General features: G+C 40.1%; 2 protein-coding genes and 1 long non-coding RNA gene across 3 annotated transcripts; all 3 read left to right on the forward strand.

Annotated features, from left to right (window-relative positions):
• Window positions 1-9009: 9009 nt before the first annotated feature.
• Window positions 9010-36272, forward strand: LOC128298629 (uncharacterized). Its single transcript, XR_008287272.1, has 3 exons — window positions 9010-9032; window positions 22334-22369; window positions 36181-36272. It is a non-coding gene; the product is annotated as an uncharacterized LOC128298629 (long non-coding RNA).
• Window positions 36273-41008: 4736 nt separating this feature from the next.
• Window positions 41009-63029, forward strand: LOC128298658 (uncharacterized). Its single transcript, XM_053034430.1, has 6 exons — window positions 41009-41132; window positions 50670-50888; window positions 51231-53007; window positions 54171-54810; window positions 54882-56190; window positions 62562-63029. The coding sequence occupies exons 1-5, from the start codon at window positions 41009-41011 to the stop codon at window positions 56103-56105; spliced, it is 3984 nt and encodes a 1327-aa protein (XP_052890390.1). The 3' UTR covers window positions 56106-56190; window positions 62562-63029.
• Window positions 63030-67427: 4398 nt separating this feature from the next.
• On the forward strand, window positions 67428-110683 carry LOC128297709 (tetraspanin-2A). Its single transcript, XM_053033395.1, has 5 exons — window positions 67428-67680; window positions 96508-96705; window positions 108502-108678; window positions 110062-110247; window positions 110342-110683. The coding sequence occupies exons 1-5, from the start codon at window positions 67582-67584 to the stop codon at window positions 110414-110416; spliced, it is 735 nt and encodes a 244-aa protein (XP_052889355.1). The 5' UTR covers window positions 67428-67581; the 3' UTR covers window positions 110417-110683.
• The last annotated feature ends 11213 nt before the right edge of the window (window positions 110684-121896 follow it).

Consider the following 121896-nt stretch of genomic DNA (forward strand, 5'->3'; position numbering starts at 1 on the left):
TTAAAGGAAAAGAAAACGTTCTTTTCGTAAAGTCTTATATTGAATTGGGATTATATTAAATTTAATTTTTTGAAAGAGCTGCTCTCATCAGAAAGTAGCGTTCGAATGAGTTTATGAAATTTTGTTCCGATCTGGCCTCTTTGTTCGAAGAGTTCTTTGGACGATATGAGCTGGTTGTAAAACAAAAGTTAGTTGTTGCTTATTTTTCGGTACCTTTTCTCATTTGAATCTTCAGACTTACAAAATTTTAAAATTTGTTAGACAATTATTAAAGTTAAACAATTATTTGTCAATTTGCCAATGCTTTGATCTCGCTGCTTATTGATTTCAGTTTATGAACTGTCTGTTCGACAGTAAAATTTCAATATCTTGTCCCAAGTGGAATTTCTTCCTTTCTTCACTGTATCCGTAGCAATCTATTAATAAATGTTACTCAAACTCAAGTCGATGCCACAAAATGAACAGCTCGAAGGTATTTCCTTCTTTAATCGAACCGTGTAAGTTAGCCGGGAGGTTTAAAGATCAACATTGAGGTGCTCGTCGATCGTTGAGAAATGAATGAAATGAATTCAACAATTGAATCGCGGATGATGTGGTTAGTTTGTTTTAGTTTCCAATTTTTCAATAAATATCTTTAATGTTTAATGATTAGTAAATATTATTCAGTCGATGTGCACGGAACCCCTGTACTTTAGACAGGGAAGTATCTATACTCAATAAGTAGATTATAAAATGTTCACCCTGTATTCTTTAATTTTAGTTAATTGATATCCATTAGCTAATTTAAAATAAAAAAAACTAAAGCTGCACATTCAGTTTTTCCAGTAAAATTTGTAACTTTCTTACAAACTTGACATGTAATAATTACTGGAGTAATTGAACTTGAAATCATTGCTGCTTGATGAATTCTTATTGCAATATTGTCAATCATATTATTTATACGAAATGGGAAGCTTGTCGTAATTTAGGTTTTTTTTTACTCTGTACGTAAAGAGTTTTTTAAATGAAAAAAAAAAACATAAAAGGTATAACATCGAACAACAAACCAGCTTCTAAAGGCCCTTGGCGTTGATATTCAATTCTGTAAACCAAAATCTAATAAAATTATATGACCCGTTGAGTAACATTATCTGCATACCATTTTTGTTGGTTTAAATTGTCAAACTCTTGTACGCGGTTGAGCTTTCCTTACTGGTTGATTACACCGAGTCACCTTCAACATTCACCCGGAAACACTCATTCTGTACCATTGATATGGTTCTATGCGATTTCTATTCAACCAGAACTAGCATGAATGAAAGGATTAAGATGGTGGTACAGAAACGGCGATATGAAAACACACATTTTATTTCGCTGTACAATACCGGCTTTAATTGAATGGCGCAAGGTGGAAAATTTCGACATGCACCCAACAGAGAGACCGTCCTTGAGCTGAAGGAAGAATGTTACGCCGTTATTTTATTATTCTCCAGATCCACTCATACACAAACACACGAGGCCCTGGTGAATGGGTGCATGACTTTTGTATTAACCGTTCCTTTCCGTTTTTCGATTTCGCACCGTGTGCCGCAGTGTGCTTTGTCCCATTGACCCGGGAGGCACGCGAAAATGTGTTAGGCGTGCCACGGTACTCTAGAACGCGCCGTAATTAAGAAACAAGGGCAGACTTTTGTTTGGAGCGTGAATTAAAGAACGGGAGAGAGCGAGAAAAGCGTTCCCGAATCACAGCGACGGTAAGCAACGGAACTTGCTTAAAGTCACCCACGGCATTAGGTACTGATGGCTGTGTGGTGCGGTTGATTACCGGTACCTTACCACTCGCAACGGGGCCCGAGTTCAGGTCTGGTGTCAACCCAATCTACACCGGCTGGTGGTTGGGGCTGGCAGATCTCCTGCTGCGTTCAGTGGCAGTTGCATGTGTTGCTCTTGCGACAAATTACACCATCCACAGTGTACTGCCGCACCCAAGGAGCGGTTCGCTTGGCCCAGCGGTCCTGCAACACGAAACCATGTCGTGCAGCACATACCGTGTGCGATGAAAAGGAACTGCTCTTTTCTCACGGGTAAATGGGCTGCATCATAAATTTAAAGCTCGAAAGAAAACATTTTGCTTAAGCACGGCGGGACGTTTTGTTATCTGACTTTGGCGAAGTGGCAGCAGCGGAAGGCGTTCGCCAGTTCAATTACATCGTTTTCTGCTTGAACACGTCCGACGAATGATTGGAACGAATCGGTTTACTATCGAATGGGTAGCGAAATGGTTGGAAGATGTTGTGTTAGAGCGAACAACAAAATTTACGCTCTCGAGAAAGCGGGGGAGAAAATCAAGATGAACGAAATTATAAAATCATTCTTAATCAACGGACGGACGGATGAATGCGCATGAGAAGGCTATGCGGTATGATATAAAATGGGTCATACTATGTTCAGCAACCCAAACAATTGAAGGGAAGGAAAAAAACCGTAGCTTCAAACTAACGCGCAATTGATCGGTTTACCATCGATCGAACAACGGAGCAAAGGGCATTTATGTGAACAAAATTCATCGCTTTCGAACTCTGTACCAGGGTTCGACCACCATCCGCTTCGGAAAGGTAATCATAAACAAAATTTGAAGGCAATTTTTCCCTCGCGCAGGATTTTCAAAATCATTTTTTTGAATGCCTAGAATGCTCGTGGATTGAGCGCGTCTACTCTACGCTTTCCCATATCCACATAAGTTCAACGTAGTTTCCATTAGCTTTAAACGGTTGCTGTTGTACGATCGTTCACCGAAGGATGGGGTAAATCGTTCACGTAACATTAAGTAATGAAATTATAGTATACTTTATTAATGAAACTGCCACTCGGAAAATGAGTAGAGGCAGTCCCCGAGATTCTCCTTTCGGAAAATCAGCGTTTATCATCGTATTCGGAAATATGTAGGTTTTTGAAGTTTTGAGTTTGATAAAAAAATGTTTTCGATGTAATATTAACATTACCAGGTGTGTCTTTAATTAATTCATTTATATATTGTGAATTGTTTCTGAAATGTCTGGTAGGCATAATCAACTAAAGCGCAATTACCGTCATTGACTTGTTGATAAGTTATTTGTTATGGTATTTAATTTATTGTAGTGCCCAAACTCAGCAGTACAAAATAAAATAGAGCTTTTAAAAGAAAAACAAAAAATGCTGGTTTTATGCAGGTTAATTATTTGCATATATTCAATCGTTATCCTTTAAGCATCCACAATGATAAACTTAACCTCCTATTAATAATCTCCACTATTAATCAACGTAAAAGAAGATGGTAGCAAGGGAAAAAGGGAGAGAAAAATTAGAAGACACCGTAATTAGGAAAAATGAAGGAATTGGAAGGAATTTTGGAAGGAATAGCGAAGGACGTGAAAGAAGTGCTTTGGATGGACATAAAGGTTCAGGGACGAATGGAGATGCTAGATACTATGAGATTCTTTTAATTAAGCAGGATTGAACAGATAAAGATGGTGAGTTACACATCAACTACATACAAAATAAAAACCATAAAGAATGTAACGAATTCAACAAATCATGTGAATACCACGCTAAAAAGCACAAGAGTGACAAACACAACTGTCAGCAGTAATTCATTACATTACCATTTGGCTACGCAAAGTGTTTTAATGAAGATCTTCATGTCCATGAAGTGGGAAGTATGTGGTATGAATGCAGTTCTTTTCGTCGTATTACGCCCACTGCTCGTCTCGTACTATCCAAGCCACAAATGTTGCAATGTTGCAATGAATCATTTGTTAGCGAACGTGAGCGCACAGACTATGCTTAAGACGCCTATTTTGCGTGAATGAGTCTAATTGCATTTCACACGAGCAATTAACTGTTTTGAGGATTATAATTAAACGGATGCAAAACGCACCACAATATCAAGGTTGGCTCGGTTGACGGTTGACGGTAAGGACGTCTTCTTTTCACGCAGATAAGTTTGCTGTTTTCTGATACGAGCATATTATAATGATGTTCCCGTTACGCCTGAAAGCAATTGCTGGGAGGAAAGGGAGCAAACTACTTGCTAACATTTAATTAGTTTCTCGTGTTGATATGTGTCAGAGCGTGTTTTACCGAAGTTATGCGCACTTATGACAGCAGTTCTAATTACGTTCTGTAAGAAGGAGTTAAACTTATGAAATGATAAAAACTGAATATATGCGATAAATGGTTTCATCGGTACAGTTGATAAAATGTATTTAAATATGACATAATGAAGCTTGTTATTGTGAATTCAGTTAATAAACAATATGAACACAGTTTTTATGAACTTCAAAAATGGTCATGTCGACTCGATTATGAAACTTTCCATAGCAGACGAGGCCTCCATTTATCATTTTTCATCGTTTTAAATCAATCACTCGCAAGCGAATAAACCAACCACACCTAATCATTCCAGGTTTCGTGCGAGCCGGGTTAGATTTTTGACCCACAGCAAAGGTCGACACAAGAAGAACTGTTAATGAATTTTTGATGAGCACTTTAAGATGTATTGAAGCTCGCAGTCCCTTTTTTAGCGATTTATTGTGTGTATGTGCGAAAGAAACAAGGAGGAAAATATCGGAATGGATTTTTCGTTGGCATATGACCGAAGGACGGGGTGAGAAAGCGTGAGTGATTTTTACTATGATTCATATGATCCTTTCCCATCTCCAAAATGGCTTTCTTTCAATTTTATCTCAATAACGATTGCGAACAGGAAAAAAAACCACCATCGAGCTCCAAATCATTCGGAGTGCGTTTGAATGTTTTATTTTCTTTTTTTGCTGAAACGTTTCGCAAAACAAACGGAGCAAATCGGAAATGTCGGTAGCCGCCACGAATGTGGGATGCGTACCGGTGCTGGTAGTGATGAAACTGTCCGGAAAGCAAATCAATCTCTTTGCTCAATCCCCCCTTTCCGTGCGTTTCCGTTGTTCCGTTTCTAATGAAAAATCGTTCGGGCACGTTGTTGATAGTTTTATGATGTAAACCCCCTTGATAACATGAGTCGACCGGTGCTGCATGGTCCCTTCGCTGCGTGGATGGATAAATCTTCTTGCAAAATGGAAAAAAGGCGAACAATTCGTGTTTCGCGAGTCGGCTCACGTACACACGTACGGCGATAGTGTAATAAAACAATTACCCAACCAAATCCAGCGCGAAGCAAACTACACCGGGAAATAATACCGCGCCGATGCGGACGCGGACTCACGGAGCATTTCACTCGCGGTGAAGGGCCGCTGTCTTCTGTAGCTGATGACGCGGGCCGCGAACCACGCTGGTGGCAGTGGTGTAACATGAAGAAACAAATTCATCCATAAATGCATGGTAATGCACATAAATTTCCCAACCAAACGGTTTGCCGAACGAAGATTGACAATTCAGCACAGAGCAGTTATTGACTGTAATTGACTCACGTTTGACGACTGAAACGTCCCTCACGTCGGCTGGTATCGGCGCGGGGAAACAAGCAAATCGACACCTGTCATGAAACTTTCCGCGCAGGACCGGTGGAAAACCACGAGTTTTCCATCGTTGTCGACCCAAAGAAGGGAGAATGGAGACGTTCAGATAAGTCACAATGTTGCCGGTTGAGGAGAAAAGGTTTCTAATTGTTGCGCTAGCAACAGAATAGGGGAATCGTGCAGAGCAGCATTTAAAGGCCTAAGTGTACATTGAATTGCTTTGATGCGTTATTGCACATTGCACGTCTCGAAAGTTGTCCGGATAGAGCGTATGAACAGCTTTACCACACGGTTTCCCTACGGATGGGCAACTGCCATGAATAATTGCACCAAGAAGACGAACGCCGCTCAGGTGCACAGCCAGCAACTGATGGATTTGTAAAGAGATTTTTCAACCCATTCGGTCGATGATTCCACTCGAATGATGACTCCAAACGTGCGGCTTACGATACAACCGTATTACAACCGTCTACAATATGAAGCCTCCCAAAGGCAAACGGCCAAAAGGGATTAGACGTGACTGGATGCCCCACTGCTGGGTGATTCTTTGAAAGGGATTGACAACACGGAAAGAATGATTTGTACCGTTCACTTCCCAGGTGAACTCTGCCGCAAAGTCACACTTTCATTCACAATTGCCCCTCGGTGATGGATGGTGTCAATCGGTTGATGAGTTGATTGGGGGTGGCTTATTTGTTGCTCCTTTGCTACCTGCGGGGGGGAGGATGGCCTTTTGGTACCGTGTGTTGAACGATAATTATTCTGACGAAGCACAGTGCCGGGCTCCGTGCCTTCTGTCGCTTTTTCTTACTGAAACACAGCACAAATTGACATTGTTAGCAGAAACGTACCGTGTCAACTCTGTGATGTTTCGCTTCACTTTTAGCACGATGTAATGAAATGATGTTGGTTGATGATGGCTAATGATTATGCTCTGACGAATCGGTGCTCTGTGGAATGAATGGCACCATTGTGATGTAATGGGGGGGTAGCACATTTAAATGAGATAATGAGACGAATATGCACCATTGATAGAGTTGTATTTCATGGAGTTGAAACGCTGCCGAATGGAGGCTGATATTTAGATATTTTTGATTCAGCACATTTTATTCCATCCAAGCGTTTTAGCTCGCTAATTGCATCCTAGTCAGAGCTTTGTTCGTCAATTATGCTTCCGTGCGGCTTACAAAATGGTTTAAGAGAGATGTACGGCATGGCTCTTCCTCCAAGAATAGAAAAAAATGGAGTATTGAGAAAAGTATTAGGCGTCATTGAAGTTATACGTCATCTGTCGTGATACTGAAAATTCTACAACAACTGTCAGTCGGCAAGATCGAACCGCTAGAAATACACCACGACACTGCGAGAAAGGATTTATTAAGAAAAAAAAACACAAATTTATCCATAAACTTATGATTTAGTGTATGCACAACACATTCCTTGGAATAAAATTGTCATGAATAAAGACAATAAGGCACGAAGTAAGAATTCGTTAAAATGCTTTTGTAGTTTTACTTTTATTTGGTAAAGTTACCATTACAGAAACTATATCTTAAAGATAATTCCGTCCTACTCAAACCTATGTTGGGAGTAAGAGGTGGAACTCACCATCATCGTCATACTTGTGACATCTGCCTAAACCCTACGATACTCAACTATCGATAATTCAATGGATAAATTAGGTTCGCTGACGTAAATGTCCTAACGGACCATCCGGCATAGGTTCTGAGGCCTGAGGAGTTGTTAGTCCGTAGGCGCTCCGGCGAATCGGGCAGTTCCCTGACTATGGTGGTTCCTGTCTTAACAGGCATCCTTGGCACGGATGTGGGTCCTCTATGAAGATTCTCTCCTCTGACAATCCAAAAGAAGGAATGGATAAATTAGGTTCTTCAGGTCCAAAGTACAGTGTGTAGTCCAGAGCGCAATACAATTTAGTTGGCCAAATCTTACCAAAGATCAATATTTTTGTCCTTAGTAAAATATCATTAATCGTTAGAAAATATCTTTTCTTGAAGAAAATAATGGATAATAATACTGTTTTGATACTGAAGATGCAAGCATTATTGCTTATTTTTAGATTTAATGTTAGCCATTGCCACATTCAGAATGAAAGAAATTGTATTTAAAACTCCATCACAGATAATCCTGGAAATTTCATTAAAAATAGAAATAAATGTTGAGGTACGAGTATACTTCTTCTCATTATTAAGTTTGCTTTAATGAAACTTGTTGAACGGTTATCCTAACTGTATAAATCTTGTTATGTTATGTTATGTTATATTAAATGTTATGCGCTGAAGATCGACCAAAGTAAATACATTTATTTGAAACGAGCTACTAAATTCAAATGTAAAATTTTACTAAAAACTAAAAAGCTCAACACTTTCCATAGTTTAGCGAATTACCATTCCAGTACGGGTCAAATATGATGGATCTTTCTGGGTAACGGTGCAAATGTGTGTTATCCAACGTAAAGCGTCTTTAGCTTTACGAACACCTTTCACTTGAACTCGTGTGCAACTGCAAATTGGAGAGTGAACCAGCGACAAAACGGTACAGCTTTATCTTGTCCTTTCTTCGTTCCACATGCAAACCGATAGTGCATCGCACATTCCTCTTTGACCTAACCTTTGACCGGGGTAAGTTGTCGGTAGCATTTTGCTTGTCATGTGGTGAGATTGCACTATGTCCTACTAACCATCTGCCATCCGTTGTTGCGTACTGCAGCATATGGGAAAGTTTTCGATTCATTCTTGTCAGTTATACACTTGTTATAAGTTTTGAACGGTACAGGTATCTTAGGGAATTGATCACATTCTGAAACAGTGGGCAACAAATTTGCCACATTAATCATAACCACAAATCGAACGATTAGTGCGCTGCGGTGTTTCTTCGAAATTCAATTACGTCGTTAACGCATTCCATCCCGGGGTCCTCGTATGGGGCCTGCCGAAAAGTCAGCTAATAAATCCATCCTTCAAACAGTAAAAGAAAAACAGTATTGCACCATACTGTATCTTACGACCATCTTGTACGTTCTTCACGCAAGCACCGCCCGGCGGAAGATGGATGACGCTGGGACCACTCTTATTGGGAGGCAACATGCCAATGAATCGTGAAATTGTACACTGCCGCTGATGTGTCTGCGTCATGGCCACACCGAACCCCACCGTTGTGGTTACCTTTACCACCCACGTCAACAACAAAATTGACGTTGGTACAAACCAGCGTTACGTTTACGAATTGATAAAAGAATATTCGATTCGATTGGGGTAAATTGGATCGGAAAACACACCCCACTCGGAGGAACCCATTTACGGTTCACGAGGAGATTTTCTGGAAATGATCCTAATTTGTCATGTGAAAGACACTTGCTGGATGGGAATGTCAACGGTCGCTATCGGGAGACTTTGATAAGTAAATAAATAATCAACTTGGAAGCTTTCACACGAACGCTTTGCACAAGTGTCAAGGTGAAAATGATGTTTGTTTTATTTTGTTTTTGTTTTCTGTTTCATTTACAGATCGTTGATCGTTCTGCGAGGAAGTAAATCTCACACGGTATGTATCATTTCTCATGAAATATTCCTCTATGAATAGTTCGGTTACAAATCTTGTACCGTAGTAAAAACAAGTTAATAATTTTTTGTATAACTTTTAAAAAAATTACCTTTTGTGTGTGACCTTCATGCTTTGCATACCATGATTCAACGATATTTAAATGAATCTTCAGGCAAGATCATAGCAGTATAAGTCTTGGAAGCGAATTGGTCAGCAGTGAATCATATAAAAACAATTAGGAGTCAACACTTCTTCGACCTTCTCGGGCGGAACTTGATGAGAATTCCCAGTCGTTCGGGGATGATTCTTTTCCGAGGTAGTCACACTTAACTTAAATGCCAGTTCAATCTTTCATCAGTTCCCGTTTGTAGTTTGCTACTAAAAGATCGTTAAACAGCCGTAGGACGTATGTGACGTAGTGTTTTAGTTTTCGTTTGTGATGCTATTTAGTAACATGTGCAGCGAATGTTTTTAGTGGAACAGTAAGATTAGTGTAGAAATAGTGCGAATCATTAATATTTAGTATGTGTCAAACGTCTACTGGCTATGTGACAAAACAATAAAATATTTAATAGCTATAAACAGAGTGATAATATGTTTCATTATAGTGAGAGTGCATGATCGCTCGTTTTATTTTCCAATGAACAACAATGATCAATAAATAAACTTCAGGAATTTAGTGATTTTTTGTAAGCAGTTTTAGAATTTTTTTTCGTTTGGCTGTTTGTGTTATTAAAATGTAAATTGTTGCTCTTTTCTTTTAGTGTTGATAAACGTTCGATACATGTTGATTAATTTATGAATTTCAAACGTTTCTCGTTGGTTTATGAAATTTGAACATATTAACATTTCGCAGCATTTGCAAAAAAAAGTCCGAATGTCATTAGGCAGGAATAAAGTGACTGAGATAAAAGTATTAAAATATAAATACCTAAACTAACTCTCTAGTCATAAGCACGATATTTGAACCATTTTTTATCAATTGCAAAGACATCATACGGGTCCACAAGCACAAAGAAAAGGTACGTTCTATTCATACTAATCTTTCCAATACACGCCGCTGCTTGCTCGGGTTTCTTCCGCAAGGATCTGTAACATTTAATTATTCGTCAAGAAGCGGCATAAACGTCAGCTTTACCATTTTCCTTACCGTAGGAAGGAGTCGCAAATATGCTTACCATCGACGCTATTGATATAACGTCGTGATAAAGCAACGATGGATGGGAAGGAAGTGAACTAAATTTACAATTGTAATTCCCCACAACGGTATCTTCCCTTCCCAACATGCAAGACACTTCCCATACTTTCCCTCCTGACAGGTGGTTCCCAAGAGTTGTATCGAATTTGTGGGGTATGTTGGCGCGTGTATTCGGCACGCACGGGAAACATCGATAACGCCCAAATTAATGCTGATGGATGCTGTTCTGTAAGCCATAATTGATGGTAAACATTTTATATTCCACCTCGCACTCCCGTAATGATACCATTTTACGTAGGTATGCTTAATGAACGAACATGAGAAGATTTACGATATGATTGATATGTTTCCGGACGGATGTATTGGAGTAGTCGCCGAGTGGTGAGCGAGGAATGGATGTTAGGAAGGTGATTACTATGGAGATAATTCTGCACACGCAGATTGCCTTTGAATGTTACGCGAATGTTTCGATAAAGGCATTCCGTTTGATCCACACTGATATCAAAGATTGTTTGCTGCTTTGGAGCTTTCCAAATATTGTCTCCAGCATGATTGAGGAACTGTTCGTTCTTTTTGAATAGAGAATAGCTCAAATTGGTTAATTTGTTATAAAAACTAGTATATTTCAATACTAATTGAAATAATAATTCCTTTGCAATTGTTTTTTACTATTTATGCGGACACAAAGCATTTAAAGTACTTTTCCAACAATATTCTTTAATTTAATACTTTCTGCCAATAAAGTTGATGATTCTGTAGCAGAAATGACACTCCTAATTTAATCTTCTTTGAATTTGATAGATATATTTTTGACCTAATTCTGTTAACCACAGCGAAAGATCGCATTACCTTTTTGCTGTATGTAGTTGTGATTTAATCTTACTTAATTCATTTCTATTTTTTTAAATTCGAGATTCCTGACTTCTCGCCGAAGAGCAAATTTTGGTTGGCCGGATCAAATGGTTAAACGGTGTCGCGTGATCCTTTTGCCGTATCAAATTCTCTACAGAATTCTCGGACTAAGTAAAGCTTAAGATTCAAATAATTGGATTCCAGCTTGCAGCAGGGCGAAAAAGATCCGGGTAAGCTTTATACGGCGTAAAAAGGTTTAATTGGAATTTTCTTCCACCCCGTGCTGTTTGGACGTGCACTATAAACGGTTTAGCAGATATTCGCATTAATGCCGCTGTACGTAAGCGAGGTGAGTAGATGCCCTTAGACTACTCCCCTTAGGTGTGTTACTTTGCCACAGGAAAGGGTACGAGCAGCCAAACCCTTGGCAATTTATGACTGACTTTAACGAAGAAATACGTGTGCACGTACACATACTCAGGTGCTAATGACGGCAGGCAGGTCGAGTAAAATCCTTCAGGAGCACCCAGTCAGTAAGGGTGAATCGGCCGGCAAAGCATCTTTTAATCCTGCCCCGAGGCTTAGTGCACACTTTATGAGTTTTAATTTAATTTTTGCTTTCCATGCTTTTGGGGCGATGGGTTTTTGGAGACGAATGTAGGCAGTAAGTGGAGTCTGAGTGAATCTGTTTTTTTTTCTGGAGGAGAAATTGTGAAAGGTTAGACGAATGCTAACTTTTCGCTGGTTAGAAGCTGAAGTTTCTCCACTTGAATAGGTTGCTTTAGAATTGGCGAAAAGTATTGTGCTTAGTAAGGATGGTGCACAAGAAAAAGAGCCTTCCTAACACACTAAGTGCATTAATTTTGATCTCTTATTAGACCATCGAGTGCAAAGCGTGGTGAGTTTTTATTTATTCATAATAATAGCACCCGAACGCGCTTTCGGAAGGATCCGGAACCATTGCCGGTCAAGATGGTGGAGATAATAAAGTTATGCTCATAATGGTGTAGATTATGGAAAATATGTATGCACATAATTAAGTCCCCTGCTGGTGGGAGGGCTTTTTGAAACTTCTCAACAGTGGAACAGTGCTAAAATAAAATGTTTATTAAGGTTGCTGCCTTTTGAAGTGATGAAGGCATTTTGGGTTTTTGATATTTATGAGCATTATTAATGAGGTGTTTGTTGGGACAACCCTTTTGCTGCCAAACATTTTGAACTAAAAAAAAAAGAACCCAAGTGAAATTCACTTGTAAAATTAACCGCGGAATAAGTAGCATTTGTGGGGAAATTTATACCAGCAACTGATTTGAAATTGTGGTTTGATCTTAAAAATAAATGTGTTGAAAATATGAACTGGTACTATTTGCAGTTATTTGTTAGTTAGGTTAGGTAGTTATTTGCAAACCAAATAAAATGTTGAGACGACTGGGACAAACAGCTACGTAGCAGTCAATCAGTTTCGTATTCTCACACAATTTTATTAGTACGTTTCGTGATACGATATGATATTCGATATGATGATAGATCCAAAAATAAAGAATGAGTTTAGGTATATTTGCATAGAACAACTATGGAACTGTTGGAGTAGATTTCTAAACTGAGTGTATGTTTTGATGTGGAAAACAAACCGCTAAATGAATTAAAAATCAAACAAAAGTCAAAATGTATGCTTTTTTCTATCATCCAATGTTTTTTTCTTTTTTTTTATTTACTCAGGAACGGCCAGGCCGTATTTTTCTTTCTATTTTATTTAAATTGCACTGTTTTGCACCTTCCGTTTGTCATGTATCTGTTCCAGCAAAAATATAAAAAAATACTTCAAATTAAATTACCTTTCCTCTATCGTACTCGGAATCGCTCCATTCTTCTATGTATTTGATGGAGAGCAGGAGCTTAACGGAAAAAGCTAATCCATTTGTGCATGGAGCTGATATTGAATAGTGCTCGATTATAAAAAAACGCATCATCGATATTGACGGGCAACATTTATGACATCGTATGTCATCGTTCTCACTTGAAGAAGCTCGTTCGAAAGAACTGATGTATTCAGTTTTTTTTGCTATAAAAATGTAAAGAAACGTGATGGATGCATTATTGATGGAACGCTAGAAATATTAGGTTGAGATATAAAAAGGGTATCTTGCTTATCAACGTGATGTAGCTGATGAGACTGGACCGGGGATTATCCATCGTTGTTAAATGATCTAATTTCTGACACTAGCTTGAATACAGCCGTCGAAGACAGTGTAGAACACGTCGTATCTACGTTCACTTTTTAAATATTCCAATATTGCCCCTCTTTTGTTTGGAAAGTTAGTCTCATTTTGTGTGAGTCAGTATGCATAAAGTTTCTGGAAAGAACATAAACAAAAAGAGGTTGACAGCAATTTATTTTGTTGAGAAATGTGTGCTTCAATATTTACCATGTTTTGTCGTTTTAAAAGTATTATTATTGATGCACATTTTGGTTGGAAGATTATTGAAGGATTCAGATAATTCTACACATTTATATTAAAATCACTACAAATTTTTAAGATCTAGTTAATTGACCCTGCTCGACTTTTAAGGAACTTTACTTTAATAATACAAGAAACAAAGAGATAAATGTTCGCAAAAGCTAAGCTTGCAAGTTATCCGGATAATGAAAGGCATAAGATTTTTTTCATCGTCATTGCGAGAGCGAGAGACTTGATGAATCCATACATACTGTAAACATAGATAACTGTACAGGCATACAGATAACTGTAAAAATATGTACACAAAGTCCATTAGGATCTTGGAACTTCATTTGAGTTACTAGATTGAACGCCTTTCATCAACTTTTATTTCAAACTCTTGTAAACAGCTCGGATTTAAAAATAATTTACTATTGGAATGGCATTGCTAAGCAATTGCATGAGTCATCACAGCATCAAACACAGCAAATTTCTATTGCTTTACCCTTTCGCGTACCAACCAATTGTAGACTGTAGATGACAGAAGCGCTTGCAAAAAAGATCATATACTAGGATCGTCTACTTCTGAACTTCGTCATTGATCTGTAGCATGTATGTACTGCCGCTGTTGTTGAGAATGTAATAACACACTTCCCCAGACAGCAAGGTTACAGCCGCACGAAACAATCATATTGTGACCTAGTTTTCGTGGAATACCTTACCCCGTCATGTCGGTACGTAGCTTTGATAGTCGTGTTGGGTGTTTGGTTGCGTTGCGCCTAGCACATCATCTCCCACATGCAAGTACCACTCGAACAGCCACAGCGTACGTGCGGATGTTCCAATTATTATCGATGGCCACCGAAATCGAAATCGCATCGATGCGTTCGACAAAAACAGCGCCGCGTTTGGGGTGCGCACGAATCTCAACCGCAGTGGGATCAATTTACTTTCGCCCCACACGACACGAGATGCTGCGCCGAGATGCACGGTGCGGTATTCACCTTGGCATTGCTCAGGTCTGAGCACTTTGACGGGCCCTGAGTTTCTATGCCGAGGTTTTGTGCGTGTGCGGTGCTTTTCTAATGAAGTGTCGAACAGGCAGATGATTTGCATGGAACGCGTTTGGAGGTTTTCCGAGTACCGAGTACTTGATATTTTGAAGTGAAAACTGAACCATTAAGTGCACTTTTGATTTTTTTTTCACTCTACATCACTGAATGAAAGAAAAACATGCGCCGTGCTAGGCGTTATATTAACTAGGCGTAATATAAAATTTTCAAAAATTAAGGTTAATGCTTAAAAAGTGAAAGGTCTTACTATCATGAGAAAAGGAAGCTTGTCAAATTATTTAAACCAGTATGTTGGGCGTTATTTGAATATTAGAAAAATATCATGTAAAATATCATTTTTATTACGCTTGTTATTTTATCGATATATCGACTGTTGCGAATTCAAAACATTTATAGAATATAAATTATAAATTGAACAATTTTGTTGTTAAAGCAGAATTCTCTGATAGACAGTTTAGCCATCTCGGTAGTGAAAGCTATACAGTTTTATATAATTTACATTACTATATAAATGTGTAGAGCAAATTCAGAACAGTCTGTAACATTAAAAGTACAACATATAACACGTACAACGTTGATTTTCAGTTCGGCTATTGAGGTGCTGGGTTCGTATGGCGTTTTCAGCACTGTTGGAACCTTAACACAACATATGTTAATCATTTAAGAATGATTACTTTTCTGATATCCTTAGAAAAATGTGTTTTATCTTATTGTGGTATTGCTTATTGATTGAGAGATTGAATTTTTTCTAGTTACAAATAATTTTAAATCGATTCATGAGAAAATCAAATTCCAGGATCTTTGCAACTAAACATGAAAATAGAAGATTCTTTTATTTTCACTTTCAAGATAGTTAAAAATATTAAGGCGAAGACTTAATTTATTTTTCATATGTTAATTTAATATATTAAACATTATTATTACCTATTACGTATGACTGAAACTAGTGCAAACTCCATTATGCTTAAAATTGAAGTCAATAATAAATCAGATTTTACACATTTCAAATAAGTGACTGCAGTTCAAAATATTATATTCATTCATCAAAGGCATTATGGTTTTATTACTATTTTCAAATATGCCTACTATTTTATCGTACCGATTAATTTATTTTGCCTCAATGATATGAACAATTTGATTTCCATGATTTCAAGAAGTAGTTGAGCTGACAGCAAATGATTTGATGGTACAGTTCAGCACTAGTATCTCTTCATCCAGAGAGATTATTCAGGTTCTTCAAACGTCTGTTCGCCGGCACTCCTTCAGCCAATGTACGTACGGTTGGTTGCACATTTAACCGAGATTAGACAGCTTCACCGTCTTGAAGCGTCTGCTTCAAGATGCAATCATGCGACGCCCGTTCCATTCCACGGTAAGCTCCGAAAACCTCGTACCGTGAGTGACAAACGAGATGATGATTTACGTGATTCGAATCATATCGCTCGTTTCGGAAGCCGGTTGCAGATTGATGCTACGATGCAAGTGTTTGGAATAAATCCCAAACGTACCACTACCCGGCTGTTTGTGCATTCCCGCGCACGGTTCTGGTTGCACGGGGTTACAAACGCAAAGAGCAAACAAAACCGTTACCGTTTGCAGTTGCCACTGCACGCAAAACGCATCCACATCCAAACAGTTTGCTCGTGTACATTAGCGCACCAGAATGGCAAGATGACAGGGGACGTGGCAAAGTGAAGCCACATTCCCGCGGTTTGTGCTGAAATTGTGCGACGTGATAGTCTGCGTCGGTGGAGGTGCGATTGTAGATCAGGCCCAGCGTGTTTGCATTCCTGGTGGCATTCGTCGCTTATTCGCTCCCCAACAGAGGGATGGGGTTCGTACGCGGTAGTAATATCATTTGCATATTGATTGAAATCGAAATTCGAAATTCAATCAATTTCCGCATGATATGAATTTTTAGTCAATTTCATTACACATTATGCAATTTGTCTCGTGCAAGTTATTTTATTGCGCTACGTATAAAACATCATGATGAATGGGTAAGGTTGAAAACAGTATTTATTTTTCTTCGTACACACAGAAATATTTTGCACATCATCCAATGCAAATTCTCAACAAACCTGACTACCAGTCTCAAGAGATTTTTCAGAATGGAGGCTAAATCAATTGGTAGGAACCGGCTGGTTTTACCTTTAACTGCATTTGAAATTACAGAATTTCCAGAAACGCCCGTTTAGTTTGTGATTTGGTTTTGGAAAATCAAACCAATTCTTTTTTCAAGATTACCAATAACATCGTGTGTTGCTATTTTTTGTATTGCACGACACAACGTTCTGTCGGAATAAAAAAATGACTCAAAAGATGCTCTGTACTGGCAGTTCTGACTATTTTAGATAACTAATATCCATCGTGTACATACGTAGCAGAAAAAAAAATTGAAAACAGTATTATTTAACGGTGGTATTAAGAGATGTGTATCGATAATTAATACGTGATGTGGATTTTAGACGGAAATGTGAGATTTAGAGGTTTAGAAAATCCATTCATATGTTCGCTATGATATTGCAGCACAGCTAAGCTAAAAGCGAACATATTGCTAAAGCTTTCAAAAGTGAAGAAGTTGCATAGCAAACTGCTAAAAAAAAGCATTATGGCAAGTTTACGTCATTAGAAAGGTTTTTTCGACGGCTTTCACCAATGGCTTTCTACTAACGAAAACCACCTGGCGTCTCCATCGATACATGACTTCATGTGAAAATTCTTAACAATTTACCACTTTTTCTTCATTAAAAAGATATCACTCCAATACCGACAGGATGCAGAGCGGAAAAACGAAGCGAGTGTAGTAATTAACGAGCTGTTGAAATTTGCTATCAAAACAAAGAGGAAAAAGAATCTCTCCGAAAGCAAAAACATGAAATCGAAATATAAGCAACTCATTTGCACTGTGAAACCTTTCTACAGTTGGGGTTTCAGTGGATGTGCTTTTGGGTGAGGGATTGAAATGGTTCATTAAATGGCAAACAGCGACCATATGCTGCTGCTAATTGGTGATTAATTAAAATCAAACCACGCCCTACGAAGATGAGCGACGGGCGTACCGTTTGCATAAGAAAGGTTTGTTGAAAAAACCGACACGTGGTGCATATTTATTGAATATTTTCAGATCTGGTTTCCATTTCTTACACACCAACCTAGAAGCTATGGATGTATCTTGTGAGCCATATTTCGTGTCTGCTCTTCCATTAATTCGTATTGTTTATTTTGCAGAAGCAAGCTACCGTAGCGTGGGTTGTACGAGCTTTATCAACTGCGAAGCGAAATTAATTACACAAACCTTGTGAAAGGTTAATTAACACCGTCCTGGTATTTAAGGAAAAGGTTCCAAAAAAAGACTCTCATGTACCGCAACCTCTTAGGTGGCTTATTGAATTTCAATTTACAATTGTCTTTGGAAGGTTTGTTCTAGGAAAGCATACACGTGTCTTGTTAATAATGTAAAATTTATGCTTTCACTCAAAACGGAACTCTCCTGTCGTTCTTGTCAAACAGAAGATTGATCGCTTCCAGCGAAATCAATTTATTATTTATCACGCTGATGTGTTTTATGTAATTTTCTGTCCCAAACCAACCAACCAACCAACCAACCCAGAAAGAATCGTTTGTGACAGATTTATGTATTTCCAAGTGGAAGCAAAACGTATTCCGGCTTGGTTTCATGCCGCGTATAGTCGCGTCCGACCGGGACAGTGGCGGGCAGAATGCTCACAAAACGTTCTCATGTCGGGACAAATTACTTTACCCAAACAATGATTTCACCGTGTAGCGCCATGTAGCAGAACCAATTGTGTGTTCACCGAGCGGGCAAAATTGCTAGCGCACAGTAATGCGCTGATGTCGGACGAACGGAACCATTGTGCTGCGGTGAAACATTTGCAGCAAGCTCGTAGAGAAGCAAGCGGGAACGATACCGCCTGTCGTAAGGATAGTCGCGCTTTCTTCACGTTTTTGCTCCCGCCGGAGAAAACAATTGTTTCGATGTGAGATGTTCACGGTACCAAGCAGACGAGAACTGTCAAGCGTTGCCGACGGTCTCGGTGACATGTTTCCGGTGTGGCGGGTGCGCTCGGGAGTCTGATTTCATACGACACAGCACCAACAACTGCCAGTACCGTTCTTACTGTCCCGTCGTTATTTTGTCCTTTTTTTATTGCCCTCTAAAACACGTTACTAAAAAAGTACAGAAGAAACGCTGCCTTTTCATACTCGCAACACAAGTACGGCAATGAGATTTTTGTGACAGAAAGAAGCTACTCCTGCTATGTTTCTTCTCATCACATATCTCATCTTCTGGTGCCCACTAACCGCAGTACGAATTTTTTATTTCAGCAAACACAAAAAAAAACCTGATGAGTAAGATTGAATTCCATTTTCGGTATATTTCTTGCACATGAGTTTAAGACCGTTGCGAAATGGTCGCAACATGATCGCAATGTGTATCGTCTAATGTGTGGCCTACAAGTACGAAACCGAGGAAAAAAGGGAAACAATGCTGTCCAAAATAAGGCAAACATGGCTAGATGTCTCTCTTTCCCTCTTTTACGCTTTGCTGTAGCGTTCCGGAGGCATTGCCGATAAGAACGCAACAATGCAGGAAAATAATGTCATTGCCAGTAGTGGAATGTGGAAATTGTGGATGCGTGTGTGTGTGTGTGCTGGAGGTTTGCTTCCGGCGTACCCAGCAGACCGGAAGACATCATCATCATCATCATCATCTTCCTGGTTGCTGGGTCGAGCGAAGAAGCATGGTGGAAAACTGTGTCGTAGACACTTGTAAGAGGAAATCGTTTCCTACCGCGTTGCCTCGCTACTCACTTGGTCACAATTGTTCCCACGATTGTCGACGTCCGACATCACATATTTGCGTGGGTGAAGGTTGTTTTTTTATTAGTGGAATTCTATGGCAGGACGAATTGTTTCTTTTATTTGCTTCAGTGTGCGCGTTGCAAGTATGTGGTATTCCTGGAACGTTCGAAAACCGGTGAATGTAATAAGGTGAATATTGGTGAACAAGACATCATTGCAGGTCTGGTTCACTTCCTAGGGAAGTGAAGTGAAATTTTTGAATGTTTTTGCCGACCATTAACCTTTTTAAACGCATTAGCTGGCATTAGTTGCAAATGGAAAAATGGTAATGAAAAATTTATTACGAATGGTGGTCAAACATCAAGATCAGTTTACAGACATGGAACTGTATCGTTTTACTACTTTAATATTTACTGTCTGTCTGTATGCTGTCTGCTGATTTACAATTCATAGGATTGATCATACTTTCCACTAGTTTTCCTATATGCATTGCGACAATTGAAGGTTTATATGCTTGAACAACGATCAAACAGTGTGTTCTAGCAGGTCTTAACTAGATTGGGGCGGCCCGATTTCATGACGATAGCGGCGCCGATCTTCACACGAACGGATCGGACCAAAATCCTATCCGGACTAATCCCCCGTACGCCGAACGGATCATTTAGCTAGGAGTAAATAAAGCCACAGAAAGCCAGACATGGCAGGCCAAAACCTCTGGAGGTTTTTGTGTCGATAAAAGAAAAAAAGAGCACTGGGTTAGGCCATTTATCTCGCGTGATAAAAAGGGAAACGATTTTTTTTATCCTTTAACTTTTGAACGCAGTATTTGAGCGAATGAGATAGGATTGAATGTTTTAATGTGTTTTGTTTTTTGTCGATACGGCCAGACCGTTCTAACGAAAAAAAAAACAACGTGTAATTTGTTCAGAATTGGGTTGGATGCTTGGTTTGTCAAGTAAGCCAATAATTAAATCGCAAACTGAAAAGTTTTAATCATGTATCAATTATTGAATTTAAGCTTGTAACGCTTCATGATGGAATATTGTAACACCTCTTTTTGTATTCTATTTTTTATGTTACGAAGAAAAAAACACACCTGATGTTTGGGTAATCTTTGGAAATTATTTTAATCACTGCATAAGATAAATATGCTCATAAAATTTGTAAGATTTATATTTGAAGTTACCATGCGTTGGTTTTATTTGCAAAGAAATAAATTAAGTTCGTTTTCATTAACAAATCAGCATATTGTTTTGCTTAAATTGAGTTGTAAGTAAAGTTTCTGAACTTCAATAGGTTTTTTTAAAATTCTGATCCTGCCATAATGATACCTAGTGTCATTATTTATGTCAAAATGTTATGTCCTTTACGAATCACTTCAGTATGTTACAACCTGGTGCATATACTTTTTAACAGATACCTAAAATTTATGTTTTCAACTTAAAACGGGGTCAAAGCCACTATACATCCTCTACAGATTCATCATCATCACCATTCTAACAATTATTTTTCAGCTGGACGATAAGACAGTTTTAAACTTTTTATGTGATTCATCACAACAGTGGCTATACAGTGAAGAATATAATATAACATTGATCAATTTCTCGTAATTCAATAAAATAAACAAAAAAAAAATCTGGATTGGATGAAGCACATTGAAAACCTGTTATTGCAAGTCACTTGCGTTAATTAAAATCATTCTGAAATTTAATAACGTTTTCATAATTGTTGGTATTATAATTTTGTTATATTTCTAGAGTTGATCCGGCAAAAACATTTCAGAAAAGCTTATGTATTTCGATAGTCTAATGACATACGAATAATCTAATTTGTTTTTCCTTGAGAACGTTGAACTGTATTCAATTGAATTATCGTTCATGTTCCTGTGGCGCAACAGTGTTATTTATCTGCATGTTGACAACGTTTGCTATTTTCTTCCATTTTACCATTCATCTTACCACCGACCCGGATCTTTCCTCGCTCGCTATCGGTAATGAGGGCTAATGAGCCGCATGTAGTTCGTCAGAAAAACATCAGATGCGGTGGTAAGCGACTAGCAATGCCATTGCCGACGGGAAGCATAAAATTTCCAAAAATACCGCTCCAAGTCTGACAATAAACTGTCCGTTATCGTTGGCCACTTCCGCCCCTGGGTTTGGACCGGATGCTTCCCTTTGCTGGCATTGGGGGGCATTGATTAGAAGGGCCGTCACAATGTGTGAGGAGTTTGGTCGATCCACCATGCCTACCGAGAAATAATCACATCACACGCCCGTGCGACCCAAGCGCTTTGCCGGAAGCAGTAAACATTTTATCGAAAACGTCCTTTTGCGTCTCGTGTGGCGTTATTTTGTGCGTGTCTTCTTCTTTTCGCTTTTCCACCGAGGGTCAGGATGACTGACCGGCGGCCCGTTCGTCCGAGAGCGTTCAGCCAAGGCACCGAATCGGAAGTGAAGTCGGAGAATGCTAATTAAAGACCGGTACACCACAGCGTAATGTCCGGTTGGAATTGAGGGAGGATTGTAACTCTCCCTTTGGGGTGCGCCCTAAAGCGGGTTGGAGCCGAAGTTGATTGTGAAGGAAAACTAGGAGAGAGAGAAAAAAAGATAAGAAACATCCCTGTGCCACGGGTTGGTTGTTCGGTTAGTTTTGATACAAATAAAGCCACAGTCAATTCCTTCGGGTATGGGGACAATGTGCCGTAGTGTTTCATAAAGATCATGAATATTTGCTCTACCCTACGGGTTTTGGGAAACAAATTAAATAAGGAAAAGCAACAACAAAAAATCGCTCTGTTACGTCCAGTCTAGCGTCTCTGGCACGCTTTAATGCCATAAGGGCACACGCCCCGGATAGGTGGCATTCGTTTTCCATGCTAATAATGTTTCCCTATCTTTACTGTTATCGTTTCAGGTTGAGCTAATCGCTGGAGAGCATACATTTTCGCGGGTAAGTACGGTCGTGCGTTGTGTTGCGTGTTATACGTTGTGCGTGGGCCACTAGGAAGGACAAGAACAAAAACATGGAGTTCCATGTTCCCTCGCACTGCTTGTTGAAGCATGATAAGATTTTTTGAATATTCAACATGTAAATACTGCAAAGTTTATGAAGCAATGTGTTTCTACATCAACATTGTTCAAGATTTGCGATAGCAAGAGTCGTTTAATCTGATTTGTGTTTTGATTAACTTGATTAACTCAAACAGATTTTTTTTCTTTGCAAACCAAAAAAAGCTTCTAAAATTACTTATAATCTTTTGTAATATATTTAAGTTTTCTGAAAATATACCTCAAAAGTCGTTAATGTTTTGTATTTTCAACTCTGGCTTATTTTTAAAAAAAATTTCCACCAAATATGTAACATTGCGTTTTCAACAAAATCGTAAAAAACCTTTTTTTTAATTTAGCTTTAACGAATATGATTTCTACCATTTTATAATTGCATTAAACATAAACAATGTAAAAATTCTACATGCAGCGTAAATTATTAAGTATTGGGTGACACGATGTTTAAACCTTGTAGACTAATAACTATAAATCAGATACCCTAAACACCTGACAATAACACAAACTGTCATAAATGATTTAAATATGAATGATAAATGATCATTTAGTGTTCTCTTGGCCGTGCCTTATGCTTGAGAATATATTGATTCTTATGGTGAATAAGAATAACTGCCTTTTATCAGCCTCTTTACAGTATGATTTTTGCTTTACAATTACTTTATGGTCATTGTTCGTAATGGTTAAATTACCTTTGCTTGGATTTTTAAGGAGAAAAAATCACTACTAACTATTTGAGTACTAAGCTGGTTGCAATGCAATGGTTGTGTTTCTAATTGTTAAATGTATTATCATAGTTTTCAATATCGCATTAAATCTCTTACTCGTTGAGACACCATTATTCCCACTATTGGACCCAACTGTAGCAAGGCACATTTCCATTAATCAGTATTGCCTGACAGTTGTCACCAGTCGCATGTTGCATACAACAATTTTCAATCAACCAACAAATCAACCCCTAAATCACCCATTCATAATCAGCCTCGTATCGTGTCGCCTCTTCTTGCCATCTTTGATAGCAACGGGTAATAAATTCGACACTTTAGTTTACGTCTCGATCTGCACCGATCGACCGTTCGGCGTAATTGCTGTCATCGGCCTCTCTCGTGAGCGTCATGTGCGATGTGCTTCGCAATGACAACCGGTACCGGTCATGGAACCATCTTCAGCGTTTGGTTTATGTTCATGAGGTGAGCTGTTGCATAAGTGACCTTAATTGCTTGACTTAGCCGGTGCAAACGTTCGTACGGCGAGCGGTTTCTTTCTACTCCTTTCGGAACGCTTCTTCAACAAGCTATCAGTCGAGGACGATCCACAAAAAGTCCTACATCAGCAACTTCATGAATAAGGCTTCCGTTATGGAAAGCATATTCTTCGATTTTCCTCAAGCAGCAAAGATTAATGATGGCGCTGTATGTTTGCCGGGTGGGGTGCGTGCGTGTGTGTGCCACTGTGATGGGTCCGTCTTTGATTGCTTGCGGTTTATTTTCGGTAAATAACTCATACATAAAACATGTACCCATCACTTCACTTAGCACGCCGTGTAAGATATGTAAGTGGTTGATTTTTCTCTCCACGCGAAAGCACGTCCTGCTTTATGAGGGTGTTGTTCCTGACGTGCGCTAGGCAGTTTTCTGTTCTACCCGGCGAGTAGTTTGAACGATGCCACAAGTGGAATAAACATCAATCTCGAGTGCTTTAGCACATCCTTCAACTGTCTCTTTAGCTAGCAATGAGGCTAAAAGCTCTGCTGATCAAAGTTCTGTCTCGCATTGCAGGCAGCGTTGTTGAAATTCATTGAACTTTACCGATAAGTTCATCAACCCGATAGGAAACGGAATACGACGGTTCGTCGGTTCAGGCTGTATAATAATTCATCCTCTTTCAGCTAGGGGTTAAAGCCGACGGTTTGGAAACGGAAACCCCACAAGAGTCGCTTCTTCTGGTGGAGTTGGAGTGCAAAATGTTAAACAAACGACTGCAAATACATCCCCTGCTGCTATACCCTTGAGCGCGAAGGTTCTGAGAATCAGGTTGTTTAATTGACACTTATTAGTATATCTGTCACCTGGAAGGAACGGTGCTGCGTTTTGATTCCACCGAAGTCATGTTGTGAAATGTCAAATTGAGCGGTACCTGGAAAAAAAATCTTATAAGCAATCCAATTCCACGCACAGCTGCTAATTATATCACTGCAAGCCATAGATTGATGTATTGCCCTGTCTAGATGCTGTGATGATAGCTGGCTTAAAAGAATTATGTTAAATATTTGGATTTGACATTTGACGCATCGCTTCGCGAAGAATCAATGGATTAGGCCTTCGGGTTTGAATTGAAGGCTAATTCAAAATTAATTCTCAAGGATAATTGATGGAACTCAACTAAGTCTCATAATGAATCCTATGAATGATTAAATAAATGATTTAATATATATGATTAAATTTATGATTAAATACATGATTAATATAATTATATATTTGATGATATCGTTCGAAGTTGTTAAGCCCTCAATAGCTAACTAAACCAGCTCTCTGAACCAAAGAAAGCATACAATCATGACTAATGGTTTGTTTTGCTGCCAATTTTCCCTCCGCAGGCCAAATGTTAAGAAGAAAACTTGTGCTGTTAGTGTTTATCCTTAGCGAAGTACAAAAACAAAGCTCACGCAAACATCTTCAGATTAATGCTGCACATTTCATTTCATTTCCCGACGTTCGAGGATAATCTGTAGGTCTTAAAGTTTGTGCAAAAACACAAACAAATACAAACGGTGGCCGGCTGAGCCGCTTCCGCTATCTTGTCGTTTGTATCGTGTTCGATGCCGGTCGTTTGCAAATGAGATGGGACACCATGGCGACCATTATGGGTGGCTAGGGGAGTCCGACGCCAGCATCGTTTGGATAGCGGTGGGGCTAGAAAACAAAGAGAATTCGCCCCACCGGCACATCCTGACAGCTGGTAGAAAATCTGGCAACATTTGCGGATTTCACAAAAAAAAAAAAAAAACACGCGTAGGATGCAAACTGTTTATTTTCGCAGTTGCTGCTTTTAAATTCTGGAGAATATTACTGGCTGTTGTTATTATTTAGCACACGCGAAGTTGAACTTCCAATCACATAATTGACTGCTGTTTACGACCTTGGTGAAGTCTGCTGCTATTTGGGTTTAAATTGAGCTTTAGCAAGCATTTTTCGATGGCTGTCATCGGTTTGTTGGTGTATAGGATATTTATTGAATTTGACACTCTGGGAACTACTCCGGGTAGATGGTAGGGAATGGAGATCTCGAAACCATGCATCGGTCAATAAATTACAGATTAGTGCTTCGTGTTAATGTGATTATGGCATGGTTTGGTACTAGTGTGCTGCGGAGGTCTATATTGATGATGTTGTAAATTTTCACATTTAGTTCGATTGGAGTGTTAGGAAGGATTATTTTCGATCCATTTGCGCTAACCGGGAAATGGTAGCGTGCCGAAAGCAATGGTAGTTTCTTGCGCATTCGAAACAGTGAACTTTGTTTCACATTCGAATTTTAATTTTTGGGTGCACACTGGGAGATTAGTAGTAGTTAAGCTATTTCGAAACTGTCTACGAGTTAATTGACGATCTCACATAACCACCAAAAACCACGCTAAAAGTAGACAATCAATTAAATTTTGGAAAACAAAAATCCAGTCGATTAATTTGTATTGCATTTTGCATACATCTAGGCGTTTTCTAGAAATTCCTGTATTAAAGATACTTGAATCTTTTTTTACATTTTACTCTTTAGAGAATGATTTTTTTTTGTTTAATATCTATTGATACAAAATCGAGCGTACTGCGGAGCAAGCGCTTTATGCTATTTTGCAATTTAATATGGCTAAAATTCATTGCCTTCCCACCAGCAGTTATTAACGAGCTGCATGCATTTTAGTGTAAACAATTTTCAATTTAAAACTTTACTCATAACAAATGGCTTGAAGGGTGGGGAACGTAGACAAAAGAACAGCATCAAAAGCAAAACCACTCGTTCATACATCGTGCTGGAAAGTAATCACAATTTAGCTGCTGTTGCCGGATAGAACCCGTGGAGCCCTTTACTGGAAGCGAGCCGATCTTAGTGGGGAAAAAAACGGAAAAGTGCACTTGTTCTCTCACCCCGACGCAAACGCGACGCCATCATGACGCGATGGTGCTTCTGACGTGCGTTTACCACCCGAACGGGTTTTGCTCGAGTGGATGACAAAGTTGTCACGGAGAATTAGGCGCGCTCGTATAGAGTTTACAAAACAACACAGTTTGGTGGTTTCTCCAGCTATTTTTTTGTTGTTGTTTGGTTTTGCTATGCTCCTACAGCACTATTTTCACTTCCTGTGCCGATTCCTCATACTTTTAGGGATACTGCAGGAGTGCGTAATGGAGAAACAAGCGTCCTCTCCTATCTAACCGCGCAACCAAAACACCCAACCCCGTAGAAAATAGAATGCACCGCTTGTGATAACTTATCTCTACAGCAGCAGCGGCGGCCTAGCTCGACTAGACGCAAATGCAATCAGTGACTCTTTCTCCTGCAAGGCGGTACTAGATGATGATGCACTTGCAGACACACTTCACCAACACGTCGTCCGTCTTCTTCGCCTGCTTCGTCATTGTGACCAACGAAGCTTACGTTAGGCAGCAGATCGTAGGGCGCAATTTCTGCACGCTCGTTTACTACTTTCCTTCCACAGCACTTGGTGATGCATTTTTCTGCATACATATTTAAGCGCTTCTTTTGCTGAATACCATACTCACAGCATCAATTGCGCTAAACGGTGGACAACACGAAGACGGTGTGTGCGTAACATTTGTCTTATGTCTGCGCCAGCTGGCTGGATGGTTGGCTGGGCTTTTGACGGACGGTTGACTGGTAGCGTCTAATACTCTGTAGTGATTTTTAACCTCCACTCGGTACCGCTCCCAACTTCCAAACTTTGCCATCAAACACGAGCAAACCATCCCGATAAAACCTTCGCGATGATTTATGATGACATAATGTCCACTTATTGCAACAAAACTGCAGATGAGCCAATGGTCCAGAGCGGCGGGAAGAGTGTATGCAATTCGTGCCACAGATGGACATCCATTCGCAACGTGCGAGCCCTTCTTCACCCTTTCTAAACGACTCCGCTTCGTTGCAGGTTTATACTCCCCTGGGGAACATGATCGAGGCAAGCGATTAGGTTGATGGACTTTCAACAGACCTGGCTACTTGGCGATTTGCGGCTGGGCGCGTGGGTTCGGCAAGATTGGTTGACGGTCGGGCGGGCTTTAACACCAGGAAATGCAAATGCGTTTTGCATACAATGGATGATGGCTTATCACATTACTTGCATCCGAGCCGGTGTGGACGAGGGAAAGTGCTTTCTATCGCCTTCGAGAATGTAGATTTGGGATGGATTATGCCATCAGGAGGTTGTTTTATATTTTAGTGTCCCAAAGAGTAGTCCAATGGTTTTAATGGATTCATTTTGATTTGCTCCATTTTGGGTTTTTTCCGTAATGATGTAACTATTATTTCATGTTGTTTAATCATTTTTCTTTTCTTCTTCAATTTTCCTTTTTTTCAATTTTTACTGTCATTGTTACCAACATCCAGAGGCGAAAGAGACCCAGGAGGTCCAAAGCCTTTCTAATATTTGACAACAACAACAACATTGTTACCAACAGAAATAAAGCAATTTTGCTCGAAAACCGCCGAAAGGTATGCAATGTTTAAACACTAACTTTCCCGTTGGTCGAGTAAAATTTCATCGAAAACTACCAGTTTCCGAATGTATAGTACCAGGAGAGCATCCACGGAAGAGGTAGCTCCTGGTACTACGCCGGAAGGTATGCAATGTTTATACACTAACTATGCAACCAACTTTCCGCCGTAAGGTATGCAATGTTTATACACTAACTATGCAACCAATTTTCCGCCGTAAGGTATGCAATGTTTATACACTAACTTAACATACAAACCAGCTGTTTTCAGATTTCCGATACCAGGAGAGCATGTCTCTCAAGAGGTAACACCTGGTACCAGCGGAGTACCAGGATGTTGCACAACACATGTTGCACAACACATGTTGCACAACACATGTTGCGCAACATATGTTGCACAGCATCTGGCATGCAACATATGTCGCGCAACATATGTCGCGCAACATATGTTGTGCAACATCTGGCATGCAACAACTTGGGATTGCAACTACCGGGAAACGCGTGATTTGTGCTTGCTCGGTTGGTACTAGGTGTCACCTCTTGAAAAACATGCTCTCCTAGTATCGGAAATCTGTAAACAGCTGGTTTGTATGGAAAGTTAGTGTTTAAACATTGCATACCTTTCGGCGGTTTTCGAGCAAAATTGCTGTACAAGGTGCTACCTCTTCCGTGGATGCTCTCCGGGTACTATGCATTTAGAAACTGGTAGTTTTAGAAAAAAATGTCTCGACCAACGGAAAAGTTAGTGTTTAAACATTGCATACCTTTTTGGCGGTTTACGAGCAAAATTGCTTTATTTCTGTTGGTAATCAATGACAGCAAAAATTGAGCTATTTCATACACGCGATGAAAAGGACAAGCTGATTTTTTATATATGAACTTATCATCGCATTTCATCGAATAGCATTGCGAAATGTTTCACTGAGAAAAATCGCTGCATGTCTATTTGCACGGTTAGGTAAATTTTTTTTTCTTTTTTTTATCCATCTTTACACCAATATTTAATTTAAATTTGGAGGCACCGAAAAAGCATTTTAGTTGGAAATCCACAATACTGCGTTTTCAATTGCAACTAGCAAATGGGTGTGTGATAGCTTTAAGTGAAAAATTCAACATCAAAGGCGGTATTCGTCAAATAATTGCGCGCTTTTAAATCAGGTTGCGTCATCCAGAAACGGTCTGCACAAAACTATTTCAAATACCCAGTAGTATAAGAGTTGATAGAGTTACCTATAGACTGGCCATAAAAACATCAAATCACATTCGAATCAAAATTTGTTTCTTTAATGAATCCAAAATAAATGACTGTTTAATTGAAACAACGATCATTTGGTTTACCAGTGAATTTCAAATAGTTTTGAAAAGTCCTTCAAAGCCTTTCCAAAATAAACTGAAACCATTAAGACATTTGCTAACGTGTGCTGCTGTTTGATCAAGGTCCGTCAAATGCGAATATTGCTAAATCTACCTTGTCACATTCTAGTTCAACTTGCACAGACCCTAGTAACGGTTGAAATTGGAACTCGAAACTCCTGTAAAACCATCAACTATCACCCCCACTGCAACCTTCCTGCATTGGAATGAACCACAAGCCGTAGCCGTACATTATGCACCGCTGGCCAGATGCAACGTAACATATCCTTATGTTTGAAAGCTGATTCGGGCTCATGGTTCGCGAGTCAAACATAACGCGTGCCATAACTTACCCAACCGTCGCTCCAAAACGTACCGTATCCGCGGATCCATTGATTGCGCTGCGGCATTCAGTCGGCAGCGGAAGAAGCACATTATCAAATGAGATTTTTTAATTTCATTAAAAGCATTTTCCACTACGGAGATTCCGTCGGTACGGGAAGCTGCTGCGTACGGTCGGTACATTTTTCCAGGGTATTCATTTGATTTTTTTCTTCATGTTTGGTTTGCTGCATATATGCTGGTGTCAGACTCGCGCTAGGATAGTTACATCCGTTTCCGATGATTTCCGAGCTTGGTACTCGCGATGTGTTTCGCGTCGTGTATAGGAAGGAATGCAATTGGGTGCGTGCATTTGCAGGGATCTCCACAGCAATGAGCGATTCGGTCATGTGCAACATAAATGTAGTAGACCCGATGGATGGAGTGGAATTCGTTCCGCGTAAAATTTGTGGAAGGAATTTCAAAATAGCATTATGAAGTTTCGTGTTTGCATACCTTTCAGGCGTTATTTTAAATGCATCATAATTTCCGGGAATTTTCGAAAAAGGAAACCAGTGGTGTATGATTTATTTGTAACATAATCGTAACCAAAATGAAGCACATTAGTGAACATCAGTATGCAGGGCATAATAAAGGTTTAATAAAACTATATCAAAAATATGGATCATATGTTCACGTACTGCAATGAATCGATCAATTTATACTCGTACCATTAACCTTGCCACAGTAAATGCAATAAGTAAACGCAAAACTTGTTCCTTGCTCCTAACCTTGCTGATAGATAGATGGTTTATTCACCGCTAATCTGACAATCATTGCCCTTAATTTGGTTTGTAATTAATTTCACCAACTCATACACTTCACCACCGGGATCACAGGATGGGAACGATCGTAACAATGCGTCTCGCTGTAGGTTTGCGCTGGGTAGACATTTTTTATTTTACTCTTGGGAAAACTCCCGACTAAGAGCAAATCAACCGTTAGCTATCCCCAAACCAATCCACCTCCCGGTGAAAGACAATTACGATTTCCCATAAAACCTAATTAACCTCTTTTGTGAACTTTTGTGTTTCGACAATGGTTTATTTGTGGCCACGTTTACTTTCTTGGAATAAATCTGCCAAGTGATTTGCTTTGGATCTGCTTCGGGATTACGATCGTAAAGTAAGGAACGATTGTGTATTGTTTTTACTACCACGATTGAGCAAGTATCCAATACTCTAGCTATGCTGACTAACGCAGTCAAACTTTGTTCAACGCTCCATTCATTGTAGTAAAATAGACAAATATTGACCTGGTTAGATACATATGTTTAGATGGACATGTTTTAAACATTATTTCAAATTTATAATCAAATAATCCTAGTTCAGCCATTCAACCTAATCTAACCAGTAAAACTCAAGAAAATGGTTCACTCAATAAAAAAAAGTCCGGCTTAAGAAACGGAGCTAGAAATTCCCTCAAGGGTGATCACAACATGGAGTAGCGAAGGCGTAGGCAGAAGGCTTTCCATGAACTGCATCGACCAGAATCAAATTAAAAGTAATCTTGAAGGGAAAACTTTTTAATTTCTTTTTAATTATATCAATACCAACAACAAACGGGCAAAAGGTAGTGAAACGCACGTGGCATGAAATTCCCCGAGGTGACTTTTCTTTTGCCAAAGTGCAAAAAAAAACTCTCCCCTGATTGCTGCTCGGATTGAATTAGGTTGGGACGGGTTGTGTGGCTTGGGCTTGGCAGGGGTTTCGGTAGAGAACCAATAAAGTGGTAGCCAAGCTCGTGTCCGAAGCGTGGAAAGGTGTAGCAAGCATCTCGTGGTGCGTTTTTGCAGTTAAGATAGCGTTCGGACCTTTTAGACACACATTTTGTACGGGGCCCATTTTCCGAGAATGTTCCTATCTGTACGCTTTTCTTTGCAAAGTTTTGAAACAGCGGAACGTCGACAGGGCTGCTGACATTTAATTTCCGCCCAGAGAATGTGCCTTCCAACAAATTGGTGGGGTTCTCATTTGCCAAGGGAAGCGTAGTGGCGCTGAAAGTTTTACGATGGCCGGCGTGGAAGATGGTTGGCGCGGTGCCAGTTCACATGAAACCGTGGTAAATACGCATAATGCAACGGGTTAAGTTGATTCGATAGTTCTACAGCACGCAGCATGGGCCAGAAGAAAACAGTACCCGGGAAACCCATTTTCTTAGAGCACATAATGCTCACTATCTTCTTTTCAATGAACAAAAACGCCACTCGAGAATGAACTGAAATGGGTGAAGTAAACAATGTTTTGCATAAAAACTGTAGAGGTTTAATTTTTTCCATTACTTTTCAAAGGCAAAAATACTACCGTACGATACCTCCGTGGACGGGGAAGTAAATTAATTTTTATTTCAATTTAATACTACCTCCAACCATAATATGAACCGACTGGAAAGAAGTTTCATAATCCTTTTTTAAAATCGTTTGCTCCTGCTCGCTTCTGCTAAATGTTGCCACTGACGCGAGTTGCAATTAGAAGTCTGGCAAAGTTTCAAATCCGGCCGCGGATTACCAAAACACCATCGAGTATTTTGATTTGTTTGTGTTTCTACTTCTTAATATCCCACGGTGCACTCACTAATGCGCCCGAAGGAAACTTTTTTTTTTCGGTTAGGTTCATGTGTATCTTTTATTCAGGAATAAATGAAATCAGGAAAAGTGTAATGATGAGGGAACACAGATTAGATTGGGCTAGCTCTGGATTAGGCAGCAAAAGTTTCATGTACTCGTTTAATTTAGAGTGAATCCGTAATGAAAACGTAAGCAAAGTAAACATATCCTGCAGGGGTTTCGCAAGTGACCTTACAATGAAGGATGGACGCTATTGTTCGAGTGGCTGTAACAGCGACATAGCGTTGGGAATTGAAGATATAAATACTACATGAATTAACTGATTAGCTCTGATTTAAATACAAGAAAAATTATTCCTTAAAATAAATCACAAATTCTCCGCTTGGTCAATGTCATCATCCCGTGTTGGATTGGAATCACCTGTTGCGTGTTGAATTGAAAAATTTAACAATTGAAGAAACCATACTTTAAAGTATCTCACCGATTGTCTATCGCAGCAGTTTCCGATTATCGTTTCTAATTATCTATTGTCAGATTACCAAAGTAAATAAAAAGTATGATAAAATTATGCATAATAGTCGGAGCAGGGAAGGAATTAAGCAGTTTCTGTAAGTCGATTAAAGAATCACCAACTGGAACAAGTTAAATACGGCATTGCCGTCATAATAGAAATTAATTAAATATAACTGGAACTGGAAAACTGAAGTTACATATTACTTCATTCAACAGAGCCCCTAGTACGTAGCCTTATTATTCTGTATTCGGAGCCCTTACTATTCGGCACCTTACTCCTTTCCGTGTGAATAGGCTTCATTACAGCAATATAGAATAGGATTGCAACTACTCTGATTCATCCAAACATAAATTCCGCTACCGTCCTTCAAATTTTGCTGAGGACTAACCCTTTGTGTGGTCTGCCGGAGAAATATGGCGTGTTTTGTGTCTACAGTTGTTGAATTTTGAGTAAAAACTGTCCAATTGAATTAACAACGTGCGTTCATTGAAACCATTTTACATACGTTTTAGCTTCATTTGCAACAACTGTTGGCTGGGTTTCATGAAGTGATCTAAAGCTTAGCAAATTTGTAAGCAATTTGAAACATGAAACGTAAAAATATATAAAGCAAAAATACATTTTAAAACATTGGATTGAACTTAGATTTTGATTCTAAAGAAAACAACATGTTACACGATTTAAAATGTACAAACAATTTTTGCTTGAATAACATGTTACTGGTTATTTCATTATTCAGTTATTCAGTTATTGAAATTGAAAATTTAGTTTTGATTTTACATTTTTTATGTATTTCTCGTACATACTACTGGCCTCACGGAGCATATAATCAATAAAGGGCAAGAACTGCTATTACCTGCAATTATTTCAATTAAAGCGACTGTGTCATTACATGCCTTTAGAGAAAAACGGCATTTTTCGTTAATTAAATTAACAACTTTTGTTCACATTAAAAAAAACACATATGATCGAAAGAGCGCAAAATCACGCGTGCCACGCCTTGCAAGGAAGCGGTAAGGAGCGCCACAATGGCTTAATTGTCACCATTGTAGCAATTAGAGCTGTGCACCAAATGACGATCGGCGACAATGCGAATATTAATACACCATTTTATCATTCCCGACCCCGCCGGACTCCACTTAAAGCAATTAAGGCTAAACATGGGCTTTCCATGTCGAACTAGCGAAGCGAAGAATTTGTGAATGGTACACCGGCGGGTAGAGAAAAAGAAAAGAAATAGGACGCGATCGCGAAAAGGGGAGCATGAAATAGATTGTTTTGTTTTTCTACTGTCCCTCCCCATGTGCTCGCCTTTTTTCGCACTTCATTTGGGAAGGGCAACCGGTGGCTCCGGTTGTCATTGGTAACATGATCTCTTACTTCGCTCATAACTGGATATGCAGCTGTCATGTAGGGCGTCGCTCGTTCGCGCTATCACAGGCGATCTTTTCTTTTCCACATCGGCTGTCGATGTGATCGATGGCTGGCAAATCAGTCCTTTGGGGCCGGGGGGGTCTTGTTTTGGTTTTTGTACGCGGTAAGGTGCGTGGATGATGAATTGATACAGTTTAAGCGAATGGAGCCGTTTATGCAACGAATTACGATTACCGTGGTTGTATGCTCACAAAATGAACCGGCCGATTGTAACACTGAATACGGTGTGTCTTTCGGTGTACGATTACACACGGTACAAAGCGACCCGTATCGAACACAAATCGAATGACCACACATCATCATTCGGGGAACTAATTGAGCTCAACTAACTCGAGCATCCTTTATCCCACACCACTAGCCGTACAGATACGTTCTGAAAAGGGGATTAAATCGCACATAACTTTCGGGTCCCATCCTCGTACCGTAGAATCATAACTTATGCGCTGCACACACCGTACCGGTTTCCAGACAGTTTATTATCCAATTACTGGTCGAAGTGTGTGGCGCTGAAAAGTTGCACACACTGGCCGGTGCCAGCTTTAGCACGATCGGAAGCTGGAATGGTTTTTTGTTTGTTAGCATTTTTTTTTTGGCCTTTGTGCTGCAAAGGGAAAGTGAGACCAATTTTGTAGAATCCAGTATGCAACTGACCCACTCCGGGGATGGTATTATACGTTTTTTTGTTTTTGCCGTTATTTGCTGTCGAACTAATGCCCGAACCATGGTGGAGCTTTATTTTTGCCCACCCGAAACTACCCGCGCTTCTGCTCATGAATTATTATTGCATAAGCTTTTGTAAGGCCATTATTAGATTTTCAACCCATTTCCATTTTTTGCTGCACTCCATCGCTGAATCGTAGTGCATATTTTCCCACCTGAAGCTGCACACGTTCTGAACGTTCGGTGGGTGACCAGAACGAAAAACAGGGAGAAACCCCCGTACGAAATCATAAAACTAAAGTAATTAAAACTATTTACCCACTGTTCGATTTGTGTGTTGGTTGGCTAAACGTTCCTGTTGGTTTCTTTTGTTTCGCAGGTGTCGGTGGTTAAAATATTTGTGTTTGCGTGTATGCGGTGCATAACACAGCGTATAGCGTTTTTCTGTTGTATCGGCTCCGTGTTTGCCTTCCCTCCGTTTGCTGCGCGTAGCAGATGCGATTTGTAGTATCGAAGTTCGATTATGGATGGGAAAATTACTTCAATAAATTTGGTGGTGAATTGTGCGGGAAAGGACTTCTCGGCAAAAGTTTTACCTCAACGTCAGCTGCGAGTATTTATCTGTTGGTAAATAAACGGAAATGAAAGTTTACGTAACTGACACTGACTTCCGCAGCTTATTGGTTTTTTTTCTTGTGCGCGACTGGTGAATGTTTTGAATTGTTCTTGGTGTATTTAGTTTTGGATGTTGTTTATTACGTTCCCGTGAATGAGTGTGAGTGTCTTTAAAATACACAAACCATTTTTTAGTACATCCCAACAACAACTCATTTTTTAGTACATCCCATAGTACATCGATCAGACCAATTGTGCTTTATAATTATTCAAAGTTAGAGGAAATTAGAAAATTCAAAATATTTTCTTTTCTTATAAATTTATTAATAAGTTTTATTATTTTCATATAATGATTAGAAATTTGATTTTATTTATTTCCACAAGATTGTACTTATTTACAAAAAAAATTTGTTTAATGCTTTTCCTCCCTTCTTTTTTCCTTTCAGAAACTCTCTAAACCCATCTATAGCTTGATTGGACAAATAATGCAAACACCTGAAACTTAATTTTCCTGCACAAAGCACACATTTTCAACGACATTGCCTGCAGTCAACTCTACCAAGATCTACCAGCAAAAGGACGGAAAGTATCAGCAAGAAGCAGCTGCAATGAGTAACTTTGCTAAATTGTTGCTGTTGTGCGTTTGCCTAGCAAAAGGTAAGTGAACCAATTTTTACGCCGGCAGTTTCTTGTGTTCATTTTCTGTCCCCAATTGCTTTCGCCTTCACGAAACGGGTCACGAGATCACGAATTTGCATTCGTTTAAAGGTGTAGAGTGAAGGCTACCAGCCCCAGCCACAGTTTTGTTGCTGAATCCAATCAATATCAACCACTCGTGAAGTGGGCCGTGAAAAGCCGTACCAAAGCGCGGTTTCCACTCGGAAGCGGCTCACGTGGAATCACTTTTGTTTTCGTCACGCCATTAAATACCGCAAATTAACGCCCTAATCAGTGATTAATTATTGCCAAACTCACGAAGCACGAGCCAAACGTTGCGGCAGTCATTTGTAAATGCCACCATTTTCTGCCTCCTTTTCGCTGGCGGTTTCCTCAGCTTGCAATCATTACTTTGTCCTTGCGTGACGTATTCCTGGGAAAGAAATTCCACCCGTTTTCGGAGGGATTTTCCGCAAGTCTCCCGGCTAGAGACGGCTTTTAGAATGGCGTTTTCTTTAGGGCCGTGATGTGTGTTGCAGCGACACACTGTTGGTGTGCCGGGAAGTCAACTTTGTCTCCCCTCGAGAAGCGAATGAGCGTAAGGAAAAAAGCATCCTTTAAATGGTCGAACAATTACAGGCACGCAAATATTTCGAGCATAAAGTAAGCCAATGCTTGTCACGCCACGTCGGCAAACTGCATCAAGATGGTCGTGATCGTCCACTTTCCTGCCCGGCGTGTAGCTTTGTGTGTTTGTTTGTCGTGCCCTACACACAACATGTCTTATGCTTCGCATTTCCACTTCCATTGTTTCCTATCAAACCTTCAAACCACAACACAGCCCGAGAACGGGAGGCATGAGCGTGCTGTAAAAGTTGTTTTAGGTCAGCATTGGGGCCGGGTTTGAGCCGCCCAAGAAATGGTTATGTTTATGCAAATGTCATTACACCACCGGAAGCCCCGGACCCTGTGAATACACGGTACGGGCATGGGAGCGGCGAAAAAGCCTGCCGGGAAAAGCGCCGGTCGGAGGAAAACTTTAATGAAAAGTGCCATCTAACCTACAAAATAATTTTCTTCGCTTCACTTTGCGGTTCGCTTTGGTCGTATTTCTTTGTCGCCGGCCAACGAAACCTGGGTGGGCGCCTTGGGCATTCGCAAGAAAACCCCACTAGCAGCTGGCAGGGGCAGGCTGAGTCGGACCAAGTCAGACCCCAAGTGGGGTAACTTTATGACTTCCAGAGGTTAACAGCGCTATAAGTGGCAGTCGAATCGAATAGTGCAGCACACTATCTGAAGGAAAGCAGACAAAAACTGGCACCCGGTAGGCGATGGGGGCCATATACCACCACAATAAACGCAACCAGCGTCGAAAATGAACGACATACTGCATTCGCTCGTATGCGTTCGGGACCGGAGAAAGTTATGTATGGGCCAATGTTGAGTAAATAATCGCTCCAGAAGGATGGTCGCACGTGGGCAACACTTACATTGCAAGTGCGAGGGCAGAGAAGTGAATAAAATAATGTCACGGACGTGCTGTATCCAAGATAACAGAATTGTATGATAGTCTTAAGGGTAGATGAAGAGATCATTTTGTTTATTCGTTATTATGGTTAAAATTATTTCGTTAGTTAAATTATTTAGTTGTTAAAGTATTGTCTAGTAGTTTGAAATATTTCATCGCTTTTATAGATTCTTCGCACTGATATTATAAAAAAACTTCCTTTATTACGCAAAACCCGTAGAGTGAAATCTTGAAGGTCGTAGATATTTTTACGATCCTCTTAGAACCAATCCACTTTCTATGTGACACTGTTTGCTTGCCGGAGTGGACCCGGGATGAGGCAAAACTCGACTGTACGATAATAGGATAGTAATGGTCGGGCCGGCATCCGGTAGCAGGTGTATCTACTTTGTAGCCAATTTCCGATAACAGCATTAGAGCTTCGGGTTACAATCCAATCCTAAAAGTCGACGTTTCGATCGATGCGAAATACCTCAGCCCTGTGTGACAAAAGGCTGCAAGTGAAGTTTTACAGTGTGTTTTTTTTTTGTTATTGTACACTTCCGTCACCATGGGAAATGCTGACATACATACACGCACACAACGTACCGGAAACCGGGTGTGTTTGTAGCTATGTTGCTTCATTCTATTTTTTCTCCCTTTGTCCTTACCCAGGTGTTGTAGGGTTTGCCTACCTTTCGGGCGCACGCTGGTGAACGGGATGTACCATCCGCACTCCGAAACCGACGATCGGTAATAAAATACCTGTGTATGCGTTCCATTGATACAAATTTACATAAATTCCCATTTTCGAAACGGCACGCCTACCGTATGTTACACGTGCGGGGTGAACGAGTAGTATCGATGGAAAGATCGGTTTAGGTGGTTGTTGATTATACTCAGGGTCTCAGAAGTGATGCGTTCCAGGTCCGGTGAAGAGAGCACGCGGTTATTACGTAGGAAAGTACACCGTACGAAGCCTGCACGTATGTACTCTTACACAAAGTACCGCCAATTATCGACTTTTGCCGGTTTTTGTCTGTCTCTCGGAAGCGAAAAGTCTCACCCGGGGAATGGTTTTCTCCCCGGGTAAGGAACAGTTTTGTTTGCCATCGTTCGTTTCTACCCATGATCTCTATATATATTTTTTTTAGACTACACCGGAGCCGGTAGCTGGGTAGCTGTTTGTGTATTTGGTGCCCTTTTTCTTCGTGTAGAATTCGGACATTCTTATCTTTCCCGTTACACTACGTGTTTTCCCCCAGCCACAGAGCCGAACTGTGCGACACGGCTCGTACAAGCCCGTGGGGAAGTAATTTCGCACGAACGTTCGGCAAAGGGACGATGTGTGCAACCGTACCACGAGTCATTACCGTGCTAGGCGGGTTGCCTACAATTAGGGGCCATCCCGTCCGGTGGTCGGTATCGATTTCCCCAAACAATTTCGACGCCACGCCGTTCGAGTGCGATACGTTTGCTTTCCTCTCAGCGGAACTGGAACGGAACCGGAACTGAAACGGATATGCTTGCTCCTGCTTCCCTTGCGTATTAGCATTGGCGGAGAAGATTCTTTGTTCAGTGGTGCGCGTGGGTAAAAATTGCTTTGGGAGACTCATTACTGTGTGTAGCGGAGAAAGGTACCACGCGGTGCACATTATCTTGATTAGTTAACGGGAAATCATTACGGATGCATCATCATTTGTTATTGAATGTTTGCAGCAAAACCTATCCGCTTGTTTTGGTTTGATTTTTGTGTATCTTTTCACTAAAACTCTATACGCCTGAAAGTATGTAATACTCAATACAATGTACAGGCAGTCTTCACGATACGCAATAATTGCGGATCGCTAGCACCTGGTAAAAATCCGCTTTTCCTGATTTTTTGAATTTTCGAAGTCAAATCCGGGAGTGAAATCATTTAAACTTAAAAGTAACATAGTTGACTTCCTTCTCTCCACTTAATTTATTCAGCAAATCTGGAGATTTTCTGAACAAATACATACAAATAACAACAAATGTTTTATTTCAAAGTAACTTAGTTGACTTACTTCTTGAAGGAACGAATACATAAAAAACAGATGTTTTATATGACAAAGAAAGGTATTTTCCACCAATATTTGGCCTTTTGGCTATGATTTGAGCTATAGCTCTGAGCTATGGCTATGAGCTATAAACTAACTCAGCTGTCAAATTTTTCAAAAACCGCATATCTCCGAATCCACGTATAAGAGGTACCGCGTATCTCGGGAATTGCCTGTAAATAAATTCCTCTAAAGAGGAAGCATCACCATGTACCTTTTAATTAACAAGCTAGTTTTTACACACTTGAGCAGATTTTGTTTTACCTTTTAAACAAACCAAATACCCAAACTTAAACACCTTTCGTCTCTATTATTCTTTGCTGCTGATGCAATGCACGTACCATGAACGTACATTCTGTTCGATTCGATGACACAGAATGGTAAAAAAACAAAAAGTTACGGTTAATTTGCAGTTAGTCAAAGTTCCCTCATTTCCTTATCCCTCGCACCTCCCCACGATGCCATTCCCTTCACAAGGGCACCAGTTGGGTTGGTCATGTCAGGTGCTCGAACCACACTACTCGTAACACCTTCGGGACTCGAAAGCTTATTGCCACTAATAGGCGGAAGTTGTGCGAAAAATGGACCCAATGAGCCACCGGGACGAAACTTTCGCAACGAACGAATGCGAAAAATAACTACCACCGATGGCCAAAGCAACCAGGCCTGGTGGGTTTGCCCGGACCGGCAGAGATGGATACAGTCCAATTAAATGCAAATTAAGTTGGAGAAAAGTCTAATTAAAGTTAAATTTCAAACCATTTGCTATTTGTGCCCGGTGTCGGTAGGCGGCACCAGTACGCCGGGATGTTGTTTCGGGAGCGCTGGGTTGGGACTTTCGATCATGTTTCTTATCCGGAACCATCGTACCGGTGTGAATCCCGGGGGTACGTGTGTAGCAGCTATTCTTGCCCCAGTTACCGTCCATTTTCCACGCGCTCGGCTGAAGGTGAGTACCGGATGGAAACGAAACATCAAGCCACCCATGCCAATGGCAGTGTGAAGTTCATTTTTCTTCATTGCACTACCATGGCGCAGCATCGAGATCGGGCGGATCCGGGAACGGATCTGACCGTTCCGAAGGTTCCATGCGGCCAGTTTGGGTTGGTCCGTTTGAATCGACACTCGAACGTCGGAAAGATGCATCTGGCAGGTACGAGTAAAGCTCACCATTCACGCTGGCGAGTTGGCATTCCATTTGGTGTTTTAAGTTTTCCCATTAGTTCTTCATTTCGACGCCACAATTAAAGCTCAATTTTGTACCGAGCCGTACCATGCCGATAGGAACGAGCATTAAACTAGCACGTTCGGTGTTGAAATGAGTGTTTGCTGCTGAAACGACGCACTACGGAGCTGCCGTTATTTAGTGGAAAATATGAAATTGATATGCTCACATGCGGGTATACAACATTCTGCAAACGCACAGCACACAACTCAGCCAAAGGGAATCAATAATTCTTGTAGGGAGAGTTGTTCGTGCTTGGTTGCTCACACATTCAAAGTCAAAATTGTAATTGTATGGGAAAATTCTGCGGCAGATAGAAGGAATTCCTGCAGTGTAATGTTAATCAGGCTTATTGTCCGTTGCCAGTACTACTATCATGAGCGGTAACACTACGACAAATTCAAAATCACTTGCATTAAGTAATTATTTCTTCATTTTTGAAAACGGCCGCGAATGAATGTTTTCATCAATTTAATCGGAAGACACGACAACAAAATTAAACAATTTAGCAATGTATTTTGAATTAATTCATTTATAAAATACTCTTTTTCTTCTTTCGAGAGGCATATGAACTGTTTTTGCGTCGGACAATGGTCGGTAATGTTCAGTTTGATTTATTTTATAACGTAGTGATTATTGTTATCGACATTTTCATGTTGACGCAGGTGAGTGAATACAAGTAATTAGAATGACAAAATTCTTTTGCTCCCTCATTCGATATGTATGAAAAATTTAATGTACTGATCGGATTTTTGATTTCATTTTATTTGCGAATAAAATTAACGTTTAAGGTATAAACTGGGTTTATGTTTTTTTTTGTTTCGTTAGAACGGTCTGGCCGTATCGACTTATTTTACCACGTAGCCGGAGAGTCAGTCCTTGCTACGGGGGATTGGTCCGGATGGGATTTGGTCCAGTCCGTTCGTGTGAAGACCGGCTACCACTACCATCATGCCACCGAGCCGCTCCAATGTATTAAAAATTGAACTAAAAGCCGTAAACTACTTAACTGCATGCCGTGAAAATGCTATGCGTAATTAAAATATTATTATCACTACTTTTCATCGAATATTTATCATTAAAATACCTTTACCGTACAAAGCCAAAAACCCAAAACTTAAGGAAATTTAAAAGGCACAAAATAGAATACGTTAAATTTTTTCAACTTAAAATTTGACTGATTTTCTAACTAAACCGAAAAAAATATGTCAGCCTTACCGGGCCAATAATAATAGTGTTCACCGAAATACGGTTTTCCTGATCAGTTTTGTCAATTTTACACACCACGTAATATTATGAGCATCCTACCATTACCTTTTCCATACTCACACACGTTTGAAAACCATTTAATATGGTTTTAATGATGCTACTCATACTCGCTCCGGGAGAAAAGGTGTAACACAATGGCTAAAAAAGCTGCCTCAATACAATATTGTTCGCATGGGAAAATCACAGTTTTGGTGTTTGTTCCGTGCGTTAAAAGGAGGCATTTTATCTTTCCTTCACTGAAAGTTTCAAGTTACCGACAAGATACCAACATTTTATTTTTGAAGCTTCAACGGAAAACTTTTCCCACCCAGCGGGAAAAGGATTGAAGAAGCGGGACAAAAAGGACACCGAAATCGAGGGAACAGATTTTATCTCGTTAGGCCGTTCCTTCTCGGAATGTCAAATTTGAATCAAGTTAACAAATAAAATGTGCCCAGTATTCCGGTGAAAAGTGGGAAAAACATTCAATTTTCTTTGCCAATTTGCACTTGCAAGAAGGGGGAAGAACACACTGTAAATCGAAACCAAAACCTCCGTAAGGGAGAGAAAAAAATAATAAGTGCGTATGGTGAACGGGGTGGTGCGGTGTAGCAAAATTACCTGCGAAGGAATGCCGCGCCCGATCTCGGGAGGATCAAAAAGGGAACAACTCGAATTTACCAACGCACCTGCTGCCAGGTTCATCCATTTTACATTTTTCATTTTGCTTCCGTGGATAATTTTTTTTCGGTTTGTTTTCGCGTGTCTGCATGTCCCTGGCGCTCGCCGTTCGTACACGAGCGAAAGAGCGAAAACTAGAGACAACCATTTAGAGACGGCTGCCTTGGGGACAATTGTCCATTAAATTTATGTCAGGGCATAAAAGTGAAACGCTTTCCACTTGCCTCGCGGGAAACGAGCGACATTCGACACATGACGAAATGCTGAAGCAAAAAGAAAAACTACAACAAACAAGCTTTCCGTCTGGAAGGATATTCCTGTGGCGAAAGACAATAACGTACCGCTACAGGAAAATCCCTTTCATATTTTACCAAAACAACTACCACCAAACGAAGATGTAAAAGCGCAATGACTCGTGGGAAAAATCAGGCTCACACGAATAGGACGTGTATTACACTGTGCGCTTGGAGGGATGCAATCAAACATGAATGAAACTGGGACTTGGGGCGAAAGTAAAGCCGAATTCTGGTGGCTACAGTGAAGAAACAGAAAAAAAACGGCACAATTCGTCTGTCTTCCCTTTGTTTATCCGTTTGTTTTGCATTTTCTTGGATGAATCCCAAGAATTTCTTAATCTCTTGCTAGGGTGGAAAGAGCAGTATACATGCGCCCAGCCGGTAAACGATGCGTACGGCTGTCGTTTTCGCGTCAAATGAAGCATGGGCCAAATGGTGTAGAAAATATATGCTCGTAGAATTTGCTGCACGTGAAGCTCGATTTTCAGCACCTTCTGGAACTCACGTAAACGGTGGCTCGTTCTTGCGAGCGACAAAAAAACGCAGAAATCAGTTTTGAAGCATCACTTTCATCCAGTTCCGGGGTTTGCTTCCTGCAAAAGCAAGTATAAACAAGCGTGCACACGTCTACATTTTTTGGGTTCCTGATAAAATATATGCGCGAGAGAAAAAAACCATCATCCAGAAACAAAACTGTCACCATTGGGGGCACCAAAGAGAAGGAAGGCAGGATAAGCATTTCACTGCGCTAATAAAAAACCACTCTCGGTGGAGCATTCGCCTAATTGAGATGTTTACATGCGCGGCTTTAGAAGTTAAGGCCGATGGCGATTCGAGAGATGCCGCTGCTACCTAGGAGTCAGAAAATAAGGACAGAATTGGCCACACGGCACGGATACGACCACAGTGTTAGTATGCCTTTGATCTTCCGCTGAAAGGTTACGAAAAAAAGTACCCAAAGCTTACGAGTAGAACATGACACGGATTCGGCTACGGACACATAGCATGCCCTAGCACACACATATCGTTCGTGGAAATTTTTTTGTTTTTCAACATTTATTCATGTGCGTGTGTATGTTCGGTTTTATTTTGATTTGTATTTTTTTGTTCCATCGGTGATGCTTCATTGCGTTTATTTTGGAAAATGTTTTTATTTCCTTTTCTCCCACCACTAATTCAGCCATGTAACGATTGCGATTTTTCCCTCTTTTAAAACAGCCTTTGAAGTTTTTCGTCCTCCTCGTTTGGAAGACCGATTATCATGTTGTCAAGCACGATTAGCCAAGATTTCAGTAGTGTAAGACTAGAAAAGTATTTTTGGTAGATTCGTTTGTAGAGATTTATATGGCAGCTGCTGTAAATAATTGTAAAAAAAGTAGATAACTAACTCTATTACAACAAGAGTAAATAAAGCAAATAGGGCGGGCTTAAAAGTCCAGGATTCACAACAAATGAACCAGATTTTTCTTGGCTTGGTTCGTTTAGTGATGCATTCAAATTTATTTCGGTGCCCATTTAGCTGAATCATCTACGTGCATAAAATATTAAATTAAATTTTTAATTATTAAATATGGTTATTTACGAAATTGATCAATTTTATTAACATTAATCTTCAAATTTGTTATGGATTTTTAAATGATACTCAATAATATGTAAATGGAGTGTTTTGCGACTTAAAAATAGAATTTGTCTAAATATGTTATCAACTGCCTAACTCGTTCTTTTGTGAAGTTCTGTTGAATGATAGTTTAATAAAACAGTAGAAAACTGTAACTATAAATTTTCCCATCTTTTGTAAAATTCTGGAGAGGTAAAATAATAATTGTCATAATTCAAGTTTAAATGGTTGCGTACAATATTTTTATTTAATTTCAATTAAAACATTTTTAGTATTGAAAATATCTAGCTTACATAGTCTACCACAATCCTTGATCATACGACCATTAACAATTTTAATATAATTACAATTCTGTGGGATATCTGTGTGTAACTTCCAAAGAGCTACCTTAATCGAAGTAAACCATCGTAACATATTTAAGTAAGACATTCATACATCTATAATTATTAATTTACTCAATTAATTTCCTTTTTTTATTTTGCAACCGAAACATAGGAATAAATATCTAGAAATAACTATCTGATCGAAACAATGATGTTCATAAACCTATTACATCTCAACATATAAAATTGCATTGCATAAAGATTCTCGTTTCTAAAATAGTGTATTTATTGTATTTTTTCAAGTCTGATTTGGAAAGTTTTATGCCATTTGGGATAAAAATTTGCGCCCTTGGGAAGTAATGGATTCTCTCTCTCTTCTTGACGTAACGTAACCTACTAGGTCATGTATCCTTTTTCTGGATTACTAGAGTTATTTTACCACGTAGCCGGATAGTCAGTCCTTGCTACGGGGGATTGGTCCAGATGAGATTTAGGTCCGGTCCGATCGCGAGAAGAGCGGTGTCGCTATTAACATGCCACCGGGCTGCCCCAGTAATGCAAATAATGGATTAGTCCTGTTTTTTTTTCTTCGAAAACGGTCAGGCCGTATTATTTAGGATTAGTCCTGTTTTTATAAGAGCAAAAGAAACAGATCAGGTCATGGGCAAAGAAATTGGAAACTATTTAAATTGATCAACGAAAGTCTTAATTTACTTATTCCATACATAACATACATATCCTATCGTTATCATAATATATTTCGATAAATTATGCTCTTTTCCCTGATCACATCGTTAATGCACGAAGGAGCAAATAATTCTCGCCTTTTCAATTTCGTTCTCACGCAAGAAAACAACATTCAAACGTACACAGAAATCAAATGGGTCCCGTCGTATTAATGCCATTCCTCAAGTGCTACATCACTTACACCATTGAATGGGTAGCTGAAATACGGACTTTCTTTCGCCTTTGACCCATACGCAAGATCAAAGCCAAGACAGGACGGTTTCGTCGAGCTAATCGTTAGGTATGCAAATCGTGCCCGGTTACTTATCGTTTGATCTAGACCACTTTGTTACCGTCCCGCGATGGTGCAACGGACGGAAAGCGACCGGAAGGAAAGCGAGGTTGATATATTGTTAAAGTCCGTGCATGCAGCCGTACCGAATGCATCGGTTTTGTTCGGAAGTTCGAAAATGAAAATGGAACCAGGTTCGGTGGGGAGGCAGCATCCAGCACCCGTTGATGGCGACTAGAAAACTCCCAAACGTGAGAAAATGGTACAGCTCCTTACACCAATCAGCCGCCTCTGTTGGGAAGCGCGTAGCGTGTCTTATGCCAGCCGGCGGCATTCCTCTTTCCTTCTTCTTTCATTGCACTTGGTGGACGGTTCATGTTTAGAATAGTGAAAGAATTTAATATGTGTGCTGGCATGTAAATGGTAGGTAAAAGTTGGTAAAAGCTCGTTAACAATCCCAGTTTTCAGCGTTTTTTTTTCTCGTTGCCCTGTCGGTTATCTTTCGCCTGCTTTGACTGCTAGTCAAAGGACACGCGGCATACATTCACGTGCCTGTTACGCGATCCAATGGTCTATGTTGTACCCTTCGGGAGCGAAACTTTCTGAACATGTACGCTCTGTTTCTTTTTTCCTTTTAAATGGTGAATAGAAAGCAAGGACAAAACAGGCACAATCCGTTCGTTAGAGACCTTGTACAAAACAGGGAAGGGGACAAAAAGCGATCGCAATACCGGCAATACCGTCTAGTTACATTTTGTTCGGACGATTGCGTTTCCGTCGCACCGAGTTGCTTCTTCACCCTTGGAAGACTTCCCACGTCTCGTGGGTGGGCAAAATCGCGCACGAGACAACTTTGTCCCCAAAAGGTTGGAGAGTTTTGTGCCCCGAATTCGTGCCTTCTTTTTCCATTCAAATGCATCAGTTTTGAGCCTTTTTTCCTGGGACTTCTAATGCTCCGGGTAGTATCGCATGGCAGTGAAAGCGTATGTGCGTAGGAGATGGTGTACGTTACGAGTATGTTTTTCCACCATTTGAAACATCGTTCCACCGTCTACTACCGTTGCGATGCACGCTTTGAGTCGAGAAATCTCAACGCATGCTTCAATCAGTTTCCTTCGCATGATTCTCAACTGCTCCGCTTTTTGGGTACGCCTTTTGCCAGAGTAAATCGTTTGGAGCAAAACTTCTGCCCTACGGAAGCACGGAAGCAGACAGTGTACCGGGGGCAGCAAAAAATAAAATTGTTGGAAAACTCTCGATCTAACTACCTCAACTTTACTGCTTTCGTTGGCTAGTTTTCTACCTCCAATCATCAAACCTTTGCAGCCCCATTATCGTAACCACGCCATCCTCCGGTTTTCAGTTCTACCCAACTGCTGCTGTCCAACTTAGTTGCAAACATCAGCAGTACGCACACACGTGCATAGCCGAAGTGGGAAGCGAAACGCATGGTAAAAACTTTCCTACAGCTGAATTCAATATTTGCCTCCATAAGGAGTCCCTATCTGGTATGCTCCAGGCGAAGAAGTTACCATATTCCTTCCTCCGTCTCCTCTCGCGCTGACTCCCCTTAACCGACCGAAGTAAATGTCTGCCGAGCTCCCCATGTCCTCTTCACGGAATCCTTACCCAAACAAACAAACAAAAAAAGTGCATCACATGAGTCCGTGATGCATTCGCTGGCAGTGCAAACATTTGCCTCATGCTCGAACGAATAATTCTATTTAAAATTGGCTCGTCACGCAAAGTGGTAATTTGCAAATATCCTTTCGAGTAGTTGGTGTGAGTGATTGTTTTTTTGTTTTTTTTTGTTCGCTTAATGTCCTTCCTTACTGTTGTACTCGGGTTTTATTTCGTCGCCGTTATCCTCACACTGCCCTGCCCGAATGTGCTGCTGATTAATCGTGCCTGAAAAGGATCCATTTGGGCTGCACTGCAACAAACGCCATGTTACATGGAATAAATTTTCAACTTTTTCTACCTCAACCATAATGACCGACCGACCGAGGGGGGAATGGGGTCCGCAATCCCTTCCCATTTCTTCCCGGCCCGGCGTTGCTTGGCTATTTTAAAGAGTGATTACTTTCTCCGCAAGCATAAAGCAAAAAGCATGGGGGGTTAGGCGAAGCAAACACTACGGTCCCGGGTCGTTCAAGCTGTAAGCTTCATTACGTTTTTCGGATAATTTGCTGTCGTTTCAATTTTAGTACTTTCGCACACACACATACAGCGAAGGGTTATGTGGTTCCCGGTTGGGGAACCTTTGCATAAAACAGAGTCGAACGATTTATTGGAATCGATTCGGTTTGCAGCAGGGTGGCTCATTGCTAGCTGACCACCCGTAGCACAATTGCACCGTCAAAAGCAGTCCTTAAACACGCGCCCTTCGTACTTCGTGCGGGGAAGAACCGAAGAACCCACAGTCGACCGGTTCGCATTTAGAAGCGTCTAGACTGCGTTGATCGATTTCGGAAGCGTCGAGGGATGGAATAAATTTGAATCTTCTCCCTATGCCTTCCTTCTGCCAAGCAGCAAAAACCAGCGAGTGAAATCCATCTTCCAGACGAGAGCACCTGAAAATTTATTCATTTCCATTCAACAGTCGATTGGGATGGAAATATTACACAGTGCACAGTGGCGATGAAGTGAAAAGCTCATTTTAATCCTGCAACACAAACCGCTTTGCGTTGAATAATCATGCCGCTGCCAAATCCTTAGCGTGGATCTTCCTGTAGATTTTTTTCATTTAAATTCATTTTTTAACCTTTTGAATATAGTGATTTTTTTTTTTACATTCACGTAATAATCAAATGCAATGCGGGTGCATTGTGAGAGTGATTGATTTTTCCACCGAATTGCATATCGCATTTCGATTGATAATGGAAATAGTTTCATCTTCCTTCAAGTAGTCAGTAGAAATGTAGCAATCCTGTCCACTGAAACGGATTATGATGGAAAGGTTCAGACGTTGGTGAATATCGATAGACATTGCCTGAATATTCTCTTCTATTCCTTGAACGCTTTCAGCAAATATTTTTGAAACAATTTCAATATGAAACTAGCAAACAATTGATGGTAGATGCGATCACTTTTGTTGAATGAAATTTTATTTGATACAGAAAAATGAAGGGAAAATTTAAATAAACCCATAATTATTAGAGCAAAATTCAGAAGATATTCACCGTATTGTAATAACTTAACTGATATAAAAGTTATTACAGTTTTTTAGTTATTTGTTTATGTTAATTCAGTCGTAGTGAAATGAAATAGACCACTTTTATTCATATAATTGAACCGTTTGATTGAAAGGTAAAATCTTATTTAACTTACGAAACATATTTTACATCATAACTTAATCATGCAGTAATTCTATTAAGTTTACACTATCAAACTATCAAAGCAACGCATAATAACCGTGACATCTAAGTAAATGTTGTCTTTACCTATGTTCTTGCTGATGATTGCAAAGACGTCTGGAACGTGTAGTGCACAGTTTAATATCTCCTTACCGTGACAACATCATAATCTGAAACACAAAGGATACTCCTCCGCGAGAGAGTTTCCGTCGTGTCAACTGCACGATTCTGTATCGATGTCAATACCAACATCTTAATGAACTTGTGTAGTTTGCTATCCCCTTTTGCGATGCAATTGCTTGCAGCAATGAGGGATAGAAGTAACTGTTAAGAAGTTTTATATTATTTACTTACAAAAAACGAATAAGTTTTATTAATCCTATCCCAAATTTTAGAAATTTTATATTACACTGATCGCATCGGAATTAAAATCACCTTCATCTAAACGACTGAAATGACTCCTTGGGAGGATGTCTCAACCTTTGGGTACAGCTAATGAATCGATGGTTGACTGTTTGCTTATTGTTAGTAAAGCGGCAAAACTCCTGGAACGTAAACTGTAAACATGCTTTCCTCCTGCCAACGCTTGTTGATGAGATGCTGATGAGATATGTTGAAAACTCCCGGTGTCAATATTTGAGCAAATTATTACTCCAAACTCGTGCTGCCGGTTGTCGGTTGTCGGTTGAACGCCATTTTAAAATAGCGGATCGTACATCCCGCTGTACGCGCTATCGATATGCTTTCATCCCCGAACGAACGAACCCGTAGCATGGCTGTGAAAATTAGTGACATTATTTAAGTTTCTCATTTTATCTTCCCCTCCGCTGCCCGTTGGATCGTCACGATTACACAATTGATAATTCGAACAACTATGCTCACTGCTCGCTTTCCTTTTACTTTTTCCCCGTTTTTCACCATTTAGCACACGGCGCCGTTTATTCACCCGGAGGTGGTGGCGTTTATGGAGATGCGTCACCGAAGGATGCCGGCGGGGATCCGGTGTTTGCTGTGCTGCCGAGCCAGGACGTCAATCCAGACTACTATACGACGCAGACGGTGTATGGATTTCTCGATTTTACCACCACCATCGGCAATACGGTGATGATCTTTTCGCCACAAAGTGCCGCACCGGTTGTGACAGGTAATGAGGAGCGAAATTCGGTGGGAGGTATGCCAACAAACCCGATTCCAAGCAAGGAAGTATTGGGCAGATTGATTGTGCATACAATCATTCTGTTGATTTTGATGATTGTTTAAAATTTGTGTTTCCATGTAATAAGTCTATAGCAAATTAAAACATTTCAAATGTACAAATTTAAGTGGTTCAAAATCGCAAAATTGAAAAGCTTATTCAACATATCATTTGCTTGTGGCTTGCACCTTCAGTGTTAAAACAATTGCATACTTTATGGTCTTTTTTTACAATACTTACGATCTATTTCTTTCATACATTTCCGAACAAATTAAAAACATTCGCTACTAGAACCACCCAAAACAACGGTTCCACCTCCACCAGTCATCGAAACGACTCCCACCACCACCACTACCACGGAGGAAGTGGTGCGGGAGATTAAGCCGAGCAAAACGGTCGTGCTGCCGGTGCAGCCGAAAGAGAAGGTCAGCATCGTGCAGGTACTACCGGAAACTCCGAAACCTCCGACGGTGAAACCGATCGGCCCACTCAAGTTCGTCCCAAAAGCCGTTCCCAAGGTTGCTATCAAACCGATCCTAAAACCGAAACCGAAAATCGTCGAAGTGGCTCCAGTTAAGGCAGAACCCGCGCCGCAACAGGAACAACCTCAACCGGACCGGTTCATCGTCAAGCCAGTTCCGAAATCTGTTATTATCAAGCCGGTAGCACCACTTGTGAAGGTGGTAGCTACGAAGGTGGAACCGTCGACAACGACGACTGAGTCGACTCCTGAAATCGGATCAGAAGAGGAGCAGTCGGAAGAGTTCGAACCAGATCAGGAACAGGAACCACAGGAGGAGGAGGAGCATGAGGAAGTACATGAAGAGGAAGAGGATGAGGAAGAAGAAGAACCAACGGAACAGCACGGAGCTCAGGAGGTGAATCCGATCGAGAAGGAGGTAGAGAATGTAGAACCAGTTGAGCCGGTTCAGGAGATGGAAAAGCCCAAGACGCTCGTCGTTGAAGCTGTCAAACCGGTGACTGCCGCGACTCCCACAACGACGACAGAGGAACCTGTGGCAGTGGTAGCTGCAGTCGAGGATCAGCACGAAGAGCACTCGCCGATAATGTTCTCCAACATTTCGGAAGATGAAGTGAAGCCTGCTGCGGAGGTGAAGAATGTCCAGAGCGAGAGTGGTCCTTCGGTGGTTGTAGCTGCGGAGCATAAGCAGCACGAAGAAGCACCGGAAGAGGAAAGCAACGCTGACGAGGACGAAGATGAGGAGGAAGAGGAAGACGAGGATCCAGTACCAGTGTTGCAGATTGGCAACAACATCGGTGAACCGGAGTACGATTTTCTCTCGCGCCAACCGTCCGAGTTCGTGGAGGAAACGTTCCGCGTCGTCAATTTGCGGCCAACGGCGGCGGGCTCGCAACCAGCAGGCGCCACCGCCCAAGCAGCAGCAGCACCGCGCGAGAAGTCGGCCAAACCGAAGCGAGGTAATAAGGGCAGAACCCATCCGACCGGCCTGGTGACGACGCTCGGTGGCACCGTGGTTAAGGAGGGCGTTACCACCGTCCACGAGACCAGCGTGATCGGCACCTACATTTCAGGAAAGTATGCGCAGGTCCTACAAAGCACCTCTCATGTCATTCAAGGTAACCAAGGTGGAGCGGCAGCGAATGGCAACGGTGCAGCGGGGGCCAATCAGGCCACCGATGGCCGGCGGCCCAAGCTGAACCCGAGCTCAACGCTGCGCATCCTGAAGACGGCGGCACCGGCCCTCAACAAGACGCCACGGTACAGCCCGGAGGCGGCATCGATCATAACGCCGTCGCCCGCGACGCACGCGCTCGAGGATACCGGGCTGCCGCTGGAGAATCTGTTCGCCAGCCAGCCCAGCTCGAGCTTGGTGCGACCGTCGCGCCGTCTGCCCGGTAGCGCTAGCGGTAACTTCAAGAACCGTCTGAAGAACCGCATCACCAAGGACGAGAACGATCTGCAGGAGCAGGCTGGGGACAGCGAGGTCGTTACCCCGCAGGCCACTGTGACGCCACAGCCTACCTACGGCAAGAAACCGGGCAACCGTTACCGCAACACACAAATCGTAAAGCCCGTCGGCAAGAAGTAAGTAGTAGCGCTGGTCCGGATGACTTAAACCCGGACCCGGACACAGACGTATGTATTGCTTGCAAGGACTTTGCCCGATGCGGAGCGTGTGCGGCCGGTGGCCCCGTTCTCGCATCGGACATCAAAATTTAAAGCGAACACAAACGACCGACACAATCGTGATTGGTCGGAAAATTCATTCCATACTTCATATTCGTTCTCATAGCCTGTGTAAGTGAATGTTTTGCATGAGTGTTGCTGTTGAGTTTCTGTTTCGTTCCGTTTTATTTTCCTTTAGCAGTGCAGCTGTTTCATTTGCGACTTTTCTTTATTGCTTTTAAACATTCTGTTTTCTAAATGTGTTGTTTAAAACTCTCAGAACGCTTATGTTGGGATTTTATATTATTTCATTCTAATCTCTCTTGTTTCTCCAGCAATGCGTTTTGAGGAGTTTTAAACATGATAAAACTGTAAATGTTGTGTAAATTTATACCAAACTGTTGTGCTAAATTTAACTTTATCTAAATTTTGTACAAACAAAAATCAGAATTTGTCTATGAGGGTATGTGTGTATGTGTGTCATCCGCTGTATGATTGTGCTTTGTGGTATTCATATGTTTTTGTTTCCATCATTGCATTTTATACTTTTATCATCTTCATTAACATCAAACTCACTGCTCATCATCACTTTTACACCAGTGTGAATGTGTCTTCTAGTGTGCGAGTTTCATTCATCAGCATGTGTGTTGTGTTGTTCCATTGATTTTCATATTTATTGTTTTGTTTTGTTTGATTTTGCACGTTTGTTTTTTTGTTTTATTTTGTTTCTCTTTTTTTTCATTTATTTTTTTAATTTTTGCATGAACGCATCACAATACTGCATCCTTTCAACACATCACAAACTTTTTCACTCTACACTCACGTTTACTGTTTTACTGTCTACATGTTACACATTTTACCACATCACATCCAGTCACATACTCACCCTCACACGATCAGTCTGAAATTCATCCACCATTCACCGAGCGTTTCGTTTTGGGTTTTGTTTTCCACTTTGGGCAAAGTGCTGCATGCAAACAAACGGCAAACCACACGCAATGTGTACATACTGGTACAAAGACACCCCCCGGTGATTGTAAACACATCCCTTCCTTTTTCTTCCGCTAACCGTGTTTTTGCAGTACAAGATTTAACCGTTACTCTACATCTAGCGTGGAGGTGGCCACGGTATCCGTTTATAGCGAGCCGAATACGACGCCCGGCTCGGGCTATCAGAACCGGCGCAATAAATCCTCACGTAACGGTTTCAAACCAACATCATCCCACAGTGCGTCGGCGGTACAGCAGCAGCAACCGGATGCGGCGACCAGGCGATCGTTCAAACCGAAACCGCAGCCGTCCGCTCCGCAGGATCAGGAACCGGGGCAGACCACCAGTTTGTACAAATTTAAGCTGAACCGATCGCCGGGCCGCTGGCAGTACAAGTCGCCCGCCAAGCCGACGGTGGCGATCCGGAAGCAGAGTGCGGTCAAGCCCAAGGATCAGGTACTGGAAAATCTCACCACCGCACCGATTTCCGACACATCCGTACAGTATAATGATATTGCGCAGTCGCCCGAACATGCGGAAAAGGTGGACACGGATGCGGACCTGGACCAGTCCGGCTCGGTGCATGGGAATGTGCTGAATGATGCGGAGAACGACAACCAGATTGAGCGCCGCTACCCGATCGAGACGCTGAAGGTGGAGATATCGACGCCAGCGGATTTCCGTGATACGTACTACGAGATTGCGACCATCAAGTCACCATACACCTTCCAGGTTAGTAGGCAAGATCAATGTAGTGCGATAGATGACTTACAAGAACACCATGTCAATCTCTTTCTCTGCAGGTGGGAACCGTAAAGAACACCCGCTATATTACAGTTACCTCGACGATCGAAAAGGTGTTGGAGCAGGAGACGTCCACCATCACACCGTCGCTTACGGAACCACTGACCGAAAACATTTTGGCCACTACGACACACATCGATAAGGAGAGTAATCTGCTGGACTCGAGCATTGCCACACTGCCACCGATTGCGCTCGGCATTGACACGGAAACGCCTCCGCTGGAGACGCTGACGGAAACATTCAGCACTACGCAGGCCATGCTTAAGACGCACATTCTACCCGTGATCCGGGACGGTGACACCACGAGCTACACGCTCATCCAGACGTACCACGTGACGCGCCTGGTCACCGCCACCAAGACGCTACCACCAATGGAGTTGTATCACTTCGTGCCGTCGCGTACACTGAACGAGTTCAACAGCCGATTGGACGAGGCTGGATCGGAGCTGCATCTGGAGCTGGAGTTTGGTGATGATAACGAGAATGATGACGAAGATAAGCCCAAGCGTGAACGGCTACCTTCGGATTTGGATCTTTCGAGCATCGGGTCCGATTTTGATCTGTCCGAAGTGGATAAGACAAACATCCCGGAGAATATTCGACCGAAGAAGAAGATCTCGGGAAGCAATAAGGAGAACCGAGTTACCACCGAGGCACCCGTTACGACTCCTGCTCTGACGCCCGATCAGCTTCAGCAGCTTGCGCTTCTGCGTCTGCTCAATCCGGCCGCCGCCGCTCAGATTCCCTCGGTAATAACCTCCTCCAAACCGGTGATCAAGCTCGAAACCGTGTACGAATCGCATGTACTCCCCATCATCAATGGTGCGAACACGATCCTAAGCACAATTTCGCGCCCGATCGGCACAATCACCAAAACCAGCTACGAAGTTGTGACGACCACACTGCCCACACTCCCGATACCGCCAATCCCGCAGCTTAACCCACTGCTGATCCAACAGCAGCAACAGCAGCAGCAGCAGCAACAGTTGCAGATCCAATCGACACCGGTCGTGACGCAGACGATCGTCACCGAGACGAACAGTAAGGTGTTGAAGCTAACGTTCGGTGCCAAGACGGCCTATACTACACTCTACTCGACGACAGTTGTCCCGACGGTGCTGACCACCTACCTTACCCAGTCGGTGTCCGTGCAACCAACGGCCGCCGCTGCATTCCCCGGGTTCTTCCCGAACCCCTATGCACCGTTCCCGTTCGTCGGCTAAGGAATGCGTCCTAGCGTATATGCTTGCCTAGTTGGTAGTTTAGGATAACGAATTTATAAAGCCGCTAGAAGACGTGAGTGGACAGGTAAGAAAAGTATATTATAACAACATTCCTATTTTAAATGATGTACAACAGCTTCGTTCTTGCCCTACGAATTGCCATTCTTTATGGCGAAACTAATTTTATTCGGCTGGCAAATAATAGAGCACAATTGCAATGCGCCCTAAAGTATGCAACTATGAAAACAAAAGAGAATTTTTCACTTATTCAGAGTTTTCGGAGGAATTCCTGCATCTCTTTCTCAACCTATGACCCATTCCTGGGTGAGCAAAGTGAACAGAAAGCGTGATTTAATTTCCTCGCGCAACTCTAATCGAATGGACAGATTGTCGTACTTCCGAAAACTTGGATCGTTTGTTTGGTCGCTGCTTGCCATGCAATTATCGAGCCAAACATCCGGGTTTGTTTTCTTCCAACCGGGGTTGGTGTTAAAGTTTTACCGAAAATTTGTTTCGCTTGCTCCAAGAACGCATCGAACTATGGCGACCGGCATGCCGTTGGATCGTGTCGAGAATTGTTTGCTTTGCTGCGGTGAGGAAGAGTGTAGGATTAAACTTTTAACCAACATCAAGATCGAAATGGATCTGGGCACCGTGAGCATAACCGATGCAACAAGTGTAAACTTTGGTTTAAATAGAAAACGGGAAATTGGATGAAATGAATCAAGAAAATTAAAATGAAAAACAACGCTTTTTTCTCGTTTAATATTATGTTCGTTATAATTGTTTCGAACTTCAAACTAACGAAATGCTAATCCCTTGTATACAAAAGGTTTCTGTACGAAGCAAATGTAAACGAACAGATTATGTTCGTTTGCGCAACGCAACCAAACCAAACATTTTCTTTTGTTTCGTTTCGAACATTTTTTCGGTTGATTTGGCAGTACGGTGGTAATCAAACTGTATGCATTAAGCGGGCCTCATTGCTTGGCGGGCTAAATCCAGCCAGACAATGACCGTTCGGTTGATTGAAATCCATACAATTCCTCTCTTTATTCCGCTTGTCCAGCAAAGACACAACCAAACTGGACAGATGTCCTCTAAAAAAATAGGGACAACAACAAAAAAAGCGGACAGAAAACTTGCTAATAACAGACCGTCCCATTCGAATGTACTACCGATTGGTTTCATGAGCTGGTATGGCTACGAGAAGGAAAGTAACGAGGAAGGCAAAAAAAAGCGCAAAAAGTCATCTTAATTCTCTTGTTGAATGGAAGTTTATTTCGCTTCGCAAACTTTTACCCGTCCGGGCTTACAATGCACCGCGGAAATGGTTCAACTTTGCTCGTCCCCGGGAAAGGGACGACGATGTAAGGACGATTTTTCCTCATTTACTATTTGTCCTGCTAGTTTTGCGAAACGATGGTAGCGCTGTCCATCGTCACCATCACCATTACCATCATCATCATCATCATCATCGTCCTCCTGATCATTAAAGTCCGTAAAGTCAAACCCAACGTCCGGATGGCGACGTACGTACTCTGAGACTTTATCATTGCCTTAGAAGAACTATGCGACGGCAGTGTTACGGGTTATGAAACGGCGGAGGAAAGTTTTCCACTTCTATCCCTTTCCTGAGTAGCATTTTTTTTTTCATCCCCTCAATTCAGTTTCTAGATGCGCGTGAAATCCGTCGAAGATCAACTTCCGCTAGAGAAGAAGTGTGTATGTGTGTGGGTTTGTTAGCTGAAGTAAACGCAAAGCATGGCTTCCATGGCTCATTTCGCTTTTATTTTACGACTCTTGCCGTCAGTTCTTTTGTTCCAGTCCATAAGAGTGTGTTGCATGTTGAGACATTTTTTCCATTCACTTTATGCCTGCTTTTAGCGAAGACTCCTTATTCGAACTTATTTTATTACTTCGGTTTAGTTTAGTTGGGGAAACAAATTTAAGGGATTTTTTTTTGGAAACGGTGTTGTCTTGTGCGTACCAGCTACGCGCAATTGTTACATTGTCATCGTTGCGCATTGCCCGAACTAAAACTGTTAGAAACGGTCGGCGAATATTTCATCTCGCTATAAGATGAATCCTTTTGAAACTAATTTTTCTTTTCATTTTCCAACATAAAAAGATACAACGCGTTGTGTTGCGCACTTATTTCGTGTGCCAAAAACGACAGACGCGCGAAAGACTTATAAGTCAATCGGATGGAAGAACCTACCCATCGGGACTTTTCTATTCAGGTTATTTTTATTGCTCCCGTTTGGGTTGTTTTGAACCGGAGGTTTTTAGAAAATCCTTAAACGGATTAATTTTTGTTTTCTGTTCGGCCGTCAATGCATTCCTCCACTACAAGATGTTTCCCTCGGGATGGCAAAAGGATGGTGCTTTTGTATGGCGCAAGAAAGGCAAGAACAAAAAAAAAGAATTGAGTGGCTTTGCAAAAGGGAGCGATCCGGCCGATTGATTGGATTAGAAATGGTGTCCGTTTTATCTTGGCCTTGTAAGCAAATAAACAAAAGACAAAAAGCCCATAACATTTAGGATCCCGGCCTCCGAGCTGCTGTTCGATCATTCTCTAACAGTACCTCAGGGGTATGATGCGGGTTGCAAAACTTTAAGCCCTGGTCGTTTGAATAAGAACCGGCCGCTGAATAGTAGTGCCACGCCGACCACATTATGTACGGTAGTAACATAAACGATAGCGTTGTTGAGACGATTGCTGCGTTGGAGATGTGACATAAAACGTGAAACGAACCATGTCCAGCTAGCCATTGATGTTTCAATCAGTTTCCGATTCTATAAAGTGGTAGGCAATCTCAAAGAGAACAGCATCAATATTTGATCAAAAGCAAACTAATCCTTTGGGATTTGCCCAGCATGAGAAGGAGCTTGTAAAATTGAAAACCGGAAGGATGGTTTAGGTTGAAAATAATGTTTTTGAAGGAATGGAAGCTTTGTTTTATCATTAAACTTGCTAATGCGCTAGTAGTTGAAAGTGTTATAAATGATGTATAAACATGTAGAAAACAGCATTTTTGATACATTCCAACTGTTTGTAAATTTTCTAATTCCGATAAGCCTTGATATGTGCAATCTTGCTGATTATGAAGAATATTTTGTTGCAAAAAATAAAAAAATACAAAACATTCGAGTTTCTTTAAAGGGGATTTCAAACCTTTACTAGTACGTCATAATTAACGATTTTCTGAAATTTCCGCTCGATCCTTTTAAAAGGATCGATTGATCGATCGATTGAGCTGTTAGGCAGATACAACTGGTTTTGATAATAACAAACATTGTGCAACTTGTTTAAGTATTTGTACACTATTTGGCAGATTGCTGCGACTTCCAGGGAAAATGCAGGGATCAGTTTGTCTTCGATCTTTATCTTTAGGTTCTGCTGCACTTTACGGTGGCGTCTGCTATATCGGAGTTCTGTGCTGCAGTTATTAGAACAAGTCAACTAATTGACACTCTGGTCACTTTGTGAACTAAGAAAAGGCACAAAAAGATGACTGATTGACCATCGGGCGAATACGAAGAAATACTGATTATTACTGTATTTATTAAACTTTAACGCGCCACGAGGCCTAATTAAGAAAAACATGATTGATAACAGATTTCACAAAACAAAGTTTACAAAGTAGCACAAATACGTAGAGTTCTGTTGGCCATGGCAGAGATAAAGTCTATCTCCGAAGTGATGCGATGACATGCAGAAGTCAAAGGCATCAGAGATTGCATTGAATTCTGCAAACATTCGAAGGATCGGGTCGGAAAATCGCGGAAGAAAATCGCGCGACCAATGCGGGACAATAGGTATGTCATGTAAAACTTCTTCGGTTCGGTGTGTCACTTGTGGTTTGAATAAAGCCAACAAAGCGGCTGCCTTCTAATTTTGGAGTTATACTTACAGTTAAATTTTGGTTGTACATAAAAGGATAGCTTTACAACTCAAAACATTGTTGTATTCTCCTTTAGATGACAGGGAACTCGTATGAAAAATCGTTGAACTTTGTCATTTTTTTTATGCATACGTTATTTGACCCAAGCGGCTGTTAAGCCTTGCTACTCACAAATGGCGGTTCCTAATGCGAATGCAACTTAAAAACCGATGAAGGCAAATAACAAACAACTATTAAGTGATTTTTGTTATGAGAATCATAATAACTACCTCAATGTCGTATGTTAAAGTTAAAAAACTTAAGTTGCTTTTCCATCAATCCACAATATTCTAAAAAAAACCGAGGAAGTTAAAGGAACACAATAGATTCTTTATCGTGTTGTCCAATTCGACCGAGTTTTGTATCATAATATTGTAAAGATACGGTCAAATTCTGATTTGACGTTCCACTGTATGATTTGAACCCCTTAATTATATGTTTGTAGTTAAAGACAGCGGGCTTAGTGCCGTAAAATTAAGTTTTTTTAAGATTGTTGACAATTTTAAACTTCTTGACTGAAATTACATGTGAAGGGTCGGAATATGAGTAGATGTGGATCATATGACGGTAGATATGCAGCCTTCATTCCATTGTGGTTCCAGTGCAAATTGGAAGCAATGCTTAAACACCACAATCGTCATGTCCGAAGCTGTTCAGATCACAAACAGTAAAAGTTCAAGCAATACAGAAGATTTCCACTTAAAACACTTCATATTTCACTTTAATTAGAAGAGTATCCTAAAATGATGCCTGAACTGTAACGTGAATAACTATTCTGGAGACTCATACATTTATCACTAGTCACACTGAAACGAAACTCATACTGGCTGGCCATTGCGTAAAGTATTCTGCATCAAAACCACATCAAACGCTCGACAGCATCGTTCCGTTGTTGCTTGTTGCATAGCATTAAAAAAGCAGAAAGTTATACTCGAGTGTGGGCTGTGTTAACGCACTGTCGCCCCAACAAAACATCCCAAGCCAAGAATCATCCATCGACCACAGTGAGCTTTCGCAGTGGCTAAAGTGACACTAATTAGTGTGAAAATATTTCACCACAATAGCAGAAACCAGGTAGCGGAAGTGAGTCGGGTTGCTGGGGAACCACGATCACCGGTAACAAACTGATCGTCCTATATTAGGTACGTTTCCTTACCCGGCATCGTGTATCGTGCTGGTGCCGGAACCAATATTAGGACGGTAAAAACCACAACAGAATGTGGTGTGAATTGTTGCGTGAATTTGTTGGAGCTTTCCTAGCACCGGTGGAACCCTGGCTGGGTGTTTGGTTCCTTCCCTAACCTTGTGAACCACATCACAAACGACTCCACACCCGGTTGCATTCGGGTGTTTAGTGATAGATGCACTGGCTGGAATTTCTGGAGTATACTTCAGAAGGCTGAAAGTACCTTCGTACCGTATCGTAAGACCAAATTCCAGCTGCTGTGTCAATTGGTGGTATTTGTCCCCTTTGTGCTGACTTTTAAACCACACTCGGAGGTCTTTCCTCTATTGTGAGCTGCTATTAGCAGCTGCATAATACGCTACCCAACACCTTCTGTGAGTAATATGCAATTTATCCCTCTAGTACCGTGCCCATTTCGATCACTTCACAGCAAAATAAAAATCACCAAGGCAAACAGTTTAAGGAAGGAAGGATGAGCCAAAAAAAATCCTTCTATACTTCGCCGAACCTCGGAAAGAAATATCCAGCACGGCTGGTGGAAAATGGCGTTAAAAACACTTTTGAAGTTTCGTGCTTCCCGTTAAGATGATGGTTCTTTGATTTACGGTCGAATCCAAAGTTGCAAGCACTCAAGCAAAAAAAAAACGAGGATAAAACAAACTAAAAAGGAAGGCAAGACGACGAGTTTGACGGTCAAAAGATTTATGTGTTCTGGTTGGGTTCGTCGCCGGCATTCGTTAGGCGGCGAAAGTTTGTTCGACCTTCCTGTTTCCTTCTTTTTTTTTTGTGTGTGAGGTAACATTCTTTTCAACGGGTTGGAAAATTTGCAAACTTACCCATCCGGTTGTGATCGGAGCAACAATGGCCGGGACGAGGTTTAAATGAGGGAATAAATTGGACCAGGAATTCGGACGACTCTCGGAATACTTGGAAGCATTACTTTCGGACGGGGCAACTCGTTGGTTCTGTGTGGGCAATATTTTAATGAATGCAATTTTGTGCACTTTTTCAGAGCATATCAAAGTGCAGCAAGCCATGCGATGCATTGCGTTTTACTCCCGATAGCTAAAAGGGATAGTTAGGAAATACCATTGAATGGTGAATTCTGTGTATCGCAGAGAACTTAAGCTTAGGGACAACACATTTTTAAAGCAAGGTACAATTGCATTACAAAAAATAAATAATTTATCTTTCTTGAACGAGCATAACAATACATTGTGCCCAGCATTCGTATAAAATAGGCTTTTCTTCTTTTTCGTTGCTATTTTTACCTCATCTAGACATACTGATCCTTAATCCTTTTCTTCTCACATTGATTTATAGACGATCGCAGCAAAGCAGGCCGCAAAAACCTTACCCTGATAATCTTACCTCACCATGATAAATTCCGAATGATGGAACGGTTTGTACGGTGACCGTGGAAAGGAAATTACTCAACGGTGCAACGAAGCTAGCAGATAGAGATAAAAGCCATCGAGAAGGATGTGAAAGGTTAAATGTCCGCGCACAGGAATTTTGCCACAGCTCGGGAATGAAACGCGAACCATCCCGACCATCCTGCTAACATTGGACTAGGCTAGAGGGTGCAATGGAGAAACAATGGTGCCGACTGCCCCCTTCGGGTGAAAGGATGTTTTAGTGTTATTTGCATGTTTTGTTTTTCTTGCCGGACGATCCAGCGGATCCAACCAACCTGACTGACGAACCCCGAAACCGTGTGGCCGGACATAAAATATTCCATTCCGTTTAGTGGACGTAACGGTTCTGAATGTTTTTTTGTTTTGTTTTGTACCGTCCTCAATCTTCTATCGCGCTTGTAAGCGAAGGAGGGAAACATTTGCCTTAAGAATAGCATTAAATTTAATTCAACCTAGAGCTTCATAATACGGTGAAAATGTAGTCGAAGAAAAACCAGATAGCAATGGACGAACCGGAAGTGACTTTGTGGGGGTCGGTGCACCCCTTTCATGTGCCCAGGAAGAGGGAGCAAAAAGGGATTCGCAAGGTTTTATTTTATGCGGCGAAGGATAAAACGGTTTATGACGAAACAAGCCCCAATACAAAACGACGTTGCAAAGCGAAAAAAGATCCGAGTGAAAAGTGCAATCGTTAAAGTTAAAAAGAGAAGTTGAAAAGTTGGATTAGGGAAAACGAGCGCCTAAGCGCGTACTATCAACCATGTTTTTTTTTACACTGGCGCTCGAATGTTACGATAACGCGCCGTATTCATAAACGGATAATTTTGTAAATATTTTATACGATTAACGAAACCATCGCCACTTCTCGCGCTGTCTGTTTCGAGGAGCGTACTGAATCCTAACGATTTCGGTTCCTTTCTTTCTAAAGCGGAATTGTGTCGCTACCTTAGCTCTTGCAATATTTAGCTCCTCCGAAACCCACTTTATGTTTCAACGCCAAACCTACAATATATTTTTATTTTGACATGCTGTTGTAAATATTCTCTTTCTTTCAATGTTCATTTTAAATTTGATTTTGTTTGAAATTCGTATCCCTGAATGACCGATTAGAGTATATCTTTATGGCGTTCGAAACATTCATGCCGGTAAAAAATTATTACTACTGAAAACTTTTACAACCTTCACTCATAATGCGCATTTTCCATCGCCCTCCTCGAATAGGTCAGCAATAATGCTTAAACGATTCAGTTCAGGACCACTGCAATTTGCTCTAGAAATAGCTTGATACTATAATCGACCAGTGCGCGCAGGATTCGGTTGTAAACAACGAAATCGTAACTATATTGAAAATACTCAGCACTACGCATCGTTGCAGCGGTAGCAACGCGTGCTCGTTTACGTAGATTGTTTACTGGATGTGCTTTAGGTTTAACGTTTATTAATATTACATTTTAACTAGCTTCATGCGCACCGACAAACATTCTTTTCCTTTTGATTAAATGGTTTGTTTGTTTGTGTTCTATTTCCTATCTTTTGTAAATAAGTTATGTCCTTTCTTATCTTGTGTCTTTCCCGTTTTCATATACTGTCGATCACATTATTAAACGTTTAGTTGACGTTCAAGACGAATTGTATTCATTGAGAAAATTTTTAATAAAACTCTCTTATAATATCGGTTTGATTTTATAAATGGAATCCGAAAATTTTTTAAATGTTAATTTGAAAGAAATCGTGTTTTATTTTGAAATGATTTTCGAAATATCACTGCATTTCTACAATTTCAATAATTTTTAAAAAAAATTTTAAAATATTAGACAAGTTCCATAAATGAAGTTTTCATCATTTCCTTTACAGTAGAAAGATCAAGATTAGCAGCGGCGGATTAAACGGTAGGCGGAGTAGGCCTAGGGTCTCGCCGTGTTGGGGGCCCCAAACAATTTGTGCCGATTGTGCGATTTTTGGGAATTTAACAGCAGCGTTAATTTATCAAAAAATTTATTGAAAAGGTAAAAAAATTGAACAAAAATATCTTCCTGGGTTATATAAAACATTTTTTTCTATGTAATAAATTAAATGCATAGAAGAATGTCGACTTTGTGACTTAAAAGTATAAACGAAATTGCCCCAGGACCAGGACACTAATTTTCCCGTTAGTCGAGAAAAATATCTTCAAAAATTACTAGTTTCCGAATGTATAGTACCAGGAGAGCATCCACGGAAGAGGTAGCACCTGGTACTGCGCCGTAAGGTATGCAATGTTTATACACTAACCTTGCAACCAACTTGCAATGCAATGCGCCGTAAGGTATGCAATGTTTATACACTAACTTTGAAACCACTTGCATGCACCAGCCGAGCAAGATGGCGCGCAAGATGGCGCCCAACTTCGTACTTGCATGCAACAAACTTGCATGCAAGTTCTTGCATGCAATTTCTTCAATACAAACTTGCATGCAAGTTTGCATGCAAGTTTGCATTCAAGAAATTGCATGCAAGAACTTGCATGCAAGTTTGTATGCAACTTTGCATGCAAGTTTGTTGCATGCAAACTTGTATGCATACTTGCATGCAAACTTGTATGCAAACTTGCATGCAAACTTGCATGCAAGTTTGTATTGAAGAAATTGCATGCAAGAACTTGCATGCAAGTTTGTATGCAAGTTTGCATGCAAGTTTGTTGCATGCAAGTACGAAGTTGGGCGCCATCTTGCGCGCCATCTTGCTCGGCTGTTACATGCAAGTTCTTGCATGCACCAAACTTGCATTGCAAGTTGGTTGCAAAGTTAGTGTATAAACATTGCATACCTTACGGCGCATTGCATTGCAAGTTGGTTGCAAGGTTAGTGTATAAACATTGCATACCTTACGGCGCAGTACCAGGAGCTACCTTTTCCGTGGATGCTCTCCTGGTACTGTACATTCGGAAACTGGTAGTTTTCGAAAAAAAATTTCTCCACCAACGGGAAAGTTAGTGTTTAAACATTGCATACCTCTCGGCGGTTTTTGACCAAAAATGCTGTACAAGGTGCTACCTCTTCCGTGGATGCATTCCTGGTATCGGAAATCTGAAAATAGCTGGTTTGTATGGAATTTCGTACCAGCCGACGGAAGGTTTGAGCGAGATGAAGGATGCTTTCCGTTTTATTTATATTACTTATTAGCGATCTTTCTCACGGGTTTGATAGTATGCAATGCAATAGTGATGGGCAAATTTATTCCACACTGCAGGTGTCACCTCATAAAAAACATGTTTTCCTGGTATTGCAAATCTGAAAACAATGGTCTTAAACATCAACATGAAAAGAAAAAGGATTCTACGAAATTTCGCTGATTGTTACTGAAGAAGTAGACTGATTGGAAACTGTACCTTGGGCGAAAAATCTTAGAAGGCGTTAGACTACTCAGGATTCGTAAATGTACGTAAATCGTAGAAAATCCAAGTGCTCCAAGTAGTGGCGTTATGGTTCTCCTTAGCGCATACAAACGTTTATATATAGACTAGCTTATATATAGAAAAAGGAGCTTTCTTTCCGAGACTTTGCTGGTGTTGTTAAATCATGTTTGAAGTACACCTCCTTAACACCGATAATGCCGTACCAAAATTATAGGCCCCCTTTAAAATTTCCGCCCTGGGCCTCCACTGAGGATTAGATAAGTGTCACTTCGACCGGACGGGTGAAATTGGATAGGCCCTGTCGTGTGTGTTCTTTCAAAACCATCTTTTAAAATCAAGTCTTGCATATTAGGATGTGTTAAATTTGAAACATTGATTTATTATCATGAAATACACTATATAACTAATGAAAATTCTGCGCGTATTTATAAAAAAATTGTAATATTTGTTCTTTGCAACTTATTGGAAATCTTGAGCAATGTAGAATAATCAATAAATAAATCAGCAATGTAGAATGATAATGTAGATTAACTAGTTGATACGCCATTCAAAATTTTCGAAATAATGTTTTAATTGGAGTTAAAAATAGAAACAAATGCATTTTAAAGAATTAATGAATTTCAATAGGAATAGCATAATGAAAACTGAGAAAAAGACATTTACTACACTAGACACTAGTAAGAGCAGCAAATCATTTCGTTTTGCTTAGCGGACTAGTTTTCGTTTACATCGTGTGCCACACCTTTATGCCTTTTTTTAACACTCATTCAATTATAACGAGTACAAAACTTCATTTATTTATGTTGAATGAACCAGTTGTGGGATATGCCTATATGCTTTTGTAAACCATCATGGCCTTATATTGCGTATGTTTATATTTACATTGTCTTCAAAGGTACATTATAAAGTAAACTACAATAAGTATAAAGTAATAGGTGATGATCAATTTCAATATATTTTTTTAAGTAACAGTACAAATAAAAAGTAAACAGTGCCTTACATTTCATCTGAAATCACCGCAGAAAAAAACATCGCACCGAATTTGGAATCATCTGGAAACACAGACTTCCAGTCAGCCCTGTTCAGCAATCGTAGCAGGCTGAGCTAGCCGGCCGTTCATTCTCTTTCCAATATGTCTTAACATAAACCACCAGCACCAACACACGCATTGGCAAACATTACAACAGCACGCAAAAGGGAAAAAATCTGACCCCCATATCATCCCGTACCGTATTGGGGTGTTCCGTCTTATCGTCTTATCTTATCTCGATGTTGCTAAGTATCGGCACAAACCGAGCGTAACTTAGCCCTTTCGAGGACAGGTGCCATTGCAGTCGCTAGCGCTCGGTGTAGTTCCACGCAAACGTGTTTCTTCGGTGTGCTCGAGTACAAATTTCATTAATTTGAGTTATTCCACACACCGCTTGTGGAGCAGTTTCGAAATAGTGTGAAGATTTCCATCACTCACGTACCGCGTAAAAGTGTCGTGCTGGGAACAAGGTTTCGTTTCGTGAACAATTGAACAGCAAAAATGGCTCGTGGTGAAGGCAAAGGTGAAAGTGTGGCCAGATTGTCAAGTCAAATAGCCTGCATCAAGTACACGCTGTTCTGTTTCAACATCGTGGCATGGGTAAGTGGTCCGGAATGCCTTTTTTATTAGGTCAGAATGAATGATAATGAGCGTGAAACTGCAGTCAAAATGATTCCTTTCAATTCATTCTAAGTGTGAGACGGTGAGATCATTGGAATTCGTGGAACGGATACATGCCAATGCGAAAGAATTCGCCCAGTTTATCGAGTGAATCACGCATCGTAATGGCAACATATCAGTTTCTTATAGTGTGTGCGTCTGTTCGATAGTGACATTGGGGGTTGTGTTTGTGCTCACTGTCGCTATCATCACGCGTTGTTATCGCAATGAGTGAGTCTTCCGCGATAACCGCAATGGTGAAACGTAAAGGCCCATCGCAAAGCATGAATTAGTCGCACATCGTTCTGTCACTGAATGCTTGAGTTTAAATATTTTAGCATTTCCTTCAATGAGAAGGATAAACTTTATTGAATGAGATTGTCTTGGTACTAATATTACTAAGGATCACTGATTTCATCATGTTAGAAGCATTCATCAGCTTTTAACAAATGCAATCAATTTACATTTCCATTAAAGACTGTTTTACTTTCTCGACGCTTTAATTTTCCTAAGGCTACCAATACTGTCCAGTTGTTCTTTTACACCTGTTAAAATCGATCCTCATTTAATGCTACCGTATCGGTGTGTTTTGCTTCAATCAAGTGCACTTCAATTTGCTATAGTAGTTTTTCTTTTATTTCGTTACTCATCCAACCATAGTCTTGTCTGGGTTTTACGATGGAAATCGATCTCCGAGAACTGCCGTGCTGTACTTTATATCGTGATTCACTTTTTCGTTCGAGCTGCCGCTTCCAATCTTTACCATCATGATTGGATTGGGACTGAGGGCCATGAGCAGTGTCAGAGTTTGTTATGCATTTTGGGTTAGGTTTTTCTTTTCCACTGCGGTATTGTTTCTACCAAACTACGTTGGGGGAAAGAAAGTGCAAAGATAGTATTGGATAAATGTGAACTCTATGCCTGAACTGAGAAGTACTGCACGAAACGTCGGGTGTAATTTTTGCAACATGCACTCAGGAAATATCTTTCCCGCAGAGTGGTATCCAACTCGAGGGAAATTCTCGGACCCCCCTAGGACTGCTTTACTCCGTTTTTCCGTTTTGAGAGCAGGTTCAGATTTCATGTAGGATAATTTGCATGCTGTAATGGTGCATTTTAATGAATCGCAGAATATCTAGCTCAGCAAAGAGCACCTCTTCAAGAAGAGAAGTAAGTACTCTGGACTGTTGATGTGTAAAGTGCAAGTAATAGAATAATGCTCGAAATAAGAGCTTCAAATCAGTGATAAAACAGCGTTTTTATTGGCATGTTTTCCTGATAAATCACTAATACATGATTACTGTGAATAATGTTTCGGTTGAAATATAACTTAAATATTTACATTTTTTCATCAGGAGCCATTCAAATTTAGAAGCTATTACTAAGCCACACTCATAAAATAGCAGCTTTAAAGATATTAAAGAGTCTCTAAATGTCTGTACATTAGACAAATATCGCACCAATGTGCCATTATGAAGGCTTTCTAAAGAATCAAATAGATTCCAGAATGTCGAAGGTATCCCCGCCTGTAGCTGAAAATACCCTTCCCTGCAATGCAGCATTTCCATGCTCGCTTTGAGAGGATTAAAAAACCAACAACTCACAACACGGATATAAAATTGCCGAATTTATGATGAAAACCATAAAAATATCCCTCCTTTCCTGAGCGCTGCCGGTAAGCGAACGCACACAAGCGCAATTTCACCCAAAGGGGGAAAGGAGTGCAACACAGTGTAAATAGAGGGAAATAAATATTTCTTTCCACCGGGGTGCTTCCCCAAACGTTGGGAAGCCAACCAATGGCAACACAAAAAACAGGAGGATAATTCATCCATTTCACCGGCTCCCACATCGCGACGGACCGGGATTCCCTGGGAGTCGTTGGCAAATTTCGACAATCCGCAGAAAAGACAGACAAATCGTTCAACAACAACGCAACCGATGGAAACCGTGGGTGGCAGTGGGTAAGGGTTTTTCGGAATCCCAAATATGTTGGCCTCAAAATGATGGAGTGTGTCTCAGAGCATACGGGCGGTGCAGGGCATGGAATGGACAGGTCGTGGGTGTGGAATCTGGTGAGAGGAGAAGCTCGATTTTATTGCGTGTCGGAAGTAGGGTAGTAAACATAAAATTTACCATACCTTCACGCCTCGGTTTCTTATTGGTGGCTCAAAGTTGTACACACACGCAGAAGTGCTACGCGCAACGGGTGCAAATATTTGGGAATACAAAGAATCATTAGTTAATTGTTTTTTTTCTCCATTCGTGTTTCCTTCCTAAACTTCAAATGAAGCATATCATACATTTACATACAAATTTCATTAAATTAATAACATCAGTGAGAATTCAGTTCAAAAATACATTTTGAAAAAGTCAGACTATTTTCGTTAAAGAAATAGGAAAATTAAATTAACTCATTGGAAGATCACTGTTCAATTGTGTTCCTTCAATAGAATTAAAGCCCACGCCATACTTTCCAATTTCCGCTATTTCGCTACCATTTCAAAGCGATTTGCAATAAGTCGTTCTTTATTTCTTTTCCGGCGTTCTTCTTCAACCGGTGTATTGATTTCACATTTACGATTCCGTACTTTGGCAGTAGTTTGGTTGCTTTCAGCATAATTAAAGAACAAAATCTGCATCTTGGCCACGAGGAGTTGGTTCCCGAGGGGAAGATGGTGGAAATTTCGTACAAATTGATTTCTCTTTGTGCTCCCGAGGTCAACGATTGCTGGCCAACGTTCGGATCTCACGAATGATGATGGTAATGAGCAAAGTGTAGCACCAGTAACCTCTGAAAGGCTCTCCGCCAGTAGTACGGTCACCACAGTTGGCTATCGGTGATGGTTTACATTTTCAAACAGATCGAAAGAAAGACGAAACCTGCTCGGTACATTACCCACCCCATAGTCTATTACGACCATGGAACCTTCCCATGCACCGAACAAGTACAGCGAAGTGTACCAAGCAATAACTCGAAGCCACGAAAGATTGGAAAGGAAAAATAGCAAAAGAAAACATCCATTTCCTGAATCCGACTATACTGGACGGACCGGGTTCTGGCACAAAGAGAACAAATTAATATTAATTAGAGCGAACAAGTGAAGTGACAGTGCTTGCGGGACAGTGGCTCCGGTGTCCGGGGGTTTCAAACGGAAACGGATGGGTTTGTCGTAAGACACTCTCCGCCTCCGAGCACTCGATCGCTACCGCCAATTATCCAGCGTATCGTTCTCGGTGTGGTGCAGGGCAGGATCGGGTGGTAGGATAATTTTCCTTCATTAAGCGAAGAGTTGAGCGAATAGTAGCTAGATTTAAAGTACAGTCTATCTGTTTTCCTTAAATGCATACGTTGTCCACCATTAACGAACAATTATGCGAGGCATAAATTAATCTTGGAGTTAATGTTTGTTCAAACGATGCGGAATGCGAAGCGATGGGGGTCATTTTCCTGTGAAGTTGCTGAGTGGAATAACTTTGAACTAGTGCTATCTATTGTAGATGGTGTGTAATTTAATTAAATTTTCTCCATCGTTCTCATCGTTCTTCGAAAGAATCATTAAGCACAGGCTGACAAAAGCTTGTACTGCAAAGTATCAACACTGTTGAGTAAATCTTGACTCAAGTTGATTAAAGGTAATTCAAAAACTAAGACAAAAAACCATTTTATTGTTCTTCGATTTGTTTGTGTCTGTTTTCTCCTTAAAATGTACTTTTTAAAATAGTTCATTTTCGTAAAATTTTGCTTATTTAAAAATTTGAGATAAACTAAATGTATGTTACTCAACTATAACTTAACACCTCAATTTTGTACATCGAATCCAATTAATCTTTCCATTGATACTTATTCTTCATTTTAAAATGTCCAATTAAAAATCAATAATTAACTGTTTCTGTACTGTACTTTCCCCGAAAGGAAACATAGAATGAACATATCATTATTCTGTGTGAAATAATTGTTAGATAAATTTAGAATAATCAATTCATTGTAAATCTAAAAGATTAAAAAATGATCAATCAAAGAAAAGAATGGCATTACACTACAGTACATTACATAACATATATTTCGTCATGTTTTACTCACAACTTTGATTCTTTAACCAGCCTTCTGAGGATAAACAAGTTATAATTCAGTATAATGATGCACCGTGCGTTAAATTGCACGATGCTCTAGAATCACTAAGGATTCATGTCTCCTTTTATGAATAACAACTTACTAGGTCATGACGGCCATTTCTGGCGTTCAAGACTTATTTTGCAACATAGCCAGATAGTCAGCCCTTGAACGTCGCATTCATGTCTTAAAAATGAAATAAGTATTATGCGTTATTTATTATTTATTATTTGCGTTTGAGTAAATAAGTTTTATACTTAATCCATACGCCACCATAAATAACATAATACATTAAAATAAACACAGCCAAATATTGATTTATCACACAAGGCCCACTCCAACAACTCCTTCTGCCAAATCAACACAACAATTTAAGAAGTAAGCGTGAAAACTATCTTCTACCAGATCGTGTGGAGTGTTAAAAAATGAGGAAATTCACACCAAAAAAAAAGGTCTTTTCCGATTGAAACATTAAGATCATCTTCATGGATGATCGAATCAGCACGCTTGGCTCACTACACCAAACCTGCCGTGGTAAGTTTTTGTTTCCGCTGTCCAGTTGCCAACTCAGAGAGACTTCCTTCAACAGCTCGCAACAACACGGGTATGGTTTCGCTGACACAAGCTTCTCACTGTTGATAGCGTTTCATTCACGCAAACATAAGCCCGGTTGGGGTCAGGCAAAAAAAAAATTCGAAACAAGAGTATAGTTCCGCGGCTGAGCCACCACCACCCTCACCGGCCATTCCATGGTTTGTTTCGGGTTTTTTATCTGTCCATTTTACGACCAGTACAACTGTTCCCGGAACGAGGCCACTGGTTCCGAAATAAAGTGCAAAGTGTACAGCCGATTTTCCCACCATCCCTAACTGAGCTGTTCTCAGGATGGGAAGATGGCGCGAAAAGAAATAAAAGTGGTGGTTGGCAAACATGGAAGCAGAAACTAAAAACAAAAAAAACACTACAAAAGTTCTGCCAAAGTTTCTGCCACAGTGCGGGAAAGCTCGTGTGGTGTTGTGTGTAAAGTCAGAAAGAAAGGAAAAACAGAAACTAGCAGGAACCGAAATCACAACCCAACAGGCGAGTGCAAACTGAAACAAGCAACGTATCTTCGTATATTGTCTTTTTTACATTTTTGTTTCTTCCTTCTTTCGTGCTTTTTCTATTTGTTGCGTTGTTTTGTCCTCCTTTTTTTCAAATTTAGTTGCGCTCAGTTTTGAACCTGGTTTTTGTTATATTACATTTATAGCTTCATGTACTATCGCCAGTTATATTTTCATACACTCCACGCTCACACACTCTTGCTATCATTTCCGGCGCTGTGGTGTCTGTTTTTCTTTTTCAAACGCTATTTTCAGCGTTGGGCTCGATTTCAGAATCGGAAAGTTTCTGATTTTTTCACACCACCCTTTCGTGACCCAGTTAGCCCGAAGCGGAGTCACTCAGACGCTTCTTTCATTCTGTTTCGTCCTTTGCGAACTTCCGATCTCAGCAATGGTTTTATATGGTGTGAAAATTTATCATTCCTACGTGATCTTCGTCTGTTTCGGAACGGTGTTGCGAGGAAGGTTTCGCGCGGAAGGTCTTCGAGGAGACGATTCGCGCCATACTTGCGGCCTAGGTGCAGTTAACTTTAGCGTTACCCCGGCAAGCGCTCCGAAATGAGGCAAGAATGATGCTCTCGTGCAACAGTGCACTTGTGCGGTGTTTATTTTATTTCTTTACTTACGTTCCGCAACCCGCTTCGCACGATCGGAGAACGGGCAAGCAGCAAAAGGGCAATCGGTAATGTGCCTTGGCTACATAAACTTGTGGCCGTCACGGTTTCGGTGTTCCGTTTCCGTGGCTGGTGAAGTTTTAATTCAATAAACTTTAAAGTCAATCTTTTTTGCCGCATCGGGGTGCTACTTGTGCGTCTTGTAAAAAAAAGCAACCGAACAAACACAGACCAATGAACGCGTGTGTTGAAGATGGCAATAATGTCAGAAATAATCTGAACCGATACACATTCCGAACGGTGCGGAAAAGCACAAGGAAGTCCGTCCGATTCTATGCTTCACGGCACGAAAAAGGGTAATATACTCCTTTTAGTTGCTATTTTTCATTTTAAATACTTTTCCCAGCTCGTAAACAGGCTATTTTTCATCATTCTCCCGGTTGATATATCTTAGCCAAGCTTCGCAAGTTTTGCAAACAGAAAGCAAATCCAATTACATACAGTCGAAAGCAATTAATTTGAAGTAAACCGCTCCCGGGGAACACGTGCACACCCTAGAACTGTCCGAGGGACAAAGCTCATCATTCAACCTCCGCCATGGAATCCTCGCATGAAGGCGTATGCATGTGTGCGAGAAACGTATTAACGAAAACTTGACACAAATATGAATATTTGTGAGAGAAAATTTGTCAAAACCATCCTTTCCATCCCGAAACAGTCGGGCATGGGTGGAGAGTTAAAATATTTAATAAATGTCTCCCTGGTGTCCCTGGAAATAATGGTCCTACTCTAGTCGGTTGGTTCATTCCCATCGTATTAACATGGAAGTAAACCAAACAGTGTAAACCGAGACTATTTCCACGAGAAGGATATGAATGAAGCGGCAAAGTGGAATGTCCCTCTTTGTGGCTGACCGTTCACAGGCTTAGGTATGTGTGATTGGTTACAGCACACATACTACTGTGACCGGAATATACCTTACCATATTCCTTTGGAGTGTTTTTTTCGTGTTCCGTAAGGGATTGAAAATATTTCATAACGATGAAATTCCTTCCTTTTGCCATTTTATTTCGACAGAAGACAGAAAAGTTTCGATTACAAATGCCTTCGGAGTTTAATGTTTCAAGAAAACATTATGTTTGCTATGTTCTTGATTTCAGACAAATGCTAATAGTTTTGAAGTCATGAGCAGCACTAATTGGTCTTCATTTAAATTTGAGCTGTAGATATTGAAAGTGGTTTAAAATATGTTCCGTTCTTTTTTTAAATAGTTTCTCTTTTCATTGATTCACATAAACCAGAAATTTCATTTTTATAGGTTACGATACGAAATATGTTTATTATATGAAAAATATAGGTACTAGGACTATTATTGTACAACCCGATTATCATAATCAAGGGAAAATATAAGTAGAGTTGGGTGCAATAAAAATCCGTGAATATTTCTAACTCATAAATTGATAATATCTCTTGCAATAACGGGGCTTTTTATTACCATGGCATAAGCAGTATATTTCAATTATACAATTATAAGAAATACAAATAAATCGTTTCAAATGGTACATATATTCTGCAAAAACCATTAGAAAACCATTAAATCCCACTTATCTTTAAATTGGATCCTAAAATATAAAAATCATTAAAAATTATAAATTACCATTTTATACATAAACATAGAACTCTTTAATTTTGAATAAGAATCTTTTTTCATTATTAATGAAAAAGCACTTCTGCTTCTACTTAAAATAATGCAAATAGGATTGAATATTAAACTGACGAATAAGAAAACGTAGAATTCCCCGAAAAAAAAACTAGAAAAGACAGCACAGGAAAATTCCTAATGAAACAGTATTGAATGCTTATGAAATACCGAACAAATACAACAGTTTAAATAAAAAAAAATAATAAAAGAACCTTCAAATTAGTAGTTGATAGAAGATTGAAAATAAAATATATGTGTATCCATTTTTGTTCACACCGAATTCAATATTTCCAAACTCACAATCATACTTGTCTATTCGTAAATCATTCGTTTAGTCGAATCGCTTCTAAAGAACGGCTTAATATGTAACCTTTAACAAGTCGTTCGTTGTCGTCACGATACTGCCATCCTGTGGGAAATTCTATTTTTACTACCGCTCCTACCTTACCAGCCCTGCCATCATGTTTGAGTTTCATCGAGACTAAGATATACACGCACCCACACACACACACACCTACCAGTCACATAGAACGTTAACGCCAAACGCTGCGTTCCTGCAAACCCTCTCCCTAGTGACGGCGGTTGGAAAAAGGATACTAATGAGATTATTCCATTAGGAAGTTGCTGAAATTGTGCGCCGTTGACGTTGAAGGGAATTTAATGAGTGAACGAGCGCGGTGCGCATTTTTACTAACCATTATCCAGAAGCGAGCAAAAAAATACGACGCACAACCGGAGTGGGAACAAGCATTTCGCTTAACAGCCCCAGAACAGAACCGTGGGAGATTTTCGGCATCCTTTTCTGCTGTACCGCTCGCGCCGGCGACACCAAACAGCGACGGAAGAAAGTGTGAGAGTTTTGCAAGAATTTTAATTTCCCATCAAACCCTGGATGGAGAGGAAAGGGTGCTTGAAAATGGTTGCGTGCGCCATTTGCTTATCGGTTTCGGCGGGAGTGTGACAGTTTCAACAATCAAGCCTTAAAAGCCGCGCACACTCTGCTCGTGTGATCCGTATGCGGCTCACGTCCCAAACATGTGTCTCGTGCTGTGCGACCACACATGGCAACCATTTGTGTGTGTGTATGTGTGGACGGAGGAAAGATGAAGGGTATTTATGATTTATAATTCATACGCAAATGAGTATCCCCGGCGTGTCCTGATTTGCCCCCTGTTCGTCCCCCAGATACGTGCCAGTTTCTCACCCGCTATTTGTTGCTTCGTTACTACGCAGTTTGCTGGCGCTGTTAAAATGTGCCCTCGAAAGTAGATCGTGTGAATATTCGCCCACGCCGACAGGTCTCGGTTCCGTAGGGATTGAATTAACAGCGCTTAAAACGAGACTCGTGTCGCAAAAGTTGAGAGAAAGGAAAGCACAAAAAATTGTTCTCGCTTGTGGAGACAACATTTTTTGCCCATCGTCACTCAGCGCTTGACCGCAATGTTAGACCGAGTGTTGGCAGATTTGCACATGCTTAGAGTTGCTTTTATTTTCCCATTTCCCGCTACGCCATTCGGGTCGGAATGGCATCTGTAATTGAGGCACTCGGCAGAAAAAAGAACACAACCATTGCAAGCGTTATGTAAAACTGCAGGCACTTAAAAAAAAGCTCCATAGAATTGGGCAGTGTAAAAGGAATATTTACGCTTAAATGAACCTATCGAAAGAAAAGCTTTCTGCAACGATGAACCACCCGGGGAAAGCTTGAGTAATTGAAAGCAATTCTATTTAGTTTCAAATGGGCAAATTGGGAGAAGTTTGTTGGTGTTTGTTCGATTGCATGGAGTTGCATGGACATTTTGAGGGAGTTTATGGTGCACTTAGGCAGATTAAACCACAATCCGATTTGCTGGGAAAACCGTAGTGTTTAATCGCAAATACGATTTGCCCAAAAATCGTATCTTTTTGTTGATATAGGGCTCAATAACTTCATACCAACCGTTCCTTAAAGTAGACGTGCTAAATGCAATCTAAACTGTATAAAACTCATTTAATTCCGCTTTGCTAGATGATTTTATAAAACTGTTGGCATAATCAAGAAAATTCAATTCAATTAAAACTTCCTACCTTACCACACGGTTACGCAATTAGGCAACCGTAGAGCTACGCAACCTTTGACTACCAAATTCGAATGGTTGTGTGTGCATTTACCAAAATCATCACATTTTCATTAAGCATCACACATTGTTTTTCGTAAATTACTAACAAATAGGAACTAATTCCCTTCAACGTATCATTCAGATTCGAAGGCTTCTTTCGCGAACATCATCAATAGTTCGAATGTGTTGGGAAATATGGGGTAATAGGACGGGTGGCTTAATGATTACATTCGGCACCGAGTAGGAAATTTATTCACTTTCACATTTCGTCAGCATAATTAATCTGAACGCTTCATTCGGGTGGTATGTGAAGAGCCTTCAATGATGGCGTCATCTGGCTTCGAAATACCAATGAGCTGAGGTTTTGATTTTCTCAGAAAGACAGTTGGTTGTTTAAATTGGTAAAGCGTACCAACCGTGGTGATAGTGGAATAAAATACGCTTCCCTTTGTCAAACTAAACGCTATATTGTTAAGTTGTTTCTAGTCATTATATATGTTGTTTGATGTGCCACGAAAAGTTACTGATATGAATTACCTAATTCTGTCAAGCAGCATTTAAAGTTAAGTTAATAAACTTTTTCCAACAGACTTCTGAAGCTCTTTTTCTTGAGGGGAAAGCTTAAGGGAGTGAAGCTATTTTATGACGGGAAAATCAATAAAACAAAATAATGTATTCGAATGTATGCTCAAATGTTATTGATTTATATTTACGGCCTTTTATTCAATTTTTTGCTGATTTTGACCATAGTGTCACTATACGACCAAAACCTGACATATTACATTCGTGGTCGCATCAGAGTATAAAAAGTGAATCATTCCCACATTGAAATGGGAAAAGTTTTAGTAACTCACTTTTTAACAAAATAAACCACCACTACACGAACATAATTCCTCCATTGCACCATTACATTTATCATCTTTACCACAGAAACCATACCGCCATTATTTGCACAGTAGAACAATGGTGATATCATTAAGTGGTGGTTTTAAAGAGAGAAATGTATTTTATATCATACACATTGATGTTTTTTTTGTTGCAACATCGAATTTTGATCTTTCGAAATATTTACGACATAGTGCAAATTGTATTATACCCTCATTAATTGCCTCACTATTGGCACACGTGCCCTATAAAACGAATGATTTTCTCACAACTGTGTAACAAACGTGTAACGTCAATTATAATACAGGCGAAATAATATCTTGGCTTATTTAGTGAAACAAGAAAAAATCTAATGAGAGCTTGAATTAGAAATCTTCAGTTAAACTTATGTTTCTGTGCTTGATTTATTAATGACACATTCCTGATAATTTGATAATCATGCCATCCTTGGTCATATTTAAACGCACCATAGCTGGTACATTCGCTCGTTTATAGCGATATATTGAAAGGCATGAACCATCGAGACCGATATTTTTATTCCATATCGAAGTATCGACATGTATCATAAAGGGTTGTAGTCTTGCATTCGCAAGAGTGGTAAAAAAGCAGCACGTACACAAAAAAAAGTCAGCTGCTACTTTCCCTACCCTTCCATGTCCAGCGTAAAAAAAACTGGAGCTGGGATGAAAAAAATGCGCTGGTAAAACTAAATGGAGCATGGGATTTTTTATTTAACTTCCATAGCAGCACACTTTTACGACCGACGACGACTATTAATGCCAAGCCGAGGAACCTACGCACCTTTTGAACGGGAAGGAAACAAAACGGGGAATGCCCTCCATTTCGAACCCCTGTCGCAAGCTGTTGAACGCATCTTCCCAGCTGGAACGGTTGAACGGTGGACGGACGCAGACGAATTGCTGATGGTCGAGATCCATCAAGTCGATTGGTGCCTCGCAACAAGTCGCATAAATGGCCGATCGAAGGATATTTTCAAGGATAAAATGTGCCCCGAATCCGGGCACCCAGTACGACCGAAACCCGGCCGATTGGCGGGAGACGCCTTACAGGTGATGCGCTGCGGCATGCTACGGTATAAGCGCTAGAAAGAAAAAATAAGGGATCGCATTCCTTTTTGAAAGGCATTTTTCTTAAGAGCCTTTTTGGGACCGAAAAATTTTACGACCAAAATGGCCCGCATGCTCCGTCGATGTACCGGGAGATACATGGGGGCGCCATGCAGTGCGGGAACCATGTTCGGCAGGAACCCCATTGAGTCAAGTAGATGTAAACAGAGGAATGTTTTACGGTAAAACTGTGCAAAGATAGTCGATGCTTGTTTTCTTCCCTTTCGCTACGGCCGTTTGATGCTTTATTTTACCCAGATGGTCGTTGCTGTCGTCCTTTTTTTATTATTATTTTACGTTAAAAGGTGGACCATGTCCCTTTTTGTAAACGGGGTTTGGCCACTGCAACCGGGGTGGTGCGCAGCGGACGAGCAGAAAAATTCAATTAGTATAAAAGCCGTCAAAAGGATTGAAAAGTTTGCCGAAAAACTTTATCCACTTGCTGGTACGGGGTTTGCATAAGCGGTAGCCGGTGAACATTATGATGTGGCGAATGATGAACGCAATGCTGTGGGACAAGCCATACCAAGGCGGGTTTCATTTTGTTTTCCCAGTTGGGTGAATGGGAGAGTGAACAATACAATATAATTTTAAAATGTGAATAACGTAGTGAAGTGGGCAATTCGTTCGTTTGCCTTTAATCTATCTGCCTGGCTTACGATGAAAGTAATTTCAATTGCAATGATTGTTTGTTGCCTATTTTATCAATTACCATGCAGTGTACCGCTATTGCGGGGATTGTTGAAAAGCTTGATTAATTAAGCGCAAAGTAAGGAACTGTCTCAAGTTGTCGGTCGTTAACAAAAAACCTTGTTAAGACTCTTCAATGGTTCTCGTCGAGAAAATATGTCTTATCATTCCATCGGCTGTGGAAGAAGGGACAACAAAGTGCAAGCTGAATAGAGCAAACAAAGAAAGAAAAAACAACACCCGAACTCCAACGCTTCCATGTGACAGCTGCAGCAGCCACCGATCTCTTTGAACTGCTGTCCCCAACAAATGAATGCCTTATTCCAACGAGGGTTTACTTTGTTGGTCGAAGGTTTAGCAAACAAAATTAGCGAAAAAGTTTCGCCTGAATGCTGCACAAACCCGCAAAGTGTTGGTTCGTGTGTTTTTTTCTTTTTTATTTACTTTTCTTTTACTGTCTCTCTTCAGTTTCAGCTTGGTCAATGAACAGATTCAGTTTTCTTGTGTTTTACCGTCATACTCGGTTCGAGTGGTACTGGCATCGAAAGAAACCAACAATAGAATCTGAGGCGAAAAACATCGGAAAAAATTATCTACAAAAAGTGAACTGGAAAGCACCTTCAGCACGCCCATCCACGGGACAACACTTGACGGTAGTTTTGTCTGGCTTGTACTGGGTTTTCCACACCGGTTGTGCTTTTGCTCAATTTTTTGTTGCTGCTGCTCGACACTCGAAGTCCAACCACAGTCTTAGTTTCTGCAATAGTGCTTTCGTTGTTTCAGGTTACTTCTTTTACCACACTAACTGCACAAAACAATAATTTGATTTGGTTTGGCGTGCTGTATTCTGCCAGCATTCCCTTTTTCTTTTGTTCTTTGTTTTTCTACCGCTTTATGGTTGCGGTTTACTTGGGTAAAGATTTTTTACAGTTTCTTTCTTTTACACGGGCGCATTTTCGTTGCTCTTCAACACGGTTGAATACTCAGTCAGAGTGAAGTATAGTTTTTAGTTGCGTGTCTCGATGAAGCATTGTGCTTACATTTTGGAAAGTTTTACAACGATGATTTCTGTTTCTTTTTGTTCTATTTTCTTTGTAACACTCTTTACGTATAGTGGACCTGGTTTTCAGCAATCAAGATTACTTAATTGACTTAATTTCAAAACTTTGAACACTTTGGTTGAAAAAAGGCGATTGGTAATAGTTTCGCTGTTTAAATTAAGTTGCCAGACATTTGAAAGCTCGACTGAAAATAACTATCGGTATTAATATTTTTAAAACTTAAGGCAGTATCTAACACAACTATTGTTAACTAGAAATTGGGTCTAAACTAGAATACCACTCCATTAATACCGCTATGGGTGTTAATAAATAGTTTAATTACATAACTGAACCTGTTAATAGAATTTTAAAATATTACTATTCTAAAATCAATAACCAATTTTGAATATTGTACATTTTACATTTTACAAAAATTCAACAAAAAATGCATTTTTCTTTAATTTAATTATCCTGTGTAATAAGCAAAAAATCTTTAACGATTCTTTTCGACGCAAAGCTTGTAAAAAATCTACGATTTTCATTTAATTTCGTATCGCTTCATCTCAACCATTTTCATAGCTCTCTCTCTCTTTTTTGTCAATACACAGTTATTGACTGAAAGTATTTTCTCAATAGCAAATGCAAGGATCAAACGAATTGTTTAGTATGGTATGTGAGCACGATAAGAAACACAATTTCCGGTGCCTGAACAAACAGAGACTGGTCGTTTCCGTACAACTGCTGCTAGGAGACAACAAAGCACGACGAGCAGAAAAATAACAAAAAAAAAACGCAAACGATTCGTCGAACGCAGTACATTTTGCTCGAAACATTGGCATTTGTGTCTGCACGACTAGAAACCAATAAAATGAAATTAATCGTAAAACACATCGTTTCTTTTATTGCGAATTGCGGTACGCTCAGGATCTCATTTGTCTGTTTATGACATTTTTTCGGCTGTAAATAAACGGCACCAGCCATCAGTCACAAGAAGTCGAGCACCAACAATTTTACCGCTTTGACATTTTACATGTTCATGGACGATCAGTTGATGGATTTGAGAGATTTGCAGAGGAAGCTATGTTAATGTTTCTTATTGCAGGTGATTTTTTTTTATTTTCGGTAGAATGGTCATGGAAAGGTAAAATTGAATAACACACTAATTTGTACATTGATTTGGGGACCATAACAGTTACAAAATATCAGGAATAAGGAGCTACGATATGTGAGATGGATCGCATCAAAATAATACCATCGGATGTTTCCCCGATTGAATGATTTATGGAAAACAAAATGTAATTTATAACTCAGAAATTTTTTTCGTAGTTGGAATACGATTTTCAAGAATTTTCACCAAACGAAATTGCAATCGCGTTTCATTGAAATTACCGTCGCACAGATCGTACTCAGCATGCGATTTGCCAGGAAGGAACAATTTTGACAGCAGACTCAATATCCAGTCTCATCCGTTGCATTTGCATTTTCCTACAGAGACCAATATGGCAGCCGTAACAGTTGTAGCTAGTTGGACAAATGCTCTTAAATATCCTCGAATATCCTGACCACCAGTTGGTCGTGACGTCTTGACACTGACAAGTGGAGTTCAAATTGATACATTGAATGGAAATAACGCGTGGTTACAGTCAGTCTGGATAAACGGATACACACCACGATAGGCGTCGATATGTTACACGAGCCTACCACGCTGACTGTAGTTTCTGCGTACAATTTCGCTAGCCCCAGAACTCCATTCACTCCATTCAAAGTGCCATGTGAGAAGGTTGCTATCCGTACATCGTGTGTAAGTGTGTACGGGTTGTAAATGGTGTCGCTACGCGAAAGCAATAATTTTGGACACCGGTTCGTTCTTACCGTTGCCTCGGGAGATTGACTCGGTTGTCAAAGATATAAGTTGACCACGAAGCCGCAATGTGGCGTGGGATGTATTAATCTTAGTTCATTTCCTTCGTTCGGTGGTTTGTTGCTATCGCGATGGGATCATCCGGTACGCAATTTCCGTAACATGGCATGGCAATATCTTGTCCAGCAAACTAATGAACGTTTGGAGTTGAAATGATTGTATCTGGTGCCGGTAACGTATGTGCGTGGGATGGTTTCTACGAATAATTTACTGATTTCCCAGCTAGGGTTTCCGTTTTTTATTTAAATATGTCAACAATAGCATGTAACATGTTTAGAATATCAGACACTTTTATTAAAAGCTGTTATTTATTGAAAGAAACCAAAGGAAATGTGATTTTTTTTGTAATATCATTCAAAAAAGCTGTTCAAAAAAGTTGATATTAAAAAGACGCCTTTTTCTGCAACGATATGGGCCCAAATAGTTATATATTTATATCAACTTAATACGGGTGCTTTGCAGCATTCTTCTCACAACGCAATTCTATTTTTATCGACTTAATGATGGATTCGTTGTTTATGGATTAGCTTCCCACGCTGTTCTATTTTTACTCCGATGTCGTACCCCGAGTTCATTGAACATTCGAGTAGATCCTCTTACAACCTCTCAAGTATCATGAATCTAAAACATATTTTCAACAGCACACTAATTGGAATGAAAGCATCCAACGCTAAAAAATACATCATCCCACCGAACGCAACAATGATTCGGATCCGGGAATAGATGCAACGCTTTCAGTAAGATTCAGCGAAATCTCGCCGGAAAACGGTAATTAATGTCGTTGCAGACAAACGTAGACTAGCGCGAGCTGTTCGCCGCTTTCGTGGAAGCTTTTCTTCCGTTCGCTGGACGTACCGGTATATAATGGAATTGTTTTATGTTGCTGTAACAGAGAACTTAATTTTGCTTTAACAGTTACTTGGAGAGTGCGCGTTAAGCTGGGTGGGGATGATAAGGATGAGATTTTCATTCAATTGCAGAAGAAAAATCAAGTCATTTCGCTTCTGAGAATGGAAAACATAATGGACGTCTGAGTTCACCCAGGCACTAAAACGGTAACGGTTTGCGGTGTGTTGTTCCGCCGGTTAACTTTTATGTGTACCTCATTTGGTGGTAGTGGACAGCAGACAGCGATAGCCGTTTACCATCCAAACCAAACTACGGCGACAATTTTAAATGGAGTTTCGCTTGAGACTTCCATTTTACAATGTTACCCATAGCTCTCGACCAACTCTTGTGCCATTATTGGTCAGCTAATTTGCTGAGTGTACTTCTTCGTGCTCATCTACACTGACAATGGGATAGACAAGAAAACCTCAACTCAAACAAGCTCCAAGTACATTCAAGACCAGATAGAAATTCTCTAAACGGAATTGCGAAAGAATCACGAAAAAAAAATCCTTTCATTTCGCCCAGCCAAACCAAACTTCGTTTCGGTTCCGATTTTGTAAGGTGACCGAATATAATAGCCAAAGGAAAACGGTTCAACAAAGCAGCACTTTCGCGGTCATTATTGTCTGCTCATCGGAGGGGAAAAATAAATGTCGCTAAAAAAACACAAACCCCAACGCTGGACACCAATTATAGAGTCTCGTTAAATTTAAGTACTACGTCAAGTCGGTTACGTTGGATTTGGACCATCGTTTTAATGATAGTTTTCCCTCGTTGTTGTGCTAGACCAAAGAATCTGTCAGGAAACGAAGACGATTTACATTATGCAAAGACAATTATGCATGACGCGTTTGTGTTTGACGGAAACGGACATCGGTGACGGCCAGCGAACGCTCATTGTTTCTGTCCGTATTTTAATTTACACTTAGTTTTACAACATTAAGAGCAATTGAATGACAACTAATGAGGGATAAAACAATAGAATACGTATATTTTTTTTTAATCAAAGCTAATAGCTATGGCTGTATTCAAATGAAACATAATTCTTTCAACAAAACAACAAAAAACATAATTTCGACAGGGGTTTATAAATTTTTACGAGAATAAATCATATATGAAACTGTTTTAGCGATAAAATATTGCTCTATTTTTATTGCTTTTCTCCCTTCTACCGTGTATCTCACGACAAACACTTACATTTTCAATCGTCAGCCAAAACAAACCTAAGATCGCTTCCCGCAGAAAATTTCCTGGTTTCCTTGACAAGGATGTGCGAAATACAATGTCGTTCGCTTGATCCATTGTTGATTTATTGCTGTCTTCGATGATTCGCAACATAAGCAACATTTTAAGTGTTTTTTTTCTGAGAATTGAATATTCATTCAAAAGCAATTTATCTAGCTAGAAAACCTATCGAAATAAATCACTTCAGGAGATCTGGAACAGCAATAACGATTGGAAAATTTGCTGACAATGAGCAATAAAAGGAATGATTGGAAGGGAAAGGCATGAAAAAGTCAACATTAACCATATGTGACAATTTTGACGAGTCGGGATTTTGTCGTTTGCAATACATAATCCGATAAGTCATAATTTCACTAATGTTTCAATAATAATCACTACAGAACTGTTTCTAAATGGATGAAGAACGCCATTTCATTGTTTTTTATTCCCTTGCAAATGGTATTCTATATAATAACCTTTTCGAATGTCTAAGAGATTATAGCTGTAAACAGTAGAGATTATGTGACATACATTGAGTGGCTCTTTTACAACTGTCCTAGACTTAGAACAGGATTGTAGAAGGTATATCGATTAAGAGACTCATGGTCTTAATCTTTCCTATCTGCATGCGACGATTGCACATTATTCCTCATTGAACGAAAGTATTCTTTTCGAATTAACCAACGCAAATCTTTGTTGGGTTGACTTATCTGGACTCTTAATAGATGACTCTCTAAGCCTTTAAATAAGCATATCTAAACAGTTCCTATGTAATGTTAAATTATGATGTTAAATTATTGATGTACCGAATTTACTATTTGGTGAAATTGTAAAACAGCTCATGCACATCTATGTCTAACAATAGTTCAAAATTGTCATTAGTTGTGTGTTCCATTTGAAGGGATATTATTCCCAAAACCTTTGAAATGCAAACACAACGAAAGAAAAACAAACTAAACATCACGCTTGACGGCATTTTTTCCATTCTTTTAAATTTCGATGCAATACACGAGTGAACCACACAATCAAGTGCCATATTTAATGGCTTCATTTTGCCTTCCTGCGACACTTTCCGTAGAGCTCATGGGTATGTTTTTATTATCATCGTGACAAGCCGAACTAAAAAGCACATAAAAACACAACCCTCCCTTTCATCCGTTAGGCAAATGTGTTTATACCCTGCCATTGGGCGGCTATGATATTCACTAATTTAGAGCCACCCAGAAGGGACGAGCGATCCCTTCCGTATTGGCAAACACACAGACATGTACACAGCAAAAAAAAACCCCTCACTAACTAAGCACGGGACAAAATTATGCTACCCGGTTCTGCTCGGTCATCGTTAGGCATAATATTTCCAGCATTTTAATCATCTGCCAGCGTTTACTTTACGATTCTTTTGGGGTGGACGAGCCCCCAACATCGGGCGACCACTGACTTGCTGGTGTAAATGAAATTAGCAAAACATTCGCTCGATGTGTGACTGTTGGCGCTGGTGCGAGGAAAAAACCAACCCCCATCCGGATGTCGGGGGCAAATCGTAACTTGTTGAGTTTTACAGGTTGCTTCCTGAATATTTCATCAACGTCGCTACGGTTCGTCCTTTTTTGCGAGTGCGAGCGTATGACGGGCAAAAAGTTGGGCTAAAGTTCATGATTGCTAGTGTTGTGGTTGATATATGATTGTAAACTTTTTTTTTGTTCTGTTCTGCTGGTTGTCATACAATTGGCTTCAATAAGCTTGCCACAGGATGTGGCAACCGGAATAGACACTTTTTAGAATAATTGATTTTGTGCCTTTGCATTGCCAGGCGTTGAGAGCGGGTGTTAGTTTGTGGGTTGAGCTTTAAATTATAAATTAGATGTGTTTAGGGATGATGAATTCTCGGAAAGTTTGCGAGCAATTGGTTTATGTTGAATTGAATGCCCATTTTAAAGTGGCCCGTTTGTATATTGTTATTGCAATCCGCTTTGTATATTGTTGTATGAAACTTTACTCACAAGTGGTTGTATATATCGACCGAACAATCAAAAAGTATTATAATTTATCAACGCACTAGAAGAAAAAGTGTGTTTTTAAATGCTTTGTTGTATTTTATTGATCACTTACACCCAGATTTGACAAACAAACTGAATATCAAATAGTTCTTCAAGCCGCTAGATGTAAGAAGCATTCGTGATCGTGCCAATATTTTTGTTTTACCCCATCAACTCTTTTCGCATTTATATATTGCCATAGCTACTCCAGGTAGGTTGAAGGAAGAATAGTTTTGTTGAAACAAAATTGCATATTTAATAATGGATATAAGAAGCTTCAAACGCTGTGAATGTGATATATGTAATGTTTAGTAGCGACGCCGGTCCTACACAACAAGATCGGTACAAACAAGCAGACAAGACCGAAATCTAATCTGTAACAAGGATTAACTATTCAGCTATGTGGTAAAAATAAGTTTGTACAGCCAGAACATTCTCACGAATTTAATGACCACGCTTTTTGGAACGCAGTACCTTGTGCTGAAAGTTCCACGCGAAGGACACGCGAACACTATTTGAACATGCAGGCAAATGAGACGTGCGCTAAAAAAGTCTTTTTTTTTTGCTCAGCCAGAATGTCGGATTACAATTAAATAGGATTTTTCAAGAGAATAGTCGAATGTTCTGTCCTTCAAAGAACTACGAAGAGGAATGAAAATGTCATTCCTCTTCAAGAGAACAGGACTCCATTACCATTGTGTGTTTGAAGGCATCGCGCCACACATTATTAAAACCTTTTTTTCGAACTGACCAAAATTATCGCAGCAAATCATTTAGATACGCTTTAAAAGCACTTGTTTGATTCCTGAAGTTACAATATTTTAAATAGAAAATGTAATACTATAAACTACTATAAAAAAACTCCAAGCTTTATTTTCAACCCATATAAACGAGCTCGCTAGTTTGTCTCAGGGACAATAAAAAGTACCATTTTCTGAATGGAATACACAACATTAATCTTAACCAATGCGCCTTTCCGGGGTGGCGTAAAGTTGAGCACATCGAGCAGGGCTCCCAACTATTGCAATTGAAAGCAACTATCCCCCCTCCGATTCAGTTGTGATTGTTGTGTTTTATATGGATGAAAAATCACTGTTTGTCAAGAGTTTATTCATGCTGGTTCATAAAATTTTACATCCTATTGGTTTGTCACGTTTTACCGTGCTGCGTGAAATTATGATTAAGAAAATGCATGTGTTAGTTAGTAAAAGTATGGACAAAAATGTAGCATGCAATTAACGTAATGGAAAGTTTCTTTCGGATCCAATTGGCAAGATTTGGCTACTCCTTCCTATTTGCCATAATTTTAGTACACCCGCAAACCGATAAATCACCTTAAACTTCATCGAAAAAAAAAAATGACGCTGGTTCGCTTTACACACGATCACGCCAGTGGTGGATGCGTCTGAGAAGTTCTCCTTCACTCGTCCCATTATACTGAACACACGCGCAAAACCCATAGGCGTATTCTATTTAGCCGAACCGTACCTAACCCCCGTGTATGATGTGAATTTTATTTCATGATTCAGATCGGACCGCTTCTCAAGGGATCGGCACCTCCCTTAAAAAAAAGGACGCAATGTCCGGTTTTGCACACGGTACGATGAATGATTTATAGGCGTTATTGCAAAAAGTAAACCCCATCAAGCATTTATCAATATACGCGCCGAGCTGGTAAGCTCCGGTGCGGCAGCAGAGGATATATTCGGGATCAATAATTTTCATCTCTCCGCTGACGGACGTTCCGGGTCCGGACCTGACTATCAAGGGCTACGAGTCAAACATTTCTCAATCATTTTTCGAGAGTTATTCGATTCCGGAGGGTTTTCCTCGTTTTTCATGATGCGCTACAACAGTGCGCCCCCTTCTACGAACGTTCATTTTTCTCGGGCAGAAGAAAGGTTTAATGCGGCGATAGAATATTTTCAATACTTGAAAACGAGTGGATTGTAAGTGATAGGCAAACTTTTTTTTTCTACCGAAAACACACGCACACATAAGCGTACTCTCATCGTTGGCCTGCAATAGTGTTTTCATGATGCTTTCGTTCTTCCAATCTCACAGTTGGCAAGCAAGCAATTTCATTTTCCACCAATCGGATTTCGGTAGTTTTGACTTGTTAAGAGTTTTTTCCTCGCTTTTTTTTGTTTTTTGTAACTTTCTAGCATCGTTGAACCGTACGTTCACGCTTCAAGTGTTTGATTTTTGCTACCATATTTGGTGGTCATTTTGGTTGGCCACTGTACACCAGTGCGTTGCATCCGATGCATTCCCGGCACTTAGTAATGGATTCAGGGATGGTTGCTAAAGTAAAATAAAACCAAAAAAAAACAAGAAAAAAATTACATCCAACCAGAACAAAACTGTCAACCGCCCGCGCTACAACCGGCAAACACACAAAAAAAAGTTATTTATGAGCTACAATATGACATCGAAAACCGAGCGCAGTAAAACACGCAGCGAGCGGCAGAAAACAGCCACCTACCGATAGGTCAGAAATTCAAACCATTTGCCATCGTGTTTGGGTTTCGACAACGTTGGTTGTGATGGAGGTTATTCGGTTTTTTTTTGTGTGTGGTGGTAGATGTAAAAAAGAAACAACCCCACTGACGGGATGCGCCACATGGGTTGCTGCGACGTATTTGTGACGATGGTGAGAAAAAGATGCGAATCTCCCTTAACCCCGTCCTGCTTGCCAATCGCCATTCGCTTCCAGTGAATGATTGGAAAAGTAATAAAATTTTAATCGAATTTCATTGTTCCGGCGTCGAAGCCACGAAACTGGGCAGTTGTATAAAACGGCCATAAAAAGGGGCAGTTGCTGCGTTATCACTATTGACCACTAAGTGACACTAAAACGGTTGGGTTGCTTCAGTGACCGATGTTACGCGGCGGTTTGGCACGATCGTATGCAAAATTGGAGACAGTGCACTGGGCTAAAAAAAAACAACCGCTACCGCTAGAGATATGATTTAATTTGTCATGCCGATTGGATGTTGCACAGATAGTGCGGTGCACTAGGAAAGCTCAACCAAACTGGAGTGTGATCAGTTGGGACCATAAAGTTGAATCGGCAGTGGTTGTAATTTGAATGTGAAAATTGTGAAGTTTGCATTGATCGGGGATGACGATGATTGAACGATGTTTGCCTAACATGGTGGTGGTACTTTATTTTAAATTTAAACTGCTGAATAGTAAATAGTAAATCGAAAACTTTAAGAAATGAGATAAATATAAAATTCTACCATAAAAAATATGGTTTTATATGATGCGGGAAATGAGTGGTGCTCAAGAATTTTAAAGAAGTAATGCATGTAATTTTCCATGTTACAATACTCTATGAGAAGTAGCTAAAATTTTTCGGGGAGGCACGGTATTGTATTTGGTAGCGGGACTGGTATCAAATCTCACGTTGAAGAAATCCTTCGTACGCAGGAGTGACTATCTCGCTGCGGGTAAATAAACTCTAAGAGAGTCACAAATGACAGTCCTAGAACTGTTGAGGTTGTTATGTCGGTAAAGAAGAGAAAAAAAACAGTTATTATTTCAACATTTATTATGTGTATTCTGGCAAAACGATTCTTTAATAACAAAACCTAATAACTTTAATAACAAACCTTTAATAACAAACGCATAGTACAAATAGTTGTTTAAAAAAAGGGGAAATTTGTTAAATGTTGTTTGTTGATTAAAAAAATGGAAAGCGCGTGCAAACGGTACGGTTCGTTCATGTATAATCTTTCAACACTGTAGGAATTTTATATATAATCATGCAATAATTCATCGTAACAACATTTTATTAAAAATGAAAAGTCCAAAATTCGAAGCAAAATGTACGTGTTCCCCACCAACAAATGGATGAAAATAGTGATTGGAAAAAAACGTGAACCATCACAAAGCGCACTGATATAAACACAAAAAGGATTGTTTAGTGACACTACAACCTCAAGAGGTCTAGCCCTGCGTACAGTTTCTTTTTGTCCAGACGGGATTTTGCTTCGGTGCTCTCGTGTAGATCCGTTACCTCTACGAAATATAACAATGAGCCGCACAAAAATAATATGAGTTATAAAAACAGTAAAAGTTGCAAAAATTAAAAAAAATGTATCGCATAAAACTAAACAATCATATCTCTAGAATGTAAAATTATTGTTTCATATTTGTTTTAGCTTTTTGTCATGGCGTGCCTAAGGTTCGCCATCAATCAATTATATCGCCTAATCACACCTGCTCTATTATACATCTGCAGAACGTAATAGAGCTATGCAACTACTATTTCATTTCAAATAAAATACTTAGTTACACAAAATAGTTTATAAGGATGTAAAGTATACTGTGAAGTAATATGTTATGTAAGGTTATTCATACTGCATTAGAACAAAATATCCTCCACTCTTTTCTTTACGGAATTTCGTTATTGTACTCCATAGATTAGAATGTCATGCAACTGTTGCATTTAAGGTTTTAATTAAATGACATACAAACAAACATCATACAAACTGGACTTACAAACAATAAATCTTCTAAAAATGCAGAGATGACGCACATAGAAATTTGAACATTGAGCAAGCAGTGCAAATGGTTCATTCAAACTTTCAAAATCATTTCAATTCCAACGTAAGCCCCATAACCCAAAACCATAACTAAGCATATTTTGTCCACCACTAACCGTAGTTACTCGATCCATCCATCTTTTAAAATATGCTAATGATTGCATAAATTCGACACAATCTTCATATCTGCCAGATCTGCCCAATCATAATCATTTCACAATCCCATTCTCTCTCTGATAAAAAGATGGGATCGAGGCAGCATGTAGGGACAGCAAATGAATTCTACGGCTCAGTAAATCCACTCAAATACGTTCAATGGGAAGCGGTTCGCTGGTACGAGGGAAGCCAATGTTAATAATTCACCAGTCCAAAAACGGCCCGGTGATGGCACCGATGGAACCTCCCTAAAACTTAACAGTCCCCGTTCCTCTGACGGTCTGTTCGTTCGTTTGACAGATTGCGAACATGAAGCTAACCGGACGGTACGATTTGTTGGTTTGCATTTACAGCTGAAGCGATGGAGCAGGGGGTTTCGAAGTGTGGGCCGCAATTTCTCTATTACTGTTCACCGTTGGACCGGTCCCGTACGGTAACATGGCATGGTTTGAAATAAATCTCATTTCGTGATTTTAGAGACAATCGCATGAATAATAGAAGGACAACCCCAATTGTGACCCACACCCGGTTTGTACGTTTCCGATTCGGACCGGAACAGGGGTCATCCGGTAACACGAGGTGAGATAGTGTTGGTAGAGTTTGAACTACCTTTCGGTGCCTTTCGACTCCATCCATCCAAAACCCTTCTCCGGGACGTCGGGTATCCCTTCCATCAACTGGCATTATACATCAGCACTCAGCCTGATGTCCTTTTCCTTCACGGGTTCCCTTTTCTTCCCCTCCTATTAACCACACAGTCAATTCGCAACGAGAATTGTAATCTTAGCGGGATAACGGGAGGAAACGCACATGTAGGGATTGCTTTAAGCTTTGGATATCTTATGCCATTCATCGGTTTTACTTGCGCCCGGGAACGGAGCAAAGTTCATTTCCATTTTTGGTTTTTGGAAGTGGAAATATTCTCCTAATGGTGATTACATTCCCCCCATTTTGCTGGCATTGATTGTAATGCGAATAAGCCTTTATTTCTAGGAAGATACCATTCTAATGTTTCAATCAATAGTGCCCGAAACTGTAAAGAATAAAGGATGTGTAGCGCAATATTGCTCGGTTTTTCATCAACTTCCCAAAGTCATCGAAAATCCTGTCTAGGTTCGGGATCGTGATGAGGACCGCTCCAATCGTAAGCCAACCCAGTGCGAGTGATGAGTGGAAAGGCTTTTCGTTTCTATTTACACACATTTTCTTCCCAATGGAAATGCTCTTCCCCATTGAGCCCCGACCTTCGGGGCTTAATATTGCGTCCGATTCATCAACTGTCCGCTGGGCGATGCTTTCGACACGCGACACGGAAGATGAAGTGGGATGTAGATGAGCTTCATTCTGCAAGGCCTTTAAAGGAGGAAAGCGAAAGATGCCTTTCATTTGTCAGTCGTCCCCAGCCCAATCTGTATGGTGCCTAATGGAACAGCAGCCTAGCTGCTCTTTCCGTTTGTAATAGGGAAACTATAATACACGCCACCGAAATACGAGTATGTGAATCGTTTTGGCAGTGGTGATGTGACTGGAATTTATTAAGCAACCAGCAGTGCCCTTGGAAGGGATATTTTTTTCCCCGCTCCTATCGGGGTCGGTTCTATTAAATAAAATAACTTTTCACCATATCCTCACCCCCCGGGGGGTTAAAGAAGAAGTCACGTCCTTCGCCGAGGACGGAAACGGGATGGGGTTGGATACCCCATAGCCCACGGGGAATTGTGCCTGATCCGTGCCGTCCTCTTTTTCGGTGTGATGTGAAATTTATATTATCCCACATTGCTTTCTATTTGCTTGTTGAAAAGCACAAAATGACCAAGGCAACATCGTAGGGTGTCCCGAAGTGTTGATCGGACACGCACCGGATTCCGGTGTTTTGGGCCACTCCGGTGCTGCGCCTCTCGAGAATCATCCATCCCCGAGAGGGCATCCGGGGTGAGGGGATTCATCTCCATCAGAAAGGAAACTATGTTTCGAACAAACGCCAATGGTCGTAGATAAATTTACGAATAATTGAGCTCCCGAAGGATCGCTGCACTCGTCGATAGAGATTTTGCCGAGAAATAGCTAAAAGGAAGCGGTGAAAGTGTAACATGAAACTGAGCATTACAGGTCAATCCATCCATGATACTGGAACAAAAACACGTGTAAATCGAGATAAAGCTCTAGTGATGGTCCTTATATGAAAACACACACCTCGGCAGGGTAATGTGCTGTGAAAGAATCGCACCATACCATTACGTGGGATGGTGAAACACTGAAGCTCGATCCGGACAGTATGTTTGTGTGTGTGTGATGAATATAAATGAGCTCTGCAGGTTCAATGCCAGTTGAAGCTCCAGAGAATTACCTAGAGATAGAATTGGAACAGGAACATGGTTTGTCCAATGTCGCGAATATGACACGTTTGGTTTGCTAGTAGCCAAATCTCTTCCCGGTGGTTAGAGGCATCATAAAAATAGTTAATCAAGGGAATGTTGACATCGTTAAAAGCAAAACCGCGAGATAAATTCGTAGCGTTTCGTCATCTTTTTCTACTCTTATGTATGCTATCCATTAGGTGCTGCTGCCGGAGTGGTAATTCCAGGGTTGATTAAAAATTCCATGAAACTTTCCATTTCACTGCACATGAAATAAAATTCGATCCGGTTCGACGAATGTGAGAATTTTTTTGTTTCGTTTAGTGGTCCCAACTAACCCATACCTAAACGGAGGTATAACACGACCCAAAAGGGAGACGCCATAGAAACACACCTTTGATTGCCACCAAGCTGATAAGAAACCCCCGGCGGATATGAATACATAGTAACCGAGAGCAAAACTAAACATCTAAACGCTAAACATCAGCATATAGCCAGCATGGCATATAGTTGAGCTAAACATCAGCATATAGCCGTTTAGTTTAGCATACGCCAAACGACTGAAATTGTACTTTGCAAAACGTTCACATTTGAATTTCATCAACGGCTTGTGAGTGTACTGTGTTTAGATAAAGGATTTTCTGATTAAACACGGTTTCGTTGAAAATGGTATTCGAACAAGCGAATCGGCACATTGAATGTTTAAATTAATTTAAAATATGCAAAGTTAAAATCATCACGGCTGTTTGGATTGTTCGAACGTTGTTTGAGAAACAAGGAAAATGGATTTTTTATTTATATATTAACTTTTTGCAAATCATGCATTAAATTACAATATTTCGGTTCTAATATGCAAAATTTCGGACACTTCAAATTAAAACAGCGTAAATGAATTGTTATGCTTTTTAAGACGTGTTTAGACTGTGTTATTCTATTAAATATTGAAGCAAGGTATTGGAGAATGAAAAATTGTTTCGAAGAGTTTTCTCTTAAGATAAAACAGAAGATTAAAATAAAAATAACAAACCAAATAAAATCAAATATAAAACTAATCGTAAAATATACAACTGCAGTGAAATGCATACTGAATACACATTATACCATTGTCACCAACAAATAGTGGTATCTTTCTCACCAGTCCATAGCCATGATCGTTCAACCAGAGCACGTAAGGAAAAAAATCACCCTTGCCGTTGGTGTCGGTTCAAAACAGGAAAATGTAAATCGCACCCCGTAAGGAATCGAATGGTAAAAGAACAATCGTCCATGCATAACACCAGACAACCAACACTCCAGGGGAGTTTGGTTGGCAAATGGAAAACCCACCAAACGGATAAGAGATGCACAACGTGCAAAACACTATTCCCACACGACTTATTGGCAGAACCACCCAGAACTGGACACCAATTGCCAACCTTCGCTTTCCATATTCTCGCAGCTAATGGAAACTATCATTTGTTTAAGAAGGAGCTCGAAAGTGCTCACTTCATGCTGATTTACATAATGTTTTCTCCCTGTCGCACGCGCTGAGGTGCATTTCCAATCGCATCCGCAGCAAAATATGCACGAAAGGGGGAAAAAAAAGGAAAAGGAGAAAAACAACTGCACAAGCCCTGCTTCACGACGTAAGCTTATTTCAGCAAACGTCCGCATCCGAGCCGGTTTGACAGTGGAACAGAGATAAATTGTATTGTTGTTTAACGCTTGCCTGCCTGTGGTTGCTGGTAACCGATGGAGACGCCAGGTACGTTATGGGTGGAATTCGATCATGGAGACGCCCGGTACCCCATGGAAACGGTCGATCATGGAGACGCCTGGTACTTTACGGTCGATCGAACTAGAAACCACGAAATGAACGCTGGTAGAGATTACATTTTCTTTCGTTTGGTTCGTCTTCCTTTTGGATAAGGGGTTGACCCATCCAAGATGGGAATAGTAGTCGCAATTCACAGTTGTAACATATATCCACCGTGGATGGAACGCAGCAGAAAGGAAAAAAAGCACAAGCGAAAGAATTGGAACGAGTTACAGGAAGCAAACGTCGAGAGTAAGCACAGTGAAATGCAAATTATTTCCTGTTTTTCATTACACACAACCATTCGTTTGCAAGTTGTTCGGGTTCGATGGTATTTTGTCAGTGTGCCGCAGTGGTCAGTTTCAGCTTATCTTCATCTAAATAGTGTTCCTGAGTTGTAGGTTTAGTGTGAATATGTTCTAATCGTATGCATTTTTCTTCGAAACGGTTTGTATTGCAGATTGTTGGTGCTGGACTCTTTGCGTTTACCATCTTTATTCGGGCAGAGCCCGGTTTCGATGAGTGGATCGCCATATTGGAGGTATACGAGTATTACATTGGAGTGTACATTCTGATCGCAGCTGGAGCATTGGTTATGATATTCTCCTTCCTTGGCTGCTGTTCAGCGCTGATGGAGCATTCATCTGCGTTGTATCTGGTGAGTATTGTACCTTTACATTATTACAGTTTTCGAATGATATCTATTGCTTCTAGCTAAAAAGCATATTGAGTGAAAACTCCTGTTACAATGAAAATGGAACAATTGAATTAATTAATCATCCATGAAATGTGTTCTACAAACACCTCGATCGTTATCATAACAATATAATAACTTTTCCCCCACCCGGCAGCGATTTCACAAACAAGCTCTACCAGCCGACACGCTGAACTCGCCATGACGTCTTCACGACAAAGGCACTCAAATGATAGGGCAAAAACATTAGCAGACATACTGCGGATTGGCGACAGGACTTTGTCCTGCCACTGACAGCTCTAATAAAACTGGCCCAGTTCCAATCCGCTCAATCATCCCACGCTTGTCTTCGATGCCCGTGAATAATGGATACCGCGATGGACTGCACGCCATCGGTGTGGAACTGTCACACAAACCAACCACACCCGACAGTGGGTTGTCCCGTTTCCCAGATGCTATCTTTTCATGTCGGTTAGATCATTCCTTCCGTACACCATCCCGACTGTTTGTGGTTAGAAGTGGAGCTGCCGTCGCTTCCGGGAAACTTTGATCCGTGGCTTTGTGTCCCCGACGAGCAACTAATCCGGCAGGTCGGTCGAGGAAGCGACCACGACATGTGCTGGAACTCGAATCGGTGTGTCAGTTGCAACGAAACGGGAAAAGAATACGATCGAAAGTCTCATTCCTTGAACCGATGAAGATTTCTCAAGACCGCTTCCCTTTCTCTCCAAATCCTAGGGCAGGGAAATTATAACTTACACAACATGACACTTCACTGTCAATTAAAGCATGAATAATGTAGCACCAACCCCGGCGTCAACTTATCCGCTCATGAATACTGGAAACGTCTTGACTTTTCCGCTGGAACAATGAAACCTTCCCGGTTCCCCTACTTTTTTTTCGAACAAGACGCCCTTGCAGCTGACAGTTTTCGGGCAGCCTTCCTGCCGGACCATTCACGGGAAAACCAATTTCAATAATCATCCAACCGAACTAACCGATGGCGATGCGTCCCCTGTAGTGTTGCGATACCGGATTTCTTGGCACTCCGTGTTTTGTTATGACAATGGGACCCTCTCACAGCTGGCTGGTTCCCCTGTTCGTGCTTGTGGGACTTAAGTGTTCCCATTTTTTTGTTGCTCTGCTTTCTATATTATTAAAACCATTCCAGCATTTTTTTTTTTGTTTATACGGCAGAACGCAGGGAAACGGGCACTCCATTCAGCAAAGATTACAATCTCAACTGCAGCGGAATCGAGCGCGGCCAAACGTATAACTTTAATTGCTTTCAGTAGTGCGCACTTGCTCTGTCGGGCCGTGGCCATCCAATACGGAAAACCGGAAGTGCAAAACTATAATGAACCTTTCTGACAACGGCAATGGGTGTGTTTGTACGTGCGTGCAGATGTCATTTCCATCTATTGTTTTATGTAAGAAATTTTTTTTCGCTATCGAAAGCGTTTGTTATATCCCATCGTTATCGTTGGCGCAAGTTCAAACAAACTGTGACGCCGTTGTCGTTTGCTAAGGACTTCTTGACTCTATTGTTGTCCTTTAAAAAAGCATGGATGTCTTTTGAACCGACGGATCCCATTATCTTTCTGCTGGAAAAACTGACTTCATCATTACTTTGTGTGTGATCCAATTCTAAGTTTACTTTGGTATTTAAAGAATGGCATGTGCATGAATCACTACATTGATTGGGATATTAAATTGAAAGGTGTCAAGATTTCTGTCTAGGTTTAGGTTTATTTGAAACGTTCCCTGTTGGCTGCTAATTCCTATTGTTTTTTCTCTAATTCGATTATGCATCTGGACACGAATGGCGTAACTATTTCAGCTGAAACACGCAAAATAAACTATTGCACCCAGTTAACTCACTCTGTTGTTACGATCTATTAATTACAATTAAATTCACCTAACCTCAACCTTCCCAGAAATACAGTGAATGTATTTATTTAACCACGTCTAGTTGGTCAATGTGTGATTTCCCAGCACGGCATGCCTCTTTATCAATTACCATTAATTAATTGACTCCGATGCCCACTTACTTCGATGAACTGGCCTTTGGGCTTCATTTACCTCCATCGACATTTTAAACGGATTCTCCACAATATTTGAGAAGCAGATACCTGTTAACATTTTTCCCATTGCACTTTGAAGTATTTTTAGGCAGCCTGAACTAATTTCCATCTTATCAACTGATGCTCACACACAAATTGAACCAATCGAAATCCGAACGTCTTTTATATTTCAAATTAGTATTCATCTGTACCTCAATCGAAAGGATAAAATATGTTGCTGGGAAACGTTAGCTTTCGATGCAACATGCTACATGTGTGTAATGCTCCAAAGGTACATTGGTATTTAATCAAAGTTGCATGTTCCAAAGTTCGATATGGAAAGAACCCAAAAAATCCAATTCTTCTCCCAGATCGCTACAGTAAGCCTCGCCCTGGAAGAACTTATTTGCCCATGCTTATGTCTTTTGGTATGCTTTTGTTTTCAATTGCACCCGAAACCATAGACACAATCCTTTGCAAAACACAGAGCCAGCGTACACTGTCAGTGTTCGTTTCCCGAAATCGTTTCATTTTGAACAGGGATTTTGTGTTTGTCGTTTCGATGAAATCTCTTCCCCCCGTTCACTGAATAGAACAACAGCTTTTTTGTTGTTGCTAGGGTTTTTTCCTGTTTTGTAAACTCCTTTTGTTGTAGAAGAAACATTCCCAACGACATGGGATATGTCTCTCGAAGCTTTTGCTGCCAATTTACCTACCCTGACTACCTCCCACGTCTATGGTCTATGGTTGAGGTTTGAATTTTTGGCATGCAAAATGGTTTCCCACAAGAAAAGTTTTGCTCTGATTTCCAACAACATTGAAACGATTGAAGTGAGAGATGTTATACAACAAGCATCATTTGGGGGTGTATGCCCTTTTTCCCAGTTAGCATATGTTGGTGGATGCGCTTTTGTGGGGTGAAGCTGTTTAGGAAAGTGAACCCAAGCCTGCTGTAATTCAGATGTAAAGGTGCATCTAGCAACCGGCAATGGTAAAGACAGAACTACCATGTCAGTCTGTTTTGCATTTCCTTGCAATGATGACCTCCGATACATTCTATCCTTGCGTATTTTTTTCTAAGAAAAGGAAAGAGGAAAAGTCATACATTAAAATCAGACAAGCGGTAGGAACAGTGTTTATTAATATCCCTTCCAGAGATTGGACTCGATGCCTGTTCTTTTTTTCATTAACATGCCTCTTGCATGTAATGAAGTACATGCAGTGCACATTTTACATATCCATTTGGCATAGTTGCACTCCAATTCACATATGCGAGCAAAGCAATTTAAACTTTCTCATTTCAACATTCCAATGTATAGCTTGTAAATCTTACGCATGAAACATTTGTGGCTGTGGAAATTATAGAATGTATATACTAAAATTATTTTTCATCAAATTAAAAAACTATTTCTTTTGACATCACCTTTTATAACATATTTTTTGTCTTGTGGGACGCATTGAAAAAAAAATCTGTACGTATATTTACTCAAATTTACATTCAGAAGTTACATAAAATGGTTTATGGTAAATTTTAAAAACCATATTGGTTATTGATAGCAAATCTAAGCCCAATGGTGATATCAGTAAGCAAAATAATAGTACTTTACTGTTAGATTTAACTATGACCTTGCGTTCTACATGAATAAAATATCGTTTAGATCGTAATCACTTGACTTGTCTTAACATCCACTTTAATAATTTCCCTTTAAAATCATGCGCTTTAACTTCAACCACTCGCTTAATGAGCAAAGCAACTCTTGAATAATCTTCCGGTTCTGTATGTGGCGACCTAACCCAATGCTGTCATTCTTAGGTGCCATCTGTGCAAACACTCGCAAACATTGCCCGTACGCAATAGATTTCGGACGCAACACTACAATGGGAAGTATCGTCTGCCGGACGGACGGCATCGGTTTTAAGAAAATAAACACGACATCCCTTCACCTTTGTCAACATCCTCAACGTTGCTTGACCACAGCGGGAAGTTTCGCCCAAAGAAAGTCAAACTTCCTTCCCCGGGGTAAGCCCGGATGGGAGCGGAAAGGCCAGCATCGGTGTGCCTGTTCAAGGGATAAACATGCTGATTATATCATAAACTCCAACCGTTTCTCCCCCACTAGCTAGACGATTGTCCACTTCGTCCCAACGTTGGTGGGTTGCTTGTGGTTTTCACAATTTACACCGGCCGACCATCGGTCAACCGTCGTGCAGCCTGTTTGCCGGTCGGTTTATTTGTTTGTTTGCCTTGCTATTTGATTATTTGCCATTGGGGAATATTTCCCGGGCACCGCAACGTCAAAGTTGAGATGACTTTTCCTTGTTCACTTGGTTTCGTGGTAAAGTTTGCCCGGCAAGTTAAAGATTTCTTTCGCTCAAACGTAAGAAATTGAATTTTCTTGATAACAAAACTCATTCGTTCGGAAAGATTTGAAAAATGTTATTTTATTTTAAGTTGTATTTTTTTTAAGTTTGTCAACTTCAATGTAAATAATGCACTGTCAAAGTTCTACCATTGTATTCGAAAATATTATGTTTGCGGATTATAAGTGTATGCTTTTTTGGTACGGTAATGGTGTCTTGTGATATTGAATATTTATATCGTTATGCAATTGTGCTATATCTTTTAAAGTTAACCCTTGGATTTCTCCTATTTTTATAAACAAAAAATGCTAAATAAACCAAAACTCGTTTATTCTATTCTTTGGGCACGGCAGAGAACGACAATCGACAATTGTAAATCGCTTCAGTGATTCTTTTCGATAGCAGTGCAGTTCAAGTGCTTCGATCCAATTCGATGTATGAATTTTCAATTGCTTTCAAGATCAAATGGATGGTTGTTTGAATAGTTTGCTAGCCAGATGCAAAAATATTTTGAGAAACTTAGAAGAAAAAAGTTCTTGTACTCTCTCTTCTCGTTCGAATATAAATAAACGTTTTTTTAAATATTCAGTCTACGTATATGTCAAACAGCCTTGCATCTCTAGGGCGTATGTTTTTTTTTTGCTTCACTTCAAAGAAACATAAAGAATATGGTGATAAGGAATCATTTTATACATAAATGTTTCTGTCGTTTGATCGTATGGCCTTGCTATAAACTAGTTCTAAAGCTCTATGGTGGATGGTGGAAATGATATCATTGAATGATGTTGTTATTTCAGAAGGCGAATATGCATTACAAGAAAATAACAACGTAAAGCAAAATAACTACAACATTAAATTACAACATTTAAAAAGGTTCAATTATGAATAATTCAACAATGATGACCCAAACTTCCAACTAACTTCAGTTAGTGGAATGATGTATTTTATATAAAAATTGCGCCACAGGGTGTATTTGTAGTGGCGAAGGTCTTCACACGACAGGCCCCGTAGCAAAGACTGACCATCTGGCTGCGTGATAAAAGAAATATAGTATGCCAGAAATAGTTGGCGTGTCCTAGCTGGTCGTTATTCCAAGAGCATATAATTATGTAAAAATAAAACAAGACGTGCGGTATTTTTGAGGTATTGAGGTATTTTTAAAAAGGTTCACAACGCCAAAGTTAAACTCACTTTACCGAAATGAAGGTATATTATGGCAAAATGACGGTTCGTTAAGATGTTCAGAGGTTTTATGATCACCGATTTTCACTGCAAACAGTAAATGTACTGCAAGTGCAAAAATCCGTCAATAGTTAAACTGACACGCAAACTAATGTAAAACTAAAAATATGTTATCTGGGAATATTGTAAATTGTATAATTTCTACAATGGTAATATATAGTAAATAATTTTGGTTATTAATTACAAATAATTAGTAAAATATTTCCAGTTAGATCTTGGCTGAAATCAGTTTTAAAAATTATCACTTCGGAAAACACATTTAAAAGCTACAAAAATCCATTATCATTGACAATATTATTGATCGTATGCAAAATTGTCCACAATGTTCCTTGCTACAGAACCGACAGCGAATGCAACGAGGGTACATGGGTACTGTTACCTATTCAATCTTCAACGCTCTGTCTGGTCGCAACGATTTCCGGACATGGAAACACATGAACCGGCTGCCCTTTTCGGCTGCTTTAACAATACGGGCGATTGATACTGAAATGCATCCGGCACTGCACATGCCGATGATTAATTAATTAAGTTTTCCAAATGGATTTATGAATAATGAGCAGTTGTCAGTCGAGCGCTGTCTACCCGTGCAAATAGCACGATCGAATTGTGGTGGTGTGGCGTGGTGGAACTTGAAAGAAGAGAGGGTCGTTTTGTTCAATGTACCACTGGCCTCGGCACGATGGAAGGTGAACATATTCATGCCAGACTATTGGTATTCTCGGGTATTGTACCCCCGAGCGAACATTTTACCATCGTCCAGATCTATTCTTTGCAAGGTATGCCACCTTCGTCTCCTCGCTCAATCAATTTTCACAGATCGGCTACAAGAAAAAAATCCACAGAACCCAACATGTTTTCTATGAGCTATACGAGAGAGAGAGGAGCAAGAAAAAAAATCCCTCTGAACTAAATAGGCAGACGTTAAAGGGCTACAGACAAGAGAAAAGAAACACAAACTCATCCTTTGCTCACCCGGTAGCCATTCGTTGGACCGGACGAGCATGACTGCTAAAGCGGAAACGCAGAGGAACCTGTTGTCGGTGGGCTGGAGATGATGAAAAATGACAAAAATTTCCAATCACATCACGGAAATTGGTTTTCATAACATCCGGTTCATGTACGCGCGAATGGACAGAGCGTACGGGAGAAGGCAGCAAAAATCAAGTAGCAGCAAATCAGCACACTTCTTGACTGTGCCGTATGCTTCCTTGACCGCTTCACTCACGCCTTTGGGTTGAAATGATCACTTTCCTGTCTGCAGCCTTTGCCGCAAACGGTACGGGAAACAGTGGACAGCAAAAATTTAAACACAGGAAAAAAAACTTGAATGCAAGAACGCTTCCCGTCTGGGCCGTTGGTGAGTTAGCTGCATGGAACGTTTATAGAAGAACAGAAAAAAAACAGCCATGAGAAAAACAAAAACACCAATGGGAGGAAAAACGAGCGAGGGAAACGACGAACAGGAGGCGTTTTTTATCATTTGATGGTGATTTTTGGTTCGATGTACTTTCTTCTCAACTCGAGGACTTGTCTTTTGGTCCTGCGGTGGTGGGGTTTTCTGGTCCCAACCAGCTTCCACCTCAACAAAGCATATCACATGCCGCATCGGAGCGTCGCATTGCCTACGGCTATTGAGGTTTCTTGCTGATGATGGGTGGCTGGTGGTTTTCTTTCTCACCGCTGTGTCATACTGTGGACTAAAAAATGGACCACGACCACGCAGCAACCAGCAGGTCTACTTTTCGTCAGACCTTTCTTAATCATTCGTCAATTTCCTTGAAGTTTGTTTTTTAGCAAACAGTTAAACCACAAATAAATTGAAAAGAACTTATGAAGTTAAGAGACCTAAGCGATATCATCATATGAAAAAGAATGAAGAATTTGCAATAATATTCTAAACATTTTTTAACAAAATGGGAACACCAATGTAATAGAACCAAGAGAAAAGAACAATACAATTCTCATGGGAAGTAATACGATGTCCTATTCCATGCTGATACAAATGATCCTCTCAAACTTTAAAGTATAATATTGATAAAATCATAAGAAAGGAATAACAACAATTATATTATATGTTTTTTGCGATAAGAATTTAAATGGATAATATTTTTTCAACAACGATAACTAAACAAATATTATGTCCTAAGGGTCAATGCAGATTATCTTTGCTTTGATTTCTTTGGGCGTGTTTATACTCTTTGTGTTGTACTTCACTATTTTTATGGTTAGCTGCGCTATAATTGTGATATTATGTGCTTCCATTTTTATTATGCCTGATTCGATTTTCGTTGATATACTATGATTATTATCACAGTCGCTTGTATTGTGCTCTCGAAACAAAACCCTGTAATGTTATCTTTATTTTTAAACAATTGCTCCCAGTTGTCCTCGCCAAAACTAAAGAAAATGATGATTTCAAGATAATTCTCACTAACCTTCATTAAGCGATCTTATTTTAGAACTAAAAACAATAAGAACAACCGTGTTATATAAAAAAGGCTTTAGATATGCAGTTTTTATGATACACTCAATGTCATTTTTCCTACCCGATTGGCAGCTTATCTACCGTCTTCATCATGTTGAGTCAATCAAGCGCATTATATTGTAACCATCTTCGGAACGCCATATGCAACATGTGGCTTATACATCAAGTTCTCTCTCTTCTTTCAATCACCATATTTTCCCATTTACTTGCCCTCGCCGAGAACGTAAATGTACTTTCATCTCTTGTTATATGTTATCCATTATTTAAACTAGTGAAAGACACCGATAAGACGTTATGCCACACAGCCCAGAAAGCTTTCTCAAGAATGGAACGAGGGCTCCAATGGCCATTGACATCGGTATGAATTTTCTACCTAGATCACTTCTAGATTGGAAAATGATCATAAGGCTGTTCATGGTGGTTGGGAGGCATATTTACTCATTGCTCAAGAAAATATTCTTTCATTCCTTTTGATAGTCCTGCGTTTCACAACCACTCCATGCGTCTACTAGCTTACGTCTAGCACGTAGGTTCAAACCTCTCTGTCCTGATCTCAAACTTCATAACTAAAGAGTTCCATAACCTTCCCAGTACTGAAGTGTCCTCTGGTGGATACATACCGAAGGCTTTTTTCAATATGCATGATCCTGCCACTACTGCCGGATATTCCAGTGAATGGTCCACCAGTTTCAGTTTGTCTTCGTTTCGTAACCGTTGGCTTGTGTAACGATGAACTAGCAATAAAAGAAACCCACCTTCATCCATTTCGAACCGAACCATGCGACGAAGCACATGAAAGGAATACACCCACAATGCCATGCTCAAACCGTAACAAGCCTCCGCAAGGCGTACACTTTGATGTTGTAACATAATTTGTAAGAATAATATTCCCTTCCGCCGGTTGGTTGGAACTTCATTTGTGGAACTTCCCGCACTCTCGGGTAGCTGGTCCATAATTTGCTCGCTTGTCAACCGGAACGAGATAGGAACGGATGAAGGTGACCTAGGTGGGAACATATTGAAACCTATTCGGTTGCACGATGACGAAGCCAAACCATCACTTGGGCCCATTAATCGATCGAAACGTACGGCGGGACAGGCATATTTTGTCGCTAGATAGACGAAAGACTTTACAGACGACATGCCCTCTTACGTATTCAAATGACTCAATTCTGAACGGTGCGTCGTTAATAATTTAGCGTAAGAAAATCACTTTCCGAATGTGAGCATGAAATAAAAGGAGAACGCAAATTTCTGATCCATGGGTTGGTTTGAGGTTTGTTTGGGGAGCATATTCCATGTAGCTTAGAGCAATCTATCAAAAGGTTGAAAACCTACTTGAAATAACAATACAGTGCGAATGTATGCTTTAAAGCTAATAAGGTGTAGCGAATAATACTAGCAAAAACAATTGAATGTGGTGCTGCAAAACTTTACCTCTAAATAACATAGCAAATTACGTAAGGATGATAAAATATCTGTACTAAACCATAATGCGGTACTCTTATTCATTCCACACACCTTTCAAACTTCATCTAACAGTTCCATTTCGGTAACGAAATCATCGCTTTCAATAGGATATACTTTAACCCACTCCAGTAGTTTGATGTAAAAACGATCCTTTCTGCCTGTATTAAATCTATTTACTAACCCTCCCATTCATTCGTTCGAAAAGGTGGCTAAATTGCAATCCCCTATGGCTGCTATGGGCAGTGTTCAGTTCGCGATATTTTCCACTCCCGATTTCAACAACCGTGGTGCTTTGGAGTAAACGTAGAATGACCGTAGTTGATTGAATTTTTCATTCAAACTGCGTTCGATGGATGGTCATTGAATCAGGTGCTTGAACGGGTACGCCTGCATGGAGGTCGTGTAATTTTATTGAATTCCTTTCCATCAGTTCTATGCCATTCAATTATGGCCGGTGGTGCTCATTTGGCTCGCAAAGAAGCCCCATACAATGCCCTATGCTACAGCAAATCGTTAGCCAATCATCAACGAGTCCCAGGTTAATTTATTCATCCTGTAACCTTATTATACTTACGCGGCAAACCATCCAGCGTAAAAAGCAGCTATGTAATTATATATAACGTATAATGGTCATCATTTAAATTAAAATAGAATTCACTTTACTATTTTTTTATTTAAATTTTATTATAAATAACATTACAGACCGTATGACAAATGCCGTCATGATAAAGACATAAGTTATAATTTAATATATTATTTTCAATTCGCCCGTATCTGCCTGAATAAATACTTCGTTTAAAATGCGACCAGAAATCCATATTTATATTTGCTCAAGGAATGATTACTCTTTCGTTATCAATAATTTGTCAACATTATACGATTCAATTATGACACATGTACTCAACAAAGCCAGCGCACCGGATTGTGCCGTCAATGCGTCCGTCAACCGATTCCACTGCGAAATATCCAACAGCGATACCGTTGATAATGTTTTCATAGTAATTTATGCTCAATCTCTTTCGAAAGCTCTTGCCAGACACAATCCATCGTAATCGATGGTAAACGGACCATTCCGCGCTTACCCACCTGGGACGGAAGGCGGTCCAGTTTCGATTGTAGTTTAATCGGTTCGATCCGGATCACCGGCAGGGGATGTTTGACAGGTGGCAGTATAATCGGCCCCCGTTACATGGCTTAATCATGTTCGTAATTGTGCAATTTTCATCGCACTGCTTCTCACGTCAACCGGTCGGCTAGGAGCGACGATTGAGTTTTCGTGCTTCGGTTTTCGTCGCAAAACGGTGATTCTGCTGCTGCTGCTGGTAGTGATGGTGAAGTTTATTTTTTCTTCCGCTGGTTTCGTTTTTGATCGCAACCTCGTAATTGATAAGCTGCCTGTAATTAAATTTTCGTGACAATATATTCGCTTTGCCACAAGGAACTCAACTTCGAAAGATCGTGCAATCAGGAAATTTGAATTAGCGTATTTCACACAAGAATGTTTGTAAACATTTGAGAATACGATAACCATCACTAGGATTTTTTAGCCATAGTAATACGTTTGCTAATTAATACCAGTAAATAATGATCGCGCACTCTAAAACTTATCTACAAAAGTCGGATACAATTAAAAATTCTTATTTAAAGTGGTTTCCTTTATTTGTTTAATTAAATATGGCATGTTCATTGTAGTCTTTTCTTGTTTTAACGGTAAGTAAATAACGAGATACACAGAGATACACAGAGTTTGTACATAGAAAGGATCTTTGGATTACATATCCTATAACAAAACTTACAAGGAATAACAAAGAAGGAATATAAATCCTAAAATTTTTACTTTTAAAACCGTCGTCAAAATATTAGAAATAAAAAAAATCAAACAATATACACAAACGTCAACAGTAAATAACCACAGAACTATTTGTTTGACTAAATAATATTATAAAACAATAACTGAAACTCGAGTGAGAGAAACGTAAACCACTACTTTAACACAGCAATATTGCACAGTGAACTAATTAGCTTTCACATAACATTAAGAAACTACGGGTAAAATATAAGGTTCTTTTTATGTTCTGTACTTTCAAGGAAATCAATATCATATTTTTTAATTATTCTTTTTCTTTATTACAATTTCAGTTCATCGGAACGCAAGTTTTCCTGTTTATACTTACCGTCATAGGTTCTGCCATCCTGCTCGATTACTCGACGATGAACTCAAGCATTCAACCGCTGATTCGTCAAACGATGCTTCGTTTCATCATCACTTCCGAACATCCTCACTCGTCAGCCGCCCTGAAGCTGATCCAAGAGAGTGTAAGTATGCCACAGATTTATGCTCAACCGAGGAAAAAAACTGTATAAAAGCCATTTCACCCTGCAAGTACCTGCAACTTAAGGGAGCTGAAACAGCTCCCGAATGACGCTGTTCGTAATGTATCGATTATTGTCTCTTGTGTGGGGAAATTGTTTGCCAAAGTCCTCCACCTCGTCCGTGCAGTTCATTAATCCATTATTGAAATCAAACACCATCGCCACTACTTCGCAATGTACCGTTTGGTACGCGTTTGCTTCAGCCGATCTTCTGGCACTATTGTTCCGTATTCTCCGTACTGGGATGGTTTGATGTCGGACTAAACTCTCATCTGCAGGGAAACGGTTGTAATTAATACTGAAACGCGAGTCTTTAATGGATATTTGCTTAACTCACCTAAAACGCCCAACCCACTCCCTTGCTAGCGAACACATTCACTCATTGACGACACTGTCACGTCCATTTTATCTTGTTCTGTTGAGTGTTCGATTCTATCCCACATGGCATCCTTCGGTAAAGCTTTTAGTAATCTGTTTAAATAAAAATATTATAAGTACTTGATGCAGTTATGCAACAAGCTTAAAAATATTCATTTTTTAATGCAAAATTTGACATAAGACATTAAAGTACAAATAGGATGGTGGTGTATTATTGATTTTTTAACTTAAATGGAATACAATTTTACATGGAAGTAAATTACGTTCAATTATTCAACAAATTAAAAAAGTCATTAAACAAAGCAGTCATTTCATTTCACAGTTCCAGCTAAAGTCGATGATTTTATGAGAACGGAAAGCAATCAACTAAAGCTCCTGTTTGAATTTTGTTGCGCAACCAATTAAAAACTAACTGTGCTTTGGTATTTCAGATGAGGAATCGATCTTTGCACAGCAAACTATAATTTCCATCGTCTTAATTTAACCACTTTCTTCGGGGATGGCAGAACTTTTAATGATTCATTCGACGATTTCACAGTGTCGTGTTTCGATTTTCCCACTTTCTCTCCCTTCGATATCGCCATCTTTGAATGAGGAGGTGTGGCCGCTTTTTCCTTGATGTCAATCTCTATAAGATACAGATTTTTTCCGCTTCACTGCCGATTTCTTTTACACTTTCCTTTCACTCTAAGTTGCATTATTAAACACCTGCCAGACTGTTACACGATTTCACCATCGTATCAGAAATGGCACTTTGCTGCAGTGAAACGGCCCGTTTCCCTATCGATTACACTAATGAAACCTAGCCCGGTAATGATTCGGACGCGTTGGCGGAATAGAAACGGAAGGCTACATTTATGCTGATTTCTTTTTTCTTGTGCAAATACTGAACAGCTAAATGTGATTCGCTTCTTCGTAACACGTTCTCTCGCTACTTTCTCGATACAGATTGGGTGCTGTGGAGCGGACGGACCCAACGATTACATGGTGATGCGTCAACCATTGCCGCTCGAGTGTCGCGACACTGTTACCGGTAATGCATTTTTCAACGGATGTGTCAATGAGCTGACCTGGTTCCTGGAGGATAAGTCCATCTGGGCCGCCATCATGGCAATGATACTGGCTGCCGTGCATGTAAGACTCACCGTCACCGTTGTTAACCAAATGCCCGTTTACATTTTTACATTCTTTACTCTTTATTTGCATTACATTTCGTTCGGAAAAATAGACGTGCAATGCTGTGCTGGGCATAGTGCTGGTTCAAGCACTGAGACGCGAGGAGGAAGCCATGAACCGTCGCTAAACAGCAGTGTGACGAAAATAATCCCAACAATGACAGCACTAAATACCACAATACACCCCCAAAACCCAGTACCAGGAGCATAGAGCTATGACAAGCTGGCAGTGGATTGAATTTGGATTTATTTTTCGTTGGTGCAGTATTTGAATGCCAGAGCTACCTTTTCCCCGTTTTACACTTACTTTACGTTTGACTATAGGCGCTAGCGGTTAATTGAACAATGTCAGCAATGTAACTTAACTTTATATCTTTGGTGTATCGAAACTAAATAAAGCTTAGGTTTAGAGAAAACAAAAACAAAACAATCATCCGACTGGTTTCTTTTTCAATTAGCTAAAACATGTTCTTTTCGCCCGGCTACGATCGAGGCGGTGCCGAACAATAATTTTTTTGAGCGCAATTTATACAGCTTGTTATTCCACGCTTTCCATATATTAGCATTTTGTCGAAGGGATAACACTGATAAACAAAGGAACATAACATTGCATCCGTAAATAGCTTTATCAAGCTTCACCCAAGCCACAAATCTTTCCGGACTAAAAAAAACAACGACAACAGCACAAAAAATCACTCACCTTTGAGAAGAAAAGTTAAACAACTACATGAAGCATGAAAAACGCCATCTATTGTTGTTACCTTTCCTCCGGATAAAACAGTTGTGGAAGGGAAAAATTAAAATAAACCTCACCTCAGCTGGAATACCTTCCAAGGACCTTTCCTGACAGCGAATCGTGTGTAAATCCTTTACACCAAGGACCTTTCGTATCGGCCTTTCCCGAGTCTTGCGAACCGAAAGCTAATATTGTAGGTAATAATTTGCATAATTTTTCCTCACACAATCGGTTACCACCTTTTGTTGTGTCTGTTTTGTTTTTTTTTTTTTGCATGCTGTTGTTAGTCGACGTAACACCAGATGTTACCGTGGTAAAGTTACCCTTATTTGCATCTTCGGCAAAGCTGGTGGAGTAGATTCTTTCGAGCGAGAGATACGCCGGGCCTTATGCTTGCGAAACTTTCACTCCCCAAGTTCGTCTGTTGAAGGTCACACAATCACACAACGACAACTTTAAACCGCGTGTTCTTTGTTTTGTGTGCGTCATGGGAAGAAAGAAGGTGTTTCCGCGGTTCGTACTAAGGTTTCTTATGGGAAACACATTGCTCGTATTCCAGCCTAAAGTATAAAGCATGTTTCTCACATCATATTGTTAAGCCATGTTTCATCACATCGAACAAGTATCTGTTAACATAACTTTTAACCATATAAAATATGAATTATGAGGTTAGAAAACTATTTTTAATTTTTTTTGTATATTAAAGCATACAAATAAGGTAGATTCATACATTTGAGATTGAATAAACTCAAAACCATCATAAACTCAACAGGGGATACCTTTGTACAATATTTTAGAATTTAATAATAACATTGCAAAACACCCTGTTCTTTTTTATTATTTATTATTTTCATTTATATTATATCATTGGAAAAAATACCTCATCTTGACTAGTTAAAATTATTGATTATTATCAATAAGTTGTTCCTTCGTGAAACTGTTACAACTGGACTGAACATTCTGGAATATTATATGTGCAAACATAAAATGTCAGCTCAAGTGTTACAAAAATGTTCAGATAAAAAAGTAATACTTCTCACATAAAACTACAAACTAAACGTTTGACACGATAATTAACTTTCTGTGAAAGTTCTACTTCAATGACACACAAATCCGTTCACGCAACACACAAAACAAGGATGAGAGAAAAGTATGCTAGACGGGTAAGTTCGTTGCCACGGGCGGGCTATTAAAACCACCTCCCAGACATAGTTATTAACTTCTATTCATGTCCAACTATAACCGCCGCCAAAGACGATCGACTTTTCGTACCCGTGTGTATCCCTTTTCGGTGGTAGGATGAGACGTTTTAACAATCTCTCTATTTATTGCCCGTACATTTTCTCAAATGGAAGAAGGTGAAGAACCTCATTAAAAGCTTGTACTTTCGACGCGCTGTTCGGGACCCATCGTCAGACGATGTGCCGGTTGCTTCCATTCAGTCGTAGCACGAAAGTGAATGGAAGTGAAAATTCTTCACATGTGAAGCGTCTTACACGACGTTCGTGCTCGTTCCCATCATTTCCTCTGGGCCTTGCTTTTCCCATTCTTACGCCACCTGCCGGACTGACCTACTTCAAACGGTAAGGTCTGGACGAGGAACGTCATTCAAAGCTGGTGTCGATAAAAGCGGAGTGCCTTCAGTCGGGACGCCTGGGATGTGGTGCTGATAAAAGAAAATATCACACGAAACGATCCTTTCTCAGCTCAGGGTTCGGTGCACCCTTCGGTGCACATACAGGTCGTATCAGAAATGAATATCAGAGGACGATGTAAACAGCGATTTCGTTTTGCTATAAGTATCGCAATAACTATTACAGAGATTCACTATGGGAAAAGGCAGGACAGGATTGTTTCGATTTGTAAAAATAATTGTTTAAATGATTATCGTTAATGCAATAGTAACAATAAAGTATGTGATTACTTAAAAATGACTTACATCAATGTATAGGAATTTCACTCATAGTAGATGCAACCTCAAGGCATTTTTCGGCTTTGTATTTTGATATCAAAAACAATGAATATTTGAATATTTAAAACAAGACCTCTTTATGGCAGTAGCCAAATTTTTTATTTGACTTCATTAACCAAGAAAATTCTTAATCAAAATATTACATTCTTGAATCTAATTCTATAGTTTTTACTTCGAGTATACTCCAACCAATGTGATCAAAAATAGAATCCAAAAAAGTACACTATTCACCATTGCAACAGTATTATGCAGTAGAGCATGGTAACACATTTCGCAAAACGTTAATTGTGCAATTGCCCTATTTCGATAATATTAAAATATATAAATAAATAGCTACGAAGAAATGAATAAACAAATTAAATATATTAATGAATCAATATATTTAGTATTTGCAAATAATCAATAACGCAATTTAATATAAAATCATTATTTATTAAGTCAATTCATTAATATACAAGTTATTAAAATAAATAATTGACCGATTTCTAAATTCGTAAAAAAAATACCTCTTAATTTTAAGTGCTTTAACAGGTTGCTCTCTCACTGTGCGAATGATTCCAGCAATACTTATCCTTGGCGGTTCAAACTGACGACTAGTTCGAATGCTTTTCGTCGGAAACTCATTGGTAGGAAACTTTCTATCACACCATATCGTGTTTGTGACTTAAGCTAGCGTGGAGTTATGATTTTTTCTTACGTTTCTTTCAATCATATATGCGTGCAGTTGTTGTATCGTAAACTTATTCCTAGAGTTCTTAGTTTTAGGAATATTATGATATTTTAAAATGTATTTTTAGTTATTGTGAGGGGAAGTTAAATTGGAAGTTGTTAGTTCTACATAGGTAACAGCAGTCATCTTTTATAACATAATTAAACAATAACGTATTTATTTTGATTGTCATTATGTGAACTAAACATTAGCAACCAAACTGTTGAATTCAAGTGTATCTCAAATGCAACTTGTTTTGATAATAGCTTGTTTTGATCAGCGAATCTTGAATGCTATCATTATATTAATACACTAAATTGGCTTTAGTTTTTTAAAGATTACTTTTCTCGTATTGAAACATGTGTAAAAATGAAGCTGCTCATCGATTGCTTTGTTATTTAATGTTTATTTATTATAGATCATTCCTTCCTTAACCTACCCTACATTTATAGTTTCGATTGTACTAATACTATCAAGACTTACTAATCTTGTACTAATATATCTTTAACCTAAGAAGTCTATTAGGTTATAAAAACATGTTTCCTTGTAGGAATTCCCTTGCATAAAAATAATTTAAATAAAAATTGTATAGGAATTGAAACATGAATTTATGGGTTTTGCTATACCAGACAAGTATATGCATGCTATGGGATTTATAAAACAATAAATAAAACTTTTTCATGTTCACAAAACCTCTTATCATCACCAATTTTTGTGATAGAATCATTAATCCGCCGTTTGTGTTAAATGAAAATTGACGTGGCACAACCGTTTCTAGCATACAACCCACAAACGTACAAAATCCCAAACAAATTAACATTCTCCTCACTAAAATACGCCAACCATTGACGATTCGGCTGCTGTTGTTCTTGCTGTTGTCACGATTTTACGATCCTTCAGGAACTAGATTAGATCGCTCTTCGACTCCCAGCCAGCGGCGCCCCTGTTTCTACCCGTAACGAAAATTATACATTCAACGCTGGCGACACAATTTAGTACATGTTTCCTAACCGCACCACTCAAGAATAAAAGCGTCGGTCTCATCAGCCGAGTGGCGCGAGTTAAAAATGCGCACCCTGGCGACACAAACTTTTACGATTGAAATAATGTGTAATTTTTAACCACCGCTTCGCAGGCGTACAAAATAATGCACTTTGGTGGTTGCAATAAAACGTTATCCTTTGCGTTATCCTGCCAGCGCACTTTTTATCCTTTGTTTTGTTTTATCACTTTGCTGCAGCTTTGGAAGCGGAAAAGTGTTCATCACTCGAGGCACGAGCGTAGCGCATGGGATGGGTGGATGTTTCCCTGTGTATCTCACCGCGGCCATGCCTGTTCCTTGACGTGTTGCCTTCAGTGTGCAGATACCGTGGACACCAACGCGTTAGAAGATGAATGCAAAAAAAAACAGGAACAATACAAGAAATAAATGAGATTTGGCAAGATTTCTATGGAAAGGAACGCTGTTTTGCACGGCAGTTGATGACTTGGGCGCCCGCATTATAACACCACCGAAATATAAATAAATAAGCGCACAGTGGAACATGTACATTGTAAAAAAAGAAAACGCCACCGCTACCCCCCATGGCAAGGACCGTCACGCAAATGAAATAAACCTCCTGAACGAAAAAAAAACATGATATGTGTCGATAAAATTATTATGCTCGGTTGTAAAGTCAGTCGTCACGCTTCCATATCCCACACAAATTCTTACGATGGGAGGATTACATTTTGAAGATTTGATAATCCTACCAGACACTATGTCACCGTGCAATGGTGGTACGTTCGCCTACATTACCCACCGTGCAGCGTGTAACGACGGTAGATGTCTTACTCGACGGACGGATGTCCTGTTCTTTTACCTTTAAAAGCGGGAAATGGATCTTTGTAGCTGCTGCAAGTGATGGCATGCCGATGGTTGATGGCATTTTTACACAACGCCCCACCGTTGGTCAAAATCTTCTTCTCTTATAGCATTATTACTGCATTATTATTTAGCAGTAACGATGGATCATATTCATGAAACATTTCAATTTTAAAACATGGTTTTGCAATTGTAGTTTTTCTTTTGCGAATCGTAAAGAGCAGTAACCGACAACGATATCATATCAATGGACTTACAAATGGTTAGATACAAATGAGGAAGATATAAATATTATAAGAATATTTTTGGGAAATTCCTTTGTAAATCATAGTATAATGTTTATATTATTCCTACCATTAGTGCTTTAAGCTGTGATGATAACGATGATCTTCCGTAACGGATACATTTTTTTAATCTACCTGAGATACGAAAAATCTAAAAAATCATTGTTGTGGCTTTGAAATTTTTTCGCTGAAAAAAATATTGAAAATTAAGGAATGAATCTTCATCATTGTGACTAGTCAACATACCATACAAACTGCAATAACATTAATAATTATTGGCCTGTATGTCAGCTGCAATGATACGCTCGTTTTGTTACATGTTTGAAACATTATTCCATAGTTTTAAAGAATTTTTTTTGCAAAATTTGAGCAGGTTCATCATTTCGATTAAAACATATCAAATTTTACTTTAATTATTTTAGTCATGCACTCGATGCTTAAACAATGTTCCATATAAAAAGATGCGCAACATTTTCCGCATTACAATCAAAATACCTAGTCACCCACAGTTGCGAGGTTACCGATCGAAGGAAGATAATCTAATTTTAAACCAAAGCACCGGCGGCATCTACGGCACGAGCGTATTTTACAAACAGATAACATTTTCCCATGGAAACGGGTGTAAAATGCAAATAAATCTTAATGAGGCTCCACCGTACCGTTGCTCCCCACCAGCATCGTTCAGGTGACGTGCTGTTGGGCCATTTAGTGAAATTGACACAACGCGGGCATCGATTCCACAGCCAGAAGGAATGAAGTTGTTTAAATGATTTTCCAAACGCGGCGAAGGGTGAAACGGTAGATTTGCCCCGTGCCACCCCGGGGGAAACGTGCGTTGGGTATTCGGTCCCGGTGTGCGGCCCGGTTATTTATTATATCGTTAGTTTCTACCGGATTTCTGCCTAATTACGGCCCAGCTTCACATCGTCGCCCTGTCGCCGTGGCTGTCATTCGAATACGAGCGCCCGTTACCGTGGATTTTGCTGGCCCGGTGTCTAATTCAAAAACCGCAAAGGAACCGCTCGCCACAAAACTCCGGGTGCAACGTCATCACATTCCCTGCCCATAGCTCCCTCCAAACCACCGGAAGTTATCTGTGAAAGATCGGGAAATTTATACACCAATAACAAAACGATAAGTTCCACCTGTGCGAGTGCAAATCGGAAGCGGGTGAAGCTTTTTAGCATATTTTCCCAATTAGCGCTTTGCCTACGTTTCACCAAACCAGCGGCAAACGGTTCGGGGCAACGATCAGAAACGAAAATTCGGGGCAACGAATTCAATGCTCGCAAAACAGCTCAATCGGAATCTGCTGTTGGGTAAGTTTCGCTTGATCCGATGTCCGGCATTTTCGGCATTACCAATTACCGCAAGCCATAACGATGTCGTACAACTTTTCCCAGCGAGGAGATATTGCGGTGTGGCAGGGAAAGAAAAATGTTGCGAAGCAGGTGGTCAAGGTGGCAAAAGAACCATTCGAGCCACCGACCACAGATGAAGCACCTTTTCAAGACCTCATCGTAACGTGAACTTGCGGTTGCGGTGTTTGAGGCGATCCGCCTAGCGGAATTGAACGGAACGCACCCTATCCTCCGGAAGGAGTGTGATGGTAACGGTGTGCGGGGAAAGAATCTTCCCACTTTTTAGCGACTTTTTGATTTATGCTTCAATCGTTTCACTTGAATTTTTAAGCACAGCCCTACCGCTGAACAGCTCTCGAACGAAACCTTCAGGATGAATTTCCACTTCGGACGGTTAGTTTCGCCTTTCAACGACCAAAGGCATCCAAAATTAATGAGGATTGTTTTTATTCTATCGTTTCGTCTTTCCAACTTTCGCTGCCGGTGGGAACAGGCCATCGAAGTGCGAGGTGAAATTGAGCCCGTCTTGTGGTGCTTAAGCCGTCAAGAACAACGGACACGACGTAGCCGGAAGACGAAACTACGCTCGTGCTTCACTCATTTGTTATTCATAAGGGGCCGTAGTTTGCAAATTAATTATTATTATCTTGGTTATTCGTTGCGGGACGAAAATCGGCCCAATTGTGGATGGTATGGAAGTTCAGATCGGTTTGTGTAGACAGTACTTTGGGATTCAAGTACGACGCTATGCCCTTCTTTTTACTCATTACGCCGTCCTGTGTCTTAGATTTAGATTTGCTCCTTTTAGCATTTTTAAGCGAGATATTTGCAGTAGAACAGTCCAAGGAATGGTTGATAGGTTTGAATCATTTTCCAAAAAAATGTGACATGTGTACTAAGAGCCTAAACCTCAAATCTTGCGATGAGTTAAAAATACTATTCTTTATTTCCATATAAATCTAAAAAACATTTGCATAAAAGTACACTTGATCCACTAAAAAAGTATATTCCGACCGGCTTTCAATCAATCGTAAAACAAGCATGCGCTACAAACCTGCAAAAAGACATCGGTAAATTCCATAAGCTGTTGTCCTTTTAGTGATATCTGAATCATTCAGATCGTACATCTGCAACAAGAACAAAGATTATCTGAAAAACGAGGTCACATGTTTTGAATTCTTGATAAATATCAATATGTAACGAAGGATCTGTAATTGGAGACATCGACCAGTTTGAGGAGAAGCTGGGATGAAAGACGATTTTTCCCAAAAAAGTGCAAAAATCTCACCCGGGCTGTCCGGAGAATAGGTATTAGTATTTTAAGAACTTTAAAACCTTAGCACATACTGCAATATATATTTTTTAGGTTTAAAAATCTACAAACACCAAACATCAGCCCCACTGGGAGGTTTACTATCACCAATGCTTGTAAATATATGTATGAATCACTCATGTGAGACATAACACGCTTCATTATGGCATCATTAGAAGATCTTCATTAACTTCACACTCTCTTATTTCCGAAAAAGCAGCAAATGCTTCCTGCATGCATCACCTTCTAATGATATTTAAATATCCATCAAACTTCAAACGGATGAATAATGTTTGTCCATCGGAGCTTCCGCCGGATGTAATCAAAGAAGGAAGATGTGCTTCGCAAGAATGGCTAGCGGTCGTTTCAAGGAACTGTCGGCTAATGCAGAAAGAAAACTAGAGTGCCTCGGCCGCCCTATTCGTGTGTATGTGTTGCCAAATATTGAAGCATCATAGCTGTCTATGCTTTGGAATGCTAATTTTTCTATAAATTTTCATTGCTTCAGATGTTTCGCCCGACCATGGCCATAAATATTTTCCAAGCATCGGAGAGAGCGATTTTTTTTTCCCCGATCGGTAGAAAAGCCGATGGGAGGAAAAATCATTGCTCAGCATTTCCCCAAGCAGATACTTTCATCAAAAGTGGGCATCATCATTATTCTTCGTCCGCTCGCGTCTGCCGCAATTGAAGTCGGATGTAAAATTCCTTCGATGCTGCATAAACACCACTCCGGCGAAGACACGAGCCCCATAGGCTACCGTTTGACCTTTGGACCGCACGGAAAAACCACACTACGCTACGCTCGATGAGGCGGAACGTGGAAAGCCTCCATCCGACGCTGGCGAAACACTGCTTAAAGGCCCTGCAAATACTTCAAGTTGGCGCATGAATGATATCGTCAACGTAGTAGGCTTCACTTCGGTCGCTTTCCTGTCCCTACATCAAACAGGCCACATCGACGAACGGAACCTGCCTCCGGTGCCAACGACAACAACCGAAGGCACCCCGGGCATAGACAAGTATCATCGACGGCCAAATAAATTAAATTATACTTTCTCCATCGCTATTCACCGATGCGAAAGTTTCTCCGTTTTTCCGTTTTCCATACCGCGCCCAGACCCCTCGGGGTGGAACACATTGCCCCTTTTGCTATACCACGTGGTCGAAATTTCAGCCCGGGTCGAACTGAAAAGCAAAGTGTCATGCCGGCCGTATGCAGTGTGCCGATGCGGTGCGCAAGAAGGCGGAAGAAATTGTCTCAAGGATCTCGAACGCTGCTCGGCAAAGAGTTGGAGCAGGCAGGCCAAATTGAAAAAGGAACCCCGGGCGGAAGATTAGGCGGCTACGTGACGCATATGTGAGAGTGACTCGTTAAAAGCTCCTGGGGATATGTTTCAATTACCGAGATGAGGCAAACGGTAGCCTGCGTGTTGATGGGTGGTTCGGTACGTTGTCCACATCGTTTCGCTTCGACGGATCGGAAACGACGAATGAAGGCGATTACATCAGTATGGACATCCAACTCGATGATGACACCATCGGCTTAAGGTGAGAAAAATTATTCATGAAAGCAAAGTTGATAAAAGAGATATTGTCAGCATATAAATAGTCAATACTTATATTACAGCTCCCTGCTATATTAGAATGTAGTTAGACATAGTTTTAACCTACGAGTTAGACGAAGGAGGCTGGGTAAATTTTTAAAAGAAGCGGTTTTTTTTCTTGTACTCTACGATATTAATCAAAATACATTATTTATTGAGAATTAAGATTCTTTTTACAGGTAAAACAAATGCAAAATATACAAATCGATATTTATCATTCAATTTATATTTATAATACATGTTATATTTAATTAATAAATATATTTATTATTTAATAATGCGGTCTTATCTCTTAAGATTTGGTGTAAGTATAAGAAGTCCATAATTTAATAACACATGTCGCATGATAGCAATGTTTCTTGTTGCCTCTTTGTTTTTCTCCAGGGTATGCATAAATCTTATTATTTATTTGTGTATTTATGTTGCTTAACAAATTGATTGATTGACAGATTGATTTGAATATAACGCTAAAACGAGTTCGAGTTTTTTTATAAAACAATACTTCAAAATTTATTAACTTATTCTTATACATAAGCTTACATTATGAATTTCCTATTCATGCACCCTGCCGTTGTTATCCTATTAGCTGTTTAAGTTCATTTTTTGAAACGTTCTGATTTAATCCATTATTGAAAACACACTGGACATATTTGCTAAAAATTGACAATATTGTAATTCGTTTTTTTGTACTCATAAGTTTTTAGCTCCGGTTTCATTAGCTGGTTAAATGTAGGCATTTTAATTTCGTGATCTTTAATGATTTGGCAAAAATAGTTCCAAGTTTTGTTTCTAATTTTACAATCCTTTAGTTTGTGTTCAATACTTTCCACACATTTGCAATTTTCGCAGTTAGGATGCTGTACCATTTTATATTTAAATTTTAATTCCTGAGTGTACAGACTTTCATTAACCAACTTATACAGAATATTTGTTTCGCTAAAACTAAGCTTATTTTCATTGATGTTTCTCCATATATGGTGCCATTGCAATGTGCATTATTATATTTATTATTTGTGGTTTTGACATACAACTATACAACTTTTATAAGGCCTTTCTCCTTGTTTCCCTTTCTTTGGTTTTTTCGATTATATGCACTTATATCCTGTCAATCTTTTACAGAAAAGAAATTCTATTATCAAATTTCTTTGGAATGTTGTCAATCCATCTTATCCTCATAATTGGCACTATTGCACACGTGCTGATTAAATGCCATGTTCTTTACAGCCAACTACAGAACGTCGCTTACAGACCGAGTTCAAATGTCGACCATGTACCTAACATGAAGTCAAGGTAAATCAACAGTTAAATAAGTTATGAAGTCAAATTTTTTGTACTGTATGCGTAAAGCTAGCAAGATAGTTTATTCTTATAAGGTAGTAAGTAAGCCCAACTTAATTTAGTTTATTTAGTTAAGGCTTATCATACGATAGTCATAGTCATTTTTCGATTCTGTCGTAGCGAAATACAAACGAGATTTCAAATCAGTTTAGCCGTGCGTGGCTGTTGAAACTTTTTTTAAGTGATTCAATAGTTCAATACTTCAATGAGTAAAGTCAATAGTTATAGTAGTTTTTCTTAAGTAATTAATTACCCATTTATTTATTTGTTTCTTTATTTATAAAAAATATGTCGACTGGCAACCACTGCCTCAATAACTTAAGGCTAATAACAAAAATAAAAAAACGCACATAAAGGTGACAATTCAAACGTGGAGAAAACTAGTTTTGTATCTCAAATACGTCCTAAGCTGCCCTACGTAAATA

The sequence above is a fragment of the Anopheles moucheti genome, chromosome 2 (genome assembly GCF_943734755.1).
Source record: "Anopheles moucheti chromosome 2, idAnoMoucSN_F20_07, whole genome shotgun sequence".
NCBI lineage: Eukaryota > Metazoa > Arthropoda > Insecta > Diptera > Culicidae > Anopheles > Anopheles moucheti.

Coding starts and splice junctions, on each gene's coding strand:
- LOC128298658 (XM_053034430.1), top strand. CDS start 41,009: ATGGCGCAGCATCGAGATCGGGCGGATCCGGGAACGGATCTGACCGTT. Junction 50,889..51,230: donor TGCCGCACCGGTTGTGACAG/GTAATGAGGAGC, acceptor ATTCGCTACTAG/AACCACCCAAAACAACGGTT. Junction 53,008..54,170: donor GTAAAGCCCGTCGGCAAGAA/GTAAGTAGTAGC, acceptor GTGTTTTTGCAG/TACAAGATTTAACCGTTACT.
- LOC128297709 (XM_053033395.1), top strand. CDS start 67,582: ATGGCTCGTGGTGAAGGCAAAGGTGAAAGTGTGGCCAGATTGTCAAGT. Junction 67,681..96,507: donor GTTTCAACATCGTGGCATGG/GTAAGTGGTCCG, acceptor TTTGTATTGCAG/ATTGTTGGTGCTGGACTCTT. Junction 96,706..108,501: donor ATTCATCTGCGTTGTATCTG/GTGAGTATTGTA, acceptor TTACAATTTCAG/TTCATCGGAACGCAAGTTTT.